This window comes from Lissotriton helveticus, chromosome 10 (genome assembly GCF_964261635.1).
Source record: "Lissotriton helveticus chromosome 10, aLisHel1.1, whole genome shotgun sequence".
Classification (NCBI taxonomy): Eukaryota; Metazoa; Chordata; class Amphibia; order Caudata; family Salamandridae; genus Lissotriton; species Lissotriton helveticus.
Genome location: NC_136071.1, coordinates 68,698,561 through 68,820,456, shown reverse-complemented (window position 1 = coordinate 68,820,456; position 121,896 = coordinate 68,698,561). Strand labels below are relative to the sequence as shown.

Here is a 121,896-nt window from a genome sequence, read left to right as displayed (position 1 = left end):
GACCAGATCTCCAAATCGCTTCTTCAAAAAACCCCTGCCTATTCAACGAACCCTAACCAAGCCGCCATCAACCTCACACAATGGTTAACCCAAACCGCTGACAAACTAGCACCCCTGAAAAAACATCAAATTAAGCAAGGAAGCAAGTACGCCCCCTGGTTCAACGATGACCTTAAGAAATCCAAGAAGCTCTGTCGTTCCCTTGAGAAAACTTGGAAAAAAGACCCAAACACTATCACCCAAGCCGCCTTCAAAAACGCCACCCGCAAACACCACCAACTAATCCAGACAGCCAAGAAATCAGCACTCAAAGACCGACTAGACAACAACGCCCACAACAGCAAGGAACTTTTCAACATCATCAAAGAATTCACCAACCCCACCGCCAGCTCTAACGACATCACCCCCTCTCAAGTCCTCTGCGACTCCCTCGCCTCATTCTTCCATGACAAAATCGCCGACATTCATAACAGCTTTGACAACCAACCCGTAAACCAGTCCACCCCACTCACCTCCGAACCTGTACCTCCTCCGAATAACCTTTTCGACTGGAACCCAATCACCACAGAAGACACCTTTCGCCTGATGAACTCCATCCACTCAGGATCCCCTACAGACCCATGCCCCATCACATCTTCAACGAAGCAGACTCCATTATCGCACCCCATCTCCGAGATGTCATCAACTGCTCCCTCAACTCCGCCACATTCCCAGAAAGCTGGAAACACGCCGAACTCAGCGCCCTTCTGAAGAAACCCACAGCTGACCCCACCGAACTCAAAAACTACCGCCCCATCTCGCTCCTCCCATTCCCTGCCAAAGTCATTGAGAAATCCATCAACAATCAGCTCGCCGCCTTCCTCGAAACCAACAAATCACTCGACTCCTCACAGTCTGGCTTCCGAGCCAAACACAGCACCGAGACCGCCCTCATCGCAGCAGCAGACGACATTCGAACACTACTGGACAACGGAGACACAGTCGCCCTCATCCTCCTTGACCTCTCCGCAGCCTTCGACACAGTCTGCCATAGCACCCTGATACAACGCCTCAGAAACATCGGAATTCAAGGAAAAGCATTGGACTGGATCATCTCGTTCCTCGCTGGAAGAACTCAGAGAGTCCGCCTCCCCCCTTTTAAGTCAGAGGCCACCAAAGTCATCTGCGGCGTCCCGCAAGGATCATCACTCAGCCCCACCCTCTTCAACGTCTACATGAGCCCCCTCGCAACCATCGCACGTCAACACAACCTCAACATCTTCTCCTACGCTGATGACACTCAGCTGATCCTCTCACTCACCAAAGACCCAACCACCGCCAAAACCAACCTACTTGAAGGGATGAAAGAAGTAGCCGAGTGGATGAAGCACAGCCGTCTGAAACTGAACTCGGACAAAACGGAAGTCCTCATCTTAGGTTCATCCCCTTCCGCCTGGGACGACTCTTGGTGGCCAACGGCCCTAGGAAAAGCCCCCATACCGACGGACCACGCACGGAACCTGGGCATCATCCTGGACTCCTCACTCTCGATGACCAGACAAGTCAACGCCGTCTCATCATCATGCTTCAACATCCTACGCATGCTCAAAAAAACATTTCGCTGGATCCCCACCGAAACAAGAAAAACGGTCACCCACGCACTGGTTACAAGCCGTCTGGACTACGGAAACACCCTTTACGCCGGTACCACCGCAAAACTGCAGATAAAACTCCAACGCATCCAAAATGCTTCAGCCAGACTCATACTAGACATCCCCCGCACAGACCACATTTCCGTTCACCTGAAAGACCTTCACTGGCTCCCCGCCAACAAGAGAATAACGTTCCGTCTCCTCACCCACGCACACAAAGCCCTATACGAACTTGGACCTGATTGTCTCAACACGCGCCTTTCCTTTTACACCCCCACCCGCCAGCTGCGTACGTCCAACCAAGCCCTCGCCGCTGTTCCGCGCATCCACAGAGCCACCATGGGGGGAAGATCCTTCTCCTACTTAGCGGCCAAGACCTGGAATTCCCTTCCCATCCACCTCCGCCTTACTCAAAACCACCTAGCCTTCAGAAAACAGCTTAAAACCTGGATATTCGATAAGTAAACCTCCCCCCCTTCCTCAAGCGCCTTGAGACCCTCTGGGTATGTAGTGCGCTATATAAATTCAAACATGACTTGACTTATGGTACCCCCCTGCATTTGTATGCAGAAATCGGCAGGCACCGCACAGTGCCTGCCGCTTTCTGCATACAAATGCAATGTATGCATTTTTACCATTGCGGCGGATGCAGCTTGAAGCCGCACCCACCGCAATGGTAAAAATAGAGGATGTGACCGCCAGGGTGGCGGTCACATCCTAATTGCACAGGAGGGAACTCCGCAGGCCATGCGGAGGTTCCCTCCTACTATATGGTGGCGGACGGACTCAGGTCCGTCCGCCATCATAATCGGCCCCATAGTTCTAAACTCGTGACTTGTTTCAGCCACATGGACCTTATTGCAAGGACAGAGGACAATATAAACTCAATTGGAACTCCTACAATTGGTAAAGTCTCTTAATTTGCCTGTCTTTCCTCCGTATTCCCAGTATTCGATGACCACAGCCGTTTCACATGCCAGGCGTGTTCCACTTCTGTGGTTCCCCTTGATGGGGTGACCTGTAATGGTTGTTTGTCTCTCATGAGGGATCTGTCTGTCCCTCGTATGCACCAATTTGTCTTTAAGATTCCGATTTATACGATAGGCTTCAATGGGTTTTTGTAGTGCTTCTTGATCGTCACCGATATTTAATATGTGCCAGTAGTTATCCAACACGTTCTTGACTTTGAAATTCAAGGATGAGTGATTTATTACACAAACTAGATTTACATTTTTGGGGAAAGTATTTCCTGACAGCAAGGCATAGCGATCGTAGTAGCGTGCCCTTTTCTAAGCTGTCCTAATCAGGCGTTTTGGGTATCCTCTCTGTAAGAGTCTTTTTGTCAACTCTTTCCCATGTTTGTCGTAGTCTTTTATGTCTGAATAATAAAAAATTCCTCAAATGGAATAGAGTCTTTCTGGCAGATTGCATGATAACTGGCATGTGTTAAAATCGTGTTTTTTGCCGTGGGTTTTCAGAAAAAATTCACCTGGATTTTACCAGCTTGGCCACAAAATCTAAGAACTCTAATGACTTGGTGCTGTGATGATCTGTAAACCTAAAATTTTCATCACTGGCATTGAGCCATGCGATGAAAACTGCCAGGGTTGTTTTATCTCCTCGCCAAATGAAAAAAATATTGTCACAAAACCTGTGCCACCTTTTGACATTCTCCTAGAATGGGGCCACCTCGTTAAAAATGTGCTTCAGTTCATATTCGCCCATGTATATATTAGCCACACTTGGGGCACAAAATGCGCCCATACTGGTCCCCTTGATTCGTTGGTACAATTTGCCGTTATCGTCAAAGTAGTTATTTCTCAATACAACTTCCAAGCATTCTATGATAAATTGATCTGTTCTGTTTCCTGGTGTCCTACATAGGAGGGTTGCTACTGCCTATATGGCCTGTTGTTGAGGTATGTTAGTATATAACGCCTCAATATATAATGTCAACAAGATCTCACATTCGGGATTATATGGTGCATGATCTAATTTCCAAATACTGTGAACAGCATCTTTAATATATGACTGGTACTTGGTAGTTAGAGGACATAAAAATGTATCACTGTACTTAGACAGGGGTTCTCTACAAGAATTTATAGATGATACTATGGGACGCAGTGGCGGGTCGATTGTGCGCTTTTGGTACTCCATACATGGCCGGCATGACTGAGTTAGTTTTGTTTAAAAACTGGCACTCTTTAGCACAGATGATGTTGTCTTCAAAAGCTTTTGTTGTGATGGTACCTATCTGATCGTTCAATTTAGTTATAGCCACTAATCTTATGGGTCTGTAGTGGTCTGGTACTGCCAGCATTTGAAAAATATTTCATCATATTCTTGAGTGTCCAAGAGGACAATTCCTCCTCCTTTTTCACAGGTTTTTATCGTGAGGTTGGGCATATTCTGAATTCTCAATAGTGCAGCTTTCTCAGATTGTGACAGATTAGGTCTGCTACTATATGTGTATTTCGTAATTTTTCAATACAGATTTGCCATCTCTGGACCTACCATCTCAAGAGTCGGTGTGAATGTTGATTTAGGTGTACACCCTGAGAGGTTGCCCTCTTCATTTTGTGCCTCACTTTGAGAAAAAAAATTCTTCAAATGTATCTTTCTGAAGAAAGCACAAATATCTTGATTGAATTTAAACCTATCACAGTAAGTACTTGGCACAAAGGACAATCCTTTGCTAACTACTGCTGCCTCATCCTGGCTGAGGCTATATTTAGACAAGTTAAAATCGGTATGGTTCTAGGCATAGACCTACTATTCAGGATCTCCAGTATTGTTGATTTTAAGTCCTCATGTACATTTGTGGAGGTTGTGGGTCCATCTGCTGGTACCCTCTCCTGTCTTGTCTCGTAAATCGGGCCCTTCTCTGATTCCAGCCCCTCGCTAAAAAAGGCTGTGGCGCTTGATAATATTGATACTGATCCCTACCTCTGCCTCTCTGCGGTCGATGTCCTGAGAATTGTCCCTCTACAATTTACTAATAGGTGGTTGGACATACAGCACTGATTTCCAAAGTCATGTAAATGTATGTAAAAGAAAACATGGCCAATGGGAAGTCTTCAGTGTTCTAAGGAGGATAAGTGGCCCTCCCATTTTCTCCTCACCGAGTTACACACTGGTTATTTTAGACATGGGTTCTCCAACTAGTAGCTCGCGAGCTACTGGTAGCTCACCAGCCAGCTGTAAGTAGCTCTCCTGTGAGAAGTCCAGCATTCTAAATTAGAAGCTTTTGTTAAGCTGAATTAATATATGCACTCAAAAAAATGAAAAGTGTTTATTCGAGGCAACATGTGCATTTTCAGAACTCATAAGCTACTCAGATAAAAATGAGCTTACAATAAACCTCGAGAAAACACAGACAATGACCATCAGCAGGAAAAAAAGGAAACCAACATCATGGTACTGGAATAAGACAAGAATTGAAGATACCCTAATATATAAGTACTTAGGAGTGAAGATCGACAACGGTGGGCAGTTCTCCGCCCAGAGAACGAGCATACGAGGGAAAGGGTTATCTTTGGCAATTTCGCTGAAGTCTCTAAATCACAAACTTTCTGGCCCCTCTCTTCTGCCCTTGACGCAAGTAATTTGCGCTAAACTTCTCCCAACAATTACCTATGGGAGTGAGGCACTTAGAGGAAGGGATGCCAAGATCCTTGATAATACAATAACAGCTGCTTAAAGAATCATCTTCAGCCTGCCCAAACAAACCTCACCAGCTCAAATCAGGCTAGAATTTGGCATCGAGGAACAGCTCCAAGCAAGGCCGGGAGCCTACATGATAGCCTGGGACAAAGTGTGGAAATCAAAACAGGGAACATTAAATGAACATTTGTGGAGTGAGTTAGTACAACATCCGTCCTCTGCAGCAGCCAAGTTCCTACTGGACAGCCGGACGAACACGGGACTGGAGCAGCTCTGGGATACCCCAGTAAATCATATAGCTTTTAAAAAATTGGTCAAGAAATCGATCAAACAGCTATCATGGGTCCAAGATAAGGCAGCCCTCTCCAAAAGAACGCATGGCTGGATGACCCTAAACTCGTATACTACTACGGCACCACAGAGCTACTTTGGCGAGGGATACTCCAAATTCGTCAAAATGCGCTTCTTAAAGCACAGGCTGGGCCTGCTACCCTGCACTCAAAATCTCCCACGCTGGATTAAAATAAAAGCTGATCCCCTTTGTCGACTATGTGGCTTGGGGCAAGAGGACATGCTGCATTTGATATGCTCTTGCGAGAAATTACACGATGAACGGAAATACTTGTTGAAACACCACTTCAATCTGCAAGGAATCCTCACACGAAGGAAGGCAGTTCTGGCTTGCTTTTCTTCCCATGACTCTCGCCTGAGCTGTAGCTTCATAAAATTTATGATGGCGGTGGAAAAAAAGATGCCTGAAATTAATCTATAATGGTCCCTGCACTATTGATCTAATATCACTCTGTCGAATGACAATATTGACTCAAAGCGCCTATGATGACATCAGGAAAGTAGAAACATTTTAGAATCATAAAGTTGAACTTTAAAAAAAAAAAAAGAAAACACTGCTTACGAAGTTGCTGCGTGCACATTCGAACCAAGGAAATGTGAATGTTTTATTCTCTTTTATTAGAACTGTACTTTAATTATTCTTTGTTCTTAACCTATTTTTTTTTTTTGTATTGCAATGGTTTTAAGTAACTATACGAAATAAAATTACTTACTTACTTAGAACTCATAAGCTGATGTTTGGAGAAAAAAGGTTGAATTTCCAAAACATATTTAAAGCTGGAATTTGAATGACATGAAATGAATGAAAAATCATCTGGTCTTGGGCAGACCTATTGCCAATTTAATATACTTGGTGCCAGGAATATTGTAAATATGGCTCATATGTCTTGCCCTGTAGAGGCATGCCACATTGACAAAGCATTTTTACTTCACTGCTGCCAACTTACAAATTGATGCCACCATGTGGGGAGGGGTCGGGCCTAGAAGGGTGCGGGTCCTGGTGCTGAGAGCTTTCTAAGAGGCACTCTGCCCCTCACTAAGCTCCCACGCACCGCCCCCCCAAAAAAAACAAAGGGTCATTGATGCTGTTGCTGATGTCCTAGGTTGTTTTCACACCTCTTAATGGGCATCGGCTACTTACTGCTTCCGAAAACGAGCTAAAAACCCACTATTTACAGTGGTTTTCAGCTTGTTTTCCCTGCCATTGTGTGATATCGGCTGTGAAGGGAGACGAAATGGTGTGACACGCGGTGGCGCGTGTGGGTCAGCAGGTCTGGAATACTGCTGGTAAAACTTGTGGCCACTTATGCAATTCTGGCTGATGTCACTTTTACAACTCTCATAATATTACTAGCAGGATGATTTTCATTGAAAATAAGCAGTTCTCATTAAAGAAAAGGTTGGACACCCCTGTCTTAGACAATAACTTATTACAGAAGCTGCAAAAGGCGCTGCCACTGATGAAAAGATTATTTTAGTAGGCTGCATATTGTTCATTGCCTTTAGTGCTAATGTTTGTTGGTTTGTCTGAAGATTGCCAGTTTTTCAGTCGATACCTGGGCACCACTGTACATGCAGGCCACGCAGGGGTGTTGTTTGGTCAGTGAAATTGAGGGGAGGGGGTGGGGGTTGGTAGTGAGTTTCAGATTTGCCAAAATCACACTGACATTAGGGGGCCCATTATGATGTCGGGCGGAATCCGCCCCACATCGTTGCACTAAAGACCCCCCGTCATATTAGGATGGCGGGGGGGGACCTCGGCAGATGGAAAGACCGTCTGACGCTTTTCTGCCCCGATCGCCTTGCGGCCGGGGCAGAAAAGGAATAATATGGTGGCGGTGTCTATCAGACACCGCCAGCCATATTAGGATGGGCTTCTCTGAATGCCTTTCCGTGGCAGCAATGCCGCCACGGAAAGGCATGCGGAGAATCTCCGCGGGGGTCCGTTGCGGGCCGCCAGGGACTCCGGGGGGGTTTGGGGGGGTGCACATGGGGGGTACCTATGGTACATGGTACCCTCCAGCAGTTCCATGCACAGCATGGCAGGCACCGCACGGTGCCTGCCATGCTGTGCATGGAATTGCACAGCATGCTTTCTTGCCATTGTGGCGGGCGGTGCTGAGTGCACCGCCCGCCACAATGGCATGAATGTAGGATGCGCCCGCCACTGTGGCGGGCGCATCCTAATACTGTTGACTGGACCTTATTGAGGCTGTTGACTGGACCTTATTGAGAGCGGTCCATATTACCACGGAGATGGCGGGCGGGCAAAGTCCGCCCGCCATCCTAATGAGGCCCTTTATGTTAAAATACAATATACAAGGGTTCATGAGAGGGACTTAAGGATCAGTGGAAAGGGAGAGGAAGGAGACTAGTAGGGTACTTAAAGAAAAGAAGAGTTTATAAAAACCAACAGTTTTGAAGACTTGCAAAACATCCTGGTTTCTGTTTGCCATCTTCCCATTTGAATCCCTGGCCAAGTAGCTATGTCAATATTTGATTTCTTAGTGCAGAAATGCTGCTCAGTTCCTGGTTCCAAAGTTTATTTAATGAGTTTGTAGCACACCCTGCCCGATCCTTTTTAAAGCTTCACGGACGTGGCGTTAGAGTACATTGACCATTTGTGTTGCAGTTTCCATATGTTTGCAGGAAACTTTATAATTACAGGAATCCAGGGTAATCGATAAACCAATATTATAGCTGATAGAGGCAACGGGCGAAGTCCAAAAACGCAGTTAACATTACTGAGCAACAATGCAAATTTAAACATGCTCTTATTAAATATAAGCACGCAGCTAGGAATGCTGACAGTGCAAATTAATAAATACTGTTATTAAATCTAAGCACACAGGTTGGAATACTGATTGATGGTTCAAATTTAAAATGCTATCATAATATCAAAGCACGCTGGCAGGAACACTGAGTGACACTACACATTTAAAATGTTTTTATTAAATATAAGCATGCAGGAAGGATTACTGAGTGATGGTGCTAATTTAAATGAGCTAATTAAATCTAAGCATTCAGCTAAGGATACTGTTGGACCTAGTTTTGCCAAGTCACGTAGGGTAGCCTGGCCTCGGGTAAGACAGTCAATTTCCAGAAGCACAAGTGTAAAGGTTGCGCACCACCATGCAGTAACTTAATGCACTTCCACACAAAAAATGACACTACACCAAGCTTTTTGTGGAAAAATATGGACTGGTTTATAAAAATAATATACTCTGCTTTTGCTTTAGATCATTAGTTCAAACGGATACATTTCACATCAAATATCGGAACAACACCCTACTCAAAGTTAGATACAATCAATTACTTTTCGGTCAATATAAATAAGGGCAAGTGCAAGGGCTCTCAAGGAATAGAGTTAGTCCGCTATAAGAGTTCAAGCATTCTCTGGATTCCTAGAGCAGGGTTTAAAGATAACGCTCCGGCTGCACAAAGGATCAACAGTTATTGATCAGAGCGACTCTCTCGAAGTCTTCCTCCTCCACCCCTAGAATGAAAGTTTTAAGCACCAACTCAGTCGTTCAAAACCTTCATGTACTTAGGGTACCAAGGCACTTGCAAGAGTCTCAAGGGTTTCCCGAATTAATTATACACTCCTCCAGTCAGGAAATAGGAAAGGGACTACCCTTTTGGGACCCCAGCTCGGTAGATCCCCGCTCTTATAAACCCCCAGCTCACTCCTTACTTCAGGTGTTAGGCCACTGGGGCCAAAGTCTCGAACTGCTGTGGAGTACCAACGGTACCTGTAGGTTCCTGTCAGTCCTCAGCCAAACCTCGCCCACAGAACCAGCCACTCGGGCACCGAGCCGGCGCTGTGGGAAGGCTTCACGGACTGAGGAGATTCGGCGTTCGCGCCACACTCGCTTCCTCACCGCGCGCTGCTTCCGCCTCACTGAGGGAAGCGGCACTTCAGGGCAAGCGCCAGGGGTCAGTGGCACCAGGCGCCGAAGACTAGTGGCTCTAGGACTGAGCCTGTTCAGTTCCGGCAGATCTCCTGTCGTCGCTCCGCCCCTCTTCTGGGACGAGCCTTCGCTCCGCCGAGCCTGCGCAGCTTGGGACACACTTTTACCTCATAGTGTCTCTACACTTCTTTCACCGGCCTAGGCAGCTTGATGGCCACTCCCCACCTCACGGCCACACTACCCGCTGGTACCGCCCCAGCCTCCACTCCCGGGTGAACCGCTACTCTCAGCTTGGCAGTCTCTACCGCAGGTACGGAAAGGGGGGGGGTTAGTAGTATGCCGGTGGCACAAGTAGGGCCTTGGTTTGAAGCAGTGTACCCAAGGAAAGGGTAAAGAACTAGGCTTCTCAGCTTCGGTCCTTTCTTCTTTCCAAATAATTACTCTCAAAGTCTCTATCAAGACTCCCTCACTGGACAACGGACAGATCTATCTTCCGGATCAGTCTCCCTCGACCACTCCTATCCTTATGCTAGGTTTTGGTTGGGTCAGGTGTCCAGGGTCATCAGGATCCCACCGAGGCAGGGCCAGGTCAGAAGCTACAAGGGTAGAAGGGTGGTGAAGCAGTAAGGAAGCAACCTTTAAATAGGAAGTCAACCCTCTGGATATCCTACCCCCGCTTTATGCTACAGCCTGTACTCCAGCTGACTCTCTCTGAATGACAAAATGGTCGCCCTACAGGTGTCCTATTTATACCCTTAGCTCCTAAGGTCCAGAACCAGCCAGAAGGTTCTGGAAGCTGCCTATTCTATCCTATGGGCCCAGTTCCAGAGTTGACAGTTGTGGCAGTTAATATCCACCATTTTGTTGATTTGGGTGAATCCCAGTCAGAAAAGGCACCTAGGCCTGAGGTGAAAAACTATGAGGGCCAAAGAGCATCTATCCCCCAGGCCAACTCCATAAAAATAGTCCAGTGGACACAAAAAGATAGAAAGGGAATGAGGGGCAAAAAGGGGACAAAATAAATAATTAATAGGAGGGACTACCCAAAGGCAGACAGGTCTAACAGATACTATATAAATTTAAACATGCTCTATTTAAATCTATGCGGGCAGCTAAGAATAGTGATGGTGTAAATGTACACATGCTCCAATGAAAGTTAAGCAGGCACTTGGAATCACTGAATACTTGTGCAAAATGAAAGTGCATATTGGGCATATGGTGGGCAGTTTTGGAGAACAATAAATAAATTCAGCAGGTAACGAGAGAAGGAGAATGGGGATAGGAGAGATAGTGTTCAGAAGAAATTTCAGTGTGTGGTTAATAGAAATATCCTGAATTTATGGATCTTTCCTGAAACAAATGAAGCAGTGTAGTTGTCAGTCATGGAAGTGGAACCAATAGGTGTAGAAGGTTTCTGTGGTATTGCAGAGAGGCCAAGGATGGCTTTAAAGGAAGTAAATGAGCGACTGGAAGTATGATGAACCCGGCAAATTTGAGAGCAGAGGAGAGAGAGCAATGACATGGAGATGGCTCGAGGCTAGAATATCCGTACACCACTATTTTCTCCATCGGCAGAGGCAGATGTGCAAGATTGGCTTCACTTTGTCAATGGCAGGAGTAGCCCAGAGCTCGAGACATAGCTTGGAGGAGAGGTATTTAGGTGGTACTGTGGGAAGAATCATAGATTGTTAGAATAGGGGGTCTATAGTTGGCAATGGGTGCAACTTTGTCCAAGTAGGGGCCCTCCTTCCACGTCAGGGTAAGGGAGATGCACATCTAAAATAACCCCTGGTAACTCCCTTGGTAGGCTGGCGCAAGCAGACAGGCTTAACTCAGAGGCAGTGTGTAAAGCATGTGTGCACACATACAGTTATACAGGGAAAACACTACAAATGGACACCATAACTGTGATGCGTCGGTTTCTTACTGCAGCCCCAGCATTGTTGTAGACTTGGCGCCCTGGGTCGATGCATGGGGGTTCAAGGATGTGACAGTTCTTGATGTGGCAATGACGCTACAGTGATCTCTACAGCTGTGGTCCCATAATGCGTCAGTTCTTGCATTCGCACAGCAGGGCTTGCGTTGGAATCAGTGTGGTGATCTTGGACTGCACAGATTGGTGCATGGGAGTCGTGTGCATCGATTTCTCCAGGCGCGACTAGGTACATCCTCAGTTTTCTTCAGAGGCACAGTGCCGATGCTTCGGAAACGGGTGCGGATGCATCATGCTTCTTTAGTCGTATCTCTTTTCCAGCCCCCAGCAGCAGGATCAGCCTCCAGAGGCCCAACACAGGAACAGGCATCTCTTGGCAGGTCAGAACTCCCAGCAAGGAAGTTCAGGGGAGCTGGTGGTGAAGTCTTTGTGTCCCTGAGACTTCAGGCCTGGAGGCAAGCTCTACTTTAAGCCCTTGGATATCTTCTTCAAGCAGGATACACAGCAAAGTATCTATCCTCTTCTTGGCAGAAACATCCACTTCAGGCCAACCCCAGACAGCACACCGCAAAGGGGCAGTACTTCTCCTTTAGTTGTCCCAGCTCTTCTATTTATTTGGCAGAGGTTCCTCTTGAGTCCAGAAGTGTTCTAACATTTTGGGGTCTGGTCCCCAATATTTACATTCCATTTCTCTTTGTTCTCTGGTGGCAGAGAGGCTCTGTGCTCAGTCAAAACCAGTTCTGTCCTCTCTGGACCAGCTTCCCAGCAGGAGGTGGAGACAGCATTGTGTAAGGCAGACCAGGTCTATTCAGGTGCAAGGAAATTTCCTCTCCCTACTCTAAATGCAGACCGTGTCTATTTAGTCCAGCCTTGACTCATCCAGGAAAGGCAGGACACACCTCAAGCCCCCCCCCCAGTGGCTATCTACAGTGAATGCACATCCCCAGCCCCTGTCACTCCAAAGCCAGACAACCAACCCACAAATCAGCAGAGGCACACAGGATGGCTAAGCAAGAAAATACCCACTTTCTAAAAGTGTTATTTTCAAACACACAATATAAAAATCATCTTTTCGAAAAGGTGCATTTTTCAGGCATACTAAATTTCATCTTTCTATCTTCTTCCAATGGAAAGTTATACTTATAAGATGTTATAAATACACTCCCATTCTATCCCATGGGACAGAGTGACTTTCAATAGTGAAAAACATAATACACTGTATTTCACTATCAGGACATGTCCTACCTTTCACATACACTGCACCCTACCCACAGGAGTACATTGGGCCTACCTAAGGGGTGACTCACATGTAATAAAAGGGAAGATTAGGTCATGGCCAGTGGGTGTACTTGCCAGGCCAACATAGCAGTAGACACTGCAGTGGCAGGTCCGAGACCCCTTTGAAAGGCTGCTTCTATTTGTGGCACAATCAGTGCTGGAGGCCCACTAGTGAGAAAACAACAATGGGTGTGGGCTTCCCCCAGTAAGGCCAAGCCTCTCTATCACTAAACAACTACAAAGGAGCCAATACTGAAACTTCTATTTAAAGAAAAACTTGAATTTCTGCGCGCGAAGAGTTAAACTAAGTGCGAGTTTGGACAAATTGTCAGAATAAATCACTTTTATTATTAATTGAAATTTACAAACTATTCGTTGGTTAAAGTTCACCAAAAAGTTCACAACAATTATCAAAGATGAACAATACAAATTACAATTTTCATAAAAATGACATTTGCATAAAAGTGCACATTAGTGGGGAAACAGAACATTCATATGTGGTTGATCTACATTCACATTCAAATCTCACACTCTCACACATACCATACACGAATCAATATTTACAATTTTGAATGTCACAATAATTGTTTGAAGAGAACACCAAAGAGATGAGCTATTTAGAGAATTGCAGTCTTATGGTGTCGATAGGCGCTCTACGCGTTTTGAACCCCTAACAGGTGGGGGGGGGTTCTCATCAGGACCTCATAACTGTAGGAAAGAGAAATGAGATCGGGGTCACTAAATGTGGGAGATTGCAGGGAGGGACTAGCTGCCACCTTGAAAAGAGCCTCTTACCTTTGGTATGAGTGTGCACTACTGAGAAAGATACCGGGCGCTGACACTCTAAAAAACAGATTAACAAAAATGTCCAGTCACTCAACCTGTATGAACTGTAATAAATTCAAGGTGTAACTCACAACAAGACTCATCAGGCAACCAAACTCAACTTACATGATTTCTTTGGATGTGTTGATCGAATCTGTAAGGGGAGGAAAGGAACTGTGTAAGTTGTCATTATGTGGAGGGGAATGACAGAATTCAAGTTGAAACGCTTCAACATAAGTCTCCTCTTTTAACAGGTCCTCGATTATCTCCTGGCCTCCCTGCAGCTTCGCCACCAATTAGGATTACAACAGGTAAGCGTTGCCCGACCCGTCCGCCCGTCACACGGATTCCCCTAGTGCATTCCGTCATTCCCCTCCACATAATTTTCTTTAAATAGAAGTTGCAGTATTGGCTCCTTTGTAGTTGTTTAAGGAGGCCCACTAGCAGCATTTGACTTACAGGCGCTAGGCACAGACAGTGCACTGTACTAGGGACTTAGTAGTAAGTCAAACAAGCCAATCATGGAAACAGCAATCCATATTCACCAATTACAGAGGGGTCACTTGGACCTTTGCACTGTTCAGCAGTGGCAAAGTGCCCAAAGCATCTAGACGAGCAAAAACAAAATTCAGCACAGCAAAAATACAGGAGACAGAGGCAAAAAGACTGGAAAACCACGTCAAGGATGCCAGGTCTAACACAGATGGCTTTTACAGTAAAAGTGTCAAATGTTGCCATGAGGGCTTGATCAGGGAATTATGGCAGAGCTTAGCTAATGGGATCACTGCAGATGATGATGTATAGTATGCTTTCTGATGAGAGCTTTCACTTGGGACTGTTGGTTGTGTTGAGTGTTTGATTGAGGAAGGAATGGTGGGCTTTATTCAATGAGGGGTGAATACGAAAGGAATGGTTGCTCAGAGGGGTGAACACAACTGATTAAGTCATAGGGATAAGTTCCATTGCATTCCTTTTCAAAAAATATAAATTCTAAAATATTGGCTGTAAAAAGGTCGACTTTACACAGATCAATCATACAACAAATCTAACTTGGATTTTATTCCCACATCAAATGATACTCACTTCCTAAACATTTTAGGACAAGAATACTTTTCCAACCAGTCTACTGATGTGTCATCGTCCAAAATATGAATCTGATATATTGGTGTTTGGCACGTATGTCACTCAAGACTGCAAGGGGAGTAGAGGTGCTGGAGCCAAGAGGTATTTGAGAGCAAGATAGATGTGATCAGGGGAAGGTAAACAAGGAGAGGAAGATAGAGCCAATGGGAAAAAAGAGACAGCCATGTTAAACATGATGCTCACTCCACCACATTGTTTGATGTGCAGGGGCGGTGCATAATGCACGGATGCATAGTTAGTCTTTATTTGTATCACTGTTCATTATTGGCACTCTTTATGCTGTGGGAAACTGGCAGGATTTTATTCAGTGTTTTCGCCTGTAGTTTATTTTTCAGACATTTTATTTTGGCAGCATCTTTGTTAAACACGATGATAGCTTAAAACTTTGGGGAACATTTTTTGTGATAAGCAGTTATTGCACAAGGAAGTTAAGCTATCATTATTAATTAGAATACTACAGTTTTTTAGTAGTGCCCCATGATATTACCATGTTTTACAGCGACAATGGCAGTAGTAGGCTTAGATACCTAGAAGGAAGTTTATAAAAAGTCAGGAGCTACCTATCCTGCAATTTTACTTCTGGATTTCTCCTTATTTTTCCATTATTTTCTATAGACATGCCTTTTTATCCAGCGGTAGTTCAATATATTTACGGGGTAGTTTACACTGTCTATGTTTCTCTTTATTTTTATTTTTATATTTATTTTTATTGTTTATATTCTTCTCTCCATTCATCACCTTTTGTTATTTAATTTATTTTGTGATAATTATTACTGTTTTTCAATTGATTATTTTCTTTCCTAAACTTTCATTGTCTGCTTTATTTTGTTCATTGCCTTCTTATATTATACATTTTTATTATTGTGTTTTTTCTTCAGATTTCAATTTTTTCTATTTCTACATCTTCCTTACCTTTCCTTTTAGACATCCCCTTTTCATAAAATTTTATTTTAATTCTTCTAATGTGGTTCATTAGATTTTTGTATTGTTTCTTGTTTGTTTTTCTTGTCTTTTCCTTCACAGGTCTTTGCATCACTTCTGCCAACTTCCCTTTCCACGTCACTGCCTCATTAAACTCATTGTTATCTATTTTTTTTTTTGCACAGACTGTTAATATAGGCACGCCCGCAACTGGGCAGACTGCCAAACCACCTGCAGCACAAGACACGTCAAACCATCCCCACTGCTTATATAGGGAGTGTCAGCATTAAAGAACAGCCTAGTCCTAATCGACTCAATCCAGGGTGACGTGTGCCAAGCTAAACAGGTGAACTGAATTTATACGTTTCATCGATGTTATTTTTATTGTGTTGTTAATACTATTATAATGATGATTTCTGGTTGTGGGTGTTGTTTTGTTGATGCTGTTATTCTTGTTGTGCTTTTGCTTTTTTGAGTTGCTCTTGTCATTATAGGGTGCCACTTAGGGTAATTCATAACCTAGACTGGAAATGTAGCCACATCTTCCTCTTCTTGTTTGTGATCTTTCTCCAATACCCGTGAAGTTCTACACCTGCTCTGAGGATTAAAGATTGGGTAATTGACCACGCTATGTTGACTTGATGTTTTACTGATGTGTAGACAATTTTTAGCCTTCCTGGCTCGTTTTTTTTGTCGTTTTGTTAGAACAGGTGGAGATTTGTTTGTTGTATTCAATAGCTGATGCTTATGGTGATTTGCTTCCATACAATGGACCTGTAAACTAAAGCACGGTTCTGGAAACAGATTTAGGGGCCGATTAGGATTGCGGTGATTCCGCATCCTCCGGGCCGGCGGAAGCCACCGTCGGCCCGGAGGATGCGGAATCACCGTAGCAGTGCTTCCAAAGACCCCCCAGATTAGGATGGCGGGGGGGGGGGGGTCATCGGCGGACGGGAAAACCGTCCGCCGCTTTTCCGCCGCGGTCGCCTTCCGACCGTGGCAGAAAAGCTCTAATATGGTGGCGGTGTCTATCAGACACCGCCAGCCATATTAGGATGGGGCAGGAAACATGCTTTTCCACGGCTGCTTTTCCGCCGTGGAAAAGCTTGTGGTCTTTTCAGTTTGGGGGCCTGTTGCAGGCACCCAGGGTGTCAGGGTGTGGGGGGTGCACATGGGGGGTACCTATGGTACCTCCCTGCATTTACATGAACAAAACAGCAGGCACAGAGCGGTGCCTGCCGCTTTGTGCATGTAAATACAATACATGCATTTTTAACCTTGCGGCGGGTGCTGCTTCAAGCAGCACCCGCCGCAAGGTTAAAGATACGGGATGTGACCGCCAGGGTGGCGGTCACAACCTAATTTGCATGGAGGGACCGCAACTGCCCATGCAGACAGTCCCTCTACCTCACGGGTGGTGGACGGACGCAGGTCCGTCCGCCATCCTAATGACCCCCTTAGTACTGTATTTGACACCTTCTCTATGCCACACACTGTCTGCTGTTCAGTAGACTTTTCTGTTTCACTTGTTACAGCATTTTGGGATTTTTTTTCCCTCAGTTTTTCCTCTTTATTATTTTCTCCTTTTTTGTTAGTAAGTGGAGCAAGGTTATGATTATGTCCTCCCTGCATACAGTTTTTACTATTCAGATCCTTATTATCAAGTGAGCAGTTTGCGCGTTTGCATTCGTGTAATATGCTTGTTAGTAAAGTTGGTAAATCCCTTCATTTTTCCATTATGGGACAACAGGGGCAACTGAAGGCTTATGCCTGTATTTCCTTTCCATTTTGAGTGTATCCTAATTGGTTCATCATGATGGCTAGTTTGTTATTTATACCTGAAATGTATTCGGCAATTATATTCATCAAATTTATTTGAATGACCAGTTTGTCAGACTGCATATTCAAGGTTTTAATTGATGTTTTTAATATATTGACTAGAGCAACATGTAAATTTGTAAGGGATTCTGGATTGTGTTCAGTATCCAGCGTTCCCTCTATTGTGTTTTGTACAACATTATTATGTTCCTACTTGTTCCTGTAATTTAGCGGAGTGACTGTAGTTTTTTGTTTTCCACCTTGTTGTCCTCATCCATGTGAACCCTCTGTCCTGGGTTTACTTTCCTTTTTTTTTCTTAGTTTAATGTATGGTTCATCGTACTCTTGGTCTATCTGTTCCGGTAAGCTTGATATGTGAACCCTCTGCTCTGGGTTTACTTTCCTGTTTTTACTTAATTTAAAGTGTGGTTCATTGTAATCTTGGTCTATCTGTTCCAGTGAACTTGATATTTCAATTATAGATTCCTTTTTGCCCTCGGATGTATCCACCTGCTAGGCCTCTCCTGCGGTTTTTCCAAATGTACCATGTGCTGGTACTGTACTGATGCTTAATGAGATGTTTTTCTGAGAGTTTCTTTCTCTTATAAGCTCTACTTCATCTATGCATGGGGTATTATCATTTGGTTGAACATAGCCGTTGACTAACTTTCTTCCTCCTGCGATTACCTTTGCTAGCGTACACATTCTTTCTTCTATAGATTTCTGAGTTTCTAATTGAGGTGTTAATGGGGCTTTATTCGTTGTTTCTTTAATGAGTTAGAATTTTGCATTTTTTACTTGCAATGTTCCTTTGTTATTTGCTAATGATCGAGACTCCATCCACGGGTCAAACACATCGTTGGTATTAAAGGAAGGTTCACTTTTTCTAAGAGACTTACTTTGTTGTCTTGGTGTTGAATGATTTTTTGGATTTTCCTTTCAGGTACCGTTTGTGTTGCTGTTGACTATTGTACCCGTGTCATATATTATATCTTGATTATCTGAAGAATGTTTTTTGTTTCCCCAAGTAGGTCCCCAACAGATTCACTGATCGAGGTTGATATTAACATTATTCTCGCCTGTTTTGCATTAGCTATTACCTCAACATCCATATCGTCCAATGTGCTATCTGAGATACTGTATGGTTTTTTACACTGTGTTTGTTCGCCCGTGTAACCACGATCTCCCGGTTCTGTGTGTACTTGTGCCTCTGTTTGAATTAACTGTATATTGTTGTCCCCACAAAGCGGCTTTTCATCCACGCATACAGATGTTTTAATCTTGTTCTGTAATTGTTTTTCAGTTATGTGTGTTTGACTCTTCGCTGGGTGTTCAGTTCTTGTGACCATAATGTTATCTATTTTCTCATCCATCTTTGGTGAGTTTAGTGTCAGTGGCATCAATGGCTTTGGGAGGCCGTTTATCTTTTCCGCCATTGTATAAATTGCTGTGACTGGGTCTTTTAGAAATGTGAATTTACCTGTTGATTTCACTGAGCCGAAGATTGAATAAATAGATGGTATTATTGTGTCCCCTTGGTTTGGCGAGGGCTTGGTTGCGCTACACAGAAGAGTGGCTACACTTTTTACGTCCGATTTGCTTTTCCTTTTCCTTTTCGTGGGTTGGGTTGAGGGTACTTATCCTGCCTGATCTCATTATACTGCTGTGTATGGACTGCTGTATGGGCTGCTGTTTAATGCTGAGTTATAACCTCGTTTAACCTTGTTGGTACCGGGCGGTGCAGTACAACAGCTGCTTCTCCTTAGTGACTTTCGGGTTTGCAAGGAGTAGGACTATGGCCGATACCTCCTGTTTTATGTTTCCTCGTTTGTGGTTCGGGCTCACTGCTGAAGCTCCTCACCTTAATCACCCTTTCCTCTTTGCGGGATAGTTCACGTTTTGTTTAAGCTTACTCTGCATCAGGTGTCCTCGCCTGTTTTTTTTCTGTGTTGGGGTCCCTTTCCCTTTTTTTTTCCACAGTGTGGACCTATCAAGTCTGTCAAGCTGCGAGGCGTTTAGATGAAAGGTGAATCAGCCCCGTGCCTCTGCCTCTTAAGACACCACTTGAGCGCTCTATCCGTGCATTACCAAGATAACACGGACCGGAATCACACCTCACAGAGCCACTGAGCCACTTCCGGGAGGATATTACGGTGCTGCCTGGGTTCCTATCTGGATTCCTGGCTCCTCAAGATGCCTCTTGCAGCTCCTGCTCCTGTGTCCACCAGGTGCCTCTGCCTCCGGGTGCCTTTTCACGGCTCACCCCGCTACCCGGCGCCTCCCGCGTCTCCTGCCACCACCGGGCACCTCCTGCGGCTCCTCCCGCCTCCCAGAGTCTCCCGCGGCTCCTGCCACCACCGGGCACCTTCCGCGGCTCCTGCTGCCACCGGGCACCTCCCGCGGCTCCTGCCGCCACCGGGCACCTCCCGTGGCTCACACTGACACCTCAACCTCTCGTGGCTCCTGCACTGGTCCTTCGCGGCTTCCGCCGACGCTGCCGCAGCTCTCCCAGTATCGCCGCAGGCGGACCCCTCAGCCGAGCCGCAGCAGCCTCGGATGGCCCCCTCACCCCACGCAGCAGTATGGAAGCGAGGGAGCGAGGAAGCAGGAGGAAGCAGGAGCCGTCTATAGGAGAGTCTGCGGAGGCAAGCCGAGACCCAGCAGCCAAACGTCTTCAGGTGAGCTGCGTACTGAAACTGCTCTCCTCAAATCAATAATTTCAAATAATAATAGTTGTTACATCTTACATAGGCAATGTATGTCATGAGTGAACATAAACACAATTTCATCATTCACATTTGCCATCATCATCTTATTCTTCTGAATTGGTGTCATCATTCTCTGCGTCTGTTTGATTTTCACAGGCAGAAAGTCTGCACATGTCAGCGCACTTGAAGAAATTTAGACAGCAGACAATTGTTGGCCATTTGCAGTTCCTAATACAGTTGCAAGCTAGTAGATCTAACACAGCCTGCGGTGCTGACTGCCCCTCCATCCAGTCCACCACCAGTTTCTCTGCTCCCTCGTGTTTTTCCAACTTCCAATTCGTCTCGGTATCTGTTGGTCATTCAAAGACAACCGTTGCTCATAGCGGCTTGATAATTTGCACGTTCTGCATGTTTCTTTAGACTGTCCATGCAAGGTGGAAGTTGATGACTATTGATCTCACCCTTCTTTGTGCAGAATAGGTGGTACCTCAAGGCATTCATGTGATGAACCAAATATTTTGGTGCACACTGTAAGCACGAGAATTGCTCCAATTTGTCCATTAGTTCTTTTGGGATATGCCATACACCTCTGAGCTGCTAAAATGTTTCGTCTGTATGGATGTATGATGGAACAATGCAGGGAAATACATTGCATGCCTTAACCACGTATTTTTACCACACATTTTTTTACAACGCTTATGCTTTTGCAACGTATGCCATTACCAGACATTGTTTTTACATATAAAACCAATGCATTTGTGGGGGGGGGTCCCTACACCTCCAACTTACCTTAAATGTGCAGTAAAGGTATACGTTTTAAAAACCTACTCCTGGTATAAACATGTTTGTTAAAAAATGCATAGTAAAGTCATAACATGGTAAAAACCTCATTGTAATTACTGTTTCCCCCTGTGTATGTCTGTTAGCAGACAATATTTTGAATGCACCTACTTTTCCTTTTCCCTTAAATGCACTTTTTGTGTCACATCCAGTAAACATATGGAGACCTATCATAGCTCAACTAACATTTTCACCAAGAGTTGAAGCTATTTTCCCAATGTCAAGGTCTTGCATGCATTTTTTAGTACCACATTTCAGAAACTATTGAGTCATGATTATGTCATGGAATCTCACATACATAATAGACACATCGGTGTCATCTGAGCTTATCATTACTGCCTCATAACCCTAATTAGGAGCATGTGTACAGTTGAGATCGGGCACTTCGTGGCTCCCTTAAGATGTGATTTTATAGCATTTATCTTCACTGTTCTAGAATAGTGTTTTGTTCTCAAGTTTTATGAAATACTCTGGTTTCCTCCAGTCGTTAACAAGAAATGTGATGAGAGTTGTTTTGTTCCTTACATGGCTTAGGATTTTCCTTCACTGTCTGACAATCTGGGAAGGTGAGATGCTCTGTAACTGGTGTCCTAGTTCTTCCCTTCTGATTGTCCTTTCGCTGTTCATAATAGACGTCTTATTGTACATATCAAACACAACATTGATTCTTTGACTCCATTTCCTTCCCGCAAAGCCATGGACATGACAGACACAGCTACCTCACCATAGTTTGATTCCTTTCCTTTTACTCTCTGAACAAGAACCATACCATCAATCAATGTGAATTTCCAGGTATTTCCTCAGCAGTGGTAATGTACAGACCTTCTGCTCATGGTAAAGGTCCTAAGGGATGAGAGAGTAAATCCTCCATTTGAAGGTTTTAATTCTGTGCTGTGTATAATCTCCACACAATACAATTTGTGGAATTGTGGTTTATTGAAGATACATTGTTACAAGGATGCAGCAACTAGCACAAAGGAAACCGACCCCTCACATACTCCCCACAAGGTTCCATTACCGCATATATATACTTGGAACCTCACTAGTTCTAGACTCTATACTTGAGCCTGAGGATCTACCTTAAATAAAACTTACCATTACTACACATCCCCTTCCCTTTGATGCAGCGAGAATACCAGCTTGGGTTATTCTAAAACAACATACTCACTTGGGCCCATAAACTTGCATACAATAAGCTGATAATCACCGCTGGTGATCAGGACTTTTATTTACCTTATAGTGAATTATACCTGTACACCATTTCTTACCAATACCGTATGTAAATGTAATGTAATGTAAATGTAAATGTGTTGGACTTGTAAAGCGCACAGCTGCCCGTGAGCATCCCGGCGCTGAAGACCACTGGGGAACCCGTCCTGGCTTTCACTGTGAGATGGTCCCTTCTGGGTATCTCCAAGGTGAAACCAGGCATCCCCGGCGTCTGTGGGGGGCCGTTGCAGAGATGAGGCAAGCTTAATGCCCAGAGTTGCCAAGTGTGATCCCTGGTTTGAGTAGGCACCGAGGCGAGACTTGTCGAGTCCGCTGATCCTGGTCCATGACCCAGCCGCGTCGGGAATTGAACCCTGGTCCCTGGCCGTTCTCTGCTTCCGGGTCTGCCGCCTCTAACCAGTGAGCCACACCTCTCCACCGTATCACCTTAACTCTCAATTTCCTCTGGTCAATAGATAAGGTTGTTAGCATAATAGGTATAAATGATATTTACTTTTATTTCTTTGAATGACCACAGATTTGGGAGAGTTTTAAAAACGTTATCTATGCAATAATTTTGTGAGTCAAATACCAATACATATCAAAACACCAACTTTTCAAGGAGAAATAAAGATCTAAGACATAAAGACTTAGTAAAATCTCATGAATTTGGTACCTGGAAAGGGTGGAAAAGGAAAACGGTAAAAGGACATACCACACAGATTTATATTTACCTAGAATGGTGTGAGGACCAACCCCTGGCCAAGGAGCTGGGAAAGGGACTCCCGAATAGTCAAGACAAGAGCCAACAGATCAGGACAGGTTCAGGACAGGTACCCTCTTCTAAGTGCAACGCCAGAGTTACACCACTCTCTGGTGCTACTCTCCTCGATTCTTCCCCCTTCTGGATGAACAGATTCTTCTCGCTCTGCAATCTCCCTGACTCTTCTTTCTCTCCGTCTCTCCTTTCTCGATTCTTCAGTCAGAGTGCTCGAGCAGCGCCTCTGACCTCCGTGGCATCGGATGTCTTCTGCCGCAATGATGGGTCGGTGACAAGTCAGACAATCTAACTGACTGAGCCTACCTTGGTTATACTATTCTCAGTGTATGTACCACCCTCCAATGTTTCAATATTCGTAAATGTCCTACTTGTGATTGGACAATGGGATGGGGAGAGGTCATCACACCATACTAAGGTAACGTCATTTTCTTAGGCTTTATTGTTCTATGTTCCCTCCCCTTAATTACTTTCCCAAACTTTATTTACCACCCGCATTTCACATTAGAATTTATACATTGTATGTGAAATCTGACATTTCTCCTTCCCCTCTCCAGGTCAAGAGGTGTTGTTCCCTGGCATGTCTTCTGGTCACCTGTACTTGGCATCCACTCTTTGTATGCTTACACCACTCGATTCCCTTTCATCTGCTACATTGCTGTCAACCCTCTGCTCATTATCACATGCAATTTCCAACCACCAATACTTTCTTACGCCATGTTCATCCTCTCCTTCACCCTCATGACAACCCTCCACCGCATTAGGCTTGACAATATCCAAATGGCTCATGTGCTAAATACTCCCCTCCTCAAGCTTTACTGTGGTCTTCAGGACCCTGACAATTGTTTTGGGCTCACTAAACCTGCTTTCCACATTGACCACCTTCCTACCCAATTTCACTCTTACCCATTACCCTTCCTCCAAATGTACCTCCTTTACTTTGTTTTCAGACTCAAAATGCAACTTTTTCTTTCCCTTCAATGTCACAATACACCATCTAACACTATCAACATCCCAATCCATTTCATCCTCTTCCTCACCCAACCATGCTTCATCTTGGAATGTGGTACTCTGCCTCACTGCAAACAAAATGTACTTTGTCCAACAGTCTCATGTTATGTCATCCTGTACTCCCACACCATCTTTTCGAGCTCAGACTCCCACTCTTTTGTTCCTTTGCTCACTAATTGTATAATACCTTTCACCACCCTATGAAGCTACACGCAATTTGTCAAACGCTAGAAAGGATTATTTTCTATAGGTATGTTAAAGTGTGTGCCAATCCAACAAAGCAAACACAAGGAGATGATGGACGGTGTGCTGAAACTTTTCAGACACTCACCCCCACTCACAGTTTTGGGTTGAATCCATCATCAGTTCAGGCCCAGCTATATGCAAATCAGTCTTGACCCTGTACCTCATGGGAACAGTCCAGCCCGAACTGCCAAGCCAAGTCTACCCTGAACCAGAATTAAGCATCCTGGGACTAGTTTTGGGGTAACACCCCTCATCAGCCAGGCTAGCTTGAATCCAGTGGCAAGGTGAGCAAGTGACCCACGTCTGGGCATACCCTGCCAACTTAGGGCGAACAAAGCAAACACAAGGAGATTATGGACGGCTTCATAAAGTAGGGCATTTTTAAAGCGGGGGTAATTTGCTTACAATACATTAGGTTTTGCGAAGATCCGATTAGAGAGCAAAGTTAAAGGGGGGTAAAAATATTTTAATCTACTAATAAATTACCCACAGTTTAATGGATCTGCATGAACGGTGGTAGGGATTTAGGAAGTTTTATGTCATTTTACTATTTGTAAGTGCATAAAATGTAGATGAAGTTGAACTCCCTGAAAACAGAGCACATGCTGATCACCAGGAGTAGCAGACAATCCGATCTTCAAGAAGAGCTTACAGAAATTAACCGCCAGGAATTAGGCCAGGAATTTCCAGATAGCTCCAGGTCTTTTGGAGCCCTTATCACCAGTAGCCTTGGGTTCGGTTAAGAAATGGGTAAGAATAGTCAGATTTCTTGCCATAAACTCCACAACTGCTCATTTTCTGCATGGATGGAGGCTACATCCTGATTTCAGCATCCTAGACCTCAACCTAGCAAAACGAAAGAACATCCTCTAAACTATTGAATTGATGAAGCAAATTTAAATTGATTAACATTTTTGTATGCCTTAGAGTTGTTTACACACAGTAGAAAAATAGTTTCTCAACCCCGCCAAATTAGGCCAGAACTAGACCTCGACTCCATCCTGCAAATCAACATGTGACTCCGTATTTCATTTCTCACTTTGCACATGCATTCAAAATATGCACAATGGAAACATCTTTCTGCTTCATGGCTCCTTCTACTGTTGTACAGAAATATATTCTTGAAACAGTTTTTCATTGTTTTGCATGTAGCAGGGTTTGCACTTTTGCATCTGTTGACCTTATATCAAAAGTACACTCTACATTTTACTATTTAGGCAATGGTGCTATATGATTTTGCATTTAGTCTATGTTATGATTGCACAGCTCTGTAAAAATGTTGCTGATTTGGTGCTGATTATGTTTTTGCTGTGTATCTCTTTATATGAACTGGTGCATTTCAGGGTGACCCAATCGTTGCCTGCCCTAACTCTCAGAGACTGAACCCCTGTGGGTATGACTCGCACTCTAGACTTAGAATTTTTGGAAGATTGTCTTTAAGGCTAATCAATTTAACAGGCCTCCTGCTGCGTTTGACTGTGCCTTATGGTAATTCCCTATGATCAGTTTGCCTGCATTGAGATTAACTAACTTTTTCCTTCAGTAATGCTTTCTTAAATTGTAATACACCTTCATGGTTTTCAGTTTACTCCTGGCTCTCTGGAGTCCTTATTTCCATGAAATTCTAATTATTTTGTTGTTGTTGGGATATTGTTTAGGATCATATTGTCTCATGTATTATTGAGGTCATCAGGGCTCCCGATCCGGTGCAGACACTTTATCTCCTACCTTAGCGGATATCAAAGATAGTGTCTTCACAATGACTCCTGAAGGCTTAAGATAGCAAAGCCAGAACACCCACATACTTCAGGAAACCCACCTAGCACCACTGCCCAACTGCATCACAGTAGAGATTTGTTGTTCCACCTTCTTAGCAATGAACTCCAACACAACACCATACCTACCAGACAAAACAAAATCTTTGGCATCTCATGGAGAGATGACATTGGAAGAATCCATACCAATGAAGCCAGAGGAGTAGCAGAAAATACATCTTCAGCTGCTACGCACACACTTCCAGTAATGTCGATTCCATACTGATTTGGCAAGCTCCAGCTTTCCTTCTCTACCGAAGAAATTGAATAGGCACCGTTATTAAGGAACACCTCATCTGCAAGTAACCAAGGGCTAGATGTAGGTAAATCAGATTTACCGATTCATAAATACCGAATTTTACCGATTCGGTATTTATGAACCGGTAAATCTGATGTAGGTAAAAATTCGGTAATTTTTACCGATTCGGTAGGATTCGGTATTTACCGATTCGGTAATTTGCCATTGATTCCTATGGGCTTTGAAGGCCATAGGAATCAATAGCAAATACCGATTCGGTAATTACCGAATCGGTAAAATTACCGAATTGACAAGGGAAACAGGGTGTCACTTTGACACCCTGTTGCACCACTGTTTCAGGCTTGTGTGCCATGTGACACACATACATGCCCTTAGGGCATGTCTCTGTGCCACATGGCACAGGTGTACATGCACAGATGTGCATGTACATAGGGGTTCGTTATTTACCATGCAATTGTATTACATGGTAAATACCGAATCCTGAAAGGCCTGTAGCACTGTCAAAAAGTGCTACCTACATCTGAAAATACAGATTCGATAATTTTACCAATCGCTAAATTTACCAAATCGGTACAATTTACAGAATCTGTAAATTTACAGATTCTGTAATTTTACCGATTCTGTAATTTTACAGATTCTGTAAAATTACCGATTCGGTAAAATTACCGAATCTGTATGTTTTTTAAGCCCCTACATCTCCATAGCCCAAAGCCGGTCGGAAACGGCCGAAAATCTGTATTTTTGGCTGTTTCCGACCGGTATTGGGCTACCTACATCTGGCCCCATGTCTCTTGCTCCTGTTCACCAAGACCATATGAGTAATGCCCTGGTACCTGTAAGCACGTTGTACTTATGACTCCCTCAAGTAAATTTGCCAATTCTTTGTACAAGTACTCATGCATACAAACATACAAACCACTAAAATTAAATCCTTTACTGAAAAACACCAATATTGGCTGAATGTTCAATTCTTCTGCCAGAAGTAAACCTGGGGAAGAGAATTCTCATGTAATTCCAGACATCAAGACTGCACAACGTTTCCTTTTTCCATTCAAGAGATCCAAATAAATAATATATATATTTACATAATATGCAGGAGTGGAACCCAGGTTGATCCGACATTTGGTTCTGAATAGAATTAGATTCTTCAGAACGTTTCACAATATTTAATGTCCTGTTTTTCTCTGAAGTTTTCACCACTACCAAATTTGCCATTACAGGACAGTAACATAATGAAAAAGGCTAAATAATTCAATGCCAAACAGTATAAATCACACTAAAGAGCAATATCAGAACAGGTGTCTAATAAGAACTACAGAAACTCAACATTTCAAAGCTATTTTCCCTCCATCCATTGAATAGCTGGCCTGTTGTTACAATATTGGGTGCAGGAGGTTGAATGGAAGTACAGAACTCAGCTACTATATTTGAGAATATATAACCCAGTCCCATCATTCCAATCATATCTTGAAGTAGCAGAAACAACAAAGTATGACCACATGACTTCATAGAAAGTGATCACCTGACCTTTGACCCAATGATGCAGCAGATTACTTTTTCTAAGCAACATTTGTTAGTCATTTGAGGCTGGGTCATGGTAAATCAATAACAATAACTGAATCAGGTGCAATCAACCAGCTATTATCTTTCCGAAAACCTAAAGGCAAGCTTGTATTTAACACACCAGTTACTTCAATTGGCTTAACTTACAATGTATGCTAAGCAGTTCTCAGGGATTGCAGGAGGCAATATAGAGATAGCAATGATTGTGTAGAAAACATTCAAGAAAATGTCACTTTCAGAAGATGTAGTTGTATTCCTCTCTTGAACTGGGTTTGCTGTCATCAGGAGCAAGACCACTGACTCATTGTCAGTGAAATTGCTCTCCCACCCTCGCAGCTCCACCATTAAGTGAGGTGCCCCTGCCCCTGCACTCTTGAGTGTTGGTGATCGAGGCCCTCCTCCACCCGCAGGTTTCCCTGCGCCTCATCCCTGGTGGTCCAGTGGACCTCTGTCTCCTTTCTTTCTTTCAGCTCCTTCACTCGTTTTTCTCCCCTTTCTATCTTTCACCTTTCTGCACCTCTGCTCTTTTGCGCCTTATTTCTGCCCATTTCCCTTTCTCTCCCTCTGCTCCTTCACTCGTTTTCACTCGTTTTTCCCCTTTCTATCTTTCACCTTTCTGCACCTCTGCTTTTTTGTGCCTTATTTCTGCCTATTTTCCCTTTCTCTCCCTCTGCTCCTTCACTCGTTTTCACTCGTTTTTTTACCCTTTCTATCTTTCACCTTTCTGCTCTTTTCTGCATCTCTGCTCTTTTGTGCCTTATTTCTGCTTATTTTCCCGTTTTTCTTTATCCCTTCTTTCCTCCCTTTACCTTTCCCCGCCGCTGCTGCCCCCGCGGCCCCTCCCCCCCCAGCACGATCGGCCCAATCCAGCTCCCCTCCCCGCTCCCGCCTCCCAGCTGTCCAGCCCTCCCCGACCCCTACTTAATGGCGGCCACTGCGGGGACAGGCGAGCAAGACCACTGACTCATTGTCAGTGAAATTGCTCTCCCACCCTCGCAGCTCCACCATTAAGTGAGGTGCCCCTGCCCCTGCACTCTTGAGTGTTGGTGATCGAGGCCCTCCTCCACCCACAGGTTTCCCTGCGCCTCATCCCTGGTGGTCCAGTGGACCTCTGTCTCCTTTCACTCTGCTCCTTCACTCGTTTTTCTCCCCTTTCTATCTTTCACCTTTCTGCACCTCTGCTCTTTTGCACCTTATTTCTGCCCATTTCCCTTTCTCTCCCTCTGCTCCTTCACTCGTTTTCACTCGTTTTTTTCCCCTTTCTATCTTTCACCTTTCTGCACTTCTGCTCTTTTGTGCCTTATTTCTGCCTATTTTCCCTTTCTCTCCCTCTGCTCCTTCACTCGTTTTCACTCGTTTTTTTACCCTTTCTATCTTTCACCTTTCTGCTCTTTTCTGCATCTCTGCTCTTTTGTGCCTTATTTCTGCTTATTTTCCCTTTTTTCTTTATCCCTTCTTTCCTCCCTTTACCTTTCCCCGCCGCTGCTGCCCCCGCGGCCCCTCCCCCCAGCACGATCGGCCCAATCCAGCTCCCCTCCCCTCCCCGCTCCCGCCTCCCAGCTGTCCAGCCCTCCCCGACCCCTACTTAATGGCGGCCACTGCGGGGACAGGCGAGCAAGACCACTGACTCATTGTCAGTGAAATTGCTCTCCCACCCTCGCAGCTCCACCATTAAGTGAGGTGCCCCTGCCCCTGCACTCTTGAGTGTTGGTGATCGAGGCCCTCCTCCACCCACAGGTTTCCCTGCTCCTCATCCCTGGTGGTCCAGTGGACCTCTGTCTCCTTTCTTTCGTTCTGCTCCTTCACTCGTTTTTCTCCCCTTTCTATCTTTCACCTTTCTGCACCTCTGCTCTTTTGCACCTTATTTCTGCCCATTTCCCTTTCTCTCCCTCTGCTCCTTCACTCGTTTTCACTCGTTTTTTTCCCCTTTCTATCTTTCACCGTTCTGCACCTCTGCTCTTTTGTGCCTTATTTCTGCCTATTTTCCCTTTCTCTCCCTCAGCTCCTTCACTCGTTTTCACTCGTTTTTTTACCTTTTCTATCTTTCACCTTTCTGCTCTTTTCTGCATCTCTGCTCTTTTGTGCCTTATTTCTGCTCATTTTCCCTTTTTTCTTTATCCCTTCTTTCCTCCCTTTACCTTTCCCCGCCGCTGCTGCCCCCGCGGCCCCTCCCCCCCAGCACGATCGGCCCAATCCAGCTCCCCTCCCCGCTCCCGCCTCCCAGCTGTCCAGCCCTCCCCGACCCCTACTTAATGGCGGCCACTGCGGGGACTGGCGAGCAAGACCACTGACTCATTGTCAGTGAAATTGCTCTCCCACCCTCGCAGCTCCACCATTAAGTGAGGTGCCCCTGCCCCTGCACTCTTGAGTGTTGGTGATCGAGGCCCTCCTCCACCCACAGGTTTCCCTGCGCCTCATCCCTGGTGGTCCAGTGGACCTCTGTCTCCTTTCTTTCGTTCTGCTCCTTCACTCGTTTTTCTCCCCTTTCTATCTTTCACCTTTCTGCACCTCTGCTCTTTTGCGCCTTATTTCTGCCCATTTCCCTTTCTCTCCCTCTGCTCCTTCACTCGTTTTCACTCGTTTTTTTCCCCTTTCTATCTTTCACCGTTCTGCACCTCTGCTCTTTTGTGCCTTATTTCTACCTATTTTCCCTTTCTCTCCCTCAGCTCCTTCACTCGTTTTCACTCGTTTTTTTACCCTTTCTATCTTTCACCTTTCTGCTCTTTTCTGCATCTCTGCTCTTTTGTGCCTTATTTCTGCTCATTTTCCCTTTTTTCTTTATCCCTTCTTTCCTCCCTTTACCTTTCCCCGCCGCTGCTGCCCCCGCGGCCCCTCCCCCCAGCACGATCGGCCCAATCCAGCTCCCCTCCCCGCTCCCGCCTCCCAGCTGTCCAGCCCTCCCCGACCCCTACTTAATGGCGGCCACTGCGGGGACTGGCGAGCAAGACCACTGACTCATTGTCAGTGAAATTGCTCTCCCACCCTCGCAGCTCCACCATTAAGTGAGGTGCCCCTGCCCCTGCACTCTTGAGTGTTGGTGATCGAGGCCCTCCTCCACCCACAGGTTTCCCTGCGCCTCATCCCTGGTGGTCCAGTGGACCTCTGTCTCCTTTCTTTCGTTCTGCTCCTTCACTCGTTTTTCTCCCCTTTCTATCTTTCACCTTTCTGCACCTCTGCTCTTTTGCGCCTTATTTCTGCCCATTTCCCTTTCTCTCCCTCTGCTCCTTCACTCGTTTTCACTCGTTTTTTTCCCCTTTCTATCTTTCACCGTTCTGCACCTCTGCTCTTTTGTGCCTTAATTCTGCCTATTTTCCCTTTCTCTCCCTCAGCTCCTTCACTCGTTTTCACTCGTTTTTTTACCCTTTCTATCTTTCACCTTTCTGCTCTTTTCTGCATCTCTGCTCTTTTGTGCCTTATTTCTGCTTATTTTCCCTTTTTTCTTTATCCCTTCTTTCCTCCCTTTACCTTTCCCCGCCGCTGCTGCCCCCGCGGCCCCTCCCCCCAGCACGATCGGCCCAATCCAGCTCCCCTCCCCGCTCCCGCCTCCCAGCTGTCCAGCCCTCCCCGACCCCTACTTAATGGCGGCCACTGCGGGGACAGGCGAGCAAGACCACTGACTCATTGTCAGTGAAATTGCTCTCCCACCCTCGCAGCTCCACCATTAAGTGAGGTGCCCCTGCCCCTGCACTCTTGAGTGTTGGTGATCGAGGCCCTCCTCCAACCACAGGTTTCCCTGCGCCTCATCCCTGGTGGTCCAGTGGACCTCTGTCTCCTTTCTTTCGTTCTGCTTCTTCACTCGTTTTTCTCCCCTTTCTATCTTTCACCTTTCTGCACCTCTGCTCTTTTGTGCCTTATTTCTGCCCATTTCCCTTTCTCTCCCTCTGCTCCTTCACTCGTTTTCACTCGTTTTTTTCCCCTTTCTATCTTTCACCGTTCTGCACCTCTGCTCTTTTGTGCCTTATTTCTGCCTATTTTCCCTTTCTCTCCCTCAGCTCCTTCACTCGTTTTCACTCGTTTTTTTACCCTTTCTATCTTTCACCTTTCTGCTCTTTTCTGCATCTCTGCTCTTTTGTGCCTTATTTCTGCTCATTTTCCCTTTTTTCTTTATCCCTTCTTTCCTCCCTTTACCTTTCCCCGCCGCTGCTGCCCCCGCGGCCCCTCCCCCCAGCACGATCGGCCCAATCCAGCTCCCCTCCCCGCTCCCGCCTCCCAGCTGTCCAGCCCTCCCCGACCCCTACTTAATGGCGGCCACTGCGGGGACTGGCGAGCAAGACCACTGACTCATTGTCAGTGAAATTGCTCTCCCACCCTCGCAGCTCCACCATTAATTGAGGTGCCCCTGCCCCTGCACTCTTGAGTGTTGGTGATCGAGGCCCTCCTCCACCCACAGGTTTCCCTGCGCCTCATCCCTGGTGGTCCAGTGGACCTCTGTCTCCTTTCTTTCGTTCTGCTCCTTCACTCGTTTTTCTCCCCTTTCTATCTTTCACCTTTCTGCACCTCTGCTCTTTTGCGCCTTATTTCTGCCCATTTCCCTTTCTCTCCCTCTGCTCCTTCACTCGTTTTCACTCGTTTTTTTCCCCTTTCTATCTTTCACCGTTCTGCACCTCTGCTCTTTTGTGCCTTATTTCTGCCTATTTTCCCTTTCTCTCCCTCAGCTCCTTCACTCGTTTTCACTCGTTTTTTTACCCTTTCTATCTTTCACCTTTCTGCTCTTTTCTGCATCTCTGCTCTTTTGTGCCTTATTTCTGCTTATTTTCCCTTTTTTCTTTATCCCTTCTTTCCTCCCTTTACCTTTCCCCGCCGCTGCTGCCCCCGCGGCCCCTCCCCCCCCCAGCACGATCGGCCCAATCCAGCTCCCCTCCCCGCTCCCGCCTCCCAGCTGTCCAGCCTTCCCCGACCCCTACTTAATGGCGGCCACTGCGGGGACAGGCGAGCAAGACCACTGACTCATTGTCAGTGAAATTGCTCTCCCACCCTCGCAGCTCCACCATTAAGTGAGGTGCCCCTGCCCCTGCACTCTTGAGTGTTGGTGATCGAGGCCCTCCTCCACCCACAGGTTTCCCTGCTCCTCATCCCTGGTGGTCCAGTGGACCTCTGTCTCCTTTCTTTCGTTCTGCTCCTTCACTCGTTTTTCTCCCCTTTCTATCTTTCACCTTTCTGCACCTCTGCTCTTTTGCACCTTATTTCTGCCCATTTCCCTTTCTCTCCCTCTGCTCCTTCACTCGTTTTCACTCGTTTTTTTCCCCTTTCTATCTTTCACCGTTCTGCACCTCTGCTCTTTTGTGCCTTATTTCTGCCTATTTTCCCTTTCTCTCCCTCAGCTCCTTCACTCGTTTTCACTCGTTTTTTTACCTTTTCTATCTTTCACCTTTCTGCTCTTTTCTGCATCTCTGCTCTTTTGTGCCTTATTTCTGCTCATTTTCCCTTTTTTCTTTATCCCTTCTTTCCTCCCTTTACCTTTCCCCGCCGCTGCTGCCCCCGCGGCCCCTCCCCCCCAGCACGATCGGCCCAATCCAGCTCCCCTCCCCGCTCCCGCCTCCCAGCTGTCCAGCCCTCCCCGACCCCTACTTAATGGCGGCCACTGCGGGGACAGGCGAGCAAGACCACTGACTCATTGTCAGTGAAATTGCTCTCCCACCCTCGCAGCTCCACCATTAAGTGAGGTGCCCCTGCCCCTGCACTCTTGAGTGTTGGTGATCGAGGCCCTCCTCCACCCACAGGTTTCCCTGCGCCTCATCCCTGGTGGTCCAGTGGACCTCTGTCTCCTTTCTTTCGTTCTGCTCCTTCACTCGTTTTTCTCCCCTTTCTATCTTTCACCTTTCTGCACCTCTGCTCTTTTGCGCCTTATTTCTGCCCATTTCCCTTTCTCTCCCTCTGCTCCTTCACTCGTTTTCACTCGTTTTTTTCCCCTTTCTATCTTTCACCGTTCTGCACCTCTGCTCTTTTGTGCCTTATTTCTACCTATTTTCCCTTTCTCTCCCTCAGCTCCTTCACTCGTTTTCACTCGTTTTTTTACCCTTTCTATCTTTCACCTTTCTGCTCTTTTCTGCATCTCTGCTCTTTTGTGCCTTATTTCTGCTCATTTTCCCTTTTTTCTTTATCCCTTCTTTCCTCCCTTTACCTTTCCCCGCCGCTGCTGCCCCCGCGGCCCCTCCCCCCCAGCACGATCGGCCCAATCCAGCTCCCCTCCCCGCTCCCGCCTCCCAGCTGTCCAGCCCTCCCCGACCCCTACTTAATGGCGGCCACTGCGGGGACTGGCGAGCAAGACCACTGACTCATTGTCAGTGAAATTGCTCTCCCACCCTCGCAGCTCCACCATTAAGTGAGGTGCCCCTGCCCCTGCACTCTTGAGTGTTGGTGATCGAGGCCCTCCTCCACCCACAGGTTTCCCTGCGCCTCATCCCTGGTGGTCCAGTGGACCTCTGTCTCCTTTCTTTCGTTCTGCTCCTTCACTCGTTTTTCTCCCCTTTCTATCTTTCACCTTTCTGCACCTCTGCTCTTTTGCGCCTTATTTCTGCCCATTTCCCTTTCTCTCCCTCTGCTCCTTCACTCGTTTTCACTCGTTTTTTTCCCCTTTCTATCTTTCACCGTTCTGCACCTCTGCTCTTTTGTGCCTTATTTCTGCCTATTTTCCCTTTCTCTCCCTCAGCTCCTTCACTCGTTTTCACTCGTTTTTTTACCCTTTCTATCTTTCACCTTTCTGCTCTTTTCTGCATCTCTGCTCTTTTGTGCCTTATTTCTGCTTATTTTCCCTTTTTTCTTTATCCCTTCTTTCCTCCCTTTACCTTTCCCCGCCGCTGCTGCCCCCGCGGCCCCTCCCCCCCAGCACGATCGGCCCAATCCAGCTCCCCTCCCCGCTCCCGCCTCCCAGCTGTCCAGCCCTCCCCGACCCCTACTTAATGGCGGCCACTGCGGGGACAGGCGAGCAAGACCACTGACTCATTGTCAGTGAAATTGCTCTCCCACCCTCGCAGCTCCACCATTAAGTGAGGTGCCCCTGCCCCTGCACTCTTGAGTGTTGGTGATCGAGGCCCTCCTCCAACCACAGGTTTCCCTGCGCCTCATCCCTGGTGGTCCAGTGGACCTCTGTCTCCTTTCTTTCGTTCTGCTTCTTCACTCGTTTTTCTCCCCTTTCTATCTTTCACCTTTCTGCACCTCTGCTCTTTTGTGCCTTATTTCTGCCTATTTTCCCTTTCTCTCCCTCAGCTCCTTCACTCGTTTTCACTCGTTTTTTTACCCTTTCTATCTTTCACCTTTCTGCTCTTTTCTGCATCTCTGCTCTTTTGTGCCTTATTTCTGCCCATTTCCCTTTCTCTCCCTCTGCTCCTTCACTCGTTTTCACTCGTTTTTTTCCCCTTTCTATCTTTCACCGTTCTGCACCTCTGCTCTTTTGTGCCTTATTTCTGCCTATTTTCCCTTTCTCTCCCTCAGCTCCTTCACTCGTTTTCACTCGTTTTTTTACCCTTTCTATCTTTCACCTTTCTGCTCTTTTCTGCATCTCTGCTCTTTTGTGCCTTATTTCTGCCCATTTCCCTTTCTCTCCCTCTGCTCCTTCACTCGTTTTCACTCGTTTTTTTCCCCTTTCTATCTTTCACCGTTCTGCACCTCTGCTCTTTTGTGCCTTATTTCTGCCTATTTTCCCTTTCTCTCCCTCAGCTCCTTCACTCGTTTTCACTCGTTTTTTTACCCTTTCTATCTTTCACCTTTCTGCTCTTTTCTGCATCTCTGCTCTTTTGTGCCTTATTTCTGCTCATTTTCCCTTTTTTCTTTATCCCTTCTTTCCTCCCTTTACCTTTCCCCGCCGCTGCTGCCCCCGCGGCCCCTCCCCCCAGCACGATCGGCCCAATCCAGCTCCCCTCCCCGCTCCCGCCTCCCAGCTGTCCAGCCCTCCCCGACCCCTACTTAATGGCGGCCACTGCGGGGACTGGCGAGCAAGACCACTGACTCATTGTCAGTGAAATTGCTCTCCCACCCTCGCAGCTCCACCATTAATTGAGGTGCCCCTGCCCCTGCACTCTTGAGTGTTGGTGATCGAGGCCCTCCTCCACCCACAGGTTTCCCTGCGCCTCATCCCTGGTGGTCCAGTGGACCTCTGTCTCCTTTCTTTCGTTCTGCTCCTTCACTCGTTTTTCTCCCCTTTCTATCTTTCACCTTTCTGCACCTCTGCTCTTTTGCGCCTTATTTCTGCCCATTTCCCTTTCTCTCCCTCTGCTCCTTCACTCGTTTTCACTCGTTTTTTTCCCCTTTCTATCTTTCACCGTTCTGCACCTCTGCTCTTTTGTGCCTTATTTCTGCCTATTTTCCCTTTCTCTCCCTCAGCTCCTTCACTCGTTTTCACTCGTTTTTTTACCCTTTCTATCTTTCACCTTTCTGCTCTTTTCTGCATCTCTGCTCTTTTGTGCCTTATTTCTGCTTATTTTCCCTTTTTTCTTTATCCCTTCTTTCCTCCCTTTACCTTTCCCCGCCGCTGCTGCCCCCGCGGCCCCTCCCCCCCCCAGCACGATCGGCCCAATCCAGCTCCCCTCCCCGCTCCCGCCTCCCAGCTGTCCAGCCTTCCCCGACCCCTACTTAATGGCGGCCACTGCGGGGACAGGCGAGCAAGACCACTGACTCATTGTCAGTGAAATTGCTCTCCCACCCTCGCAGCTCCACCATTAAGTGAGGTGCCCCTGCCCCTGCACTCTTGAGTGTTGGTGATCGAGGCCCTCCTCCACCCACAGGTTTCCCTGCGCCTCATCCCTGGTGGTCCACTGGACCTCTGTCTCCTTTCTTTCGTTCTGCTTCTTCACTCGTTTTTCTCCCCTTTCTATCTTTCACCTTTCTGCACCTCTGCTCTTTTGCGCCTTATTTCTGCCCATTTCCCTTTCTCTCCCTCTGCTTCTTCACTCGTTTTCACTCGTTTTTTTCCCCTTTCTATCTTTCACCGTTCTGCACCTCTGCTCTTTTGTGCCTTATTTCTGCCTATTTTCCCTTTCTCTCCCTCAGCTCCTTCACTCGTTTTCACTCGTTTTTTTACCCTTTCTATCTGTCACCTTTCTGCTCTTTTCTGCATCTCTGCTCTTTTGTGCCTTATTTCTGCTTATTTTCCCTTTTTTCTTTATCCCTTCTTTCCTCCCTTTACCTTTCCCCGCCGCTGCTGCCCCCGCGGCCCCTCCCCCCCCCAGCACGATCGGCCCAATCCAGCTCCCCTCCCCGCTCCCGCCTCCCAGCTGTCCAGCCCTCCCCGACCCCTACTTAATGGCGGCCACTGCGGGGACAGGCGAGCAAGACCACTGACTCATTGTCAGTGAAATTGCTCTCCCACCCTCGCAGCTCCACCATTAAGTGAGGTGCCCCTGCCCCTGCACTCTTGAGTGTTGGTGATCGAGGCCCTCCTCCACCCACAGGTTTCCCTGCGCCTCATCCCTGGTGGTCCAGTGGACCTCTGTCTCCTTTCTTTCGTTCTACTCCTTCACTCGTTTTTCTCCCTTTTCTATCTTTCACCTTTCTGCACCTCTGCTCTTTTGCGCCTTATTTCTGCCCATTTCCCTTTCTCTCCCTCTGCTCCTTCACTCGTTTTCACTCGTTTTTTTCCCCTTTATATCTTTCACCGTTCTGCACCTCTGCTCTTTTGTGCCTTATTTCTGCCTATTTTCCCTTTCTCTCCCTCTGCTCCTTCACTCGTTTTCACTCGTTTTTTTACCCTTTCTATCTTTCACCTTTCTGCTCTTTTCTGCATCTCTGCTCTTTTGTGTCTAATTTCTGCTTATTTTCCCTTTTTTCTTTATCCCTTCTTTCCTCCCTTTACCTTTCCCCGCCGCTGCTGCCCCCGCGTCCCCTCCCCCCCCAGCACGATCGGCCCAATCCAGCTCCCCTCCCCGCTCCCGCCTCCCAGCTGTCCAGCCCTCCCCGACCCCTACTTAATGGCGGCCACTGCGGGGACAGGCGAGCAAGACCACTGACTCATTGTCAGTGAAATTGCTCTCCCACCCTCGCAGCTCCACCATTAAGTGAGGTGCCCCTGCCCCTGCACTCTTGAGTGTTGGTGATCGAGGCCCTCCTCCACCCACAGGTTTCCCTGCGCCTCATCCCTGGTGGTCCAGTGGACCTCTGTCTCCTTTCTTTCGTTCTGCTCCATCACTCGTTTTTCTCCCCTTTCTATCTTTCACCTTTCTGCACCTCTGCTCTTTTGCACCTTATTTCTGCCCATTTCCCTTTCTCTCCCTCTGCTCCTTCACTCGTTTTCACTTGTTTTTTTCCCCTTTCTATCTTTCACCGTTCTGCACCTCTGCTCTTTTGGGCCTTATTTCTGCCTATTTTCCCTTTCTCTCCCTCAGCTCCTTCACTCGTTTTCACTCGTTTTTTTACCCTTTCTATCTTTCACCTTTCTGCTCTTTTCTGCATCTCTGCTCTTTTGTGCCTTATTTCTGCTCATTTTCCCTTTTTTCTTTATCCCTTCTTTCCTCCCTTTACCTTTCCCTGCCGCTGCTGCCCCCGCGGCCCCTCCCCCCCAGCACGATCGGCCCAATCCAGCTCCCCTCCCCGCTCCCGCCTCCCAGCTGTCCAGCCCTCCCCGACCCCTACTTAATGGCGGCCACTGCGGGGACTGGCGAGCAAGACCACTGACTCATTGTCAGTGAAATTGCTCTCCCACCCTCGCAGCTCCACCATTAAGTGAGGTGCCCCTGCCCCTGCACTCTTGAGTGTTGGTGATCGAGGCCCTCCTCCACCCACAGGTTTCCCTGCGCCTCATCCCTGGTGGTCCAGTGGACCTCTGTCTCCTTTCTTTCGTTCTGCCCCTTCACTCGTTTTTCTCCCCTTTCTATCTTTCACCTTTCTGCACCTCTGCTCTTTTGCGCCTTATTTCTGCCCATTTCCCTTTCTCTCCCTCTGCTCCTTCACTCGTTTTCACTCGTTTTTTCCCCTTTCTATCTTTCACCGTTCTGCACCTCTGCTCTTTTGTGCCTTATTTCTGCCTATTTTCCCTTTCTCTCCCTCAGCTCCTTCACTCGTTTTCACTCGTTTTTTTACCCTTTCTATCTTTCACCTTTCTGCTCTTTTCTGCATCTCTGCTCTTTTGTGCCTTATTTCTGCTTATTTTCCCTTTTTTCTTTATCCCTTCTTTCCTCCCTTTACCTTTCCCCGCCGCTGCTGCCCCCGCGGCCCCTCCCCCCCCAGCACGATCGGCCCAATCCAGCTCCCCTCCCCGCTCCCGCCTCCCAGCTGTCCAGCCCTCCCCGACCCCTACTTAATGGCGGCCACTGCGGGGACAGGCGAGCAAGACCACTGACTCATTGTCAGTGAAATTGCTCTCCCACCCTCGCAGCTCCACCATTAAGTGAGGTGCCCCTGCCCCTGCACTCTTGAGTGTTGGTGATCGAGGCCCTCCTCCACCCACAGGTTTCCCTGCGCCTCATCCCTGGTGGTCCAGTGGCCCTCTGTCTCCTTTCTTTCGTTCTACTCCTTCACTCGTTTTTCTCCCCTTTCTATCTTTCACCTTTCTGCACCTCTGCTCTTTTGCACCTTATTTCTGCCCATTTCCCTTTCTCTCCCTCAGCTCCTTCACTCGTTTTCACTCGTTTTTTTACCCTTTCTATCTTTCACCTTTCTGCTCTTTTCTGCATCTCTGCTCTTTTGTGCCTTATTTCTGCTCATTTTCCCTTTTTTCTTTATCCCTTCTTTCCTCCTTTTACCTTTCCCCGCCGCTGCTGCCCCCGCGGCCCCTCCCCCCCCCAGCACGATCGGCCCAATCCAGCTCCCCTCCCCGCTCCCGCCTCCCAGCTGTCCAGCCCTCCCCGACCCCTACTTAATGGCGGCCACTGCGGGGACAGGCGAGCAAGACCACTGACTCATTGTCAGTGAAATTGCTCTCCCACCCTCGCAGCTCCACCATTAAGTGAGGTGCCCCTGCCCCTGCACTCTTGAGTGTTGGTGATCGAGGCCCTCCTCCACCCACAGGTTTCCCTGCGCCTCATCCCTGGTGGTCCAGTGGACCTCTGTCTCCTTTCTTTCGTTCTGCTTCTTGACTCGTTTTTCTCCCCTTTCTATCTTTCACCTTTCTGCACCTCTGCTCTTTTGCGCCTTATTTCTGCCCATTTCCCTTTCTCTCCCTCTGCTCCTTCACTCGTTTTCACTCGTTTTTTCCCCTTTCTATCTTTCACCGTTCTGCACCTCTGCTCTTTTGTGCCTTATTTCTGCCTATTTTCCCTTTCTCTCCCTCAGCTCCTTCACTCGTTTTCACTAGTTTTTTTACCCTTTCTATCTTTCACCTTTCTGCTCTTTTCTGCATCTCTGCTCTTTTGTGCCTTATTTCTGCTCATTTTCCCTTTTTTCTTTATCCCTTCTTTCCTCCCTTTACCTTTCCCCGCCGCTGCTGCCCCCGCGGCCCCTCCCCCCAGCACGATCGGCCCAATCCAGCTCCCCTCCCCGCTCCCGCCTCCCAGCTGTCCAGCCCTCCCCGACCCCTACTTAATGGCGGCCACTGCGGGGACTGGCGAGCAAGACCACTGACTCATTGTCAGTGAAATTGCTCTCCCACCCTCGCAGCTCCACCATTAAGTGAGGTGCCCCTGCCCCTGCACTCTTGAGTGTTGGTGATCGAGGCCCTCCTCCACCCACAGGTTTCCCTGCGCCTCATCCCTGGTGGTCCAGTGGACCTCTGTCTCCTTTCTTTCGTTCTTCTCCTTCACTCGTTTTTCTCCCCTTTCTATCTTTCACCTTTCTGCACCTCTGCTCTTTTGCGCCTTATTTCTGCCCATTTCCCTTTCTCTCCCTCTGCTCCTTCACTCGTTTTCACTCGTTTTTTTCCCCTTTCTATCTTTCACCGTTCTGCACCTCTGCTCTTTTGTGCCTTATTTCTGCCTATTTTCCCTTTCTCTCCCTAAGCTCCTTCACTCGTTTTCACTCGTTTTTTTACCCTTTCTATCTTTCACCTTTCTGCTCTTTTCTGCATCTCTGCTCTTTTGTGCCTTATTTCTGCTTATTTTCCCTTTTTTCTTTATCCCTTCTTTCCTCCCTTTACCTTTCCCCGCCGCTGCTGCCCCCGCGGCCCCTCCCCCCCCAGCACGATCGGCCCAATCCAGCTCCCCTCCCCGCTCCCGCCTCCCAGCTGTCCAGCCCTCCCCGACCCCTACTTAATGGCGGCCACTGCGGGGACAGGCGAGCAAGACCACTGACTCATTGTCAGTGAAATTGCTCTCCCACCCTCGCAGCTCCACCATTAAGTGAGGTGCCCCTGCCCCTGCACTCTTGAGTGTTGGTGATCGAGGCCCTCCTCCACCCACAGGTTTCCCTGCGCCTCATCCCTGGTGGTCCAGTGGACCTCTGTCTCCTTTCTTTCTTTCTGCTCCTTCACTCGTTTTTCTCCCCTTTCTATCTTTCACCTTTCTGCACCTCTGCTCTTTTGTGCCTTATTTCTGCCCATTTCCCTTTCTCTCCCTCTGCTCCTTCACTCGTTTTCACTCGTTTTTTTCCCCTTTCTATCTTTCACCGTTCTGCACCTCTGCTCTTTTGTGCCTTATTTCTGCCTATTTTCCCTTTCTCTCCCTCAGCTCCTTCACTCGTTTTCACTCGTTTTTTTACCCTTTCTATCTTTCACCTTTCTGCTCTTTTCTGCATCTCTGCTCTTTTGTGCCTTATTTCTGCTTATTTTCCCTTTTTTCTTTATCCCTTCTTTCCTCCCTTTACCTTTCCCCGCCGCTGCGGCCCCTCCCCCCCAGCACGATCGGCCCAATCCAGCTCCCCTCCCCGCTCCCGCCTCCCAGCTGTCCAGCCCTCCCCGACCCCTACTTAATGGCGGCCACTGCGGGGACAGGCGAGCAAGACCACTGACTCATTGTCAGTGAAATTGCTCTCCCACCCTCGCAGCTCCACCATTAAGTGAGGTGCCCCTGCCCCTGCACTCTTGAGTGTTGGTGATCGAGGCCCTCCTCCACCCACAGGTTTCCCTGCGCCTCATCCCTGGTGGTCCAGTGGACCTCTGTCTCCTTTCTTTCGTTCTGCTCCTTCACTCGTTTTTCTCCCCTTTCTATCTTTCACCTTTCTGCACCTCTGCTCTTTTGCGCCTTATTTCTGCCCATTTCCCTTTCTCTCCCTCTGCTCCTTCACTCGTTTTCACTCGTTTTTTCCCCTTTCTATCTTTCACCGTTCTGCACCTCTGCTCTTTTGTGCCTTATTTCTGCCTATTTTCCCTTTCTCTCCCTCAGCTCCTTCACTCGTTTTCACTCGTTTTTTTACCCTTTCTATCTTTCACCTTTCTGCTCTTTTTTGCATCTCTGCTCTTTTGTGCCTTATTTCTTCTCATTTTCCCTTTTTTCTTTATCCCTTCTTTCCTCCCTTTACCTTTCCCCGCCGCTGCTGCCCCCGCGGCCCCTCCCCCCAGCACAATCAACCCAATCCAGCTCCCCTCCCCGCTCCCGCCTCCCAGCTGTCCAGCCCTCCCCGACCCCTACTTAATGGCGGCCACTGCGGGGACTGGCGAGCAAGACCACTGACTCATTGTCAGTGAAATTGCTCTCCCACCCTCGCAGCTCCACCATTAAGTGAGGTGCCCCTGCCCCTGCACTCTTGAGTGTTGGTGATCGAGGCCCTCCTCCACCCACAGGTTTCCCTTCGCCTCATCCCTGGTGGTCCAGTGGACCTCTGTCTCCTTTCTTTCGTTCTGCTCCTTCACTCGTTTTTCTCCCCTTTCTATCTTTCACCTTTCTGCACCTCTGCTCTTTTGCGCCTTATTTCTGCCCATTTCCCTTTCTCTCCCTCTGCTCCTTCACTCGTTTTCACTCGTTTTTTTCCCCTTTCTATCTTTCACCGTTCTGCACCTCTGCTCTTTTGTGCCTTATTTCTGCCTATTTTCCCTTTCTCTCCCTCAGCTCCTTCACTCGTTTTCACTCGTTTTTTTACCCTTTCTATCTTTCACCTTTCTGCTCTTTTCTGCATCTCTGCTCTTTTGTGCCTTATTTCTGCTTATTTTCCCTTTTTTCTTTATCCCTTCTTTCCTCCCTTTACCTTTCCCCGCCGCTGCTGCCCCCGCGGCCCCTCCCCCCCCAGCACGATCGGCCCAATCCAGCTCCCCTCCCCGCTCCCGCCTCCCAGCTGTCCAGCCCTCCCCGACCCCTACTTAATGGCGGCCACTGCGGGGACAGGCGAGCAAGACCACTGACTCATTGTCAGTGAAATTGCTCTCCCACCCTCGCAGCTCCACCATCAAGTGAGGTGCCCCTGCCCCTGCACTCTTGAGTGTTGGTGATCGAGGCCCTCCTCCACCCACAGGTTTCCCTGCGCCTCATCCCTGGTGGTCCAGTGGACCTCTGTCTCCTTTCTTTCTTTCTGCTCCTTCACTCGTTTTTCTCCCCTTTCTATCTTTCACCTTTCTGCACCTCTGCTCTTTTGCGCCTTATTTCTGCCCATTTCCCTTTCTCTCCCTCTGCTCCTTCACTCGTTTTCACTCGTTTTTTTCCCCTTTCTATCTTTCACCGTTCTGCACCTCTGCTCTTTTGTGCCTTATTTCTGCCTATTTTCCCTTTCTCTCCCTCAGCTCCTTCACTCGTTTTCACTCGTTTTTTTACCCTTTCTATCTTTCACCTTTCTGCTCTTTTCTGCATCTCTGCTCTTTTGTGCCTTATTTCTGCTTATTTTCCCTTTTTTCTTTATCCCTTCTTTCCTCCCTTTACCTTTCCCCGCCGCTGCTGCCCCCGCGGCCCCCCCCCAGCACGATCGGCCCAATCCAGCTCCCCTCCCCGCTCCTGCCTCCCAGCTGTCCAGCCCTCCCCGACCCCTACTTACTGGCGGCCACTGCGGGGACAGGCGAGCAAGACCACTGACTCATTGTCAGTGAAATTGCTCTCCCACCCTCGCAGCTCCACCGTTTGGTGAGGTGCCCCTGCCCCTGCACTCTTGAGTGTTGGTGATCGAGGCCCTCCTCCACCCACAGGTTTCCCTGCGCCTCATCCCTGGTGGTCCAGTGGACCTCTGTCTCCTTTCTTTCGTTCTGCTCCTTCACTCGTTTTTCTCCCTTTTCTATCTTTCACCTTTCTGCACCTCTGCTCTTTTGCGCCTTATTTCTGCCCATTTCCCTTTCTCTCCCTCTGCTCCTTCACTCGTTTTCACTCGTTTTTTTCCCCTTTCTATCTTTCACCGTTCTGCACCTCTGCTCTTTTGTGCCTTATTTCTGCCTATTTTCCCTTTCTCTCCCTCAGCTCCTTCACTCGTTTTCACTCGTTTTTTTACCCTTTCTATCTTTCACCTTTCTGCTCTTTTCTGCATCTCTGCTCTTTTGTGCCTTATTTCTGCTTATTTTCCCTTTTTTCTTTATCCCTTCTTTCCTCCCTTTACCTTTCCCCGCCGCTGCGGCCCCTCCCCCCCCAGCACGATCGGCCCAATCCAGCTCCCCTCCCCGCTCCCGCCTCCCAGCTGTCCAGCCCTCCCCGACCCCTACTTAATGGCGGCCACTGCGGGGACAGGCGAGCAAGACCACTGACTCATTGTCAGTGAAATTGCTCTCCCACCCTCGCAGCTCCACCATTAAGTGAGGTGCCCCTGCCCCTGCACTCTTGAGTGTTGGTGATCGAGGCCCTCCTCCACCCACAGGTTTCCCTGCGCCTCATCCCTGGTGGTCCAGTGGACCTCTGTCTCCTTTCTTTCGTTCTGCTCCTTCACTCGTTTTTCTCCCCTTTCTATCTTTCACCTTTCTGCACCTCTGCTCTTTTGCGCCTTATTTCTGCCCATTTCCCTTTCTCTCCCTCTGCTCCTTCACTCGTTTTCACTCGTTTTTTTCCCCTTTCTATCTTTCACCGTTCTGCACCTCTGCTCTTTTGTGCCTTATTTCTGCCTATTTTCCCTTTCTCTCCCTCAGCTCCTTCACTCGTTTTCACTCGTTTTTTTACCCTTTCTATCTTTCACCTTTCTGCTCTTTTCTGCATCTCTGCTCTTTTGTGCCTTATTTCTGCTTATTTTCCCTTTTTTCTTTATCCCTTCTTTCCTCCCTTTACCTTTCCCCGCCGCTGCTGCCCCCGCGGCCCCTCCCCCCCCAGCACGATCGGCCCAATCCAGCTCCCCTCCCCGCTCCCGCCTCCCAGCTGTCCAGCCCTCCCCGACCCCTACTTAATGGCGGCCACTGCGGGGACAGGCGAGCAAGACCACTGACTCATTGTCAGTGAAATTGCTCTCCCACCCTCGCAGCTCCACCGTTAAGTGAGGTGCCCCTGCCCCTGCACTCTTGAGTGTTGGTGATCGAGGCCCTCCTCCACCCACAGGTTTCCCTGCGCCTCATCCCTGGTGGTCCAGTGGACCTCTGTCTCCTTTCTTTCGTTCTGCTCCTTCACTCGTTTTTCTCCCCTTTCTATCTTTCACCTTTCTGCACCTCTGCTCTTTTGCGCCTTATTTCTTCCCATTTCCCTTTCTCTCCCTCTGCTCCTTCACTCGTTTTCACTCGTTTTTTCCCCCTTTCTATCTTTCACCGTTCTGCACCTCTGCTCTTTGGTGCCTTATTTCTGCCTATTTTCCCTTTCTCTCCCTCAGCTCCTTCACTCGTTTTCACTCGTTTTTTTACCCTTTCTATCTTTCACCTTTCTGCATCTCTGCTCTTTTGTGCCTTATTTCTGCTTATTTTCCCTTTTTTCTTTATCCCTTCTTTCCTCCCTTTACCTTTCCCCGCCGCTGCTGCCCCCGTGGCCCTCCCCCCCCCAGCACGATCGGCCCAATCCAGCTCCCCTCCCCGCTCCCGCCTCCCAGCTGTCCAGCCCTCCCTGACCCCTACTTAATGGCGGCCACTGCGGGGACAGGCGAGCAAGACCACTGTCTCATTGTCAGTGAAATTGCTCTCCCACCCTCGCAGCTCCACCATTAAGTGAGGTGCCCCTGCCCCTGCACTCTTGAGTGTTGGTGATTGAGGCCCTCCTCCACCCACAGGTTTCCCTGCGCCTCATCCCTGGTGGTCCAGTGGACCTCTGTCTCCTTTCTTTCGTTCTACTCCTTCACTCGTTTTTCTCCCTTTTCTATCTTTCACCTTTCTGCACCTCTGCTCTTTTGCGCCTTATTTCTGCCCATTTCCCTTTCTCTCCCTCTGCTCCTTCACTCGTTTTCACACGTTTTTTTCCCCTTTCTATCTTTCACCGTTCTGCACCTCTGCTGGTGCACCGAAGGGGCGTCAAAGGCAAGCACGTCTGTGACCCGTCCGCGACCAGCACCAGGAACCCTGGACCTCCGCCCCGCCAACGCTACGACCCAGCAGCACTCCATGCACTCAACCCAGGCTGCAACAACAACTGCAAGCTAGCATCACCAGCCGACACCCATGGACCCTTCAGCTGTCACCGCTGCCGGCACACCTGCAGCACCGCCAAGAACACGGATCCAGCACAACCCGCCCACAAGAACACAATCGAACCGAAGACCCTGCAATGCATCCTCCTCAATGTCCGATCCCTCCAAAAACACGCCACAGAAATCTGGGACCTCCTCGACAGCACAACCCCAGACGTAGCATTCTTCACCGAAACCTGGACCAACACCACCTCGGGGCCGGACATCCCCATCGCCATTCCCCAAGGATACAAGATCTCCAGGAAGGACCGCCCCATCCACCCAGGAGGAGGAATCGCCATCGTCCACAAATCCAGCCTCCGCCTGAGCACACTCCCTGACGAGTCCACAGAACTGATGGAACACCTTCACTTCAAGATACTGGCCAGCCCCACCGCCGCCCTCCGAGGAACCCTCATCTACCGACCCCCTGGACCCCGCGGACCCTTCGCCAACTCCATCACGGACATTATCTCCCCACAGGCCATCGCATCCACCAACTACACCCTGCTGGGAGACCTCAACTTCCACCTCGACAATCAACTGGACCCCAACACCACATCCCTCCTGGACAACCTCCACAACATTGGACTCCGCCAGATCGTGACCGAGCCCACGCACTCAGCAGGACACACCCTCGACCCCCTCTTCACTACAGGAAACTCCATCACTTTCAGCCACACCACCGAACTCCCATGGACCGACCATCATCATGGGCCCAAACCCCGACGCCTGGAGTGACACCTGGTGGCCCACCGCCCTCGGAAACCCGCCAACCCCCACAGACCACGCACGCAACCTGGGAATCATCCTGGACTCCGAGCTCAAAATGGACCGCCAGATCAACTCTGTCTCATCTTCCTGCTTCCACACCCTCCGCCTCCTTCGTAAGACCTTCAAATGGATCCCCCTCGAACACCGAAAGACAGTTACTCACGCCCTGGTCACCAGCAGACTCGACTACGGCAACGCACTCTACGCTGGAATAAACAAAAACCTCATCTGCAAGCTACAGAACATCCAGAACGCCGCCGCAAGACTGGTCCTCAACCTGCCAAAACACTGCCAAATCTCCCAGCACCTGCGCACACTCCACTGGCTCCCCGTCGAGGCGAGAATCACCTTTAAGATGCTCACCCACTCACACAAGGCCCTCCACGGCACCGGACCAGCATACCTGAACAGCCGACCCAAATTCCACGCACCCCAAAGGACCCTACGATCAGCCCAGCTTTCCTACGCTGTGGTCCCCCGCACCAGAAAGACCAGATCGGGAGGACGCTCCTTCTCCTTTCTCGCGGCCAAAGCATGGAACGCCCTTCCGCTCCACCTCAGACAGACAACATCGCTCCCCATCTTCGCAAGAAACCTCAAAATCTGGCTCTTCGACAGACCCCCTCCTTGATGGAATGGAACCTGCACCCCCCCAATCCCCCCCACCCCTAGCGCCTTGAGACCCTTATGGGTGAGTAGTCGCGCTTTAACAAACTCCTGATTGATTGATTGATCAGTGCTACCAATAGGTGAGTTTGGAGACATAGCTTACCATCTAAAATTTGCCAAGCATGGTGGAGTAATACTCCAGGCTTGATTGCGGGCAGTCCATCTCAGGCTAGTAGTCCTTGTAGAGTATCCACACTGTCTGGAGAGTCCCTTCACAAACCCTTGAGTATGCGCTAAGTGACAGCACCCCCATGATGAATTCTATTTCCCAGCAGGCTATGAACTTCAACATAGTGTGGGGATGCAATAGTCATCTTGATCTTCTTCTTATAACTTTCCTCGTGGCCCACGGTGTCTTGGCTAGTCAATCTTGATACTGTGCTGCTGCAGCCAGAACCCTTCAGTGCAGATCTATGACTTCCTTTGTACGGAAATGTTGCTTCCCATTGGAACTGTTTGAAGGGCAATGGGAATATACAAAACTAGTCTAAAAGTCGAGTTCTGGTGTGAAAACAAGCTTTGTACCATTTAAACATGTAACTTTTAAGAGTATTGTTTATTACTTAAAGTTACCTAGTGATAAAACTGGAAGGACTCCTAAGTCATGAATGTATGCAGAAGTGGCACGCAAGGCTAGTACAAACTATGGGGCCGACTATGATGGCGGACGGACCTGAGTCCGTCCGCCACCATAGAGTAGGAGGGACCGTCCGCAGGGGCAGCGGTGGTCCCGCCGTGCCAATTAGGATGTGACCGCCACCCTGGCGGTCACATCCTGTATTTTTATCATTGCGGCGGGTGCTGCTTGAAGCAGCACCCGCCGCAATGATAAAAATGTAAGTTGTGCATTTGCATGCACAAAGCGGCAGGCACCACGCTGCGCCTGCCGCTTTGCGCAGGCAAATGCAGGGGGGTACCATAGGTACCCCCCATGTGCACCCCCACCCCCCTTCACCCCTGGGGGCCCGCAACGGGCCCCCAAACAAAAATCCGTATGCCTTTGCACGGCGGAAATGCCGCCGTGTAAAGGCATGTTCCTCCAGACATCCTAATATGACTGGCGGTGTCTGATAGACACCGCCAGCCATGTTAGTGCTTTTCCGCCACCGATGGGAGGCGACCGCGGCGGAAAAGCTGCGGACTGAAAAACGACCCCCCAGCCATCCTAATCTGGCGGGGGGTCTTTTTCAGTCCGCTGCGGTTTTCCCGCATCCTCCGGGCTGGCGGTGGCTTCCGCCGGCCCGGAGGATGCGGGAAAACCGCCATCGTAATCGGGCCCTAAATCTCCACAGTGAGTGCATATTGAAGAAACTTGATTTTCAAGATTCCAATTTTCCACCTCAAAGTACAAAAATATATCTATAGAAAAAACCTGTACATCTTGCAGACCACATTGTCCAGCAGAGTTGACAAATCAATGTACGGGAGTCGGGGTCTCTTTTGTCTCTCTTACCTAAACTTTGCCGGAGTCTCCCAATAACACAAATGTTTTTGTGCATGTTGCACACTGTGGACATACTGCGAGGCTACATACCAGTAGCATCAAACACACAATCTGCATTCTGCACTAATGGAAATGCCAATCAAGCTGAAAGTTAGCAATGCACAGATGATGGCACTATGATTTATTAAAAAATATATATAATAGGTAGGAGTTTTCTGTCTTCCCTGTCAATCAATTCTCCATTCTTTTTCTGATGCATTCTGAGCCCAAATGAGTAATAGGATGAAACCCCATATCTCATACTTGGCTATATAAACTGAAAAGGATTGGTAGGAAAGAGGAAAAAAGCCCCCCTCATCAGTGGGGATTGATAAAAGAAGAAGCTCAGTCCATTATGCCAGTTTGCAGTGGAATACTGTCATCAAGACCCACTTACTGCTGAGAGTTCATTCAGCTATGGGCAAGGTCTCAATATGCCCTCCCACTGTCCCATTTACATTTTTGAGGATCAGGGGTACTGATTTGTGGAGACAAGATCTGGAGTTTGGAGAATTGTAGAGTACCAAATGCACATGTTTTAGAGTATTTTAAGTGGAGTGCTTTACAAAATGAATGTGTAGAAGAGATGTGTTGTGTCTTGCCTTGATGAGGAATTGCTTTGATTAGGAATTGACATTTTCTCTACTTACAAACGTGGCCTTGGTAACTTTGAGCATGGTTTAATGCGTGTGTGAGTGTAATGTCTGTTAGAATTGTATGACCAATCACTAAGCAGTTCCCTTTCCGCATAAAGGCAGAGTCATGACAGTGTCACCACCTCTAAAAAGTTATTGTTTCTGTTTCTTACTCTTGAAAGACTCTTCGACAGCATCAGTACTTTTCCAGACTACAGAGCGGCCATAAGTAGCAAGATGTGGATGTTGCTTGCAGCAGCTCTACTCTTCCTTCTGTCCCCCTCTCCTACAGATGCCTGCAGTTGTTATTTGATACACTTGCAGAGAGACTTCTGTCATTCAAGCGTCGGTGAGTATGTCTAAAGTACATTTTGTTGGCATGTTTATCTTCATATTTCATTGCACAGGACCTGAATCAGCAAGAACAACAACCAGATGCAAGGAGCATTGATCCACTCACAGCCTGTATATTTCTAGCCCAGTTGATAATAGGTTCCTGTGTCCAATTTCCTCTGGGGTTTGCTTCACACAGGAGGGGCCATCAATGGAAAAGGTGTGCATCGCTTGGATTCCATATGAGATGTGGAATACGTTTTAGACATGTCAGGAACATGGAAATGATGCAGAGATAGTCATTGGCCTATTGTGGTCAAGAGAGCACTTTCCCATTTGCCTTTGTCTTTTGCCTTTGTCACTCAAATTCTTTAACCTCTTCAGGGTGACTCCAGAAAGAGTCACTGAGGGGATCTGACATAGATGGTATAACAACAAACAATGCTTCAGTTCCTAGTAGTGATTTGCACATTTATTAAAGTGAGGTTATCATTGACTTGCCTGCCATTGCCATTTGCTGCTGACTCTCTCTGATCCTTTGACAGTTATTAAAGGGATGTTTCGAAGCTGCACCAAACCTCCACCAGTAGATTACCCCAACAGTGAGATCCCGAATGATGAAGACCTGCTCATACGTTGTGAAGTTGATGTATTGGAGGTAATGATTTGTATTGGAGGTAATGATTTTCAGCAAAATAAAATTTGTCATCCGATCTTGGAAGGTTAAAGCCATAAATTTGTGCTACAGTAATTTTCATATAAATTATAGGATTGTATATATATTGCAACTTGAACCAGTAGAGTGCTTCACTCAGTATTGTAGCACAGTGAGGAACTTTGAGCCTCTTGGTGATTCATGCCCAGTTATATTTTAGGGTAAGAAAGTAACCAAAACTACAGTAATTGGCTATTTCAGTTAGCAGGTTAGGGCACCCCCTTTTCTGAAATTCCATTGCTAAGATCTACCATGACTGAGAACTACCGTTACTGAGGCCTATCACTCAAACAAGGAGGTACCATTTGTGTTCCAGAGAGGTGAGGTTTTGTTTTTTAGTAAATGGTTACAATAAATGGAATAAATAGATTAGTAAATTACTTAGCAATATTATTTAATGCAAGTGCCCATTATGATATGATTTTAGCACAAATATGAAAATGTTATGGCATATCGAAAATAGGTTTTTTTTAAAGGCATAAATTATGTTTTTCAAATTTGCAGAAAACCTAAATGTTTATGTACCACTATACATTGCAATAAAGCTATGGTCTCAGTAATAGTAATTCTCAGTTGTGAATTATATCCTAGCTAAAGAATACTGGTCTCTTTCAGAGTGATAGGGGATTTTTGTAAACATTGTTACCACCTAAGGTGAAGTAGTTGCTCGCGGTTTAGGTTGTATAATGTTCTATTTTTATATCTCTGCTACAGCTATGTTTGGCTCAGATTTAGCAGACTGTATGATAATATGGAAATGTAATTCTAAATGAAAGCTACAACACATTTAGTACTTATTACCAATTTACTGTTCTACAGTCTATTCTGACTTCTAAGCAGATTTGCCTGGCACTGTTGGTTGTCTTTATGCTTTACTTTGCAGAGCCAATCAGGGGAGAGATGAAAAGACTAGAAATGCTTTTACTGATGCTAGTGAGGAGGTTTATGTGGAAATCCTGAAACATTTTTAATATCCTCTGACAGATATTCAAAGGTGGCGAAGAGATTCGCAACATGCAATTCACAACACACAGTCAGATGTGTACCATTCCGATGCCTACCTTGAATACCGAGTACCTGATCACAGGTAAGGCTGAATAGTTTACACCAGTGTGTGATCTCACTACATGGCTCCAAATTGAGTCAACTTTTTCGCTAACACTTCATGCAGCTGATCCCACAGAAAACATATTTTATCTGGAAACATGTATAGCTATAAGTTTCATACCATCCCTTTTTTCACTAGAAGTATTTCAGTAGGAGACTCAGTTGATATGACTCTACTGACCAAGACAAAATTGTGAAAAGAATATCCATTATACCATGTAATGCTACACTCATTTTGTTGAATAAGCGAGCCATGAAACTAAATTCCTTGTTTCACTGTGCATTGATGATCCTTAATACTGCATTTCATTGAGTAGATCAGGCTGTATTGGGCTAGAAGCTACTGCGATTGGGCGTCCCTAGGTTGATTATTATTCTAATAATGAAAATGTACTCTGATACTCAGCACCAATAACAGGTGAACCACTTGGCATTGTAGAAGAGTATGGCAGCAGTGTGTACTTGACACACTACTCTCTAGACTGTACTTAGCAGCCCTGGATTAAGAATTGATAAGGCATATCTTTTTCACTTAAAACTGGGCATAAAGCCTTTTTATCATATTTTTATACTGAGGTATGTGCTTTGCGATTTAATTCCATGTGATTTTACAGCATTGGGGTTGAAAAGTGAGCCCCACGTCTTTAGTGTTCCACAAATGAAGGATGAATCGTGAATAAACAGGAACTTTTTTCTAAAGAACAGATCTGATAAAATTATACATAAGCATTGCCACCCCATCCAAGTTGCTGAAAATAAATTCTTCAGGAGGATCCTGAGGATACCGCAGAGTGTATCCCCAGAGATTTTGCATGAAGAACTGGAGGCATGGTTTATTCATGATTGTATACAAATACGCCCCTTGTAATAGTTGTTTTCTGTCTGGTTGAAAAATGATCTGGAATTTAAAAGAAATATTTTGTCTGGGCCTGGATTATAGCCATCGTATTCCATGGCTGCAATATGTCAAAGGTATTTTGTGTGTCCTTGTTAGACCCAAACCTTTTTGTGGATCAGAGCATATTAAGAAATTAGATGTTTTATGGGTCAAGGAGACATTTCATGCCAATGTGCATGAAAAAAGGGTTGAAGGCACCTTGTCTAAATATGTGAGTACTCATCATGCCATGATTAAATCCTTGCGTAAAACAGAAGTGTATTTGACACTTGATTTGCCAGTTTTGCAAGCGCGATTTCTGTCTTATTTTCATATAAATGTGTTCCCCCAGCTCATAGCGGGCTGGTATAATCCATCGGAGCCCCCAGTTTGCACTTGTGAAATGGCTGTTGCACTGGACACTTTACATATTGCTTTCATTGGCCCTAAATTTGCTAATAAATACATACATCCCCTTCTCTTACAATTAGTTTTATTCAATGAGGCGTGCCTTATTGTATCTCTCATGTTTAAATAGTTATCATGTTTGTCTTTATGTATCGTGGGTAGTAGGGGAGTTTCATGCCTCTTTATGAGATTTGTACTGCTTTTAGGTGATTTTATTGAACTGTTTGTTTTTATGTACTTTTAGGATTTACTGTGCAAAATTGAATAAAGTGCCTTTTGAATTGAATTGCAATACATGTTACATAAATGGGGGTGCAGGCTCAACTGCCCAAGACATGGTAGCCACAGTACAATGATAAACAATTCCTGAACCGAATTTATAATAACCAATCCAGGCCCAGATTATATTCCATCAGTCAATCCCCACACATCTCTCCATTGCCCACAATTCTACAGTAGTTTTAACTTTTGAGTTTTAGAGGAGTTATTTCTTGAGACGCAAGACATCAACAATATTATTAAAACTAATATCATCTTTGTCTAATCAAGACATATTCCACCACTGATTTCCCCAACAATCGCCCATCATTGCACCAGAATAACTGGTTGATTGATTAATTGGTGGGTTTTTCAGAGCATGCAAACATCCTAACAAAATGGTGTCCTGATGCCAGCGACAACAATGAAGGAGATGAAGCAAGCTTAATGAGAGAACAGGTGTACTTAAAAACGTTGCATCACATCTGGAAATTGTCTTGTTTGCAAAGTGCAAGAAGTAGAAGTATCCATTGTTTGAGGGAAATGTAAAAGTAGGCGCTGCCTCAGATTTTATAGTAAGGTATATATGGTGTAGGGAGAAGACTTAAAGAAGATGAGGACACAGAGCTGTGGAAGTCTAGTGACTATTTTTGTCAGGAGGTAGAGAGGATCAGAGGAGTAATGGGCACTATGGTAAAATAGGAGAAACAAGGCACACTGAATACTATGTAGTGAGTGGAGTTTAGCTAGAAACTGGTAGATAGAAGCAAGGCTTGGAAGATTAGATATAAGGCTTACCCCAGCATTCCCTTCTGAACAAAGTGAAGCTAGAAAATGTTTTGTTGAAGCCCACAGTATAGGAATTTCCACAATAAATTCCAAGAGAGGATAACAGCTCGTACCACAGTGTCCCGGAATTCAATAGGGAGAAGGTAAACAATTTTAAGGAGCTGAATGTAATAGGAACTATTTGTGGAGTCTCCAAAATGTGAGGAGCAAACTGAGGGCATTACCAAAAGCAAAGCCAAGATTGCGGGCAGAGAGGTAGAAGAGTGCAAGTTTGAGGCTACGAAGAAGAGGAGAGCTCCCACTAACAGTACCTCTGTTTTATCAGTGTTAGGTGACGTTAGTTGGATTTTACCCAAGTGTCGACATCTGAGAGGCATCAGCAAACATAGAGGTCGGTTCAGAAGATTGTCATAATGCATAAGGAAGAACTGAGTGTCATCAGCATAAGACATACGTTTAAGGTCATAGGATTTCATGATTTTGCCTGTGTTCATCTATAGCATCCATATAGACATTGAAAGATCTGATCAAGTCTCACCACTTCGCTGGAGGATCCTCTGGATTTTAAAGAAAAGGATCAAGAGCAATAGTCATGCAAACAAAGAAGAAATGAAACCAAAACCCAATGCAAATGTAAAGAGCACATAAGTCTAACGAAAACTAGAGTTTCAGTAAAAAAGATTCTAAATCACTGCAACAAAGGGGTATATTATCAAGGGGGTTTATCTCCGCTTTTTTGGCTTTAAAAGCCAAGAAAGCGGAGATAAAATTATCTCCCTATTACCAAGCTGTCGCTAACACCAGTTAGTGACAGCTAATAGGAGATAGCGACCATCTTGGGCCCCACTTTGCATGTCAGTGATATTTATCACTAATGACATGCAAAGTGGGCGTGCCAAGATGTTAGCGACTGGAAACAGTCACTAACATCGCTATCTCCTATTACCAACTTTTGGAGATATTCGCGCTAAGTGCGAATATCTCCAAAAGCTAACACCTGCCCTGAGCAGTTCTTCACCATGTTATCCAATGGGAGGTGGATAACATGGCTAAGAGCATTTGCTCGATAATGCATGAATATCGCTGACTTTTCAGCGATATTCATGCATTGCGGCCGTTTTTTATCGCATTTGCGATAAACCTTGCTAATAGCAAGGTTTATCTGCGATAAAAATCGCCGATGTGCGGCGATAATTTTTGTCTCTAAACAAGTTAGAGACAAAAATTATCGCTAGTTGTTGGTAATATGCCCCAAAATCTTTAGAATACAGACAATTTTGTAGTTTTCAAGGTACACATAACAGTGCGGGGATCGTAAACTGAGTAAAGAGGAATTACCTTAATAAAATTAGCACATGGCTGGTGGATCACTGAAAGATGTAAGCAGTCAATGAATGTACTGTATGGTTTGTACTTGAAATAGCCAGTAGTCAGCACCAAATGTGTGGATTGCTGAAACTTTCATAGGTGGATATCAAAAGCGCGAAAACGTTAATGAGCGCAATTTCAGTAGATGGTGCAAAAGGGCAACACCAAAGTCTGTGGGACAACAGAACGCCTATAGCGGAGTACTTATATTCCCATGCAAGAGTAAGCCATCAGGAGCAGCAGGAAGGGATCAAATCTGAGGCTCTGCTGCCACAGATTAAAGGAACACATGGTGAGATCACTTAAACAGTTCCTGGTCCTCCATCTCTAAGAAGGTACAGGTGCTGATCGATGTGTACCAACACAGGCTGACTCATGTTGATAAAGAGCCTCTTCTGTTTCTATGACACGCAAGGATGCCTCAGGCATTTTTAAACAGTGCACCAGCCAGTCTCCTTTTTGTTGAGACCAAGCAAATTGGCGCACAAGCAATCATAGCCAAGCTTTAAGCAAGGAGCTGATGCTTGAGTGCTCTCTAGAGTAATCATAAGCTTTAAAAGTTATGTTTGCAAAACCATATACTTACACAAGCATATGGACCCTCAGCAAACATAGGGTACCGCTGGAAACAGGTAACCATACCAAGGTCCATGAGACATGATGACCAAGAACAACAATCTCTTAAACAGGAGAACACTCTTCACTAAAAATATAATGTTCAAGAAATGAAGGACACAGCAGGAGTAAAGAGGAATATATTGTCATAAAGAGGTCCAGTAGGATGATACATCAGTGAGGGTCCAGGATCACACACAACTCTTGCTGTACAAATATAACTAATTCACAACAGAAATTTAAATAACTAATCCAGCCCAGATTCTGTCCCCTAAGCAAAATCCCATAACATACTAGGTTCATTAGCTACTGCAAATGCACTGGCAGTAAATTTGACAAAAACTGAAACAATACCTTTTTGAACCCTAGTATTCAAAAGGAGGTGGTCTACATCTGTTAATTGACAGGTACAAGCTACAGCTTCAAATATTTATGGACTGTTTAGTTCAATAATCTTACATGGTTGTTAGAAATAAACTATATATAAAAAGCTTCATGTCAGATTTTAAAAAACCTATAGAAAACATTCTGACCTGCCTTTTATTAAGACATTATGGGGCGATCATGCCCACCAGTATTTACACTGCTTCCTTTCGACAACTCTCACTATGGAAGTTGATAAACTATTTGGATGGCTTAATAAGGAGACTGGTAAATGAAATGAATGGTTTGAAATGGCCCCATTCAAGATGTTTCATTTGAACTTGGCTTGTCTTCCAGTTGTGTCAGGGCGCTGGGGCAGATTTTCATTTGGCTCCTTCAGTTTGAAAGATTTTTTGCAAATACTCTTCATGTTATACTCCTTGCCAACGGTGTGGCTCATGACTTCTCTAGTGACATCTCGTATTTTTGTGTGGAGCGGTGTGTGGTATAGTTTGGTACATTGCAGGTGTTTTGCCGGTGAAACAAGTTTGAAGCATTTTCAAACCATAAGTAGTCAGACTATTGCTGAATATAACACTAATAAAGTTTGTATATTGTTATCTAGGAATTAATTAAATTTAACTCAATTTTAGGAATAGGAAGAGTGACTGTGGAATTAAGGGGGCTTGTTGATGTCCTTATTTTCAATGAGGATTAATGTCCATTTGACCAATCACACACAACAACTCATCCAGCACTGAGGGATTTGAATAATTTGAACCAATGACTATAATGAGCCACCTGGCTAGCTGTAATTGACCACACCCACTTCAGATGTACCTGAGGGCTGGGCTCAGCCAAATGGGGAGTGGGACTGCTCATTGTCTCTTCCACACTGGATCCCAGTGTGGCAGTGTCTGGTGCATTGGTGCTGTATACATATCGCCCAAAACCTGAACGAGGCCTCCACAGTGGTGAAGAGGTTAAGGGCCAATGCATGCCTGACAGCCTTGCTTCCATTGCATAGGGGAGGCTGACCTATTGCAGTGCCACCAGTCAGGGCCTGCCATGACCTACTGCCTGAACCACAGAAGCCGCCTGTTAACCATCTGGGAGAATGAATGGTGGCCACTAGAAGGGGTGAGGAAGAGCAGCAGAACGTGAAGAGCCTGCCTCCGCCTTTCTGCAACAATTTTCAGTGACCATATTAGCATGCCGAGACTGCACTAAAAAGGAAAAGAAACAGGGCCAACTAATGCATGTGTAAAGCACCGCATACAAGAGATATTCAGAGCCCACTGAAAAACCTGAGGAACACCATGAGATATACTACAGAACAAACTGAACATTTTGGTTTATTCTCTAATTTGTGCCTGTGGGGAAGGAAACCATCACAGCAAGTCCCATCCAGAAGAAGACACCCCCTATCTATTCTAAGGAACAATGAAAAAGTGCTGTTATCGTGACCTTCAAATTGTCACTTGCTGGTGTCTAAGTAACCAATGCACAGGCAAAGTACACTATGGACAGCAAACATTGACTACGAAATTTCACATAACCAGTGAACAAGTGAAGGAAGGGCTGGTCTGTGCTCATTTGTCTTACAGCAGAACATCATTTTTTTTTTTTTTTTTTTTGCAAAATAGATCTACGACTGCAGGTTGAGAACATCCTCAAGGAATGTGAACATTCTTTCTAAAGTGTGGGATCTCTAAAAACATACTGTTTATCTTCACAGGAATAAAACAGAAAATATTTCCTTTGACCTGCAGTACCATCTTGAAATGTCTGTAAACCAGGAATTTGTTAAGCTCCCTTAAATGTATCACATGACTCCAACCTTTGTCCTTTTTTACATGAAAAACTGTACTCAAAAAACCTTCCACCTCCTTCAACTCTACTACTTGAAGCAAAGCCCCTTTTTCTAACATCTGGGCCACCTCTGTGTTTATCAGTTCCATATTTTCTGCATCCAAGGCCAACTCCCTAGGCTGCTTCTGTTGTATAGGTGTTCCCCGGAATGGGTGAAGAATCTCAATCCCCGCCCAACTTTTAAATGGAAAGAACCAGCTTTGGAGTTTAAGCTCACCTAGAGATCCTCACCTTGAGGTCTTGATCTTCCTTCACAGGATGTTGAATTTCTTCCTCTCTGAGCGTAGAAAATTGAGTTGGAGCGGAAGCCCCCACTGTGTTTCCCATAGTTTCTGGGCTATTGGGAGTAGTATTGAGATCAAGGGGATCCTTGGCTGACAGCCAGCCCCCTCTTGTCAGCCCTTCGAAAAAACAGCCCCAGGGCCGAAACGTGTCTCATATTGGCCTGTGCCTTGCTAAAGGTGGGTAATGTGAAGACAAACTTCTGCAGCATTTAACAAGATTCACCCAGAGAGAGGTCCCTTTTGGACCCCCATTTCCTCTCAGTTGGACAAATCACTATTTTGGATTTCATTTTTATCACAACTGCGTTTCTCCTTTCCATAATTCAGACCCGCATTTGTGTTCACTAGCATGCAAATGGCGTGCTGGGCCCAGCCTCTCAAAAGGTCCACGCTGACCTTAGTATTCTTGCTTCGGGCCTCCTCAGTCATCAAGTATGCCAATCAAAGGACACTGCATTTCCAGGACCTTATCCTGAAATTTCTTCAGGCACTTCTCAATCACCTTCCTGGGCTCCTTTCCAAATTTGAAGAAGAAAGTTATGAGCTCAGTGTCTAAATCGGGTATAGTGCAAGTCTTACCTTCTGTAGCACTCAGCCCTCAACAAATTGCAGTTATCTTTATCCAAAGAATGAATTACCTATAGTTCAAAAAATGTGGCCACATGGTACATGGGCCACCACTCCACACTTCACGGGTGATTTATTATATTACGACTGAACATATTACCCCCAAAGAAGTAATTTACACCATAGATGTTAGTGCTTGGTCCAATTTGTGATCAAGGCTCTTGAAGAAGTCTGAGCACTCCCGAGGGTGAAAGACGTATTGGTCTCATTCTTTATCATCAAACTCAATAGCTTCCCCCTCTAGCAAGTATCTCTGCCCATCCCACATCTTTTTTGTGCCATCAAAGTCCCTCTTTCTCATCATTCTACAATAGACAACCTTTGCCAGTGCCCCATCAAGGTGGCCATTACTACTTGTGCTGCCGCTGCGAGCACTATCATCTATTGTAGCTCTCAGGCTACTACTACCATAAGCAATGGTTTCCACCTTCTCAAGATTCTTCTTCTTTCGGGAAATTTTAACTCATTACTGAGTATTAGAGGTGGAAGGGGTGTCTCCCTCAGACAAGGAAAAATAGACTTCCTCCGAAGGGGCATCCCTCTTCCTCCGATGGGGTGTCCCCCTTCCTCTTTGCAAGTGCTGCGACAACCGCCGCTCCACCAGAGGATCTTATCTCCTTTTCACAAAAATGTCTTGATAGAGTAGCCCACCAGTTCAACCGCAGGGTGAACACGGAGATTGGCCACCTCTATTATGACCACTAAACAGTGATGAAAGATAGAGGCCAATATATAACAGGGTCAGATTAGGGTTCAAAAAAACAACTTCTATAAGGCGCGTTAGAAAGCTCACTTCATACCACCGCATCCACAGCTGAAAAATATACCTTAACAAAAAAGACCAGCAGGGGCAGCTCATGCTCTGTTGTGAGCTCCTGAAATGTTATCTTTCTTAAATGCTTTGACCCAAACTAATAAAGCCACAGGCGGGAGGCCAAACGCTGCCCTAGGATAGCTGCTAATTAGAAAGATTGTTACAATGTGCTAATCAAAAATGCCGACATGGTTGTCTGGCAACGGGCTCCTGTCTCACACCTTGCCAAGCAACCTTTGTAAAAAACAATGGAGGAGCCAAGGCTCTCGTGAACATATGCTCTTCCCCAAACAGAGGGTGAAAGGTGCACCGGCACTTGCCGCTCCACTCCATTGATCATGCTCAAAGGTCAGCGATCACAGAGCTGAATTCAATGCGGGCACGCTGCTTCCGGGCTCCACAGGATGGTAGCGGCTTGATCATTGGCAAGGCTGCCGATTAAGGAAAACAAATTCGGCAGGCCTCGCCCCTGGCCGGATCTCAATGATGACAATAAGCGGTAGACTGTAGCAAAGCTTAACAAGTTATCAGGTATTAAACATTACAGTTTTAAGAACAGTTAGCCCCAAATACTTACTGGGCCCAACCATACATTTGAAGGGCAACCAATGTCCTTTAAGATAGAGCATAAAACCAAACAATAGTAAATTATCAACAGGCAAGACAAATAGCAGAAATATGAAGAAGCATGAATGTATCCATATGAGAGCAGCTAAAAAAGAGGATGATGAATGCATGCCCTTGATGTATATGTTTTCTTGATGTGCTAATGCTTGATGATGTATTTGTTGTTACTTAACCTCTACCGCGCTAGCGGGTTTTACCGCTGTGCGGTGAAATTTCGAAAATCGCGCGTTACGTGACAAAGCCAGCTCGTCATGCGCGTAGCGCAGGTAACGCCCATGACGAGCTGGCTTTGTCATCAGCGCTGAAGGGGTTAAATGGCTGCATGTTAGGGCAGCAATAAAAGTTTACTGCATAATGGTAGCCTCCGGTCTTGTAATGAAATTGATAAGTGGGAGTGCAGCTCCAACTGTACAACTTATTGTTTAATTATTTACCAGGAGCTAACAACTCCGCTGACTTCTTTTCAAGGCTGTCTAGGAGAATGCGGCAACACTGCTCCAGCAAAGTGGAGACATGGAAGAGTACCAAGGAATAATTGTGCAGGCATCTGCCTGAATGCCATGGAGTTTCACGATATAGCTATAGAAATCCACCAAAATGAATGCCTGTAAAAGGTAAAACTGTCACTGTAATTAGATTTGTGGAAGACAGTTTTAGCCCAATGTCCGGTGCATGATACCCAGACTTGATAAGGCCCTCAAGCAGCGGATAGCCCATGCAGAATGGAGCACCACCAGCAAGGGATTTGTTCCCATGGGGAACTGCTTCGCAATCCTCTAATTTCTGAAAGAAGTAGTCATTGCCCTTGATCGCCAGGGGCAACAAGGGATGGCCAAAACCAAAGTGACCCTGAAGGAGGAGGTTTGATTTTTTGGGATGAATGCAGATCAAGAAGAAATTACTAAAGAGAGCCAATCCTGTCACTTAAACAGTGACGTTGAGCAACCAGTGATAGCCAAAAGTGCATGAGCATCTTAAATGACCAACCCCAGCGTTGCTTCTGCAGTTTTCCCAATGGGAGACAGACGCTGGCCGCCATTGATGCCCACACCAAATTTCCCATGAGTGAACTGGTAAGCAGCACAATCTTAGAATATGTGAAGCTGCAATTGGTGAAACTACTGCCTATTGTAGGCTAATTACAAAAAATCAGGAAGGATAAAAGACTTTACTTTCAATGAAATTAATTTAAAAACTATCTACGACAACTAAAAATTAGCCACTACAGGATCATGCATTGATGGTCAAAACTGAATGGTGATGTAAATCTCTTAATGCACACCCTTAACAAGGCACTGAAGATAGGAATTGAACAAGATGGAGACCCTGAGTGGGCACTTCACAACTTTTTGCAAGTGTATCATAACACCACACACTGTGTAAGGCAGTACCCCCAGGACACCCTCCTATTTAGGCAGCCACTCAGAGACACTATTGCAGCCTCTCCTCATTGGCACCCACCCTGCCTGGATGTAGAGGCCAACCACTGGTGCAGAGATTGCAGCCTCAAAATAAGCCAACAACAGAGGCTACTAGGGTTTGATAGAAGATCAGCCCTTGAGGTGGACATTCTGCAGCCCACTTGAAAATGGAGAGCAGACTGCTGTGGTCGGAGCAAAAGCAACAATGATAACAGTGTAAAAAAGAAGGGGAATGCTTATGAAAACCCATGAGGTGATGGTAGAAAACCAGTGCTAACCAGGTGTACCTTGATTTGAAGTCGAGGGTAGTTTCTTTTTTTCTGACTACTCTCTTGGGACATCCCCTCACCTCACACCTCCGTCCACTTTACATCCTCCAATTCTGTCTATTCTTGCATTCAATGTATTATTATATCATTCATAATCGTTTGCAGCTTCTACAAATGCAGCTTAATAAGTTGACCAACATATTTTTTTTTTTTATGATAGACCCTACAGCATATGGGCATATAGATTATATGGGATCTTTAGTGGCAACAGGGGTTAAGCACTTGTTAGGCAGATTTTGACACATGCAATCTATTGTATCTCCATTAATTTTGCTTATCTTCGATTCAGTAGAAGCTCCTTATTGAATATCCTGTTGCCCCATGGGTGTCTACCCCACATTTGTTTTACGAAAGTTAACCGGACATGTACAAAATAGCTGTAGTCATTACATTATAGGACATTTTTACTATTCAATATCCCTAACATTCAGTTGTTCACTCATCTCATTAGCTACTGGTCAGAGGTATCCTCCACATGAGGTTTTTTTCACACAATACACAACTTTGAAGGTCACCAACTGCCTGCACTTCCCAGAGAATCATCAATCTCTGTGGCTTCTGCAGGGGTTCCTAGTGACATCTGCTCCTTTTTCACCTTTTACAGGTGCCCTGATTTGCAAGCTGACCACACTGGCTGTAACACAAAACACAGAGTAGATACTGATTGCCAGGACCAGCAGTGGTGGGCTCCCACACCTCACAATACCTTTGCTTCCACACCCCGCACAACCAGTTGTTCTAACACATCCAGTTGCTTAAAAAACCTGCACCAAGTGTAGGAATCCATCTCAACTGAAATTCATGGATGCTTCATTGGACATGTGGTGCAACTGGTTCCCAACATGCAGTTACAAAAAGAGGACTGGGACATGATCTACCAAGGCTCCGCTGTATTCTTCTCAAAGCTGAGAACTCTGGAGCTAATGTACTGAATGTGGCTGTCTCCCGGTACGTGGAAGATGCAGAGGAATCGAAAGTGCAGTAGAGACAATATTTGCTGTGTGGCAGCGAACAGGGGCCAGAGATTGCCTGTGATGGCCCACAGAGTCGAGGAGCTGCATGACCTCTGCCTGGGCCACGTCACCTCTATGGTCGCCTCATGAGTGATCATCTGCAGATCTGAAGTGCCGCACAAGAATCCAGATAGACTGTCCAGATAGACTGTCATCTCCATATAGTGGTAAGGCGTGCTTGGTGGGGAGTGGTGGCACCAGCCACCCACTGACACCACGAGCACCTGACCTCAAAATGGCAGCCATCTCGGACAGTGACTTACATGTGAACACTTAAACACCTTTAGGCCAGCGGTCCTGTGGTGAAACTGTACTCTTGTCAGCAATCTGGGTACCAGGAATGATCTGGTTACAGGCTTCTTCCCTGGGAGGGCCGCTCTGCCTATACCCTCGGCCGCTACCAACTCTGAGGCCCATATTAAACTATAAGCTTGCCAAAAACAACAATCTAATTCATCAGGGACTGTCAGTTACACACAAGAAGTTCAATAGTTGGTGAACAACACTTAGGAGGACATTGTGGAGGAGGGGTGCACTAATTCCCTTTGCGACCAAGGGATTAAAATTGAGGCCATAGTGCCGCGAGTGCAGAACACATGGTGGTCATGGGAGGAGAAGCGCCATGATACCTCAGTCAGAGGCACTGCCTGTATAAAGCACCTGCCCACAGAGACTTGGCCTGGCATTGAATATTACAAAGTCTGCACATCTATAGATTGCCAGGCGGGGAGCTAATCAGCACCCTCCCACACTGCTCTTCGTGGAATTATAGTAGAAGCTAGGCCCTCTGTGTCCCCTGTTACATGTTTTCCTGCACCCTCTATGCCTCTGAAAAAAGCACATATTTGTAAAGAGACAAGGGGACCCTGTGAGTCAAGAGGGACATAGGCTAAGCAAAGTGTTATAAGAGACAACAGTCCCTCTAAAAAGCTTTGAACCAATGTTGCACAGAAGTGCACTGACACCTCTGTCAAAATCCTCCAAATGGTGAGTCTGTATTTATTAGTTACACACACATGAACCACAAAGCAAAAATATATACAACGAATTCCGTGGGAAGAAAGGTTGGAAATTAGCAGGTTTCCAAACCTCAGGCACATACATACATAGTGACTACGTTGATTATTCAGTCAGTTAGTCATTTTTGCTTTATTTCGATATAAAAACATATCTTAAAAGCTTCAAATTACAATTGTACAGGTTAAAAGACTACATAGTCAAAAATGCAAAACATGTTCACATGCAATAAATGCACTATTTATGACTGTATAAAAAAGGATCCCCATTATCCATATATTTAAAAAGTTAAAAAATGGGGTTAAAAAATTATATGTGCTCCATAAGATAAAAATAGTTTTCAACAATCTCATTCTGATGTTCCAGGCCCAGCTCAGGAATTTGGCCAAGCCACATGCATACAGGGGACGCACATCAGATCTTAAAATGCGTAGCGCTGCAAGACGACTACGAGTGCCCAACACCTTGCAGAGTGGCTTGAGCCAACATTCCCTTGGCACTCTATAGGCTGGGCATACAAACAAGATGTGTGCTATTGTTTCTGGAATAGCCTCACAGGTCGGGCAAGTAATAGGTGTCTGATAGGGGGTCTACCACCGGGCTGTTATATCGCGAGTGGGAAGGGAGCAGACCCTAAATGCAAAGAACAAGGCTCGGTCATGAGGTTTTTGGATGACATCTAGATATTGTTCATAGCAAGTGGAACTTTTATGTTGCATGAACTCCTCGGATAGCCTACCAGATTTAGGATCAAGGAGGCACCTAGTGCGAACCCAGGACCAGTAAACTCTCTTGAGTTCTGCTTTAGGTGGGGCAGTTCTTTTTTCCCACGCTTCCTTAAGACCAAGGACGTACAGCAACATTTTCAAGTCTCTTAACCATTTAATCCTATGCCAGCCATCCATACTCATCAGTTCATCTAGCCCTGCTGCGTACCCTGCCAATTCAGGGGTTCGCCATAGGCGGGCCCACAGCAGTAAAGGCCGCAGTCTGGCCAAATCTCTCAATGCGTGGCACCCCAAGTCTTGCAGCAAGGGTCTGGTGGGGGTCCTTTGCAGCAACCTCATAAGATCTTTTAAAAATTTGTTTTCTGATCTCGTAATTTGATCAATATTGGAAAAGCCCCAGAGTTCAGCTCCGTAGAGGGCTGAACTCACTCCTCTGGCCTTGTATGTATCGATTACGGGGGCGATGAGCCTACTTGTTAAGGTACGATGCTCTCTGAGGATTGCCCCCGTTACCCTCTTGTGGTTCAGGAGCATTTTTTGTATGTGGGAGTTCCAAAGCATTGTATCAGAAATGCGGACGCCCAAGTAATCGAACGTGATTACTCTCTAGTGGAGCAGAATTCAATACAGGTGAAGACCTAAGAATCCTAGGGGGATTCAACACTAGGTACTTTGTTTTTTCGGAAATGATAACCAACCCTTTACTATCACAAAACAACTAAAAACGAACTAGTGGGATCTGTAGGACTACTGGGGTTTTGGAAATAAGAAGGGTATCATCGGCGAACAAGAGGGTGGGGATTTTCTCCCCCGCCAGGGCTGGTGCATCAGATGGAACTTGTTGTAAATGTTCAACCACCCCGTTCACGTATAATGAGAACAGGGTGGGGGCTAGTACACAGCCCTGGCAGACACCTCTGTTCACCGATATTCTGCCGGTTTTCTGTCCTTGGGAACCCCACCTTACTTGGGCGTAGTTCCCCTCATGGAGATGCATCAAGATGTTTAAAATGTTCTTTGGGATCCCCTGATCAGCCAGGACCTGCCATAAACGCCCCAGAGGAACCAGGTTAAAGGCAGTCCTTGGATCTATAAATGCAAGGTATAGACTGCCTTTGCCTATCAATACTACCTTCCAATAGAGGAACATTAATCTAAATGCCTACTCTATTGTCCCTGTGCCTGCCCTAAAACCTGCCTGGTAGTCGGAGAGGATCCTGTTTTCATCAGACCATTCCAAGATTCTCTCCAACACCACCCACCCAACAACCTTTTGAACGGAGTCAATTAAGCTTATTGGGCGATAGTTTGCAGGGTCATCCCATGCGCCCTTTTGACGACCTCTGCGCCCTTCCAGGAGTCTGGGACTGGAGAAACTTTATCGATAGCATTAATTAGGATGGTTATAATTTTTGCCCATTCCTTGGGGTCTGCCTGAAGGAGATCCCCTGGGATACCATCTGGCCCCGCCGCCTTTGCCGGGACTAAGCGCCGAATGGCAGTTTCAACTTCTCTTTCTGAGAAAGGATAACTAATTTGGTCCCCCCTACTTGAACCAGGATCAGTTTGCAAGCCTTCCCACAAAACGTCCTCGGTGGAGGAATAAAGTTTTGAGAAATGGTCATGCCAGGTAAGGCTTGGGATATTATATGTGATTGATTCACTGCCCGGTCGTGTCTTAGATCTAATGAGGTCCCAAAAACGGCTAGCATCCTTCTCCAGGCTTGCTTTGATTCAGGTTGATTATTACATATTAGGAAAAGTCACAATTCAGAAAAACATCTCATGCTGAATTTGAATCCAAATGAAACAGTGTGGAGTCATGATGTGTAAGTTGATGATGTTTCAATTCCAACTAAGAATATGAGATCATCATCAGGACTCACAGACATATGCCTGAGAAGCGCCTGTCAGCCGAGCTAGGGACGCATACCGGGTCTGGAGTCCAAAAGAGTAATGACCATCAGTATCCCTAGATAGGGACCTAAAACCTCCGGGTGGAATGGTAGTATTTGAGCTACAGATGTGGAGCCCTGCAGCTGAGCCCCAATGGAGGAGAAGTTCAAGGAAGGGATTGCGTACATGCGATAGGGGACTCAGACAGAGTCACACAGTCCACTCCCTACCGATGGGCTCAGAGAGAAAGTAGCTTACTGAGGGATAAAGATTACCTCAAAGGTAACTGACCTGTACAGAGTGAACTATCCCCGTCTCCTGCACCAGCTGAAGGCTGATCATAAACGATGGACCCCACTATATTTAACCTGGCTCCAGCGTATTTATGCAGTAAAGTTGTCAATGTTGCTGAGACATATATCTTTTTCAGGGACACCCCAATGAAATTGACTGGGAGTTCTTCTCCTTCCTTTGCTCTATGATCACTCTATTTATTTGGCAAGATCACAGAGCTAGACTATCTTACAAGGTGTTAATGTCACCCAGGGAGGCAAGGGTGCCGGCCTTAGCTGACTTTTCACTATACTATAAAGCAGGTGAATTGCGAGTGCTCTCTGAATGGTTAATGAGAGAATCAAACAAACACTGGCTCCACATGGACAGAACAGTGTTTGGAAGATCCATCTGGGATGCACTGTGGAAGCTAAAGCACAATAGGCCACTCAACCGTTACCTAAGTACTCCAAACAAAACCACCCTTAAGTTTTGGGATGAGGTGAATTGATCCACTGGTTGGCCGATGTTTCCTTCTCCCCACAACCTGATACACCAGCTTTATTGACGGGGCCTTTTTATTTATGGTGAGAGAGAGGATGCCTTACTATATCTGATCAATTTCATGTGTGAGATATCCTCACTTTTGAAAACTGTCAACGCGGCTTTAATCTTCCAGCCTCGGAATGATATCACTGCCCTCAACTGAAACGTTGGCTACTCCAACCAAAGACCAGGTTAGAAGCCACCAGAGAACTTTCTTCCATATAGAAATTTGTATGGAGAGAGGGTGGGCCACAGGGTTGTATATCCTTTCTCAACTCATATCTGACTTCCACTGCTCACACACTCACTCCTCCCCATATTGCACTCTGGGAGCAGACACCGGGAACAACAATTACTATAGAGCAGTGGCGCAAACTTTGGAGGGATATTCCCAGATTCAATCACTCAATAGGCTTTCGAGATGCTCACTACAGAGTGCATTATGATTGGTGTTTATATCTGTCAAAACTCAGGAAAATGTACCTAGACACATCTGAGCAATGCTGGAGGGACTATGGCCTTTTTGGAGATTTTAAACATATCTGGTGGGATTGCTTGCGATCTAACCCTACTTGTCTGAGATATTGGTGCAAGTGAAAGATGTCTTGGGATACCCTCTCCCGAACACTCTGAAGTTTGCTCTCCCTTAACCATCAAACAGCTGGTGACAGCTCAATTTTATGGCTGGGGGCAGCTAAGATGGCTCTAGCTGCCTGGGAGAAAACTGATGCCCCCTCAATGTCGCCGTGTCATGCCCGCCTCCTGCAGGGACTAACCATGGAGCAGATGGCTGATGTCCTCCTAGAGTCTCTGAAAAACGTTTACTATATGCAGGGACCCTTGGTGTGATTACTATCAAACGGCCTGTCGCTCTTTTTCTGTCCTACCAGTAATAGGGCGCACCACCTCTTCCAAGTCTGAGACCCCACGAGATAGCAGGTAACCATGTGACTCTGTCAGGCTTGGCCTGGCTACCCTTCCCAACCCTTCTGGTTTGGGCTCCCCACGCATCATTGGCTACTTCAGAAATTCCACTCATGCATGTTAATTTTTCCTTTTTTTTAGGGTGTACTTGGGGGAAGGTGGGCTAAACTTGGGCACTTCATTCGCGGAGACTTGTTCAGTTGACGGTGTTAATACACTTTCTTGTTTGTTTTTCACTAAGAGACCCATCTTTTAGGAAGATGTGTATGCCGCCAGCATTTTTTAATGTAATTGTGGTCTACTGCAATGGTATTGCTGTAAATGTATACTGTGTGTCTTACTAAACTTAATAAAGAAAGTTTGAGAAAAACAAGAGGACCCTCCCTATATCAATGAAATTGCAGAATCCAGTGGAGAGGCAAAACTCTGTCCCACGTCTGATCAAAGTTGGCTGATCAAAGCATGAGTGACACAACTACCAAATTCCACATGGGACAGACCTGATGCCCTTCTGTGTGCAGAGGTCTTATAAGACTCTGTGAGACAGTTAAGGAGGCCTTTAAAATATTATTGTTGTTTTTTGTGTGGCTTCTCCTTGCTTTCCCCTCATTTAAAAAAAATATTTAGCAGTTCCAGAGCCTGAGACCCTCAAATTGATTATAAATCCTTGATTGATTCATTATTATTATTATTATTACGTTTTCATATGAAGCTGCTGTTTCTAAGCGTTGTGAATAACAGAAGTTACTATGACCTAATGTAATGGAAACCATATTATTTTTTTGTGCTAATGACTGACAGGTAGCAACAGGGGTAACCGTGTGGATCTCACCTTTTGCAACTACATCAAGAAATGGAATGAAGTGTCTGAGCAACAGATAATGGGCCTCCGAGGACCCTACGCACAAGGCTGCAGTTGTACGGTGAGTGTATTTACAGATTCGGATCCTAGGAAGATGAGCTCTAAGGGGCTGGCTGTGAGGGTTCCATCCTACAAACAGGATACAGCGAGAGTTGTATTATAAGTGAGCTTCACATCGCTGTCATTTGTTTTTAGGTCTCGCCTGAGCCAGCACATGCGCTGCTCTGGGGAGACTTTTCGTAAGTGGGCTTCAAAAAGCCGACCACAGCTTTTTGTGTGGCCTAAAGCGTGTGGTAACGATCACAGTTACGAGCCCAGGAGCCATCTGGCTTTCCTGTCTCATCATGGCTCATTAAGTGCATAGCTCGCGGGCACCCTTACAGCCCACGATCGCGATCACTTTTACTTTCACTGCCGCGCGGCCGCATTACTTTCACGGCCGCACGGCCAATGCTTGTTTAACTTTTAGCTCGAGGTGTGCGTTTTCATTTGTGTTCGGTTAGTGCATAACAAACTGACATTTAAAATATATGGTGAATACATTTCTGTTGAACTGCCTGCATGTGTTTCTTTTGGCTACTGTTGTTTCGGAAATTCTTGGAAGGAGAGGCTTGTGAATCATTTATGTCTTCAAGCCAATACAAAAGCCCTACGTGGCCTGTTACATCATCAGCTCTGTTGAAATAGGGGCAGGGCCAAAGAAAGCGGCACAGGTCTTAGGTGCACATAATGGGTGCATCAGAATACTCCAGTCCTGCTATCTGTTATTGGCAGTTTACCTCACCAATCATGATGCTCATCTTTACAAGTGGCTGGGTAACCGAAGTTACATGGTGCCATACATATTTCCTACTGCTCCAGGGGACGTGTGATCACTACCTTCGAGGTACACTTACAACTGGCCAGATGTCTGACTCTTCATCTCTGCTCGGTGTTTCTCCTTTCCTTCGGGTAACATGTTTCACAATGTGTAGTCATCTGCCCTCTTTATTGGTGCAGCTTGTTGGCGTGAGTCTGTTGTGTTTAGAGATTTGCACTGCTGGCACAAAACTTCAAGATACACACAAAACCTTGTAATTCCATAAAGACTGTCTTGGGTAGTGCAGACATTGTAATTCATGTACCACACAATTTCCTAATTATACTAATTACAGGGCAGATTCTTCCTATAATTGTATTCCAGTCCTCATTAGCGTGCCTTTGAATGCGCCGACATTCTGCCAGGCATGCAACATTCAAACTCTGTTAATTTGATGGGGGTGGGTTGGGCATGCCCTGCTGCAAGCTGGCTGTGTGTGTTTGAGTCTCGCATTAATAATCCAGCCTCTCCCAGCTCCAGGATGTCTTGCTGGCTTGCAGTTTCAACAATTCAGCAGCTCTTTAATCAATTAAAAAAGTAGCAGTAACCCAAGGGCAACACATATTGCCAAAGCTCCCAAGCAGATTTCATTGTTTATCACAACATTAACTTCCAACATAAAACGCTGTTGTGCCTCTGTGACCTCAGTTTATCAAAAATATGCCGGGAAGTTGGAATGTGCAATAAGAACAAAATGGCAGCCTTCGCCATGTGTCCTTAGTTTCATAGCTGACTGTTTTGTTTTGATTTGTTTACACTCATATAAATCCGCATGCACGCTGTTGCAGGCACTCACATACACCCGCAGTGACTGCTTTTCCTTTCCACGTACATTATTTGGCTTAACTGCTATAAGTGCAATATTCCATGATACATTTATATTACACCTCAAATTCAAGCAATAGGTCAGATCACAAGATCTTTAGGACTTGGGGACACACACACACAATGGTCTCCCTGATAAAAAACAACGGTGGGGAGAAGCAGCCATTTTGCTCTGCTGATCTCTGTCAGGCAGTGAGGATAGCAAAGTGATGAACAAAAACTATCCACTCAGACCAGCTATACCGCAGTCCTTGATACAATGTCTAACGCTGATATATATTGTCCCAAAAAAGAGGGGAAAAAATAACTTCTGAAAGCTCTTTTTCTGTTGGTCACATAAGGTTTGGCAACAGTTGTGCTGATAAGCCAGACATAACAAGCATTGGCATAGCCAATAGATCTCGCCTTTGGAACCTTATAAGTGCTTAGCCATGCAACAGTTGATGTTGTTGCACCAAGGATATTGTGCTGGATAACTAAACACTTATAAGGTCCCAAAGGCTTAGACCTATTGACTATGCCAATGCTTTTTAAATATTGTCAAATGCAAGAAGTTGAGGAGTTTAACAAAATAGCCCAAAAATACATAAACATTGCTTTTTACAGAAAAAAACTGAAAACCTAGCCATAGCTGGAAAATTCAGGTGCAGTGTAATAATTTGCAGTAAGAATCTAAAAAAACACATTTTGGCATGTAAAGTTCTAATGGGATAAACTTTGCAATTTCGTAAAGGTGAAAAGTTTATATGCTTCACAAAACTTCTCTGGCAGAATAATAAGTTTGAACATCAGTAATACTATTTCATTTATCATAATGTACTCTGGGAGGACTTTCACAAATATTTTTCTTCAAAAGTTTTACTTGGTGCTGATGACACTGTAAATTTTTTTAAATGCTATTTTGACCCTTCCCTGGCTCTGTGAACTGACCTGTTAGATATTATAGGCACCTGTAAGTAAATAGTTCATCCCTAGAATTTGAATTTGGCGGCTGCCTGTTCCACCCATTGTAGCTTGTTGCTTGGATATGAGTTTACCTTAAATGCATGAAAAGGCAAGAGGTGTTTGGCAAAATAGGAACAAGTTGGTTTAATTAAACGCTGTGGCTGTTAAAGCCTAGACAGGATGCTCAGTTTACAAAGTTCAGGCCACTGTTATATAAAGTTCATGAGATACAATAAAGCAATTTTCTACATTCCAAAAAAGCATCTCGGTCATAAATCAACAAATACTGGCATCTGATAAGGACACAGATGGCTCTCGACCTCAGGGAGAGCTGTTGTGGGCCAGTCTGTATGTGTTCAGATTGCTGGCATGAGGAGCGTGTGATCGCTACATGTGGTGTGCATTTCATTTCCTGATCGTTTGGTATTTCTATCTACATGTGGTATCTAGCTTTGTGGTATTCTGGGAAACACGAGCCCTCAGGCAAGCGTGTTCTACTTGGGACAAATTCCTCGGACCTGTTTGTGGTGCAGCTGTCTCTCTGTGGGATCGATCAGGGTTTTCCCTGGGCGCACGTTTGTTTTAAGGTTAAGAAAGACCACACCTGGTATTTAGTAGGCATGGGTGTGGGTCGTAGAGCTTGTCTAACAATGTATCTCTGACTCTGGGTTGATGAGGTCACCATCAGTGAATCCAACAGCATTATGTGAGTTCATTGGAACTCCTGAAAATAATATGACAGTCACTGGTATCATTTTTCTCAACATCCTTAGCATTGTGCACACTGTTGTCATAGCATACATTAACATTGTTCTTACAGGTTTGGACACGGTTATTTTTTCTTAAGTCCTAACCTACATCGGCATTGTTATTACTAGCAACAGTATTGTCATTTGAGTATGGATTATGACATACATTGATCTCATCATTGCTGGTGTTGGTGCTACTGTGCAGTGTAAAGATTATGACTTAAATTAACATTGCATTGAAGGGTACTGGCATGGTCGTGCAGGCACACTGTATGGCATACGTTGATATTGCGTTTATTGGTATTGACGTTGTCGGGCCTGCACACATTTAGTTAATCATTGACATTGTATTCACCCATTCCAACAAGATCAAAGGCCCAGACTGAAGATGGCTGAGCAAGATGTTGGTTTCAATATTGGTCTTGTGAGTCTATGCTAGAGTAGGTTGTGTGTGGAGATTTCAGCCAGCCCTTGATATCTGTACAGTCCAACTTGGCTGACATTTTTAAATAGGTAAGTGTAGTATTGTCTTCAGAATAAATCTAAATTATTGGCGTAATTATAATTATCTTCCTTTATTATCAACCCAAACATAGTACAAGCGTGGACTCAGCTCAGCAGTATCTACCCTAACATTCTACTCCAAGCCCATATAAGCACAGAACTTTAGAACAAAGAACAACAAGAGGATTCAACAGGTTAATTATATTCTGAATATTAATTACACATATACTATATAATTCCTTTACTTTTTTTAACAAGAATTGCTAAAGCAATGTGACGAAATAATAAAGTAAGAAAATATGACAATAAGTATAACAACAGACCAAACAAGAAAAAAACGAAAATCAATTGCATAAGATTTCATTAAATCATTTAGGTTTCTTAACAACTCTTCCACATGCAGTTTTTACATTGGATGAACATCCTGGTTCATCTTGACGCTCTTCTGAATTGGTTCATTCAACAAATTCTCTTCAGACTCATTGGCAACTACTTCCTTCTATCACTCATGAATCCTTCGACTTCCTTTTTCTTACCTACATTACCAACATGACTATGATCTCTATCATTCAACCACCAATAGTTAGTACGAGGTTTAACCACTACTTCCTGCCAATGCTAAGTGACTCATATGCCATACCTCAGCATTTTCCAAAACTACTGAGCTGTTTCTCACCTATGGGATTCTTTTAGGTTCACTAAACCTACTTCCTCTTTTAGCAACCTTTTTCACACTTGTGACATGCACCCACTGACCGAAACATAAATTTACTGGTCGTGCACCATGCTTAGCATCATAACTTGTTATGATTTTAAGACTTTGTTCAAGAGGATTTGATTTCCTTCATATCACATTCCACCATACCATGGTATTTCATCCTTTCTGGATTAGTTTCGGAGAAAGGAAATCTTCCTCTCATCAAGGAAAATGCACTTGACCCCAAGGAACTATGAGAAGTTACACTATAAGTCATATAATTTACTCACCTTCCCAAGATACAACAGGCTTGTTAGCAAGTTGTATAATACCTTTTATCACTTTACTCATTCTCTCCAAAATAATATTTCCACTTGGATGATAAACGGCAGTACATTTTTGCTTAATCCAAGCCACCCCAAGGTATTCTCACATCCCTTTAGAATTGAATTGTGTTAAATGATTTTTGAGGTATACAACGTTTACAACGCAACTTTTACAACGCACTACCATTACAACGAAACTTTTACAACGCAACATCCATTACAACGCACACTTTTACAACGCAGTAATTACAACGCATGACACTACAACGCACACCACTCAAACCTTCCCCCTCACAACCGCTATGCGATTCCCTCAACCACTTTTTCCTAGACAAAATCAGCAAAATTAAAATTAAAATCCCCCTCCCTTCGCCGACCTTTACGGACCCCTGCGGCCCACCGGCTATAGCGCATCTGAATTCAATCCCTCCCCTCTCGACCGATTCATTCTCCTCCATTCTCCCGCTGATTAAATCTGGTTCCCCGCTAGACCCCTGTCCTGCTTACATTTTGAAGCAGATTTACACCCACTGCCCCTCACCTCCCTTAGCGCTTCTTAACACCTCGCTGGCCCAGGGTATTGTTACCCCAGCACTCAAATCGGCAGTGATCGTTCCGATCTTAAAAAAACCTGGGGCGGATCCTACGGATCCAGCCAACTACCGCCCTATCTCCCTCTTGCCTTTTTTGGCAAAGGTATTGGAACGACACGCAGTAAAAACCTTGAGTGACTTTGTGGAAAGACATGGTGTTCTGGCCCCGAGACAGGCCGGCTTCCGCCCGGCCCACTCAACTGAGTCCGTAATAATATCTGTACTGGACAACCTACGACAAGGAATGGATACTAATCAACCTCAGGCTCTGATCCTCCTGGATCTTTCCGCCGCATTCGACACGGTGGACCATACCATCCTACTTTCACGTGTCGAGGCGGCAGGAATCGGAGGGACAGCCTTGTTATGGCTATCCTCTTTCTTGAGCGGTCGGACTCAGGCGGTTCGCTTGGGAGAGTTCTCAGCTGAATCTCTACCCATCCAGTGCGGGATCCCCCAAGGTTCCTCTTTGTCCCCCCTTTTATTCAACCTCTACATCGCCCCCCTCATTTTTGCTTTACAGCAACTGGAGGTCTCTGTGTACAACTACGCAGACGATCTCCAGCTCATTTTTTCCCTCTCGCCTTCCCTCGATTCAATGTCCAATGTTCAGTCCATCATGACTTTCATCCAGGACTGGATGAACTTCAACCACCTGAAACTCAATCCCGATAAAACGGAGTTGGTGTTAACAGGTGGTTGCTCCAGTCCCTGGTCCCCTTCTTTTTGGCCCCCTTCTTTAGGCTCCCCACCCATCCCTGTATCCTCCGTCAAAACTCTTGGGTTCAAGATTAACAATCAACTCTCCCTACACTCTCAAGTCTCCGCCGTGGTATCCTCAGCCTTCCTTTCCCTCAGGACAATACGTAGAGTCTCACGATTCTTTTCCCCCGACGCGCTCAAGCTAATACTTCTGGCCATGGTAACATCTCGCCTAGATTATGGCAATGCCATCTATCATGGCATGCCCGACTATCTCATGAGGCGTCTTCAACTGGTTCAAAACCAAGCCGCACGGCTGGTTTTTAACCTATCAAAACCTCACCATGTAACCCCCCTCCTTCTTTCCCTGCATTGGCTCCCTGTCCGGCAGCGTGCCTTATTCAAGCTCGGCTGCACCATCTTTAAAGCCCGGACAGGCTCTGCCCCTTCCTTCATTAATTCAGCCATTCAAAACTACATCCCATCAAGAGATCTTCGATCTTCCTCCCACCATCTCCTCGTGGTCCCCCGCTTCAAACGGAAGAAGTGGGGGGGTTCCAAGTTTGCGACCGCGGGCCCAGCTTTTTGGAATTCCCTTCCATCCTCTCTAAGAACCTGCACCCAGTACCCTATGTTCCGCAGAGACCTCAAGACCTTCCTCTTCACCCAAGCCTTTCCATCTTGATCGGTTACATTCCTGCACATTCCTGCTTTCCGAGTAGCAGTTGCCAGTCAGCGCCAAGAAACCGCCAGGTGTACGAGCGCTATACAAAACCCTTCAAACTCAAACCACTACAACGCATACCATTACAACGCAGTCATTACAATGCATACCATTACAATGCAAAATTTATCATCCAATACTTATCCTACTGTTGCACCCCCTGGAGTTAGAATAGTAATTTTAACCCCTACACTATCCAATATTTTCCCTACTGTTGCACCCCCTGGAGTTAGAATAGTAATTTTAACCCCTACACTATCCAACACTTACCTTATTTGCAATGTAATGTAATGCGTTGTAATGGTATGCGTTGTAAATGTAGTATGCGTTGTAGTGGAATGCGTTGTAAAGGTATTTTTTAAGAATTCGTTGTAATGGTCTGCGTTGTAAAAGTGTGCGTTGTAACGTCATACATCCGATTTTTGAGAATGGATGCAGGAAATACTTCACGTAAAAATACATTATCTAGGAATTCAGTTACTGTTTTCGTGTCAATTTCATCCATCACACTTAATTCACATCATCTTGAAAACATGTCAATGATCACTAAGATATATTTAATGCTGCAATCCTCCCAATTAACTGGTAAATTTTGGGAACTTACGATACCTAAGGAGGGTTGAAAGTATTTTGAGATATGTCTGCCATTACACAAGATCTTACAACTTTCTCAACATCACTATCAACTCCAGGCCACTAATACTGATGTTTACCCTTCTTTTTGTATGTGATATGCCTGAATGACCACGTTTGTTTCTAAACAACCTGGGGGAAATGATCGGTTCTGCCCTTAATAGTAAATCATCTGAAATGGTTAATTCACCCCTTACTTTCCAAAATCCTCTTAGTTCATCTCAAAAGCATTTCATGTCTGAATTACTCCACCCTTTAATTACTTTGGATTTGACTTCTGTCAAAGTAGTGTCTTCTTCATCAGCATTTAACTATTCACCATGGGTTATGCTATCATAATTTATTCACTTGGAAAACATTGGCGACAGAAAAATCATTCCACAAACTAATGTCTGTTAAAGGCAAAGCCGGTCTGCTAAGAAAATCCACAGTGAAATTGTTTGCTCCGCGAACATACTGAATGTAAAATAGGCAATCCTGTAACCTGATTGAGAACCTGGAAATTCTAGCTGTTGCTCTGGTTGAACCATCATGGGTTAATAATTTGATAAGAGGTTTATGGGCAGTTCGTATAACAAATTTCTTACCCTCCAAATCTTTCCCAAAATTTTTCTATTGACCACACCATTGCTAATGCTTCTTTTTCAATAACCGATTATTTCTCCTCCGTAAGTGTGAGTGATCTGGAAGCAAAAGCAATCATTACCTCTTGTTTTTCGTCATTTTACTGGCTAAGTACAGCATCTAAACCCTTGCAACTAGCTTCAGTGGTAAACATGGTTTATCCTTTAGGATTAAAACCCTGCAAATTAGGTGCTTTGCTGATAGCATCTTTAATATTGCTAAAGGCTTGCTACTCATCTGACCACTCAAAGCTGAACTTGTTCTTCAGCAAATTTCCAATGGTATTGATTTCTGAAAATGTATTCATACATTTTTAACAAAATTCTGCTACAACCAAGAATGACTTTAAGTCATCCTTATATTTGGGAGCTGGGGCATCTACTATTGCCTTAGCAAGTTTCTCCTTTGGTTTGATTCCTGAGCCACTAACATCGTGACCTAAATAAGTTACATTTCTTTCAGCAAATTTGCACTTTGAAATGTCTGCAGTGAGACCTTTTTTGAATAAGAACGTACAATACTTTCCTTAATACTTCGTATGCTCCTGGAAATTGTGTCCCATGACTAGGATATCATCCTGGAAAAACACAATCCCTGGCATATCCCCAAAAACCTGCAACATGAGTCTCTGAAAGACTACAGCCATGGAAGCTAACCCAAAAAGCATGCAGCGGAATGGAAAGCAACCAAATGGGGTGCAGAAGGCTGTCATATGTCAATGGCAATATTTCATCAATTTTTGGCAACAGGAATTGATCTACCACTATGCTGTCATTGAGGCTTCTGAGGTCTACAAATAGGCACATTTTTCCATTAGCACGTCTTGCAATCACTTAGGGAGAAATCCACTTGGATGCCTCAATGGGTTCTATAATGCCAAACTCTTCTAATTTTATGAGTTCCTTTTTAACTCATCTTTTATAATTAGGGAATATTATGAACTTTGTGTATTATTGGTACTGCCTTCCTTTCAACTTTAACACAATGAGTAAAATCCATTAGTTTGCTTAGCTTACCACTGAATGCATTGGGAATTCATTAAGGACCCAATTATTAGTGTTCTCCCATTCACACGCAACAAGAACCTGTTCTGCACTTTTAGGGTCAAGAATGATATGTGATGCCTTTTGATATTTCCACCAGAATCAGATGGAACATCAGCAGCAACATAAAATTTGCATGTGGCTCTGCGATTCTTGTGCTCAAAAACAAGTTATCTAACATGTCTATTTTATCACCATTAAACCTGTCTGGAAGAACATCGGTTGGTTCAAGATGTGAGCCAATAATGCCCACAAATTTACTTTACCAAACATTACTCGCAATAATTGTAAAAGGAGAACCAGAATCTGCAGCAACCTTCAAAGAAATTCCTCCAAATTTAATTGTACACATTGGTTTGTGTCTGTTAGAATCTTTGATATTGAGAACAACACTCTTCTATTTTATTGTCTTTATAAGGATGACCCTGAGCAAAATCATTTGAATGGTCATCAGAAGAATTAGTCAGTTTCAGTGAGACAAGAAACCCTTGTGTTTTTCTTTTCCTTCTTTCTGCAAACGTTCGCAAAGTGACCTTTTACACCACATTCCGAGCATTTTGCTGACTTGGCTGGACATTTGTCAGACCTAGCATTGTACGCTTTACTACCACAGCAGTAACAAGAAAAGGTTGCATGTTCAATTTGCTGGTCTTTAGTCATGGGTTTCATCACATTTTTTTGGTTAGATATGTTTCTTGCATAAGTTCTCTTTTCTTTTCTTCCCCCTGAAATATTGTCAATAATAGGAGAATCTTTCTGCACAGAAATTGCTTTAGAGCTCCTCTCCGACAACTCTGCCTTTATTAATAGGGCTATCATGTCTTTTAAACGGATGTATGATGTTACAACGCAGGCTATTACAACGCCTGCCTTTACAACGCGGTTTTTACATCGCATACCATTACAACGCATAGCACTTTTGGGTGTTGGATAGTGAATAGTTTAATTTACTATTCCAACTCCAGTCCCCGTGGACACTAGGGAAGGTTATTGGATAGTAAATTAACCTATTCCCTATCCTAGAGCGCCCCCCAGTGCAATGCATTGTAATAGTTTGCGTTGTAATGACCGCGTTGTAATGGTAGTGCGTTGTAAAAGTTTTGTTGTAAGTGATGTTTACCCTTTTAAACTAAAGTCACCCTCAATCAACAGTCTATCTTGAAATCCTTGTTTTTGGTACAAACAACAATTTGGACATGAATTAAGCCATCATGCAGTACTCAAAATTTGCACATAGCTGCTATCATTTTAAGAGCAGAAACATACTCTTCAATTGATCCACATTGTTGTTGCTTCCTTTTAAAGAAAGCACATCTTGTAACTGCAATGAATACAGTGGGTGAATAATGTTTATTTTAATGCAATTCATACAGTAGGTGAATAATATTTGTCGAAATCTATAATGGCACACTTATAAACATCTATATCACCAGCCCTTTCTGGTTTTTGCATTTGGTTTTAAACTCTAAGGCCTTCAGGATCTAAGCAATGCAAAATAATTTCAGGAGTTAAAATACTACCATTATCTTCCAAAGTAGTAATGTAGTTTAAAGAATATTCTTTCCACTTTATGATGGGATTACCATGGTTGGTTAAAAATTATTTGGGCGTGTTCACAGTAATGCTCACATTAGTATTTGCCAAGTTTGTGGTGGGTACACTAGCATTGGTATCCATGCTGTATATAGTGAAGGAGGAAATGACAGTGAAGCAGAAATAAATAGAAAATAAAGAAATAGCTCCTGCATGTGTGATAAATTGTCAATTTTATCGAAAAGTTATCGAGTTTGAGGAGACTCTAACTCGATAACTTCAATTATACTGAAGAACTTTCATGAGGAAATGAGATCAACACGGTGTTGCGGAACTATTGGTTGTGCTTCCTTGTTCAGTGTAAATTCAAGATGGCGACTTGCACAGTGGAAGCCTGCCTGGAGTTTTGCTGCTGCTTTGAATCTCGCAGAGTGGGAGTGTACTGAGTTCTGCTTGAAGAGGAATAAGAGTTTTAAAAGTATACAAAGCCGTTAAAGGTGGCCGAGAAACACCGACAATCTTGGGAGGCTTAAAAGAAAATTACTACCAACAACCTCAGATAATGCGAGGGGAAGCGTAGGCCTCCGATGAATTAGATATCCTTGGAATCGTAGAAGGAATTTCCAAATTTTGTTATATAAGTAGAAACCGGCAGCAAGCTGGAATGAGCTAAAATTCAATCCAATGAAAGGCATACAGACATGGGTTTAGGGGCTGATAACATCATGTCCATGTAGTATCATCTTCTGAATAAATCCAAATTCTTGTAGTAATTATAATTATATTCCTTTATTATCAACCTGAGCAGAGCACAAGTGTGGCATCAGCTCAGCAGCATCTGCCCTAACATTCTACTCCAAACCAATATAAACACAGAACTTTATAACAAAGAACAATAAGAGAATTCTACATGTTAATTATATTCTGAATATTAATTACACATATACTACTGTAAGGGTGCTTTATTTGCACTTATGTGAATTTGGCTCCATACGTAGCCAATGTGTTTTCCTGTGACAGCCTGTTTCTAGGCCAGCTTTCCCTGCTAGTGCATTGTGCACTTCTTGTAGGCTTTAGACAGAGCTTGCGGACATCAATGACCAGGAGGATGGATCGACTGGTGTCCGCAGAGGGTCTTGCAGAATACCTCCACCTTGATATATCATCGCTCCCAGCCATTCGAGGCTGACATCGATGACCAGGAGGATGGGTTAAAAGGGGCTGGCAAATGGCAAGATTGTGCCTGGTTCTGTGAGCTGTCTGCTGATCTTCATAATTCAAATGACAAAAGAACAGTGATAGTTGAGAATCCTAGGATTCTCTGTAGTTTTTTCAGAATGTTTGTGCACAACTTGTTTCGATGACCCTCCTAGTTTTCTGGCTACACTTCTATCCCTTGAATGGTATAAACGTGGATGCCATGTTTGATGCTGCAGCCGTGGAGCTGACATTTGCCCAAAATAGCTTGAGCTCTTTCTCCATCCAGCAGTCAAGACCCTTCAGCACTCTCCCAGCAATTATAATGCCATTGAGGTTCACTAACAAGTGCAGTTAATACATCCATTGTCTACTCCCTGAGTCACTGAAACATTGCCAAATCCCCAGATAGGCGTTGAGGCGTTTGTCACGACTCGTGTAGGCACATACAAAACTGTTTTCTTCCAATACTCATTCTCCCTTGGGATTCTGATAATAAACACTCCTCAGATCCAGAAAACTAGTGAATTCCACTAGGTTGTTGAGTGTGTTTGTTTGTCTTGGCGTCTCTACATGGTCACCACCAAACGTTTTGCCTTCACCCCTCCAATTTTTCTTAAAATAGTTTTTGCTAGCCTTAGTACTCAGTGCACTTTAACACTGCAAACCAGTGCTAAAGTACTTGTACTCACACCCTACAAACTGGCGAAATTGGTTTATTCAGAGGCATATTTAATTCATGTTTAAGACCCTAGTAAATGGGTAAACCATATACATGGGGTGTATAAAATAAATGCTACTAGTGAACTTGCAGCAATTATTGTGCCACTCGCTTAAATAGCCTTTTAAAACTTGTCTGAGGTCTGCCTTTGCAGCCTGTATGCAACTGCCAATTCGATTTAGTATAACAACTACCTTGCCAAGCCTTAAACTTCCCTTTTATTATAGATAGGTCACCACTGAGGTGAGGCCCTACATAGCCGAAAGGGCAAGGTGCATTGTGACTAAAAGGTTGGGCGTGTACTTTTCAGTTTTACATATCCTGGTAGTGAATAAATCCTAGAATGGCATTTGGTTGCCCATTTACATTTAACAAGTGCTAACATTTGATTGGGAAAAGGTCTGAAATGCATGTTTATGTCTAAAAAATGGTATTTAATTTAAAATCTTCCTTAATGATAAAGTCAGATTTTAAGCCACAATTTTGGAAATGCCACTTTTTTACAGTTGTCTGCACCCTGTTCCTGGGTCACATGGCTGGGTGAAGTCGGCATTTTGACTTCGTAAATTGGTCCCAGACCGCCACACAATAGAGGGATTACATGTGCCTTAATGGACAATCTCTGCCAGGATTGGGGTGGGCGGAGCAGGAAACAGCCCTACTGGCAGTTCAATAGGCTGCACCCTGCCTTCACACAAAGGACTTCACACTAGCTCCTTGTTCCTGCAATCAGGCTGCAGCCAGGGCAGGAGAGGTAGGAAACTTCCAGCACTTCAAAGGAAATCTCTAATAACTTCTTCTACTTCAACAAAGGCACCAGGTATGAAAATAGGACCCTCAGGCCCACTGTTTAGTTTAATTTCTGGACCAGCAGAAGGACTCTCATAGTTCTTCCTGCTGTTGTGGCCTACTGTGCACTTCAGAAGACTACTTTGCTGCACCTGGAAGGACTGCTTAGCTGCCTAAAGCCAGCCTCGAACCCTCAGGGGCTGACCTGATGCCTGAGACTGTTCCACTGCTTGAACCCACAACAATTAGAGTGACTCCAAGAGCTAGTAATCTGGCCTCCTGATTAGACCCTCAGGGACAGAAAAGAGTCCAAGCATCTTGGACTTGCACCTGAACCCAGTCCTGACCTTCCAAGTGGTTGCTCTCCAGCCCTAACCCCATGGGGGGTGGTGCTAATCGTGCCCAGATACCCAAAATCCAAAATTGGGAACTTATATTAGCCGAAAAGGTGCTCTGTGAACCGATAGGAGACTGGAAGCTGCCTGCTCCTCAATCTGCCTAAGGTGCATGGCTTGTCTGCCTTTCTTTGCGCAGTTCCCACTATGTTTTTCTCCGCAGCAGCAAATCCAGTTTATCTGTCCTACGCAGAAGGGGTACTTGGCCTTGTGGAACACCCGCAGCTGCAGCTTGCCACTTCGTCCTGCTCAAGATTTTCAAATTCCAAAAAAGAGACTAAGTTATATCAGTACATATCTTCACGGCGACTTTGTCCAGCGCCTCCCCAATGATGCGTCCTCCTCCTTCTCAGACACTGCCTGCAACCTTATCTCAAGTATCTTTACCTTCTCAGACAATTTAAAAAAAAATGTCTTCTAAGTTTGAAGGTAAGTGCGCAATCTGCTTCCTGATCTGACCGGCACTCCATCTCAGTTGGACGTATTCTTTTAATTTTGCTCTGGTCTCCTGCGACTAGATGTCCATGTTGACTCTTTGATCTTTTAGGCGCTATTCTTTCCCTTGAATTTTAAAACTTCATCACTACAGTTCTGCTGAATGGGTTTTTGGCATTTTAAATATACTCTATTTGTCTAAATTGGTGTGGGATTTTTCTTGTGGTGGTGCTTTCTCTTTATTGCTGTTGGTGTGCCGCATAAATAATTTACACATTGCCTCCAAGTTAAGCCTAACTGCTTTTGTGCCAAGCAAACGGAGAGTTATGCGTAGATTCATATAGTCACTTTTGTGGTTCACATTGACAGGGATTGTGGCTGTTGCTAGAGCAGGGTTAACACCCCTCGAAATCAACAACTGAATTTCTCAGAGTGTTGTTTAAAAGAGACGTGTTTATGTTATGTTACCAGATTCTTAGAGAAATCTAAATACCAAATAGGTGTCCTAGCACTAGACAAAGGACCTTCAAAAGAATCAGTGATAAGTATCTGTTTTGAGCAGAGCCAAGTTTTTAACTCCTTGCAAAAGCATAGGCGATCATGCGATTCATGCAATGTGGCTCGAAATGAGTCCAACAATTTGGCAGCAATGATGGAAAAAGACTGACCTCGACAGTGCGGAGTTTCGCCAGCAAGTGAGGCTTGTTACATGCTGCAAAATTAGTACGAGCTGCATCAAACGACACGCCAGAGTGCGCAGCTTCCTTGCTGCTGCTCGAGTAGATTTTCTATTTGAGTGGCACCTTTCTCAGTGCAAACACCTGCCACCACCCCATTGCCAAAAATCTCACCGAGTGCGGTTCTAGGGCATACAAATTGCACTAGTAGAAGCAAATTCTCGCTTGCCAACTTAACGTTGGGGATCTGCTCACAAGACAAATTTATTCAACATGGTGGTTTGTGGAGTTTTAACTGAACTCTATGTTACACGCGTACCACGGAGGGGCCACACTCCTCCAACTCTGACTGCAGAGCAGAATTTATCAACCACCCCTAATATGTACACCGAACACATACTAGCATGAAGTGAGAAACTTTTACTTAGATAAAGCCCACGTTATGTATATTTTTTCAAAAAAACTGTGAAAAAATATCTAGCAAACAGTTTTGATGTCTAGCCAGATCAAAAGTACATCCACCCAACTTGAGAAGACATTAACAAATTTCCTAGGAAAAAAACTTTTATTGAGTCCATAAAGGCAGCTTCAGATTGCATAGTAACTTCTCCCACCACAAACATGCTGTCGTATAAAACCTTTTATCCTTTTAATCATCTACATTCTACCTCCTCTATCATGCATTGCTTTCTCTAGTCTCCTATTGTACTTCTGAGAGAGTTACTTTGTGCTCAATCCCCCCCATTCACAACTTCAGCTTTTCTTAGTTTTCCCTGGCCTCTTTCTTCAATGTTAAAACTCTATCCTTGCAACTTTCACTGAATCTAATCTGTTTTGCTCACCAAAGTGTGTAAATGCTCCTGCAGAGCCCTCTCACTATCTCCTCCCCTCCCTAATATACTATCCAAATGTATTTCCTATGGCTGCCCTATTCCTGTTTTCTGCTATCCTTCGTAATCCAGCCTATTTCCTCAATCATTTACCCGTGCTATAATAATTCCAATTTTAAACCACAGATGCTTGATCCTGCTCTCCATGCTAAGCATCATCTAATCTTTCTTAGTATTTAATCCATTGTTGTATAGAGTCTCGGAGCACTGTGAACTATAGGCATGCTTTACATAGTAACAACAGCGACGCTTCAAAAAAGAAATGGTATGAAAAGGAGGAAAGGGAAAATGAAGAGAAGGACTGAAAGAGAGTAATGCTGAGATGAGCATAAAGGAGAAGAAGAAGAAGAGGTGGGAAACCAACAGGGAGTAGCATCAACAAGCGGAGGGGAGGAAAGGAGCAAGGTGGAGGAAAGGCAGGAAAGCAGGGGGGAGTTCAACTTGTGTGTGAAATATGGCAGGGAGGGAGTTAAAGAGAGGTGGAAGTAAACATGGTGGATCCGAAGCAAGATAGTAATGTAAAGAGCTGAAATTATACGAAGAAGGGGGAGGTCGGGGGTAAAGAGGCGGAATTGTGGAGGAGCAGAGACAAAGTCGTGGCAAGAAGGAAGGATCAAGGAATGGGGCGTGGGGAGACCAGGGATGGGAGACTAGAGGGAGGAAGTGAAGTCTGATAGATAGAGAGAAGGAGAGAGAGAGAGAAAGGCTGAGAAGGGGAGTGGGTAGTGGGAGAGGAAGGTAGGAGGGAACTAGGAGTGGATACAGGGAGAAGGGACTGGGCCTGGAGGAAAATAACACTAAGATCTATACAAATTGAAAACTGGGTCCAGTAGAGTTAGAGTTCCATTAGAGTGGAAATAGGGAGTGGGACAGAGAAGAGGGAGTGGAGGGCAGTGCAAAGTGGGGCGTGTATTGAAAGAGGCAGAGGGTGGGAGGCCTGGTGATGGGTCAAGTGAGAGACAGCGCGTGCATAGAAAGAGTGCGGAAGGGGAGCACGAGAAAGGGGTAGAACATTGGGGAATAGGTGGGAAGTGGTATTAGAGGCCAGGTATTGGTATGAGGTCAAGGAGGAGGTGAAGGTGGAGAGAATGGAGGGAGATGGAACTGGAGCAACGTCACTGATGAGCAACTCAACTCCACCCTCACCCGAGAAAACCACACCTGGGAATCTGATGCCAACGTCGCAGTCAGAGAACTCCACACTTGGATCTCCACCTGTGCAGATGAGCTCACCCCACTACGCAACCCCAACAAACAGAGTCCCAAGAAACACGCCTGGTTCACCACTGATCTCCAAGAAGCCAGATGCACATGCAGATGCCTGGAGAAGAAATGGAGAAACACAAAGACACCCGAAAACCACACAACCTACAAGGATGCCATGACGGACTACCACTCCTGAATCAGAACCATCAAGAGGAACTTTATCCACAACAAAATCCTTGCCAACTCCACAACTCCAAGGAACTCTTCAGTGTCATTCAGGAATTCACAAACCCATGCAGGGAAGCCACAGACATCACCCTGTCCCAAGACCTCTGCGATAAGCTTGGAACCTACTTCCACCTCAAGATCAAATACCTCTACAACAACTTTGTAGACCATCCACCAGACGCCGCAGTCAGTCCCACACCCACACAACTACTAGCCAGCCCACCATCTCCACCTGGATGGCGGTCACGGACGAAGACACTGCCTTAACCATGAAAGGCATCCTCTTAGGGGCCCCCGCCGACCCTAGTCCTCCTCACATCTACCACAGAGCTGCAGCCACCATCTCACCCGAACTAAAACGCACCATCAAGACCATGTTCAAAACAGGCACCTTCCCAGATGACCGGAAGCATGCAGAAGTCAGGCCCCTGCTCAAAAAGCCTACAGCTGACCCCACCGGCCTCAAGAACTACCGGCCCATCTCGCTCCTCCCCTTCACAAACAAAGTAGCTGAGAAAACAGTCAACAGGGAACTGACAAGGTTCATCGATTCTGAAGCAACCAAAGCACTGAGACCCCCTTACTCGCCACAACAGATGACATCCACACCCGCCTGGATCAAGGCCACTCCACAACCCTTATCCTACTCCACCTATCAGCGGCCTTCGACACCGTCTCCCATCGCACACTAGTCAGCAGACTACATGACGCTGGCATACAAGGAACATCCCTATACTAGATTTGATCATTCCTCACCGGGCGAAGCCAAAGGATCCAACTGCCTCCCTTCCTCTCCGATCCATGAAAATCACCTGCGGAGTACCACAGGGGACCCTCTTCAACATCTACATGGCACCCCTCTCTGCCATCATCTGACCACACAGCCTCAGCAGCATATCCTACGCTGACGACTCCCAGATCATCCTCTCCCTCACCAAAGACCCCACCAATGTCAGACTCAAGTTCCAGAAAGGAATGCAAGATGTCACAATCTGGATGACCAACAGCTGCTACAAGCTCAACGCAGAGAAGACAGAAGTCCTCGTCCTTGGAACCTCCCCTACAACATGGGACAACACCGGGTGGCGGACTGCCCTTGGAAGCCGACATATCCCTGTGGACCACGCCAAAAACCTCAGAACCGTACCCTCACCATGAACCAGCAGGTCAACACCGTCAAATCCAGCTGCTTCAACACCCTCCACATCCTCCGCAAGACCTTCAAATGGATCCCCCCTGAGTCAAGGAAGACAGTCACCCACGCACCCATTACCAGCAGACTGGACTACGGAAATGCACTCTATGCCGGCAATCATAAGTCCCTACTCTGAAAACTCCAAACAATACAGAACACCGCTGCTAGACTCATCCTTGGCGTCCCCCGGCACGAACACATTAGCCAACACCTATGAAGACTCCACTGGCTCCCCATGGAGAAAAGAGGCACCTTCAAAATCCTCACCCATGCCTACAAATGCCTCCACAACAATGGACCCAAATACCTCAACAACAGAATCAACTTCAAAGTACCTAAAAGAAACCTCCGATCTTCCAACCTCGCACAGGCTGAAACCTATGCATCCACAGAGCCAGAGCAGGTGGAAGATCCTTCTCTCACATTGCAGCCAAGACCTGGAATGAGCTACTGCCGGACATCAGACACGCCCCCTACCTGAACACCTTCAAGAAGACCCTCAAGACCTGGCTTTTCGGCTAACAGATCTGCGGATCCCCCCATCAGTGCCTTGAGACCCTCACGAGTGAGTAGTGCGCTTACAATTCCCTGGATTGATTGTTTGAGAGAGTGTATAAGGAAATGGAAAGAGGGGGAATAGAGAGAGGGATGACAGGTCAGGTTGGGAGAGAGGAGGTTAAGAGAGGGAGAGCAGGGAAGAAAGACGGAGGCGTGTAAGAATCAGGTTAAGGGGGTAAAGAGAGGAAGAGGATTTGAACAAGGAAGTGGGCAGGAGGGGGTGACAGGACAGGAGTGAGAGGCCATGGACGGAGCAAAAGACTAGGCTGAGCATAGGATAGGATAGGATATTATTTATAAAGTGCACTTATACGCGAGGGTGTCAAGGCACTAAAGTAAACAAATAGGAGTCTGGGAGGAAGTGCAGCTGCACAAGGTAAAATGAGAAAAGCCAGGTTTTCAGATGTTTTTTGAAAACCGGATGAGTCCGCATTGGATTTAAAAGTGGGTAGGGTATTAGATAGCTTGACGACCACCACCAAAAATGAGCGGCTGCCCCATCTGGTCCTGCAAAATTTGGGATTCACAAGATGCTTTAGAATTTTAAGAATCAGATGCGCCACTGTGTTCAGTACCACCTGGAGCTTATTCAGGGAGACCGCAATGATGTTCAGGTACAGAGCATTGCAATAGTTCAGCCTAGAGGTGACCAGAGTGATGATGATCGACTGGTGCAGTTTGGACAGAATGAAAGGCAAAACCTTTCTCAAAATCCTCAGAATATAAAAACAAGTACTAACTGTGTGGCTGACCAGTGCGCCAAAGCTCAAACCATCGTCAAAGATGACCCCCAGATCTTTTGCTGTCCTAACAGAGATAGAGAGGTCATCATAGACTGCCACCAGAAGTTTGACCAGATGGAATTCTGCAAGCCAAACACCCGCACTTCAGTCTTGTCTGTATTGATCTTCAGTGAAATGTCCTTCATTCAGCAATAATACTGGACATGCACTGATTGAACATTTCATATACCAATTGCAGGTCATTCAAGATGGAGATAATAATTTGGGCATCATCCACATAGGATAGCACATGCAATCCAAAAGACCAGGTCAGCCAAGGGTGTCACCTAAAGATTGAAAAGGGTGGGGCTCAAAGATGAGTCCTGGGGCACCCCACAAGGAAGACTAAACACCTTGGCTCTAAAGCCTCCACAGCTGACAATATGGACCCTATTTGACATAAATGAATGGAAACACTGCAAAGCATTTTCAGCGATTCCCACTTACTGCAAACACTGAACCATACTCACCGGGAAGACGGTGTCGAATGTCACTGATATGTCGAGCATTATCAGATTTACTCATTTAGTAAATATCTTTAAAGTGGGCACAATGTTGATAGGCTGCATAGTATTTTGGCAAAGAACCTGGGAATACTAACTGCTAAATGTTTGAATGGCATTTCCGGTAAAATGGACAAAAATGGGCAAATTATTTAGTTGGATAATAAATGTGTTTTATCTGCAACAATTATTGAGAGTGAATGGCCGAACAGTATCACAATCTCTGCTAATGTACTTTTATCAAGCATGACTGTGATACATTTTTGCATTTATGTCCTAGATTGCCAGAAACAACAACGATTACGAAGACAACTATTGTGTTCTTGATCAGTACAATGAACTTCAGCCAGAAGACAGTGACCAGGACCAGAAACAGATGTGTGTCCCAGATGGGCCTGGCACGTGCACTTGGAAGAATATTGAGTACGACAGTGTTGTGTAGTGTCTGTTGGGGGGCATTTCACTGTTCATTACCCTAAGAGAGTATACCCTGCTAATTTACCCTTTGCTTGCAAAATGTTGAGTCAATGAAATGTAACATGCAATTCACACTAAGTCTGAACTCTAGCTAGATCTGGCCATGGGCCCCCAACCAGGTCTTTGTTGATGCATTTTAAATAGCATGCACATAAATATAATTTCCCATGTAATATTAGCGTAAATGAGCCTCTTCACAATGTTTGAGGTTTGAATTGTGTACTTGGGTAAACTTTACGTCGGCATCAAAATACGTATAGGGATATATTTCAGACGGATTTTACTGTATTAAAATTTTTGGGGAGAAAATGTTATGGGTAAAAGTGTGTATGCAATTTGCATATTTGTACAACTTCACAAAGCTCATAGATTTTAACAAAAATCCTTACAACCTTCACTCAAACAGCCTATGATACAATGTCAGTCCAATGTCCTTCCACATGACAGTAACATGCTTGACTACTTTACATGCCCAGTTCTTGAAGGACCACAATCTGAACAAGCAATGAAAAGTCCATGTTCCAAAACCTATAATGACAGCTGGCTTGGGGGGTTAGGAATGGCTTAGCTAGGGGATGGCTTAGCTAGGGGAGGTTGGGGGGGGATGGTCTGCCCCGGCCGGCACTGTTTTTTGTGGGAGGCGGGAGTCTTGTCTGTCGACTACCACCATTCCTCCGCCCCCAATAACAAGTCGGCCGTGTAACAAGTCGTCCGTTGCCCGCCACCCTCTTAGGGGCTGCCCAGGGTGGTAGTACATCTAGTGGCGGCCACTGCATAAATAATATGAAGGCCTCCCATAATGACCCTGCTCGGCCCGATGTATGTTTCCCACTGCATCTGCATCTCCACCTAATTCTGCTTTGAATAAAGAGATTGGAAATATATCACAAGTATGTTTTGTGTTTGTGTTGACCTAAAAACTGATTCCTTTACCTGGTTCTTGCTTTTGTGGAGAAGGGTATGTGTGCTTTTATCAGATGAATGCTCCCATTGCTTTAGATGACCCTGTCAGAAAGATTAAGGAGCCACAAAGGTTTAATTTCCATAATTTGTAGAATCTCTGAACTTCGGGGTGATAAGTAATCAATGTTCTTGCAATGTTCTCTCACATTCATGTAACGGTAGACAGTGGTACCACTTTTCCAGCTCCAGGACACAGGAAATGTCATATATTGCATCTAAAGTCATTGCTCTGGTTTGTAGCAAGCCCTTGCGACAAAGGAAATCCTGAAACGGCTTGCAGAAAGTCTTCGCCAAGAAATATCTATACTGAGATATAGATAGGCGTGAACAAACCAATCCCTTTTGCCTCCAATGCAAGGCTTCATCAGGGTTATGTCTGAGGCAAAAGGATGTTGTTTGGTGTATGAGTCTGATGATGGAGCTGTGTGGAAGATACAAGAACCAGGTGGTTTGCTGGCCGGTAGTGGAAACAACTCTCCATGGTTCCGCATTCCAGCTATTTTGATTATCTGTATTGTTGTATTGCAGATTGGGGGTTACAACAGAAGCCGCTAAGCATGGGCGAATTTTGCGAATCTGGCGTTCGCGAATTTGCGTATTTGCGAACTCGCAATCCGCAAAATCCACGAATTGTAGCGAATTTGCGGATTTTTTTGTTTTTATAGTGTTCGCAATGGTTTCTGCCATTTCGCGAGGATTTTGTACCAGTTCGCAATTGCTAACTTACTTGTCGGCACGCAACGGTTGCGACTATGTTGTTTCTACGTCTGGGTCATCATCACAGGTTCACAGCACCCTCTGTTTCAACACTGCCATCCTCTGTTTCACCCATGCCACCCTCTGGTACATCACTGCCACCCTCTGGTTGGTTTATCACTGTAGATTATGGGTGTGAAAAAAAGCAAGCACACCTGCCCTGCTTCAACTGACATGAATTAATTTGGGGTTGATTAATGTGTCACTGAATTTAAACTTCCAGTCTGGCTGGCACCTGCTTCCTTATCTGTAATTTGCTTTCTGTTGCAGTGCAATTTTTTTTCACAGGACCTTTGTGGCCTATAGTTGCAAGTAGGCAACTGAACTCTGAAGGGGCCCCTCAGGAAGCACTACAGGGAATGGTTACTAATGATAAGATTGAACTTTTGCACCTGCTGAGTGCTTTCAGTTATGTCTGTAATTGCTTTCTGTTGCAGTGTAATTTTTTTAACAGGACCTTTGTTGTATACTTGTAGCTATTCTCTGAGCCTGCTGTGAGGGTCAGAGCAGGGTCATAGAATAGTTGCAAGTAGGCAAATGAACTCTGAAGGGGCCCCTCAGGAAGCACTACAGGGAATGGTTACTAATGATAACATTGAACTTTTGCACCTGCTGAGTGCTTTCAGTTTTGCAAAAATCCAAATATCCAGCAGCATCCACAAAAAGTAATCCTTCCAGGTCAAGATCCAAATCAAAGTGACCAGCACATGAAGAAAGCACTGGGTTGAGCCTGCTGGACAGGAACAGGAAGTTGGAGATGGTGGGGCACTTCCTTCCTCCCCCCCCCCCCAAATGGACTCCTTGCAAAGAAAAAGTGCAGGCAAATGTCAACCTGAGGAGTTATTCTGATGAAAATCATAATTTTCAAGGTTTATGCTGCCTGCTGGTGGATTTCTTGTGCGAAATTGCAAATTTTGCAATCTCGCAATTGCGAGATTGTCGCTGCCCGCCGCATCTACGTGTTCACAAGTGTTTACTCCCGCGAAATTGTATAGTATTCTAGTTGGCAAGTGCGACCAAGCAAAAAATCCGCTTCGCACGGATTTTAAGAATTTTCGGTAAGTTTGCGAGAGTTCGCGGATTGCGAATTTACCGAAAATCCGCAAAATCCGCGAGCGGAACGGATTTTACGCCCATGCTTAGAAGCCGCCATAGCCTGTGAACATTTTACTTTCTGCAGGAAGTGGTGTCTTTAGTGTAGGTTAGGTAAGCAGCCACTTTTCTCCTGGATATATTGTAGCGGTGAGCGTAACCATCATAATTTGCTGTGCCATAATTATGTAAAATTACATCAAAATGACGCTAGATTACGCAATGAGCGTTACTCAGAAGTTGGCTTAATTATTGGGCGCATGTGGAAAGGAATAAGAGAACATGTAATGGACCAATGAGCTTTAGCTCAATGCTAACTAGTTTGAGTGGGGTATATGAGATTTGAGTCCACTTCACTAGCATAAAGAGAAAGGGCTGTGAATAGGCAAGAGGTCTGGTTGATATTAGGGAGTGAGGAGAGCATCAGGCACAATATCCCCCTTCCTGTGTATAGAACAGGAAAACATACTATGGAAACAGATAAACCATTTAATCCCACTAAAAGAGAAGACTAACAAGTATAGCAAGTAAGCAAATAGACAGTGCAATTATGTATGTATTTTCCCCTATACAAGAGTGCACTCCCTTTCCCAAACAGTGGGCGCATTTGTGTACACAAGAAGGAACTCTGGAGTTCATTGCAGTTGAAAAGTAGCAAATGTGGCAATAAATGTAGGCCCAAAGTGAAAGGAAATTGGGGGCATAGTAGCAAAGTAATTTGCGTGGAAATATCTTGCTATGAGCTCCACATCTCCAACCAAGCAAATCGATGAATAGCTTGGGTTTCCAGGGAGCAAACCTCTCAGTCCCTCTTTATAGCAAAACAGTAGTAAGAACTATGGGCAAAATGTTCAAAATTATTAATTTTCATTTCCTTAATAGCGATTCTGTAGGAATGAATCTTTATCTTTATTCGGTTTCTTGCACAAAAACCATAAAAGCACACACATTAAATACAAATAGGAACTTCCTCAAATAAATGCGTGCCAATTAAAATAATACCTGACACTGTGTATAGTAGACAAAATACAAGGAGCTCCAGACTCACACAGGAAAAAACTGATAAGAAAAAGTAGCTTAAGTAAAAACAACTAGCCTCATCCTACTCTGTAGGAATCGCTATATAGGATATGCAAAACAGTACATCAAAAATTTGTGAATTCCTAATAGCGATTCTTAGGAACTCGTAAATAGGAAGTGCTATTGCATTCCCAACTATGGGCCAAATAGAAAGTGGTTTGGATTTCCTAAATTGCGATTTCCTATTAGGAAATCACAATTGTATTGTATGTCGATACAACGCGGTTGTTACACTGCACTACCATTACAACGCGGGCCTTACAACGCAAGTCGTTACCACGACTTGCGCTGTAGGGTGCTGGACTTAGGAATAGTAAAATGTACTATTCCAACACCAGCCTACGTACAGTAGGGAAGGTGTTGGAATAGTAAATCTACTATTCCTTAGCTTAGAGCGCCCTCCAGCGCAAGTCGTGGTAACGACTTGCGTTGTATTGCCCGCGTTGTAATGGTAGTGCGGTGTAACAACCGAGTCGTAATGGATGTTCCCCTCCAAACCTAAGGGTACCTGACACATTAAAAAAAAATTTTTTTAATTTGCACACGGTTTACCAGCTACTTTGAGTCGAAGGTAATAGCATTTCTGTGATGCCAAATTCACATTTAGGAAATGCTTTGTGCATGTGATTTAGGAATCTCAAATAGATAATCCCTAAATTGCTGTTGAAATTGCAACCAGACTTCATCCTTTGTACACTTGGAAAGGCTGTTTTGCATTTGTTAATTGGCAGAAATAGTAATTCAGCCTGTAAAGAAATGAAAAAGCTTGTGGACAGCAAGTAGATTTGCTGGCTGTATATAGAGTGGCACACCAGCAGATAGGGAGTCTGATAGGCTTCAGACAGCAAATGTGGTAAGAGGCCAAAGAGCATCTGGAAGAATGTCACACTTGTGGCCAATTCACTTAGTCCTCTTGTGGGACAAAATGGATGATGTGTATGGTGCTTATACTTGTCATCTCCAGACATTGATGTTTCTGCAGCAGTAGCTTAGCTGCTCCTCAGGCCAGACAGCAGGCAAAGTAAGAGCACAACCTCTTCTTAGGGTTCCAGTGGTGACTAACGCCAGCACCGCCAATCCCCAGGGGCAAATGTATTTCTTGTTGAATATAGGATTTTCACACCTGGGTTCCCCCCCTCAAAAGGGTTGAAGTTTCCTCTTCTTGAACTTTACAGGGACAGTCCCTGATGAAATCAATGTCTTGAGGTCAGTGAGGTACAGGCAACTAGAACTCTGTATATAGCCGCCTCAGATCTTACATGAGGTCCTCAAGGCCGGTACCACAAGTTGGTTGTTTATGCTCCTATTGTGCAACACTGGTCGTGCAGGAGTATGAGGATCTGGATCTGGAAAATGAGTCGTAAAGTGGGAAATCCATGTTCATCAATAGGTACCACTCTCGAAAAAACTTTTCCGCATTTGAGTTTTCATGTTAAGATCTGGACTTTAATTTGATTGCAAGAAAGAAAAGATTGACAGTTTCAAACCAGTGTTACATTTGTGAAGCATATATTTTTTAAATTAACTTGGAGAAACTTGCAAGGAAATAGTGCTAATTTGCAGGCAAAGGCTAAACAAGAGCTTGATCTATGAAGAACCAGTATTTATTGCATATTATTTTGAGATGTATTGTTAGTAAAGCCTGGACAGAAAATGCAATAGAATAGAAACAAATGTGATTACTTCGGAGAAAGTTAGGTTGACTATTTTGGGGAAACTGTAGAACCAATACAATTTCGAATTGAGATGAGGATATGTCAGGGTGGTAAGCAATAAACTGTGAAAATGGGATGACCTGACAGTGCAATGGTTTAGAGTGAAGTTAAAATAAAAGGAGAATCTCTGGAAAGAGCTCAGTTGGTCATTATCTTTTTCTTGAGTTTGATGTCCTTTGAAGTAAGGTGAGTTGGTAATGATCTGCCAAGATTTAAGCTTGTCATGATTTGAAATGAGTAGTTTAACATCAATTTAATTTAACATTTATTTTTTGTAAGAGGATTTGGTAAATCCTAACCATGAGAGTAATAGAGAATTGGGGTAGAAAAAGGAAATATAACACTTTGTACTGTAGATTTAAGATTAGCGTTCAAATATGAAATAAACAGATGACAAGGAACATAATTTAGAAAGCCGTACAGGGAGAGGTGATACAACAGGGAAGCTTAGATGGAGATTGCAGATTTATTGTTGAGGCTAAAAAAAGTCATTAGGTGACTAATGGCCAATGCAAATCTGAGGAGAGGCATACACCAGATTTTCAGGATGTTCTTGTAAAATCAATGTACATTGAACTAATCTCAATGAACTCCTTTATATAATATGTATTTATGTATCCTGAAAAGTTGGCATGTATCTAGCCTTCTTGGAGCAACAAGTGTTATGTACTTCAAGAACAGCATGAGGAATGAACAAACTCCTGTGCAGGACAAGTCATTTGGCAGTTTGTGTGTCTAGCAGTGAAACCCCCTTTTCTTGCAGGCTTTGCTGTATTTTTGTAAGGCAGAGTCAGGACTATGTGTTGTTGGAGATAGTGAGTTTGCAGGAAAGGTAGTCTAAATTGTATATCAAGAAAGGCTTTTGAGATTATGCATTATATTGTACTGGTAGCAGGAAGCAGTGCAGATCCTTCAGGAGGGGTGTAATGCAGTTACACTTTCTGTGTACATTGATCAGGCAATTAACTTCATGGAAATTGGCTTTTGAAGGGTCAAACGTGGAATCTGGATCCCCATATAGCAGGGTACTAATGGGTTTCTGGACTCAGTGGGGATGGAGGGCCCCGGTGGAATTAATGGCGGAAACAGCCATTACATAGCATGCGTAAAACACATGCAATTACAATGCGGTTGTTACAACGACTGCGTTGTTACATTGCAGTACCATTACTACGCAAGTCGTAACAATGACTTGTTGTAGATGTTGTAATGGCATGCGTATACAACGCATCGATGTAGAAGTATATATTCAATTAATGCAATGATGTACAGTTCTGATTCTATTATAATGTTAGGTAACCCAGCTAATCTGGAGCTAGCAGTCATTGTTGGCTTTTGCCATGGCTTGCTTGTGATTTACACAAGCGTTTCTCACATTTGCTCAACTCTGTTTACCTAACATGAAAAAGTTCTGGGAGTTCCATCAAAGGCCTGATTTTGCCCGTGGAAAGCTCTGTAGGTAACACAACAAGCTTATTTCAGCAAAACGAAACCAGCGCAAATTATTTTACCTATCTGTTAATTTTGAAGGGTAAGATATGCTCCAATTAATTGATCAGGCCCCTTATGTGTAGTCTTAAGTGGTCACACATAAATAATAAAATCAATTTTTTCTGTTCTCCATTTCTGTTTGGTATTGCATTTTTATTTCAGTCAGTGGCATTGGACCCGTGATGAATATGTGAGTACAGGGCGATGCTCCACCTCCCTCCCTGGGTTAGGAAATTCTCTTCTGATGACTGTAAAAAGCTCCATCATTGACTCAATACACCAAAAGTAATGTGTTTCTTAAATGTATGACAGACTCTTTTTTTCAGACGGTCCAGGAGCGGACTCAGTAGAGGAGCTAGAGACCGAGGGCTCGTCGACCCTTAGTGGCGCAATAGTGAATGGCCGAAACATGTTGACCTATAATCAAGTCATGGGAGCCGATGGTGTCCTGAGACCATCTACACATTTGCAATTCTTTCTAAGTAAACTGGAAATAAAGGTCAAATTGATTATGCATTCCTGAAGTCAGTTGTAACAAATCAGATTAGAACTGTCTGAACTTCATGTAATAAAATACATCTGGAACAACAAGTCCTAGTCATTTCTGAGATCTTTAATTAATATTGGCGCATGATTTCATTCTCTGATTCACTTAGGGTGTTCAATTTACTGTGACCCTTTAGCAAAAGAAAGACCCACCAAAGGATACATTGAACCACCATAAGCAGATATACTTTGTCTATTAGAGCTATTCGAATGTTTAAGAGATATTACAACACTATTGGATGAAGACAGATATTTATACCCTCATGTCACACTAAATTATTAGAGGTCTCCAACTACTAGCTCCTCATTATCAATTGCAATAACCATCTTGACCCAGGCCAGGTCACAAAAACAAAGTAGATAAGGTTACATTGTTTCAACCTCTTCTTCAAGGCATCTAATGCATTTGAAGCTTCTACGTCAAATAGTGCTATAAGAAGGCTACACTGAGCGGTTCATGGCAGACGGCCCATCATTGTAAATCTGTATCCTGCTGCTGTTAGCTCGAACAGGAAACTTTAAAGCCACACATTACCACTTCCTTGTGCAGGCACCACATGCAGAGAGCCAGAGAGAAACAATATGCAATGGAAGCGTTGGGTGTGTGGTTCTTCCTCTTGGCAACACACAGAAGGAAGCAATCACTTCCTTTTATTGTTGATAATTTTCCAGTCGGTTTTTGTGTGCAAATTTGTATGTAGCTGTTTTAAGATAATAAGTACAACAATAGAGGTTCATTATGTCCCAGATTTCTTAATTTATTTGGAAATGTTACCCCTGTTGGATTCCTTTGTCCGAATGAGGGTCTTCCTGTGATGTCACCAGCAGTGCTCCTGTACCTGGGCCCACTTAGAACCCTGCCTGGGTCCAAATCCAATCCAAAAAGCCAGTATTCTCCAGATACTTCACAAACCCTATAGCCAAGCATTGCTTTATCAACCAGGGGGCTTATTTATGAGAGCCCTGCGTCATTGTGACACCATGCAGAGTGGTTACATGCACAATGAAGGGCTCTCCTCTGCAGATGAATGAGTAGCAATGACTTTGTGGTAAATAATAGTGAAAATGCTTGAATACTGTAATTACGATACTGTTAAATAATTGTACCACTCCATTAGAAACGTTAAATACATCTTTTTGTGAATTACTTCATTTTTATTTATTGTAGGCTTGGAAAAAATGTCTAGAAGCTGGTAATACTTGGCCCATACAGCAGATTTATCACTGTAGACCTTTTACATTTAGAATCTGAGCCTGTGTTCTGCCCTTCACCCCTCCTGCCCCACTGCAGATCCCCATGGCGTGCACTTTCAGATCACTAGCAGCTGGTCTTATCTTCTGATTAGCTCCTTCATGACAGCTGCTTAACAAAGGCATCTCTATAGGGTTACATCAAAGGCTGGTGAGGGCTGGTAGTGCCCCTGAGTGAAGATTTTTTTTTTTCCCAGGGTGAGGGCAAATTTAATTGAATTTAATTTAATTTAATTGCGGGTTTATATAGCGCTAGGAATCGACTCCCGGAGGAGTATCTCCACGCTTCGACCGCTGGGGAACCCGTCCTGGCTCACCCTGAGAGATGGTCCCTGATGGGTATCTCTAAGGTGCGACCAAGCATCCCCGGCGGTCTGGGGGGGCCGTTGTGAAGATGAGGCAAGCTGATGCCCAGAGTTGCCGAGTGTGGTTTCTGACTAGAGTAGGCACCGAGGCGAGAATTATCGAGTCCGCTGACCCTGGTCCACGACACTGCCGCGCCGGGAATCAAACCCTGGTCCCGGGCCGTTCTCTGCTTACGGGTCTGCCGCCTCTAACCAGTGAGCCACACTTCTCCATAGGGATAGGGACTGGTCTCAAAACCTGATTTTTAGAACTGTAGGTTTCTAGCACCGGCAGGACCCGTTCCACTTAAAGCCCTGGTACAAATAAAGCACCCATATTAGGATGGCGTAGAATATTTAGAGAAGAAGGGATTGTTTATAGGAAGAGTCTTACTACATGGGGCTACCAGAACTGATGGTGTGGGGCTTGCTATGTTGTGTAGATTTGTGTGGCGCAACTTCTCACACTTGAGGGCATCCTGGCGCCGACCTGAACACTTTAAAGAAAGCATGTGGCACCAACATGGCCTCAGGAGTTCTGTTGGTTGATGGATTGATGACAGTGCACTTATGGACGAGCCTAGATTGCCATTGGAGCTCTGATCTGTAAATCCACATATTAAGGCTGTGTCAAACTACTGATTTTCCTTGTGTTGCAATGAACAGTGAAAATGGACTACAATGACTGATGGATGCTCTCGCATACTAAATAAGTGGACCAGCAAATTCAGATGTTATGCTATGTGTATTTGTTAGCGGTCTGTCAATCACTAGGGACTCGGAGCAGGTGTGTGTGCATAGCTCTGCCTATGGTAGGTTGTTTAATTGAAAAGCAAGGTCTGCTTTTTGTGAAATTCAAGAAGAGAGGAGGAGGCTCCAATGTGGAGATGGAGGTCATTTCATGCTTACCAATGATGTTAGAGAGCCCCCGTCCCCCTGCATTGATTTGTGTACGTGTGGGATGTGTGCAACTAGGAGTCGTGAACTTATCTGGGTGGTAGGTGGAAAGGAAATGCGACTGTGCAGGTAAGTGGGGCCTTAGTTGTGTAGTGCCTTGAAGGTGTGTGTGAAGAGTTTGTATTGAATGTTCTTGTGTATTGGAAGCCAATGGAGCTAACTGAGGTGGGTGTTAGGTTAGGGATGAGTCTGTGTGCTGAGTTCTGGAGGTTTGTAGTCTTCTAATGAATAGCCTGGTGATCCCGGCCTAGAGGGCATTCCCATAGTTCAACTTGCTGGTGACTATGGCATGACGGACGTTTTTTCTATTGTTGGCTAGTAGTCATTTGAAGATCTTCCTCAGCATCTTTAGGGTGTGAAAGCAGGATGCAGTGGCGGCCTTGACTTGTGCGGTCATGTCTAGTTTGCTATGATGATGGTTCTGAGGTTCCAGGCGTGGTTGCTGGGTGTGTGTCCCTGAGTTCAGCCAGCCACCAGCTGAAGTCTCATGGTGAGGTTTCTTGCTGAAGATTACTACTTCTGTCTTGGCCTCATAAAACAAGAAACATTGCCAAACGAAATTAAAGCGCGAATGAAAGCAGACATTGGCCTGCCAGCCTTAGATGTGAAATGCACTACGTTTCAGGTGACTACGCTTATACGATCAGGCAGCCAGTGGAACAAGTGGGTTGCCCAATTACCCCATTCTGTATGCTGTGATGATGGACGCAAAATGACACTTGATCAGACCTATGGCTGACTGAAATGCCCTGCAAGTCTGCATTATATGTACGTATTTTTTATTAACAAAACTGGTGCAATAATTAAAGATATCTCTAGCAGAGACCTAACAAGCACTGGCATAGCCAATAGGTCTCACCTTTGGGACCTTATAAGTATATAGTTATGCAGCAGGTCCCAAAGGTGAGACCTATTGGCTATGCCAATGCTTGTTTCGTAAGCTAGTGACCTACCAGGTCCTAAAACGTGTTGTGTACAAGTCATTGCAGTAATACCTTTTATGCTGCGCCCTGCCTCTATTTTTAGCCTCTCCAATCCTTGTCCTGACAGGAGTTTAAAGGTCACGTCGTAGAACCAGTGCTTTAGTGCACCTGTAAATGTGATGACTTGCAGTTCCTCTTACACAAGGGTGCATAGAATCAGCTGACAAACTGCTTTGTTCTCCAGCATTTTAAAATGTTCAGTGTTATGTCACCAGTGGATCTAGGTTTCTGCTTTAAAATGGTTGTATTTTTGTTAAATAAGGGCACGATGGGGCAATCCATTTTTATATTAAAAAAAAGCATTTTGCTGCCATAGGTTTGAATGCACGTACGCAGCATTCGCGTGTTGCAAACATATAGGGCTCTACATAGGTCTTGAGTGGATGGTTGCCAATTCTCCACCACTTTTATCATTTGCATATTGAGTTCACTTGGGCATTAATTCCAGCCAAGATAAATCACTTAGATACTCAAATCAGTAAATTGATACTTGTATAGTGCACTACTCAACCGCAAGGGTCTCAAGGCGCTTGTACGAATACTGCTGTGGAACCCATCCTGGCTTTCCCTGTGAGGTGTCCACTCCTGGGCACCCCCAAGGTGGAGGCCAGGCATCCTTAGCGTTGTGGGGGCCGTTGTGGAGATTAAGCAAGCTATTGCCCAGAGTTGCAGAGTGGGACTCCATGATTGCAATAGGCACCGAGGCAAGAATTATCAGGTCCGTGGAATCTTTGAGCCCAAGACCCACCAAGGCGGGGAATTGAACCCTGGTCCCGGGCTAGACCTCTGCATCAGGGTCTGCCGCTCTAACCATTGAGCCACACTTCTCCACCCTATGTGCTTTATTTGGCTCTTTTAAATAACAGCTGTTCAAAGTGAATTATCAAGTCGGGCCTATTGGAGCAAGTTTCGTGAAACACTTTTTGGCTGTAGTTATAACTAAAAAGCTGTAGTGAAACGTGTTGAGAGTTATCGCCCAAGTCATATTATTATGCAAGTACGTAATGGCGTGCATTGTATGTAATGCCATTTTAAAACACCATCTTTTCTGGTGTATTTGATCCATACTACATTGTATGTGATGGGGCCTACTCCGTGTTTGACATATAACTCGTAAGTTGGAGTTCCAACCGGAGGAACCGGACATGAGTCCTCCAATCGGGAGTCCCTATTATTACAACCAAGACAAAACAAATTTCCAAGTCTAAGACCAGGCATCTTCGCTCTCTAGTCTAGCTCCAAACTTCAAAGGATTATCGATTACGATATTTCTCGTGAATACACGAGTCCTTCGGCTTTGGCGCTTGCAAGCTCCAAAATGTATCCCAAAGGATACCCGAGACTAAAAACCAACTAAGGACTGGGAGACGCTCCACTTATACTTAACTGAGATATCGATGACGTCACCAGAAGACTCGTCTTAGTGTTTCACTCTACCAAACTTCAAGGGTCCAAATCAGGGCGATAGCCAGGGCAGCAGTCCTTCGTAGCCGTCGGGAAGCGGGGAACCTCGCAGCAAAGACCTTCGGACCACGTTGACATGCAGGGATCGATGAAGTGGTTGGCCGTCCTCCGGAATTTTCACACGAAGCTCCTCACGAACCTCTGGCTGGGCTGGTACCGCTGGAATCGCCCCAAACGTTGGGCGCCAGCTGAGGTACTGGGTTTTTAAGAACCGGCACAGAACCGGCAACCCAGTGGTGTCAGGGTACACCCAGAGACCTCGAGTCCTTCCTGATTCAGACCACAGAAACTCAGAGTCTTCTAGGTGAAGTCAAGGATCGATTTTATTGGCTGCAACCAAGGTAACAAGTGTCCTAGAAGTACAACACACGGGAAGTATATTCTCAGGAGACTGCTCGAATTCACAAAACCAGGCTTCTCTTTTTATACAGAATATTCAGCTTCAGGCAAACATTCTTCGAATTTACAGTATACCATTTACATTTCTTTGTTACAAAGGAAAAGCAGAGTCATGATGACATGTCCATATTTCACTTCGTCCAGCCCACAACAAATCACCCGGCAGTGTCCAACATTTCATCAGATATCGTTGGACCCCCAATAAAAACGGGCACGTCCCCATAATAAAGCAAGTGAAGCTAAAAGAGCAGAGACAGATGTGAGCAAGATGCGGCAGGTGTGTGTGCGATGAAAAGGTTTTATGGCTTGTTGAGCCTTGATGCTATCTTGTTCGGCCACTGGGAGAGGAACTGACCTAACAGGTTCGGCCTGGGGCAATGGTTCCAACTTGCACAGGTCATAGGAAAGTCGATTAAGGTGTACGTGTCCTTTTGGAATCGAATTCAGCTGGATTATAAGCCTATGTAAAGGGCAACTCACAAAATGGCTGCCATACATAAAATGGAAGCCGAGGGTTCTGAACGATAATGACGATTTCGAGGTGAAATCGTCAAGTCAGTCAAGTCAGATAATTTATATAGCGCACTACATACCCAGAGGGTCTCAAGGCGCTTGTGGAAGGGTGGGAAATTACTTGTCGAATATCCAGGTTTTAAGCTGCTTTCTGAAGGCTAGGTGGTTTTGAGTAAGGCGGAGGTGAATGGGAAGGGAGTTCCAGGTCTTAGCTGCTAGGTAGGAGAAGGATCTTCCCCCCATGGTGGTTTTGTTGATGCGTGGAACAGCAGCAAGGGCTTGGTTAGAAGAACGTAGTTGGCGGGAGGGTGTGTAGAAGTATAGTCTCGTGTTGAAGCATTCGGGTCCGAGTTCGTAGAGTGCTTTGTGTGCGTGGGTGAGGAGGTGGAACGTTATCCTCTTATTGACAGGGAGCCAGTGGAGGTCTTTCAGGTGACCGGAAATGTGGTCTTTACGCGGGATGTCTAGTATGAGTCTGGCTGAAGCGTTTTGGATGCGTTGGAGTTTTTTCTGAAGTTTTGCGGTGGTACCGGCGTACAGGGTGTTTCCGTAGTCCAGGCGGCTTGTAACCAGTGCGTGGGTGACCGTTTTTCTAGTTTCGGTGGGGATCCAGCGAAATGTTTTTTTGAGCATGCGAAGAATGTTGAAGCAAGATGATGAGACGGCGTTGACTTGTTTAGTCATCGAGAGTGAGGAGTCCAGGATGACGCCCAGGTTCCGTGCATGGTCCGTTGGGATGGGTGCTTTTCCTAGGGCCGCTGGCCACCAGGAGTCGTCCCAGGCGGAAGGGGAGGTGCCTAAGATGAGGACTTCTGTTTTGTCTGAGTTCAGTTTAAGACGGCTGTGATTCATCCACTCGGCTACTTCTTTCATCCCTTTGTGTAGGTTGCTTTTGGCGGTGTTAGGGTCTTTGGTGAGTGAGAGGATCAGTTGAGTGTCATCAGCGTAGGAGATGATGTTGAGGTTGTGTTGGCGTGCGATGGTCGCAAGGGGGCTCATGTATACGTTGAAGAGGGTGGGGCTGAGTGAAGATCCTTGTGGCACGCCGCAGATGATTTCGGGGGCTTCTGACTTAAACGGTGGGAGGCGGACTCTCTGAGTTCTTCCGGCAAGGAACGAGGTGATCCAGTCCAGTGCTTTTCCTTGAATTCCGATGTTGTTGAGGCGTTGTATAAGGGTGCTGTGACATACTGTATCGAAGGCTGCAGAGAGGTCAAGCAGGATGAGGGCGACTGTGTCTCCGTTGTCCAGTAGTGTTCGGATGTCGTCTGTTGCTGCGATGAGTGCGGTCTCGGTGCTGTGTTTGGCTCGGAAGCCGGATTGTGAGGAGTCGAGAGATTTGTTGGTTTCGAGGAAGGCGGTGAGTTGGTTGTTGACGGCTTTCTCGATGACTTTGGCCGGGAATGGCAGGAGCGAGATGGGGCGGTAGTTTTTGAGTTCGGTGGGGTCTGCTGTGGGTTTTTCAGAAGGGCGCTGAGTTCGGCGTGTTTCCAGCTTTCCGGGAAGGTGGCGGAGTTGAGGGAGCAGTTGATGACGTCTCGGAGGTGGGGTGCGATGATGGAGTCTGCTTTGTTGAGGATGTGGTGGGGGCATGGATCTGTGGGGGATCCTGAGTGGATGGAGTTCATCAGGCGAATAGTGTCCTCAGTGGAGATTGGGTTCCAGTCGTAAAGGATGTTCAAGGGGGGTTTAGGTTCGGTGGGTTGGTCTCCGGGTTGGTTGTTGAAGCTGTTATGGATGTCGGCGATTTTGTTGTGGAAGAATGAAGCTAGGGAGTCGCAAAGGATTTGAGAGGGAGTGATGTCGTTGGAGTTGGCAGTGGGGTTGGTAAACTCTTTGACGATGTTGAATAGTTCCTTGCTGTTGTGGGCGTTGTTGTCTAGTCGGTCTTTCAATGCGGATTTCTTGGCTGTCCGGATCAGTTGGTGGTGTTGACGGGTGGCGTTTTTGAAGGCGTCTCTGGTGCTAGTGTTTTGGTCTTTTTTCCAGGCTGTCTCAAGGGAACGACAGAGTTTCTTGGATTTCTTATGGTCATCGTTGAACCAGGGGGCGTTTTTGCTGCCTAGCTTGATTTGGCGTTTTTTCAAGGGTGCTAGGTTGTCGGCGCTGATGGTTAGCCATTGTGTGAGGTTGATGGCTGCTTGGTTAGGGTTCAACGAATAGGCAGGGGGGTTTTGAAGAAGAGATGTGGAGATTTGGTCGATGGTGATTTTGTTCCAGTTTCTTCGCAGAGAAGGTTGAGGGTGGTTGTGGATTGTGGTTTTTTTGTAGTTAAAGTGGACGCAGCTGTGGTCCGTCCAATGGAGAGCTGTGGTGTGATTGAAGGAGATGTGCTTGCTGGATGTGAAGATAGGGTTGAGTGTGTGTCCTGCGTAGTGGGTGGGGGTGTTTACTAGTTGTTTGAGTCCGAGGTTGGCTAGATTGTCCAGGAGGGTGGTGGTGTTGCTGTCGTTGCTCTTTTCCAGGTGAAAATTGAGGTCTCCCAGTAGAATGTATTCCTCAGAGGGGAGGGCGTTTGGGGTGATGAAGTCAGTGATGTCTTCACTGAATTGAGTGCGGGGTCCTGGTGGCCTGTAAAGTAGGGTGCCTCTGAGTGTGGTCTTGGGGTCGGTGTGGATCTGGAAGTGAAGGTGTTTGGCGATATTGAAGTTGACGTCTGAGCTGGTTGAGACGCGGATGGAGTTCTTATGGACGATGGCGATGCCTCCTCCTGTTTGGTTGATGCGGTCTTTTCGGATGATCTTGTAACCGTCCGGGATGGCTATGGTGATGTCTGGAGCTGAAGAGGCGTTCATCCATGTTTCTGTTAGGAATGCGACGTCCGGAGAAGTGGTGTCTAGTAGATTCCAAAGGTCGATGGCGTGTCTGTGGATCGAGCGGGTGTTGAGCAGGATGCATTTTAGGTGGTAAGTGTCGGATCTCTGTTTGGTGTTTGTGGATTTGGTGTGGGTCTTGGTGCAGTCGAACTTGCAGGAGTAGCATGTGAAGGGTCCGTGGGTGTGTCCCGGTGCGGCTTGGTGGCAGTTTGGAGGGCGGCAAGGGTTGAGGGCAGTGAGGGTTGCGGCGTCGTATGTTATACGGGGGAGCTGGGAAATGCAGGGTCCAGGGGGTCTGGCGCTGGGCGCTGTCCAGACGCGGACGGGCGTAGACGGGCTTACCTTTGGCGCACCTTCGGCGCGGCCGCAGCGCGTGGACGCTGCGCGTTGGAACATCTTGTCATAAATGGAGAGTGGCGGGGGGCGGAGCGTGGGAGGGGCAGCTGGGAGGCCTGAGCGAGGTGCAGGGAGGGTCTGGGACGGGCCGAAGACTAATAAAATGGCAATCAGGTAAACAAATGCCGCAAGGGTCTCCTACCACAAAAGCCACTACGACAATGGAGTGCTATGGGGGCAAGACCACCTCAGGCCAGCAGAGGAAAGCGCCACACCAAGCACAGCCACAAAGCGCTGAGCAGAGCAAACCACGAGGCACACCACAGTTAAAGCACAATTGCAATAGGCATCAAACAAATACAAGGCACAGCAGCGTTACAGAGCGTGGCGCAGCTATGAGTATAAATAAAGTTGATTGCGAGGCAATATGGTACAATACCAGGAGAGGAGAGGAGGTGGGGGAGCGACCGCTTCTGGAAGCAGCAGGGCGGTCACTCGAATATGCTGAAAATGCTTGTACATGGTGTACTCGTCATTCTCGGTCTTTTGATACCAAATTCGTCATGTTATGATGAAGTGTTATTCTCGAGTCCAGCATTATTACACGGGTCCAGAATTTTCAGAACCACATACTAATGGGTTTCTGGAGTCAGTGGGGATGGAGGCCCCCGGTGGAATTAATGGCGGAAACAGCCATTACATTGCATGCGTAAAACACATGCGATTACAATGCGGTTGTTACAACGACTGCGTTGTTACATTGCAGTACCATTACTACGCAAGTCGTAACAATGACTTGTTGTTATAGATGTTGTAATCACATGCGTATACAACGCATCGATGTGGAAGTATATATTCAATTAATGCAGTGATTTACAGTTCTGATTCTATTATAATGTTAGGTAACCCAGCTAATCTGGAGCTAGCACTCATTGTTGGCTTTTGCCATGGCTTGCTTGTGATTTACACAAGCGTTTCTCACATTTGCTCAACTCTGTTTACCTAACATGAAAAATTTCTGGGAGTTCCAACGAAGGCCTGATTTTGCCAGTGGAAAGCTCTGTAGGTAACACAACAAGCTTATATCAGCCAAACGAAACCAGTGCAAATTATTTTAGCTATCTGTTAATTTTGAAGGGCGAGATATGCTCTAAATAATTGATCAGGCCCCTTATGTGTAGTCTTAAGTGGTCACACATAAATAATAAAATCAATTTTTTCTGTTCTCCATTTCTGTTTGGTATTGCATTTTTATTTCAGTCAGTTGCATTGGACCCGTGATGAATGTGTGAGTACAGGGCGATGCTCCTCCTCCCTGCCTGGGTTAGGAAATTCTCCTCTGATGACTGTAAAAAGCTCCATCATTGACTCAATACACTAAAAGTAATGTGTTTGTTTAATGTATGACAGACTCTTTTTTTCAGACGGTCCTGGAGCGGACTCAGTAGAGGAGCTAGAGACAGAGGGCTTGTCGACCCTTAGTGGCGCAATAGTGAATGGCCGAAACATGTTGACCTATAATCAAGTCAAGAGAGCCGATAGTGTCCTGAGACCATCTACACATTTGCCATCCTTTTAAGTAAACTGGAAATAAAGGTCAAATTGATTATGTATTCCTGAAGTCAGTTGTAACTGATCAGATTAGAAATGTCTGAACTTCATGTAATAAACTACATCTGGAACAGCAAGTCCTAGTCATTGCTGAGATCTTTAACCCCTTCGACGCTCATGACGAGCTGGGTGCGTCATGAGGTAGCCTCCTCGCACGCTCATGACGAGCCCAGCTCGTCATGAAACATGGGAATGAGTAAATCCCAGCGTACGGGCGGAATTCCGCCCGCACGCATGCGGTTAATTAATATTAGCGCATGATTTCATTCTCTGATTCACTTAGGGTGTTCAATTTACTGTGACCCTTTAGCAAAAGAAAGACCCACCAAAGGATAAATTGAACCACCATAAGCAGATATACTTTGTCTATTAGAGCTATTCGAAGGTTTAAGAGATATTACAACACTATTGGATGAAGACAGATATTTACACCCTCATGTCACACTAAATTATTAGAGGTCTCCAACTACTAGCTCCTCATTATCAATTGCAGTAACCATCTTGACCCAGGCAAGGTCACAAAAACAAAGTAGATAAGGTTACATTGTTTCAACCTCTTCTTCAAGGCATCTAATGCATTTGAAGCTTTTACATCAAATAGAAGAAGAAGAAGGCTACACTGAGCGGTTCATGGCAGACGGGCTATAGCTGTAGGCCCATCATTGTAAATCTGTATCCTGCTGTGTTAGCTCGAACGGGAAACTTTAAAGCCACACATTACCACTTCCTTGTGCAGGCACCACATGCAGAGAGCCAGAGAGAAACAATATGCAATGGAAGTGTTGGGTGTGTGGTTCTTCCTCTTGGCAACACACAGAAGGAAGCAATCACTTCCTTTAATTGTTGATAATTTTCCAGTCGGTTTTTGTGTGCAAATTTGTATGTAGCTGTTTTAAGATAATAAGTACAACAATAGAGGTTCATTATGTCCCATATTTCTTAATTTATTTGGAAATGTTACCCCTGTTGGATTCCTTTGTCAGAATGAGGGTCTTCCTGTGATGTCACCAGCAGTGCTCCTGTACCTTGGCCCACTTAGAACCCTACCTGGGTCCAAATCCAATTAAAAATGCCAGTATTCTCCAGATACTTCACAATATATATATATAGTCAAGCTTTGCTTTATCAACCAGGGGTCTTATATATGAGAGCCCTGCGTCATTTTGACACCATGCAGAGTGGTTACATGCACAATGAAGGGCTCTCCTCTGCAGATGAATGAGTAACAATGACTTTGTGGTAAATAATAGTGAAAATGCTTGAATACTGCAATTACGATACTGTTAAATAATTGTACCACTCCGTTAGAAACGTTAAATACATCTTTGTGTGAATTACTTCATTTTATTTATTGTAGGCTTGGAAAAAATGTCTAGAAGCTGGTAATACTTGGCAGCGGCTGGCCATACAGCAGATTTATCACTGTAGACCTTTTAAATTTAGAGGCTGAGCCTGTGTTGTGCCCTTCACCCCTCCTGCCCCACAGCAGATCCCCACGGCGTGCACTTTCAGATCACTAGCAGCTGATCTTATCTTCTGATTAGCTCCTTCATGACAGTTGCTTAACAAAGGCATTTCTATAGGGTTACATCAAAAGGCTGGTGATGGCTGGTAGTGCCACTGAGTGAAGATTTTATTTATTCCCAGGGTGAGGGCAAAAAGGAAGAGCTCTATAGGGACCGAACTCAAAACCTGATTTTGGATGTATGACGGTACAACGCGTACCGTTTCAACGCGTGCTTTTACAACGCGTCTTTAACAACGCAAGTCGTTACCACGACTTGCGTTGGGGGGGCACGGATAGTGAATAGTATAATTTACTATTCAAACACCAGTCCCCGTGGATAGTAAGGAAGGTGTTGGAATAGTAAATATACTATTCTTTATCCTTTAGCGCCCTCCAGCGCAAGTCGTGGTTACGACTTGCGTTGTAAAGCACGCGTCGTAAAAGCACTGCGGTGTAACATCTGCGTTGAAAAGGATGTTCCCCCTGATTTTTAGAACTGCAGGTGCTGAGCATCGGCAGGATCCGTTCCACTTAAAGCCCTGGTGCAAATAAAGCACCCATATTAGAATGGCGTAGAATATTTAGAGAATAAGGGATTGTTGATAGGAAGAGTCTTACTACATGGGGCTACCAGAACTGATGGTGTGGGGCCTGCTATGTTGTGTAGATTTGTATGGCGCAACTTCTCACCCTTGAGGGCATCCTGGCGCCGACCTGAACACTTTAAAGAAAGCATGTAGCACCAACATGGCCTCAGGAGTTCTGTTGGTTGATGGATTGATGACAGTGCACTCATGGACGAGCCTAGATTGCCATTGGAGCTCTGATCTGTAAATCCACATATTAAGGCTGTGTCAAACTACTGATTTTCCTTCTGTTGCAATGAACAGTGAAAATGGACTACAATGACTGATGGATGCTCTCGCATACTTAATAAGTGGAAAAGCAAATTCAGATGTTATGCTATGTGTATTTGTTAGCGGTCTGTCAATCACTAGGGACTCGGAGCAGGTGTGTGTGCATAGCTCTGCCTATGGTAGGATGTTTCATTGAAAAGCCAGGTCTGCTTTTTGTGAAATTCAAGAAGAGAGGAGGAGGCTCCAATGTGGAGATGGAGGTCATTTCATGCTTACCAATGATGTTAGAGAGCCCCCGTCCCCCTGCGTTGATTAGTGTACGTGTGGGATGTGTGCAACTAGGAGTCGTGAACTTATCTGGGTGGTAGGTGGAAAGGAAATGCGACTGTGCAGGTAAGTGGGGCCTTAGTTGTGTAGTGTCTTGAAGGTGTGTGTGAAGAGTTTGTATTGAATGTTCTTGTGTATTGGAAGCCAATGGAGCTAACTGAGGTGGGTGTTAGGTTAGGGATGAGTCTGTGTGCTGAGTTCTGGAGGTTTGTAGTCTTCTGGTGAATAGCCTGGTGATCCCGGCCTAGAGGGCATTCCCATGGTTCAACTTGCTGGTGACTATGGCATGAGGGACGTTTTTTCTAGTGTTGTCTAGTAGTCATTTGAAGATCTTCCTCAGCATCTTCAGGGTGTGAAAGCAGGATGCAGTGGCGGCCTTGACTTGTGCGGTCATGTCTAGTTTGCTATGATGATGGTTCTGAGGCTCCAGGCGTGGTTGCTGGGTGTGTGTCCCTGAGTTCCGCCAGCAACCAGCTGAAGTCCCATGGTGAGGTTTCTTGCTGAAGATTACTACTTTTGTCTTGGCCTCAAAAAACAAGAAAAGATTGCCAAACGAAATTAAAGCTCGAATAAAAGCAGACATTGGCCTGCCAGCCCTAGATGTGAAATGCACTACTTTTAAGGTGGCTACGCTTATACGATCAGGCAAAATGCCATCACTGACCGTGAAGACAGCCAGTTGAACAAGTGGGTTGCCCAAATACCCCATTCTGTAGGCTGTGATGGTGGACGCAAAATGACACTTTATCAGACCTACGGTTGAAGAGGGCTGACTGAAATGCCCTGCAAGTCTGCATTATATGTACGTATGTTTTATTAACAAAACTGGTGAATTAAATAAAGTTATCTCTAGCAGAGACCAAACAAGCATTGGCATAGCCAATAGGTCTCGCCTTTGGGACCTTATAAGTATTTAGTTATGCAGCAGGTCCCAAAGGTGAGACCTATTGGCTATGCCAATGCTTGTTTCGTAAGCTAGGGATCTACCAGGTCTTAAAACGTGTTGTGTACAATTCATTGCAGTAATACCTTTTATGCTGCGCCCTGCCACTATTTTTAGCCTCCCCAATCCTTGTTGTGGCAGAAGTTCAAAGGTCATGTCGTAGAACCAGTGCTTTAGTGCACCTGTAAATGTGATGACTTGCAGTTCCTCTTCCACAAGGGTGCCTAGAATCAGCTGACAAACTGCTTTGTTCTCCAGCATTTTAAAATGTTCAGTGTTAAGTCACCAGTGGATCTAGGTTTCTGCTTTAAAATGGTTGTATTTTTGTTAAATAAGGCCGCGATGGGGCAATACATTTTTATAAAAAAACAGCATCTTGCTGCCATAGCTTTGAATGCACGTATGCAGTATTCGCGTGTTGCAAACATATAGGGCTCTACATAGGCCTTGAGTGGATGGTTGCCAATTCTCCACCACTTTTGTCATTTGCATATTGAGTTCACTTGGGCATTAATTCCAACCAAGATAAATCACTTACAGCCTGATTCATGAAGCTAAATTGCACTCGCAAAGGGCAAGATTCTCAGAATCTTGCCTTTTGCGAGTGCAATTTTGGCATTTGGGATTCACAATCCCAAATGCAAAAATCGCTAATGAAGAATTAGCTAATATGCGAGGATTAGCATTTAAGGAATCTCTATTAGAGATTCTTTACATGCTATTCATGACACTTTCAAAAATTGCGATTTTGCAAATTTGGCCCGCTATTTACCGAGAGGTCAGACCTCTCGGTAAATAGCAAAAACTCAGAAAAATGCTTTTAAAAGCATTTGTCTAAGTTGCATGTTGCACACACACATGTCCTTTGGACATGTGTGTGCGCAACACCTGTTCAAATGTGCATTTTAGGGGTGCTACAGGGTGTCCTTTGGACACCCCTGGCACCCTTGAAATCGCTATCTTATTTGCGAGTAGTAAATTGCTACTCGCAAATAAGGGATACTCCCCATTCATTCCTACATAGGAATGAATGGGGAGTTATTCCTTTTTTTTGCGAGTAGGAAATTTCTACTCGCAAATAGAGAACATGTAGGAATCGCTATTTATTTAGCAATTCCTACATGAATACCGTTTTGCGTGTCCTCAATAGCGAGTCGCTATGATTCGCTATTAGGGCCACGCAAAACGGCCCGTACATGAATCAGGCTGTTAGATACTCAAATTAGTATCCCTTTGTGCTTTATTTGGCTCTTCTAAATAACAGCTGTTCAAAGTGAATTATCAAGTCAGGCCTATTGGAGCAAGTTTTCGTGAAACACTTTTTGGCTGTAGTTATAACTAAAAAGCTGTAGTGAAACGTGTTTAGAGTTATCGCCCAAGTCATATTATTATGCAAGTACGTAATGGCGTGCATTGTATGTAATGTGAGACAAAGAGCTGTAGGCGGGAAGTGACTTTTTTTAATAAAAAAAATGGAAACTTAATTTAATGTGAACCTTTTTGTTTAAGGTTTGCTTGTCACAATACTATTTCGGTCTGAACCATTTCCCTTCTGTTATAATGCAGATGTAGGTTTAATGTATTTGTGATTTTGCAGTACATGTATATGTTTTCTCGTTTAGATGCACAAAATCGAACAAACGGTGAATGCTAGTATACATTCTTCTGCCCTAGACTGTTTCCCTGTTGCTCTCTGGCTGGCAGTGGTGTGGAACGGCCCTGAGCGAGTTAAGGACTCGCAGGTGGCAACTGGTGTGACCTGTCAATCACAAATTTTAATTTCAGAATCTTTAACTCAGCCTTTCATCCTTGTTGAATCAGTAAATCGGGCACCATTATATTCGATAATCTAAAAACCTTTTATTTACAGCAATTACAAATCAGTCTGGAAGCAAGGTATTTTAAATAAAGATGTTCACTGACATCCTCCCACGCTCCCCCATCAGACCCCACCTCGGTGGGGCTGTCTGGAATGCGGTGCGGGTGTGGGGGTACCAGCTTGAGGGATATGCACTGTTTGCAGTAAACACACACAGTGTTTGTGCGGAGGGTCGAACTCTAGAGCGCCATTCCCCGCCTTCTCTTCTCCACTTCCGCCCTGCCGCACCCAGCGCAGGTTAGCGGTCTAGTGGTTATTGACCATAGAGTATATCTTGGTAGTCAACGCGGGACACAGTTGACAGACTCGGCGATCCAGGCTGCTAATGTGTGATTAACTCTCCTTGAATTTGATTAGCTGATTAATAGCTTTTTAACACGGCTCCTCCGCATTTATCGCTGTGCATGTTTTAAAATCACTGTTTCTTTTATAATTGCAACTGGCTATTGTTGTTGCTCATAGTGAGTAATCTCACCTGTTTCCCTTCGCTCCAGACCCCGTTCCGCCCCGGCTGAGTGCCGTTTGTGCGGAGGGTCGAACTCTAGAGCGCCATTCCCCGCCTTCTCTTCTCCACTTCCGCCCTGCCGCACCCAGCGCAGGTTAGCGGTCTAGTGGTTTCACGCCCCTATCATATACAATGACGGTATGGCAGAAGCGCAGCGGACGAGCGCAGCGGGAGCGCCGACTTCGCGCCGAAGTCAAGCCAAAGTCCTGCCCGTCTGCGCCCGTCCGCGGCCTTACACTCTGCCCAAACATTTCTGTATTCATCCCCGGACTTATGTTCCTTCCACCATGCTGTTCCTCTGCCGCCTGAGGCTATTAGGAGGGCCCAGGCGTGTGGCATTTTCCGCCCCCCGAGCACGTTCTCTCCCTTTCCGCCCGGTCCTGCCTCCTCATCCGTACCCTCCATTTCCCCCCCCCCCCACTCCTGTCACCTGTGCCCTAACCATTCTTTATCTAAATACACGCTCCCTGGTGAAACACCAATTAGAGATTTACCGCCTATTAGATGACACGAACATAGATATCCTTTTCCTGTCTGAGACCTGGCTAACAGAGGACTCCGTGCCTGATATTCTAGCCGCTATCCCAAACGGCTACTATATCTTACACGTTAACCGTCCTAGGGGGCAAGTTGGTGGTGGAGTCGCAGCCATTATCCGTAAAGAATATGTCTTTTCCATCTTAGACTGCACTCCCATCCCCAATACTCAAACCCTCGTTATACAGCTCCGCTCTATCACTACCTCCCTTATCTGCGCTCTTATGTACAGACCCCCCTCCTATATGCCTTCTTTCTCTCAATCAGTCGGGGAGCTGGTCTCTCAGCTTCTTATTAATCACTCCAGATCATCCTGGGCGATTTTAATTACTGGCCTAATGACCCCCAAGAAAGCCGATTGTCTGAGCTGTTCTCAGAAACCCTCACCAGCTTGAACTGCCAGCAATTGATTTCCACTCCCACCCACTGTAAGGGCCACATACTTGATCAGGTTTGGATGGCTAACCTTGACATCGACCCTCCACTGATCACCCCTTGCACCTGGTCAGACCACTACCTTATTTCCTTCTCTGTTGACCTTCCTAGCTTCCACCGCCCTCTGTGCCCGGCTAACATCACGGCCCGTAATTGGAAAAATGCCAATTGCCTAAACTTCACTCTCTTTTGGCAGCCTCAGCTCCTCCAGTTTCTGAATCAGTCTCTCACCAAGCCTCTACTCTTGAGCACTAGCTGAAGGAAGCAGCCGATACTGTAGCTCCCCTAAAGACTATAAAAGTCCAGCGCCCCTATGACGCCCAGCGATGGTTCAATGACCAGCTTAAACTTGACAAATTAGCCCTCCGCCAAGCTGAACGTCGCTGGCGCCACAAGTACGACCCCTTACTCAAGATAGAGTTTACCACTCTACTTAACAAATATAAATCCTCGATACTTGAAGCAAAAACTTCCTACTTTTCCTGTAAAATCTTGGAGTCGGCTTCAAAAACCAAAGACATCTTCTCGATCGTCAATGAGCTCTCCCTTCCCGATCGCATCACTCTTCCTCCTGTGCCCACCCAGGCACTGTGTGATGAGCTTAATGCCTTCTTTCAAGATAAAATTTCCACTATTAAAAACAATATCTCTCCACCTTCCCCTTCCAAACCCTTTCCCCTCCCCCCTGAAAACCCTCAGGAATTTCTCACTTTTCCTCTTATTTCCATCACCGACTTCCAGTCTTCTTCAAAAAGTCTGTTCCGGTTCTCCCAAGGACTGCTGCCCTCCACATATTCTTAAAGAAATCTTCATGTCCTGTCATGATCCTGCCTTGGCCCTCCTCAACTCCTCTTTAACATCAGGAGTTGTTCCAGAGGCTTTCAAGCAGGCTGTGGTATTACCCATTTAAAAAAAAAACAGCGCAGACCCACTTGTGCTGAGCAATTACAGACCCATTTCCCTTCTCCCTTTTCTGGGAAAGATCCTAGAAACCTATGTCACCAGGTGTCTGAGCACGTTTGTGGAGACTTCCCTTTTCTTGGATCCCCAACAGGCTGGTTTTCGCCCCCTCCATTCCACAGAGATGGTGATTGCGGCCGTCATGGACACTCTTAGAGCCGGTGCCGATAATAACATCTCCCAAGCCCTTGTACTGTTGGATCTTTCGGCGGCCTTTGACACGGTCGATCATACCATTCTGATCGACCGTGTCAGAAACGCCGGCATCCAGGGCATCGCCCTTGATTGGGTTCGATCCTTCCTGCAAGGCCGCTCGCAGGCAGTCCACCTTTCTACCTTCTCTGCTCCCTTCTCCCCCCTCACCTGTGGAGTCCCCCAGGGTTCAGCTCTTTCCCCCCTTCTCTTTAATCTATATATGCAACCACTTATGGTATCCCTTCGTCACTCCCCTGCCACTATATATAATTATGCAGACGACCTGCAGTTGGTCTTCCCTTTGGACACTTCACCTTCTTCCCGCTCTAATTTTCAAACAACAATGTTGTTCATCTCTGACTGGATAGCTCACAGCCAGCTTAAGCTGAACCCGTCTAAGACGGAACTTGTTCTGGTGGGTGGTCCTACCAATCCATGGGATGACAATTACTGGCCCCCTTCTCTTGGCACCCCCCCTCGCCCGGTCAGCTCTGTGAAAAGCCTTGGAGTGGTCATCTCTGGGGACCTATCTATGAAATCCCAGATCTCGGCTGTTACATCATCCTGCTTTTTTCAACTGCGTAGGATCCGTAAGATCTGCCGTTTTCTTACCAGAGAGGCACTCATACTAGTCATACTGGCTTTGGTCATCTCCAGGGTTGACTTTGCTAACATCTTGTATGTGGGGATTCCTGCCTATCAGCTTCAAAAACTCCAGCTAATTCAGAACCAGGCGGCCCGCTTGGTGTTCCATCAACCTAAACACCAGCATGTCTCCCCCCTTCTGAGGAGCCTCCATTGGCTCCCAGTGGCTCAACGGTGCTCCTTCAAACTCGGATGCACCATATTCAAATCTCTCCATAACCGTGCCCCTGAATTTATCTCCTCCAAGCTAAAGAGATACCTCCCTACCCGTAATCTCAGATCTTCTGCTGATAACCTTCTCTGCATCCCATCTAACCGCCGCAACAAACACGGCGGACTGCGTTTTTCTTTTTTAGGCCCCTCCTTCTGGAATTCCCTCCCTTCTTCTTTTTGCCACTGCCCCTCTTATGAGTCGTTCAGGAAAACTTTAAAAACTCTCCTTTTCAAAGCGGCCTCAGAATAATACCCTTTGCTCTGGCTCGTTATGTCTGTTATGAGCGCCAAGAAACCGTCTCGGTGTACGTGCGCGGTATAAACTTTTTAACATAACAGTAACTTCAGTGCTGCTCTCCCCCCACCTCCTCCCAGTATAAATGGATTGCCTCCCCTCCACAAGGTCAGTCTTGACACCCGACTGCCTTCCTAGCGACTGCATGCCGGCGAGCGCCCACTCCCCCAGTAACATGGACAAGCGGTCCCGGAGCCCAGCCAGGGAGTTCCAGCGGAGGGCCAGAGACCCCTGTCCAAAGAGGGTTGGTCTGACAGGCACCCGAGCCTCAGCCGAGCCTCCAGTAAAGAGAGGCCCGTTTCCCGTAGGGGCTCGCCCAAGGCTGCGAGGGCGCCGACACGCAGGTGACTCTGGATGGAGACGGCAAGGCCACGGCCTCCACTGTGGTGGAAGTGGACGAAGTGCTGGCCTCCAACGACGAGGCTGAGATGACGGCCCTGCTGGAGAGTGAGAGGCCCGAGGAAGGTGAGTGTCGCGCATGCTGGAGGGAGACATTGAAGAGGGGTTGTGTAGGAGAAGTTAGGGGAGGAATGGGTTTGTAAGTGAAGAGGAGTGTGTAAAATATACATGAGGACCTGGGTACTGTCAAGCGAACAATAGCGGGCACCTCCGCTAAAAGTAAAAAGTACAAAAAACAAGTTTGAGGAGGAGGCAGCAGGAGGAGGAGGGCTGCACTTCCCTTGTGGGAGCCAGCAGGGACCATCTGGCTACCAGATGGCGCCACTCGCTCCCGCAAGGGAATGGCCAAACATTCACACGTTGCCATTCTAAGCAATGCAATGCGTGCACGTTTTTAGAGCAAAAACTGAATCAATTACAAGAGGTCCCCTCCTAAGCAGCGTATGCGCACTGCGTAGGCGAGACCTAAAAAGGGATTATATTTATGTCTTTTCATCTACCGCCATCTGGTGGATTTCATTGTCAAGCACACTTTTCTAGCTAAATATTTGCTTGTACTGACTCCTTTTCCAATTAATGCTCTGGGTCTTCACCAGTATGAGACCTACCTATAGGGATATGTGGCAGGGCTAGAAGGGCTGGTCTGGTAGGCCAGTGTATGGGCAATTTCTAGTCTGTTTGTGGGCTTCTTTTAGGGTTTGGTAGGATGGTTTTTAATGTTAAATTCACTGATGTTACCACACACAATGCCTGTAGCAATCACAAATACACCAACATATCAGCTCAAGCAGTTTTGCTCTCCTTGATTATCCTCAAACTACTCCTACGGCAATCTCACTTCTTATCCATAATTCGAGAACCAGTCACTTCTAACAGTGCATGTGGATATTCATTACAGACTAGAGCAACAAAAAGATCTCTGGTGTCTCTGAGAACACTTTGTCACTCTGCTGCTCATTTGTCAACAAGTACTAACAGGTTCGATCACATTATGCAGTGCCAAGAGAACTCAGGCAAAATCAAATATGCCTTTTGGCATTTAACGATTCAGAAAAGGGGGTGGTGATGAACAGAGTGTCTGAATTAAGCAGACCACTCTTACCCAGTCCAAAGATCAGGGCTTGATCCATCACCGTTATTTAGCTCACTGCCCCATCCCAGCTCAGAACCTGGCTATATGCAAATTAGTCTGTCCCTGGCCCAGTGCATCATGGGAACAGGGCAGACCAAACTACCAAGCCAATTCTTCACCAGAAAGGAGACAAGCTTCCGGGGACCGGTTTCTGCCATTTCAGGCGCCGTCGGCCCGGCTTGCTTGAATCCTGATGGAGCAGTGAGCAAGGGACTCATGTCTGAGTATACCCTGCCACACCTATAGTGGCCAAAAACGATTCAGAAAAGGGGGTGGTGATGAACAGAGTGTCTGAATTAAGCAGACCACTCTTACCCAGTCCAAAGATCAGGGCTTGATCCATCACCGTTATTTAGCTCACTGCCCCATCCCAGCTCAGAACCTGGCTATATGCAAATTAGTCTGTCCCTGGCCCAGTGCATCATGGGAACAGGGCAGACCAAACTACCAAGCCAATTCTTCACCAGAAAGGAGACAAGCTTCCGGGGACCGGTTTCTGCCATTTCAGGCGTCGTCGGCCCGGCTTGCTTGAATCCTGATGGAGCAGTGAGCAAGGGACTCATGTCTGCGTATACCCTGCCACACCTATAGTGGCCAAAAACGATTCAGAAAAGGGGGTGGTGATGAACACAGTGTCTGAATTAAGCAGACCACTCTTACCCAGTCCAAAGATCAGGGCTTGATCCATCACCGTTATTTAGCTCACTGCCCCATCCCAGCTCAGAACCTGGCTGTATGCAAATTAGTCTGTCCCTGGCCCAGTGCATCATGGGAACAGGGCAGACCAAACTACCAAGCAAATTCTTCACCAGAAAGGAGACAAGCTCCGGGGACTGGTTTCTGCCATTTCAGGCGTCGTCGGCCCGGCTTGCTTGAATCCTGATGGAGCAGTGAGCAAGGGACTCATGTCTGAGTATACCCTGCCACACCTATAGTGGCCAAAAACGATGCAGAAAAGGGGGTGGTGATGAACAGAGTGTCTGAATTAAGCAGACCACTCTTAACCAGTCCAAAGATCAGGGCTTGATCCATCACCGTTATTTAGCTCACTGCCCCATCCCAGCTCAGAACCTGGCTATATGCAAATTAGTCTGTCCCTGGCCCAGTGCATCATGGGAACAGGGCAGACCAAACTACCAAGCCAATTCTTCACCAGAAAGGAGACAAGCTTCCGGGGACCGGTTTCTGCCAATTCAGGCATCGTCGGCCCGGCTTGCTTGAATCCTGATGGAGCAGTGAGCAAGGGACTCATGTCTGAGTATACCCTGCCACACCTATAGTGGCCAAAAACGATTCAGAAAAGGGGGTGGTGATGAACAGAGTGTCTGAATTAAGCAGACCACTCTTACCCAGTCCAAAGATCAGGGCTTGATCCATCACCGTTATTTAGCTCACTGCCCCATCCCAACTCAGAACCTGGCTATATGCAAATTACTCTGTCCCTGGCCCAGTGCATCATGGGAACAGGGCAGACCAAACTACCAAGCCAATTCTTCACCAGAAAGGAGACAAGCTTCCGGGGACCGGTTTCTGCCATTTCAGGCGTCGTCGGCCCAGCTTGCTTGAATCCTGATGGAGCAGTGAGCAAGGGACTCATGTCTGAGTATACCCTGCCACACCTATAGTGGCCAAAAACGATTCAGAAAAGAGGGTGGTGATGAACAGAGTGTCTGAATTAAGCAGACCACTCTTACCCAGTCCAAAGATCAGGGCTTGATCCATCACCGTTATTTAGCTCACTGCCCCATCCCAGCTCAGAACCTGGCTATATGCAAATTAGTCTGTCCCTGGCCCAGTGCATCATGGGAACAGGGCAGACCAAACTACCAAGCCAATTCTTCACCAGAAAGGAGACAAGCTTCCGGGGACCGGTTTCTGCCATTTCAGGCGTCGTCGGCCCGGCTTGCTTGAATCCTGATGGAGCAGTGAGCAAGGGACTCATGTCTGAGTATACCCTGCCACACCTATAGTGGCCAAAAACGATTCAGAAAAGGGGGTGGTGATGAACAGAGTGTCTGAATTAAGCAGACCACTCTTACCCAGTCCAAAGATCAGGGCTTGATCCATCACCGTTATTTAGCTCACTGCCCCATCCCAGCTCAGAACCTGGCTACCTTCACCAGTATGAGACCTAC

At 45.7% G+C, this 121,896-nt stretch overlaps 1 protein-coding gene across 1 annotated transcript; it reads left to right on the top strand.

Moving 5' to 3' along the window:
* Positions 1-15,959: 15,959 nt before the first annotated feature.
* LOC144785895 (metalloproteinase inhibitor 4-like) lies at positions 15,960-91,499 on the top strand. The gene is made up of 6 exons (XM_078664765.1): positions 15,960-16,002; positions 49,922-50,088; positions 50,618-50,730; positions 51,772-51,874; positions 69,745-69,866; positions 90,419-91,499. Exons 2-6 carry the CDS (start codon positions 49,977-49,979, stop codon positions 90,578-90,580), a joined length of 612 nt encoding a protein of 203 aa, XP_078520891.1. The 5' UTR covers positions 15,960-16,002; positions 49,922-49,976; the 3' UTR covers positions 90,581-91,499.
* The last annotated feature ends 30,397 nt before the right edge of the window (positions 91,500-121,896 follow it).

Excerpts from the sequence above, each read along its gene's own strand:
- LOC144785895 (XM_078664765.1), top strand. The coding sequence starts at position 49,977 with ATGTGGATGTTGCTTGCAGCAGCTCTACTCTTCCTTCTGTCCCCCTCT. Across the intron at positions 51,875-69,744 it reads TACCGAGTACCTGATCACAG|GTAGCAACAGGGGTAACCGT; the intron begins GTAAGGCTGAAT and ends AATGACTGACAG. Across the intron at positions 69,867-90,418 it reads CACAAGGCTGCAGTTGTACG|ATTGCCAGAAACAACAACGA; the intron begins GTGAGTGTATTT and ends TTTATGTCCTAG.